This window comes from Pan troglodytes, chromosome 1, assembly GCF_028858775.2.
Source record: "Pan troglodytes isolate AG18354 chromosome 1, NHGRI_mPanTro3-v2.0_pri, whole genome shotgun sequence".
Classification (NCBI taxonomy): domain Eukaryota; kingdom Metazoa; phylum Chordata; class Mammalia; order Primates; family Hominidae; genus Pan; species Pan troglodytes.
In genome coordinates, this window is record NC_072398.2 from 191,016,961 (window position 1) to 191,135,974 (window position 119,014).

Below are 119,014 nucleotides of genomic sequence, written 5' to 3' on the forward strand. Positions count from 1 at the left end.
CCTTCACTTGCCTTGTTAATAATGACAATAGCATTTCTCCAATAACAGTAGCACTGGGTGCCTCCTTAGAAGCTTTCCCAGCTCTGTCTCCTTAATTGCTTCCCTCCAATGCCCTTGAAAACATTCCCATCAATTCAAATGAATCCACAAACATTTCCTTCCCTCCCTCTCTCAGCCCTGAGCCCCTGACCACCTGATATCAGAATGAGCATTCACGGGGTGAACACAGTGTGCTTCAGTGTTCCCATCTGTATAATGGGAGTTATGAGCTCTACCTTACAGGTTCAAGCTCTATCTTGGATGTGGAAAAAGGAGCCTATAGATGCTTTTTAAAAAGGGACTTGTCACTACCCACTCAAGTTATCCCCCTCCCCACCCCAAAACCCCCCAGGCCCTAAATACAGACTGTCCAGACTCCTCCTCATCTATCAAAGCCCTGCTATTGCTATTTCTCTGGGGAGTGGGTATTCTTCCCCATACCATAGTCTCCCTAGTCTAACCCCCCAACCCCAGCTCTAACACCCACTACAACAGGTTTACACTTTGACTGCAGGTTCCTCATATTTACACCCCACCCAAGGCCCAGCCCATGGGAGTTACTCAAAAAGCTGCTGAAGTTTTTTGTTCCTTCTGGAGTTCAGTGTTCCCCCTCTGTAAATGGATACAACTAAGATGCGATGCTTGCCAAGTTAGATGCTACACAGAGAAGACAGCTGGTGCAGGAGCCCTGGTAGTCATGGCTATTCTGCCTCCCACTCTCCCATCCAGACAGGGTGAATTCTCAGGATGCCAGGCTTCTGGCCAAGGCTTCTCAATGCACAGAATAGTCCTGTTTCACCCTAAGTACCCCTCCCAGTCAAAGACCCTGTGTACTGGGGCATTCTAACTTAGCCTGGCACCTAAGTGCCCTTCTGCTCCTCAGGTAAAGGTGGGATGCATCTCATCCACAAGCCTGGCAACAGCCACCAACCTCTGAGTCAAGCCAGCTGACTATCTCCCAGCCAGGAACACAGTGTGCCAGTCTCTTCTAAGAACAGCATCCCCAGCAGGCCCCATTCTCCCTCATTCTACCGCCTACCCCTTCAGGCTCTGTTGCTCATGCCAGGCAAGGAGGAGTTGCCAGACCTTTCCAGCAAAGACTCCTGGAGTGGAGATACTCCCTTCCTGGATACTTTCCAGGGTCTTCTCATTTCTTGCTCACTGACTCAGAGGCAGCAAAGTAGTGATTTGGGGTCCCATTTCACAGATGGGGAAAACTGAGCGAACTGACCCAGGGGTGCATAGTCTTTCCCACCTCAGGATGCTGAAGGAGCCCTCGAAGGCTTAGACCACTCACCTGAGCCACATCCAGTAGGTAGATCTGAAGGAAGAAACCCAGGGCACAGCCCGTCACCTGGTAGGGGGCTCCCCCAAGTGCATAGCAAAGCTTGTTGCAAACAGACAACTGTTGTTTCTTCTTTTTCGGTTCTTTCTGGGAAGAGGAGGAAAAGATGAAAGGCCCAAGGTTCTGGCCTCCATCCAAGAAGGTTCCACAGGAAGGACCATCCCTCTGGCCAGCTCTACCAGAACAAACAACTCTGCTTTGACCTGTTCCTATCCAGGAGATCCCACCTAATTTTTTTTTTTCTTTTTTTTTTTGAGACAGAGTCTTGCTCTGTTGCCCAGGCTGGAGTGCAGTGGTGCGATCTCGGCTCACTGCAAGCTCCGCCTCCTGGGTTCACGCCATTCTCCTGCCTCAGCCTCCCAAGTAGCTGGGACTACAGGCACCCGCTACCACACCCAGCTAATTTTTTGTATTTTAAGTAGAGACGTGGTTTCACCATGTTAGCCAGCATGGTCTCGATCTCCGAGATCCCACTTTATACAAAAGAAAGGTGTTCTCCATTCTTAGGAACATGGAAAAGGGGAATCCATACTTGTGTGAAAGTTGCCCCTAAGCCACCTCCCTCCTGGAGATTCTAAGGAAACTTATCAGCCCACCATCCCTAAAGAACTCCTCCCAAGGCCTCAGGCACTGCTCCTTTCCAGGTTTCAGGGGGAGCATGCTCCAGCAGCCGACCTGTCCCCACCTGGCACCAGCTGCCGCAACCTGAAAATCCGCTTGCTGCCAAGAGCTGCCCGAGCCCAGCCCAGGCTCCCACCCTGCCTCAGAGACAGGATCCACCTGACTACTCCTGGTGAGAGCTCTAGAGAGCTATGGGGGCCCGGCCCAGCTGGCTGCAGGCGCAGCTGTTCCACCTATCCCAGAGCATCCCTGACCACTATAGGCAGCCAGAGCTTCAGGCGGACTCAGGAACTGTCCTACTCTCCAGCTTCCCGACCCATCGCCTTCCACCCCCGAGCTCCTAGAGGACCTTGGAGACGGGAGGAAAGGCCTCCAGGTTCAGGCCTGATCCCTCTCCGGGCGGGGCACTAGGGAGGTTGGGTTGCCCAGGGAAAGTAGATATTACTCATACATAGTAACAGCATAATTGCTCACCCAGCTCCTTCCAAAGATCAGTTAATAAAATTAAAAGGAAAAGGCAGTCACCTCCCACGAAGGTATCTATTGCCTGAGATCCTTTCCTAGGGGGCCGCCTCATTTTATTTGGTCCTTCAATAAGTCCCCAGGGCTGGGGATGTGGTCGATGGTCTCGATGCGCAAAGCACCGTTCCCGCGCGAACATGCACATTCAGACAAATGCCTGAGGGACGCGGCTCCTTTAAGAGCAGAGCTCTTGTTCTTATGAATGAACTTGAGCGGCCCTAACAGCAGAGTTGAGGCGCAAGAGTAGGTGGGTGGAGTGGGAGGTAGGGGATGAGAGATGGGGAACCAAGGGGAGTTTCCCAGATTTCTGGGGTCATCTCTGGCGTTTGGGGCGGCAAGCCCCAGCCGCTCAACACGGAAGAATGGAAACCGGCTAGGCAGAGCGGGGAATCACATGGGGCTGCCGGCAGAGCCTCTCCGCAGAGCGTGGAGTGCGGGTGAGCAAAGGGGGGCGAGGGCGCCCACAGCTTTTCTCCGTCACCCCCTGTCCCAGGGTACCCCCAGGTCCTCTCTGGCTCGTAGGCTTCCTGTCCCTGGCTATCCCAATGGTCCCCTGACCAGGCCGACCCCGGGACGCCCCTGATCCCCCATTTCCGCCTCCTCCCTCCCCTCGCCCTCCACGCGGGGTGCCAGGCCCTCACCTTCACCTGGGCCGGGCGTTCAGTGCTTTGGAGGATGCTGGTGGGCAGCAGCCCCGCCGCGGAGCCGCTCTCGGCGCCTTCTCCTTTGGCCATGACCCGCGGGCCACGCCGCCTGGGACCTGGTAGACGGGATGCTCCTCTGCCCCGCAGGCCGCTGCTCCTCCCAAGCTCGCGTCGTAGCAGGCTTAGCCACGGCCGCCGCGCGCTAGCCAAGCCGGCTGGCAGACGAGGTACGCACTCTGCTGCACGCCCCCTCCGCGCCTCTTATAGTTCTGCCCAGCCCTCTCGGTTGCGGCCAATCCCCGAGCCCCGCTGCCCCGCCTCCAGCCAATCCCGTCGCCCGCCTCCCTGCCCCCGCCTCGCCCGGCGGCTCTGTGCCACCGAGCCACGTTCTCCAAGCCCCGGAACCGGCATCTGCCTGCGCTGGCTCCTAGCAATCCGAGAAGCAGGCCGCGAGACCTCCCAGACACCGCGCGAGGAAACCGAGGCCCCAGGCTGAAAGTGATCTGCCCGGGGTCCCCGATCTGCCCGAGGTCCCCGAGGTCCCCAAGGTCCGACTCTCCCCGAGTCGGGCCTACCACACATGACTTCTGACCCCCAGGCCTAGGAAAGGTAGGGGCTCTGAAGCCCACTTTAAAATCTGGAGTCAGGGCCTCTACTTCTTCAAGCCTAGAGGACGTACGCTGACACTTTCCCTCCTGATGCCTCTCTCTCATCCCCGAAGACACACCATTCCCCCGTCCTGCCCTTGGCATCCGGGCAATGGGGAGAAAGATGAGGCAATCCAGTGGCTGCCCCTGCCAGAAGGGAGCTCCCAAGTCGTGGAGAGAAGCCGGGGCTACGCCCGCTAGTACACTATGACAACAGTGGCCTTTTATGGATAGCTTCCTCCATGCTTAATATGATCTCTTTCGGCCCTCAAAAACCACCAAGTGAGGGTGGTACTATTATTATCCCCATTTTACAGCACAGGAAGGGGAAACTTGGAGAAGTGAAGCAACTGTTATGTAGCAGAGCCAGGCTTGAAAGGTTTTGTCCGATACCAAAGCAGTTGCTCTCAACAGCCCTGCTCTATCCCTCTTAGCATAAATTACAGACGGCTGAATGGGGTGTATGTGTCTCCCCAACAAGAAGCCCTGGGAGATACAAGGCTCCAGAGGCACTGAGGGTTGAAACAGGGATAGTTTTGAAAAAGAGAATGCCCAGAAATGTGGTCCTCAAAAGAAGATGGGAGGGCATTAGTTTGGAACAGAAGGCAGGCACGGATGCCAGAAAAGAACAGTCTTTAGTTCCACCTCTGAGTCCCTTATGTGAATGTCACCCTGGTCTTTCCAGTTCTCTGATTAGTGAAGGGGCTGCTGGAACTCTCAAAGGCCACCCACCCGGTTCCTGTGCTCCTTAATGTCAGCCTCCTTCTTCCTTTCTTTAAATCTCTGATTGCAGGGAGGAGAGATAAGGTCTATCTGCCCCAGGATGGTCACACCATGCTCCCTCATACACCAGCAGATCCCATCTGGGCACACAGCTCTTGGCCATTGCTGAGCAGAAGAGAGCCAAAGTGAGGCACTGAATACTGTGGAAAGGGAATGGCTGGCCCCATGACTCCAAGCTGTGTGACACTGTTCTGTCTCTTTTCCCCTCTCCAGGCTTGGTTAGCTAAGCTCCCTTGCAGCCCCCAAATCTTCTCTCCCACAGTCACACCATACCACAAGTGATCTGTATCCCCCGGTTGACAATGAGCTCCTCAGGTAGGAACCACATCTTTTTCACTTCTGTGTCCCCACCAACTAGCTTAGGGCCTGAATTATTGTGTTCAGTGAATGAATGTTCAGTCTTCCCCTGCTAAGGTACAAGCACACAGAAGCCCATTAGGAAAAGCCCTAAGCGTCTCCATTTACTAGCTGTGCGGCTGACTCTGAACAACTCAGTTAACCTCCCTGTGTAAAATGGTGATATTAATAGTAGCTACTGGCCAGGCACCCTGGCTCACGCCTGTAATCCCAGCACTTTGGGAGGCTGAGGTGGGTGGATCACGAAGTCAGGAGTTCCGGACCAGCCTGGCCAATATGGTGAAACCTTGTCTCAACTAAAAATACAAAAATAAGCCGGGCGTGGTGGGGCACACCTGTAGTCCCAGGTACTCAGGAGGCTGAGGCAGAAGAATCGCTTGAACCCAGGAGGCGGAGGCTGCAGTGAGCCGAGATCGTGCCACTGCACTCCAGCCTGGGTGACAGACAAAGACTCTGTCTCAAAAAAAAAAAAAAAAAAAAAAATTAATAGTAGCTACCTAATAGATTTGTTTTGGGGATGAAACAAGAAAATGCACAGGAAGCATTTAGCACAAGTGCCTGGGAGCTGAAGCTAGGCTGGTCCCCCTCCTGGCCTGATTCCAGTCTGTCAGTGTAGCAACGCAAGATTCCAGATATGGCCTGACCAAGCCAGCACAATAGGCCTATTATTTTTTCCAGTCTGGACGCGACACATTGTTAATGCAGCCTAAGACTGCTGGGCTTCAGAGCCTTTCTCTCCCATGATTAGTTCCCATCAGGTTGTGGTCAACTAAATCATTCAGATCCTTTTCACTGGAGCCGGGGTCAAGTCAGGTCTCTCCCCGATCCTCTGCTTTCTGTAATGTCTTGAAGCTCACAACAGAACAATGTCATCTTGCTTATTCCAGCCTGTCGAAATTGTTGTGGATGCTGGTTCTATGGCTCACTGTTTTCTCTCACTCTAAATTTAGATCTGGCTGTCCCTTGCAACTTCAACTCCACCAGCCATGTTGTTGGTCAGGACAGAGCCCCATAACACAGCACTAGAGACACTCACTGTCACCACTAACTGAATCACGGCACCGCCAATACAACAGCTCCCAAATACCAAGCAGCCACTGGTATGCTGGGCAGCGTGCCCCATAAGTGCTTTAAATATACTATCTCATTTACTTCTGTTTTTTTTTTTTTTCTTTGTATCTCATTTAGTCCCAACAACACCACTGGAGAGAGTTGTTTTTATTACCCTCATTTTATTTATTTTTATTTTATTTTCTTAGAGATAGGGTCTTGCTCTCTCCTCCAGGCTGGAGTGCAGTGGCACACACGATCATAGCTCACTGCAGCCTTGAATTCCTCAGCTCAAGTGATATGATTAGGCTTTGTGTCCCCACCCAGATCTCATCTTGAATTATATCCTAATAATCCCCATAACCCCACAATCCCCACATGTCAAGGGAGAGACCAGGTGGAGGTGACTGAATCGTGGGAGTGGTTTCCTCCATGCTGTTCTCATGACAGTGAGTGAGTTGTTACAAGATCTGATGGTTATAAAAGGGGCTCTTCCCCCTTTGCTCAGCATTTCTCCTTCCTGCTGCTTTGTGAAAAAGATGCCAGCTGTGTGCAGTGGCTTACGCCTATAATCCCAACACTTTAGGAGGCCAAGACAGGTGGATCACTTGAGGTCAGGAGTTTGAGACCAGGGTAGTCAACATGGTGAAACCTGTCTCTACTAAAAATACAAAAATTAGCTGGGTGTGGTGGTGCACGCTTGCAGTCCCAGCTACTTGGGACGGTGAGGCAGGCGTATCACTTGAACCCAGGAGGCGGAGGTTGCAGTGAGCCGAGATCACACCACTGCACTCCGGCCTGGGCAACAGAGCGAGACTGTCTCAAATAAAAAAAAAAAAAGAAGAAGATGCCTTGCATTCCCTTTGTCTTCTGCCATGATTGGAGTTTGTTGAGGCCTCCCCAGCCATGCTGAATTGTGAGCCAATTAAACCTCTTTCCTTTATAAATTACCCAGTCTCAGGCAGTTATTTATAGCAGTATGAAAACAGACTAGTATATTAAGCAGTCCTCCTGCCTTAGCTTCCTGAGTAGCTGGGACTACAGGCATGTGCCACCATGCCTGGCTAATTTTTAAGTTTTAAAAAAATTGGCTGGGCGCGGTGGCTCACGCCTATAATCCCGGCACTTTGGGAGGCCGAGGCAGGCAGATCACAAGGTCAGGAGATCGAGACCAGCCATGACCAACATGGTGAAACCCCATCTCTACTAAAAATACAAAAATTAGCTGGGCGTGGTGGTGTGTGCCTATAGTTCCAGCTAGTCAGGAGCCCGAGGCAGGAGAACCCAGGAGGCAGAGGTTGCAGTGAGCTGAGATCGGCCAAAAAAAACTTCTGAGAAGACTGGATTCAGAGAGCTTCTGGCTAGCATGAATACACAGAGCTTCCTGAGGGTAATGTCCCAGCCAAGGCATGGAAGCTCCACAAGCCTTCCTCCGTATCTCACCTTATGCATCTCTTCATCTTTATCCTTTGTAGTATCCCAAACCAGTCAACATGAGTGTTTCCTTGATTTCTGTAAATAACTCCAGCAAATTAATCCAACCCAAAGAGGGGATCATGGGAACCTCAATTTGAAGCCAGCTTGTCAGAAGTTCCAGAGGCCTGGCGTTGTGCTGGTGTCTAGGGTTCGGGAGACAGTCTTGGGAACTGAGCCCTCCACCTATGAGATCTGATCTCCAGGTAGGTAGTGTTGGAATTGAATGAGAGGACACCCAGCTGGTGTCCACTGTTTAGTGTGTGGGGGGAGAAAAGAAAACCCATACCCGTGGTCAGATCATTCTTCTATGTTGGTGATTGCGGTGATGGTGGTGTGACAGTAGAGGAAAAACACAGTTTGAGAGGTTTTTCCTAAACAACTGGTGTCAGGAGTGGGATATTCTGGGCTGATCCAGGCTCAAGGAAACATGTGGTTTGGGAAAAGAAAGTACAAAAAGATGAAAGATGAGGAACCTTTGATTCCTGGGTGGCCATGTGCTCACCCATAGTATGAAGCCACAGGGACACACGTAGTATGTACCTAGATTAGGTACTAAAAGTCAAAGATACCAGGGAAATTTAGAGATGGCTCCAACTCCCAGGGAGTTGATTGACTACATGCATAAGGAAATGCAAATTAATAAGAAAAAAAAGCTAAATATTCAGTTCCTTGGTTATTATCTGTAATGGCTAACGTGAAATTAAAAGAGAATGCTGGGTGAGACCTTGGTGCTAGACCAGCTTAGACCTCAATCAGTCTGAATTTAGGCCACCAGCCTCAAAGCTGCCCCCACAGGGCAGAATTATGCAGAGACAACAGAAAGTACTTCTAAGACTTGTGTTTACCAAGAAAGTAATCACTGTGGAAGGAGGGCAAAACCAAGTAACTATTGAAACCAGAGGGCATAGTGTGAAGGAATTATTCCATTTTGTAGATCCTTATCATCAGCTTCCTGAGGAACTTTTACGAAAATGAATTCTGAGAGTAAGTAGTTTAGGAGCAGGATCTTTGGTTTGAATTGCTGCAGAGTGGAAGAGCCTGTTTGGGTTGATGCAGGACCCACAGCTCACTAATGAACAATGGCAGATGGGTATATGTGATTCAGACACACAAAAGATGTATTTCTGAGGGAATGACCAGCCTTGGACTGGTTTTATCCAGTGGACTGGATAAAAGCCACTATAATATCTATTTACCCTGAGAAGCGGGGACTGTCCAACTCCACCTAGAAATGCCAAGGGGACCACCCCAGATGAAGCAGCCCATATGCTTCATATGCAAGCCATATGGGACTGGCTTTATGATGGCAGGGACATTCACCCACTGAAGATGCCCATTACCCAAGTCATGCTAAGTGCTGTGGTTAAAGGAGCCTCTTCTACACTGGCACCCCATGTAAGCTTACTCCTGCAGAATCAAACAGCAGTTCAAATTTGCTGTCTCAGCTTCCCTTCATGGATCTTAGAGATGCTAATAAAAGCATAAGGTTAGTTAACAAGAGAATGAGAAAAGGCAAAAGGTAGAGTCAAAAGACTCATCCTAAGAAGACTGAAATTTTTAAACGGTTATTAAGAAATAAGATGAATAAAGAAAACATTTAGCCAGACGTTGTGGTTCAGGCCTGTCATCCCAGCACTTCGGGAGGCCAAGGCAAGCAGATCGCTTGAGCCCAGGAGTTTGAGGCCAGCCTGGGCAACATGGCGAAACCTGTCTCTCCAAAAAAATATTAAAAATTAGCCGTGCATGGTGGCACATGCCTGTAGTCCCAGCTACTCAGGAGGCTGAGGTGGGAGAATCACCTGAACCTGGGAAGTCAAGGTTACAGTGAGCTGTGATCACACAACTGCACTGTAGCCCAGGTGACAGAGTGAGACCCTATCTCAAAAAAAAAAGAAAGAAAACATTGATAGGGTTGATGGGATGAAACTAAGAGGAAAAAGAAAGGGAGAGTTGGCCGCGCGCGTTGGCTCACGCCTGTAATCCCATCACTTTGGGAGGCCGAGGTGGGCGGATCACGAGGTCAGGAGATCGAGACCATCCTGGCTAACACAGTGAAACCCCGTCTCTACTAAAAATACAAAAAAAATTAGCTGGGTGTGCTGGCGGGCGCCTGTAGTCCCAACTACTCAGGCGGCTGAGGCAGGAGAATGGCGTGAACCCCGGAGGCGGAGCTTGCAGTGAGCCAAGATTGCGCCACTGCACTCCAGCCTGGGCGACAGAGCGAGACTCCGTCTCAAAAAGAAAAAAAAAAAAGAAAAAAAAGAAAGGGAGAAGTTATGGGACTCATCCCCATGGGGTGAAAATCTTTAAATGGTTATTTTCAAAACTGAATGAATAAAATGAAAATTGATGGCTTTAAAACAAAGATCTTAATACAACACTTTTGAAGCCTGGGTGGACCAAAGGGAACCCTTACTGGTCCCCAATGTTAAAGGGCCCCAAACCAGTTTTCTATATTTCCCCCAGCTGGGAGAAATTGAAAAATCTGGAAGGCAGAGATTACAATCAGAAATCTGATCTGAAATTGCCTAGGGAAACAGTCAAACAGATTAATCAAGATGTAGATCAAGGCAGGGTGTGGTGGTTCACACCTGTAATCCCAGCACTGTGGGAGGCCGAGGTGGGCAGATTACTTGAAGTCAGGAGTTCAAGACCAGCCCGGCCAGCATGGTGAAACACCGCCTCTATTAAAAAATACAAAAATGTATCCCAGCTACTAGGGAGGCTGAGGCAGGAGAATGGCTTGAACCCGGGAGGCAGAGGTTGCAGTGAGCCGAGATTGCACCACTGCACTCCAGCCTGGACAACAGAGCAAGACTCCATCTCAAAAAAAAAAAAAAAGATGTAAATTGAGGCCCTGTGTAGTGGCCTATGTCTGTAATCTCAGCCCTTTGGGAGACTGAGGCAGGAGGATCACTTGAGGCCAGGAGTTCAAGATCAGCCTGGGCAACGTAAGGAGACCCCATATTAAAAAAAAAAATTCAAAAAATTAGCCGGACATGGTGTCACGTGCCCGTAGTCCCAGCTACTCAGGAGGCTGAGATAGGAGGTACACTTGAGCCCAGGAGTTTGAGGCTGCAGTGGGCCATGGTTGTACCACTGCACTCCAGCCTGGGCGACAGGACGAGACCCGGTCTAAAAAAAAAAAGATAAAGATAGCCAAAAGCAAAAGGGCCAGGGTCCTTTGGCTCAACCCCTGGCTGGGAACCCAAAGCTTTTTGCACAAGAGTGGGTAAAATGGTCTAGTGGTGGAGAAGTTCCTGAAACTAGGACATAAAAATGTAAGAGTTGATAGGATTTTGAAAGTTGGTATATTTGAATACACCTCATGTGAAGTGGTTGCATCTCTTTTACCTGATTGTAGCATGGGAATGAACACTGTATCTTATTGGAGAATGTTTCCCCTACCTGGTTTTGTAAAACAGAAGGCATGTAAATCTGCCCTTCAAGCATTATTAATTGAACATGCTAAACGGTAACCTATAAGTCTGCCAAGCCCACATGGTGCAGAGTAGAAGATAGAATACCAGTAGGTTCAAATTCTTCATTCGATAGCCCTATGTTGAACATTTCCTGGCCTTTTGGCAAAAGGCTGTGAGCGCTTCCCAGCAACGACTCCTGGGACTTTGGACTAGAGAATTTCCACTTGAGGGGTATTTACTACCTTGTTATGGAACATAAACTAAAGCTGTCCCTATGACCGAAGGGCATAAAATAATCTTGAAACCTGAAATACCCATGATGTTTTCAGTGATATCAGAGAAATACTCTAATGGGGATGGCAGTGCCCAGAAGTGTTTCATAATAAAATCAAAATGGTTTATACAGGATCGTGCTACCTGAAGAGTGCAAGGAGGAGACACTCAAGCAGAGAGCCTCTTTACCCCAGGACAGACACTGAAACTGTGTGAGGAGCTGCTGGATTCCATTGACACTTGGACAGTCCAGTATGAACAGCTCTCAATTGACCAACAAGGAGCTGCTTGGTTTTGTTGTGAGGTGCTTTTTTTTGGGGGGGTGGGGGGGGCGGGTTTTTTTATTTTTATGTTTTATTTTATTTTATTTTTTTTGGAGACAGAGTCTCACTGTGTCGCCCAGGCTGGAGTGTAGTGGCGTGATATTGGCTCACTGCAACCTCCATCTCCCGGCAAGCAATTCTCCTGCCTCAGTCTCCCAAGTAGCTGGGACTACAAGCACATGCTGCCACGCCTGGCTAATTTTTTGTGTTTTAGTAGAGACGGGTTGTCACTGTGTTGCCCAGGCTGGTCTCGAACTCCTGAGCTCAGGCAATCCGCCTGCCTCAACCTCTCAGAGTGCTAGGATTATAGGTGTGAGGCACTGTGCCTGGGCTGGGTAGGGAGTGGTTTGAGATGGGGTCTTGTTTTGTCACTCAGGCTGTACTGCAGTGGCTCAATCATGGCTCACTGCAGCCTTGACCTCCTGGGTTCAAGCGATCCATCCACTTCAGCCTCCCGAGTAACTGGGACTACAGGTACAAGCCACCATGCCTGGCTTATTTTTGTTTCTGTTTTTTAAGACAAGGTCTCGCTATGTTGCCCAGGCTGGCCTTGAACTCCTGGGCTCAGGTGATCCGCTTGCCTTAGCCTCCCAAAACACTGAGATTACAGGTGTGAGCCACAGTGGCCAGCCCAAGGTGCTTGGTTTACAGACTGCAGTTCCGAAGTGAATGAACAACATCCTGTTTGGATGGTAAAAATAGATCAACTTGGTGGGCTGAGCTGCATGCTGTTTTTCTAACAGTAATGGAAGAATTGAACAGTGATGGAAGCCCTTGTGTTTGGATTTCTACTGACTTATGGGCAGTCACCAATGGCTTGGCCATACACTCAGGTAAAAGGGCAATGGAAACCTGGCTTATTAAAGGATGCCCATATGGAGCATGGCTCTATGGAAATTTGAGGGGTGTATTACAGTAGAACAAGTTAACACCTGTCAGAACTCCCTTTCGCATTCAGAAGGTGACTAGAATTGACAAGAAGATATCTCTGTGTACTCCCTAGAGGTGGCCACCTGTGTCCATGAAATGAGTGGATATGGGGGTATTGCAGCAGTATAGAGATGGGCTGAATCTAGACATGTTCCTTTTGCTTCCTCTCAGGCACATAATGCCAGTAAAAACTGCTCTGTTGGTCGGTAAGAGAGACAGAGACTGCCAATGGCTATGGAACAGATTTCCTGATGGGAAGGCCCTAAACACAACTGGCAAGTGAGACTGATGTTGGAAACCCGGGAAGGGCTAAAAATGGGTATTTAAAAATTTTTGTTTAAACAGATACAGGGTCTTGCTATGTTGCCCAGGCTGGTCTTAAACTCCTGACCTCAAGGTATCCTCCCGCCTCTGAAAGTGTGGGGATTGAAAATGGGTCATGCCAGGCGCGGTGGCTCACGCCTGTAATCCCAGCACTTTGGGAGACCGAGGCAGGCAGATCACGAGGTCAGGAGTTCGAGACCAGCCTGACCAACATGGTGAAACCCCGTCTCTACTGAAAATAGAAAAATTAGCCAGGCATGGCGGCATGCACCTGTAATCCCAGCTACTCAGGAGGTTGAGGCAGGAGAATCGCTTGAACCCTGGAGGCAGGGGTTGCAGTGAGCCGAGATTGCACCATTGCACTCCAGCCTGGGTGACAGATCGAGACTCCGTCTCAAAAAAAAAAGGGGGGGTCTTGACATGCCGGGCAGAGTGGCTCACACCCGTAATCCCAGCACTTTGGGAGGCCAAGGTGGGTGGATCACTTGAGGTCAAGAGTTTGAGACCAGCCTGGCAAACATGGCGAAACCCTGTCTCAACAAAAATACAAAAATTAGCTGGGCATGGTGGCATGTGTCTGTAGTTCCAGCTACTCAGGAGCCTGAGGCAGGAGAACTGCTTAAACCCACCAGGCAGAGGTTGCAGTGAGCCGAGATCGTACCACTGCACTCCAGCCTGGGCGACTAAGTAAGACTCCGTCTCAAAAAAAAAAAAGAGTCTTGACAGAAATAAACACTGACTCTGAGGTGGGCTTTGCTTACACAGTGAAAGATAAAAATGCTCAGAGTGCCATTAAAAAAAAAACACACAGGCTGGTCTGAAGGTACTGAGTTATCTCAATTGTGCACAGTCAGTTACAGATGGAACTCCTTGTTCTACCCTTTCCCTGCTTCTTACTACTGCACTTGACTAGTCTTAAAAAACTAAATAAATAAAATTTAAAAATGAAACCAGAACAGAAGATATTGCACGGATTTGGATGCCCAACTGTCATTTTATCAGACCAAGGAACACACTGTACCGCCCATAATGTCCAACAATGGACAGAGGGAGATATCCTCCTTAGAGTAATAGTTTGACGGAGAAATAGAACAGGCAATTGAAACATATGGTTATGTAAAACAGGGGGAGATAAAAGCGAGGAGGGTCCTCATTACATTTTTGTTTTTCTGGTTGATGTGGGGAGGAGGAGGTGGGAGGATGCTGGTATGACTATGCAATTTTTGCCGAGAGAAGAGTACACTTTTTTCTTCCCCGAATCACCTAAAAAAAATTTTTTTTTCTCTTCTACCTCAGCAGTGGTCCTAGGACCACGGCTACAACTGAAGTGCTGGAAGCAGGGATGATTTCTAAGCAAGAAACTAACTGTGTTTTTAAATCTTATGTCAGAATTCCTAACGGCCTGATGGGAGTAGCCTTCACCCCTCTAGCAAAGTTGGGGTTAAGAATGAGTATGCCTGGCTGGGCATGATGGCTCATGCCTGTAATCCCAGCACTTTGGGAGGCCAAGGCGGGCGGATCACCTGAGGTCAGGAGTTTGAGGCCAGCCTGCCCAACATGGCGAAATCCCGTCTCTACTAAAAATGCAAAAAATCAGCTGGGCATGGTGGTGGGTGCCTGTAATCCCAGCTACTCAGGAGGCTGAGGCAGGAGAATCGCTTGAAGCCGAGAGGTGGAGGTTGCAGTAAGCCGAGATCGCACAACGGCACTCCAGCCTGGGGCGACAAGAGTGAAACTCTGTCAAAAAACAAAACAAAACAAAACAAAAAACCAGAATGAATACGCCTATATTGCCTGGTGGTAAAATGGCTCACTCCTTCAGAGCCGATGTAACCCTACGCTCTATGAATGGGAATGGACCGAGGGAGAGACACTTGCTAGACTAGCATTGCTACCAGTGATCTGGACCAGCACACTGAATGAACCTCATGTCCCTTCTGGAGGTGGAAAAGTTTGGGTAAGAATAAATGACAAATTGAGAAAAGGAGAAATAACAGCTGAGAGTAAAGAAATGAATAGATGGGTTACATTAACACCTTAAAATAGGCTCAGAGCCGGAGATGACATTGTCTCTTAGCTCAATTACACAATGCCTGAAAGAGTGAAGCTCTATGTTTGCCAAGACCACTCCTGCTTTTGGAACTTAACAAGATTAAAAGGAAACCTGGGCCAGGTGCAGTGACTCACACCTGTAATCCCAGCATTTGGGAAGCTGAGGCAAGAAGATCGCTTGAGGCCAGGAGTTTGAGTCCACGTGGCCAATAAGCAAGACTACATTTCTATTTAAAAAAAAAAAAGTTAAAATAATAAAACAGAAAAAGAAACCTGCAAACCTGAGTGGCCTCAGTGTGGGAGATGTTCATACAATATGATGGACTGGACTAATTATTAGTGACTGAATGGGATTCTAATGATGTGGCAGTATCTTTTGAAATGTATATTCTTTTTTCTAATCTCTCAGCTCTGACTAAATGTATATTCTTTTGATGTAAGGGATCTGTGTTTGAAAACCAGGGGGTGGCCTGTGGTGTTAAATGTATGTATTGGTTTTCGTCTACAGTTCCAGGCTCATAACTCCCATAGCCTTTGTTAGTCTTTTGTTATAATGTTGATATTAGGGCTCAGAGACAGGGCTCAGGAAACAGAATCTCTCTGACTTTCTCCTGCCCTCTCTTTACCTGCCGAGGTCCGAGGACTGGGTTTGGAGAGCTTCTGGCTAGCTGAACACATGGAGGTTCCTGTAGGGTGGGGTCCCAGGGAGGGCATGGAAGCTCCATGCTCCTTCCCCCATACCTTGCCCTATACATATCTTCATCTGTTTCCTTTGTAATATGCTTTATAATAAACTTGTAAATGTGTTCACCCAAGTTCTGTGAGCTGTTCCAGTAAATTAATAGAACTCAAACAGAGGGTCATGGGAACCCCACTTGAAGCCAGTAGGTCAGAAGTTCCAGAGGCCTGGGCTTGTGACTGGTGTCTAGGGTTAGGGTTGGGGAGCAATCTTATGGGCTGAGCCCTCAACCTGTGAAATCTGACATTATCTCCACATATCTGACACTATCACCAACACTATGCATTTGGTATGGGGAAAAATTCCCACACCTTTGGTCACAGATGTCTTCTGTGTTGATGATTATTGTGGTGGTAGTATGAGAGTAGAGGAAAAACACAGTTTGAGGCTTTTTCCTAAACACTTGAGCTCTCCAGCACTCATGCACCATTAACTGAATCAGGACACTGCCAATACAACATCTCCCAATTATTGAGCATGCACTGTATGCTGGGCAAGTACTGTGCTAAGTGTTTTGTTTTTATTTTTATAATAGAAATGGGGTCTCCTTATGTTGCCCAGGCTGGTCTGGAACTCCAGCCTCAAGCGAACCTCCCAAAGTGCTGGCATTATGGGCATAAGCCCATGGGGCTTTGCTAAGGCTCCAGTCCATAGTGGGCAGAGGGCAATCTCACCAGGAGACTGGAGCAGAGACCTGGGCCCCTTCTTCATAGCAATATTCTTTCCATCTAGAACAGCAGGAGCAAGAATGAGAACTTTTTCCTGAGGGACAGACAGCTTCACACTCTGTGGCAGCGTTACAGTAGGTAGTCACACATGAGCAGGGTAGGAGAGGCACTCCCGACATTCCCAAGAATGTCAGGCAACCATCAGGTGATAGTCAGGTGGTTGTCAAACTGTTTCTCTAAAGTATTAATTGGTCGCAGCCAGCAACAGGGAAAGACAATCTCCCAATAGATGGAAAAATCTGAAACTGGTCATCAGCAGCTTCCCGATAACATCTCAGGAGTTGGGTAAATAGGGTCAAGCATGTGCACTAAGAGGGAAAATGGTGGTTAACTGGTACATGAACTTCCTTTAGGAATGCTTGACTGGTAAAGGGAAAAATGCCTCAAGTGAGCGTGCGCACAACTTCAGTAGACACACTGCGCATGCGGCCCCTCTCAAGTTCTGGCCAGTCCCTCTCAAGTACTGGCAGGCCAAGGTCAGAATCAGGGGAGAAGTAATTCAACCTCAGAAACATGCCAACATATAAAACCCCAAGTCATAGGTCAAAATGTGCACTTGAATCTCTCATCACCCGCTTGGCACTCTCACATGTGCTCTGGTGGCTCGAGGTGGTATTTCCAACATAGTGGGATGCTGTCAGGGCAGGATTACCAGGTGGGGCTATTGGGGTGTTGGTGCTAGGAGACTGTTGCTGAGTGAAAGTGCTGCTGGATTCTGGCGTTGCCAGGTGAGGTAGCTTGCAGTCTATTATCCAGTGCTAAAATCTCTTCAGTCCCTAACTGGCAGATCTACCACCTGACTTCTGGAGAAAAGGAGCCATGCCCATGCCTTGAAACACACTTGGTTCTACGGTCACTAGGAAATTGATATCTTGGGAGGTGCTCTACGGGAATGGTCAGGTTGGAGAGGTAAAGGTTGGGCATGCTCTGCAGCAAGGGCTTCCTGGAACATCTGCTGGGATGGGGATGCCTCAGCCTGTTTCCTATCTTGCCCCTTTGTTTGCCCTGTGGGGAAGCAGGTAGGACAGAAAATAGGAAGGAGAGACTCTTGAGGGTCCCAAGAGAGGCTCTTTGGGCAGGAAGTATTTCAGGGCCCTTGAAGTCACTTGAGGCTGCCAGTTCCTGCCTGGATGTTGGTTGGGCAATAGTGGCATAGGTACAGCCTCATGGCTGATCCATCTGATCTCATGAGGCTATGGACCATGCCACAGGGAGGCCCTCTGTGGGCCTTGAGACTGGGCTGGCTGCTGAGCCTCAGTTCTTGGGGGGCTGAGGGGCATGGAGAGCACCCAGAGATTCTTTAGGACAGCTGGTGCCCCTCCCACCACCAACCTGTGTCCCAGCATCTTCTCATCCTAGACTTTCCCAAGGTCAGGATCCTCCCCAGAAGACAAAGACAGCTGTACTTTTTCAGGGAGACTGACTGCCAAGAAGACGTTAAGAATGACCGAGTGTGAGAAGCTGCGTAACGTCAGCCTTGGCACAGACAGCTACGCCATCCGAGGCCAAAGTGTACCTCTAAGGGAGCCCCAGTGGTTGGACCAAGCTACCAGGTGGCCTCAGAGGACAGCGAGGGGGCTGAAGCCTGAGGAATACCTCTTTCTTCCTGGCTGCCCAGAGCCCTGCCCTCATGCTCACACCACATTCCTGCAAGGAGACATTGCCTTGGTCTGCTAACCTGGACCCTCTCAGAGTTGGAAGGGCCTTTTAGAGTAAGTGACTTGCTGGACTCAGACCAGGGTGGCAGAAGTAGAATCTGCCTTGGGCACCCCTGGAGTCGTTCCCCCTCTTTGGGCCTCCTTTTGCCCATCTGCACAAAAAGCATGTTGGGCAACCCAGAGCTTTGTGACGGCTACTTCCTCCACTGTGGCAAGCCAAGACCTCCAGCTCTGGGTGGCTGGCTTCAGAATCAGCATAGCGACGCTGTGATCTCATGCTGATTAAGAGCAAGAGATAACAGCATAGGTGGGGCTATGTGGGCCTGGAGTCAGCCGCATCAGGGTTTGAATCCATTTCTGTCACTAGCTAGCCATGTGACTTTAGGCAGGTCACAACTTCTCTGAGTCTCATTTATATGATCTGTAATAATACCTCATAGTGTTATCCTCAGGATCCAGTGAGACAATATGTGTGCAAAACAAGCGTTACAGTTTGCTCTCAACAAATGTTCATTTTGTTCCTTTATCCTTTCCCTCTGATTGGCAGGATATATGTCTTCGATTAATAGAAAATGGCAAAACAAGTTCCTTACCATGTTCCAAGATTAAAAATGTAGAACATGGGAACCTTAAGGAAAAAAATTATGTAAAAGGATACTTGGAGATATAAAGGTGGCCTTGTCAATATATTCATTAAATTTACTCTTGGCCCACCCAGCAATATATATGAATGAGGTATGGAAGATCTTGTCCTTTGAAGGAGTCACATCTAGTTGTGGAGATAAACACAGCAGACTGTTACAAAATTATTTTGGCCCAGGCACGGTGGCTCACACCTATAATCCCAACACTTTGGGAGGCCAAGGCAGGAGCATCTCTTGAACTCAGGAGTTCGAGACCAGGGCAACATAGGGAGATTCTAGGGAGGATCTCAAAAATAAAAGAACAAAAATCTCCTTATGTTGTCCTGGGCTTGAACTCCTGGGCAATATAGGGAGATTTTTATTATTTATTTAATTGTTTTTTTCACAGAGTCTCACTCTGTCACCCAGGCTGGAGTACAGTGGCATGATCATGGCTCAATGCAACCTCCACCTCCTGGGCTCAAGCAATTCTGCCACCTCAGCCTCCTGAGTAGCTAGGATGACAGGGGCCTGGGCAACATAGGGAGATCCTGTCTCTATGAAAAATAAAAAATAAAAAATGAGCTGGGTGTGGTGGTGCACCCCTGTAGTCCTAGCCACTCAGGAGGCTGAGGTGGGAGGATTGCTCAGGAGGTGGAGGTTACGGTGAGACATGATTGCGCCACTGCACTCCAGCCTGGGCGACAGAGAGCGAGACTGTGAAAAAACAAACTAACTAACAAAATGATTTGGCAAAGGCCTAATCGAGGTCTGCCTGCATGTACAAAACTGAGAACACCAGATTCCATTTGGGCGTGGTGGTCTGGCAAGGCTTAACAGAGGAGGCGATAATGGAGCTGAGCGCAGAAGGTTGAGAAGGAGTTCCCGTGATGGGTAAGGGCATGCCCGGCAAAGGGAACACCACAGACATGGAGGCATGATGGAGGGTGTGGGGAGCAGAATCAGTGAGCAGCTTGGGCTGCTGTATGGGAAATTGGTGGCCCCTGAGGCCAAGAAGATAGAAGGAGGCCTTGCATTCTCATCCTGAAGACTGTGGGGAGCCACCGAAAGGATTCTTAACAGAAGAGTCAAATGACCACATCTGTGCTTTATAAAGATGACACTGCCACTTGCTATCTTCAGACCTTCATCCCATCTCTTCTGGACTGTTGCAGCAATGCCTAAGTGTTCCCCTCTGATCCAATCTCCAAAAACAGACCAATTTTTAAAATAAAATCAGATCATTTTATGCCCCTGTTTAAAATCTACTTACTGTCGCTGGGCGTGGTGGCTCACACCTGTAATCCCAGCACTTTGGGAGGCCAAGGCGGGCGGATCACCTGAGGTCAGGAGTTTGAGACCAGCCTGACCAACATGGAGAAACCCCATCTCTACTAAAAATACAAAAAAATTAGCCGGGTGTGGTGGCACATGCCTGTAATCCCAGCTATTCGGGAGACTGAGGCATGAGAATCGCTTGAACCTGGAAGGCAGAGGTTGCAGTGAGCCGAGATTGCGCCATTGCACTCCAGCCTGGGCAACAAGAGTGAAACTCAGTCTCAACAAAAAAAAAAAGAAAAGAAAAATAAAATCTACTTATTGGGCCGGCACCTGTAATCCCAGCACTTTGGGAGGCTGAGGTGGGAGGATCGCACGAGCCCAGGGGTTCAAGACCAACCCAGACAACACACTGAGATCCTGTATCTACAAAAATAAAATAATTACCTGGGCATGGTGACGTGCACCTGTAGTCTAGCTACTCAGGAAGCTGAGGCGGGAGGATCACTTCGGCCCAGGAGTTCGAGGCTGCAGTGAGCTATGATGGCACCACTGCACTCCATCCTAGGCAACACAGCAAGACTCTGTCTCTAAAACAAATTTTAAAAATTAAATAATATAAATCTACTTATTATATGTGCTCAATAACTGTTTGATGAATAAAAGAATAAATGAATTAGCTGGGCATGGTAGTGCATGTCTATAGTCTCAGCTACCCGGGAGGCTGAGGCAGGAGGATTTCTTGAGCCCAGGAGTTCAAGACCAGCCTAAACAACATAGCAAGACCTGTCACTAAAAAGAAAAGACACAATTAAAAGGGTTATCTGTAATAGTCCCTTCCTCCATGTTTCTGGGTCTGTGGGTCTAAATAAAGCATCTTCTGATTTCCTCCTGATTTCCTTTCTGGGAAAAGTAAACCCAGAGAAGGTAAGGGCCTTGTCCAAGGTCACACTGCAATTTAGCAGTGCCAGCCCTCTGCATTCTATCCCCTTGGGGTTCTGAGGGGGAGCCCTTGCAGAGAAAACCCCAGGCCATGTTTTGCCTGGTCTCTGAATCCCCAGGATATACCCTCCAGACCACTACCAGGAGGACCACAGAACATTCCCCTTCTAACATACACAAACACCATTCCCTTGTCTTCTCCTGCCAGTAGTAGGGTTGGGGTCTGGAATCTCCCCTCCTGAATGTGCAGGCTTGGCTTCTTTCTTTGGGGCTGCCTCTAGGAGGAGCATCAAGGAACTGCTAGGCTGGGGTTAGGATTCTAGGCCACAATGACTATTAGGCTGGACTCAGTTCTGGAGCTAAGATGGAGTCTATCCTAGGTTCTTTGGAGTGAGTTCTGAGCTGGACTCTGGGCTCCTCTGGTCCCCAGACTGGGCTTAGCTTTAGTCTGAATTCTGGGCTCTGGGTCTGTGGGCTAGGCTGTAGATCCTGGGCTTGGCTCCAAGTTCTGAGCTCTGGTCTTTGGACCTGGCTGGACTTTGTGCCTGGACTGTGTTGTGCTTGTAGTTCTGTGGTCTGGGTTCTGGGCTCTGGGCTTTAGTTCTGGATTCTGAGCTGGACCTTAGACTAGGACCAGCCTGGCTTGGGCTTTGGGTTCTAGGCTCTAGGTTTTGGTATGAGCATGAGGATGGGTTTTGAGCTCAGGGCTCTGGATCTAGGCTCTGGGCTGGGCTGGGCTGGGTTCTAGACCTTAAGCAGTAAGCTATGGTCTCTGTCCTCTAAACTCCAGGCTCTAAGCTTATGATGGGAAGTGGGGGTTGGGGGAGAGGGTCACAGAAGGGAGAGTGGTAACTTCCTGACCCTGTGCCTTCTCTCCACTCCTCTTCCTCAAGACTTTCAGCCTTGCCCCCTCCCTCTAGGAGAGATGGTCAAAGTGAAAGTGGTAGTAGACTTCCTCAAGCTGCGTAAGGACTCCCCTGGCCACCAGGAAAAAGCGGTAGGTAAAGCATAGGGCAGGTGGCACAAGAGTGTATCCTGAGGTGGCCAGAAGCCATCCTGCTTATCAAGGATGTTTCTGCAGAGCAGAGAGCAGTAAGGAAGCCTAGGCGCAGGCCCACAGCCTGGCTCCACGAGGGAAGGCAGGGTGGGTAGGCAGCAACCAGGGCCTGGGACTGAGTCTGAGGAGCTCCCCCCATCACTGTCCTACCTCATTCTCAGAGACTTTACCCCATCCTCCATTCCAGCCAGGAATTAGACTTGAAGCTTTCAGTCCCCAGAACAGTCTCTCCAGGGCTCTCCTAAGCCTCTTCTGGAGCCCTGCCTCTTATCCTGATCGCCTTGTCCTTTACAGAAAACTGCACCCCTTTTGTTCCCCATCAGGGTCCCCTTCCTCCCACCTCTGCCTGAGCCTCCCACCCAGCAGGATTCATCCGCAGCTGTACTGCTGGTCACGCTCGCCTGTCAAGGAAGTTTCCTTAACATAGACTTCCACAGGAGACGGCCAGGAGTAGGCTACACCCCCTTTATTTGCCCACCCCCTGACTTGCCCCTCTAGCGCCACAAACTCAAGGCCCATGTGCATGCAAGACTTCCCGAAGAGGCAGGAATTCTTGTAGGAAAATACAACTAGAAGAAATAATTTAAAATTGCACATATCACATAACTGCCCAAGGAAAAAACAAGCAAAACCTGTTATATTTTTTCACAGCGTCCCTCATGGGTACACTTGGTTCCTAACTTTATTCTCTCATCTCAGATCCTCCCTCTCCACACCCACAAAAAGACTACCTTTTCAATTCTCCACTGGGCAAAATATCCACCAGACTCTGTACAGGAAACCTCACCTAGTAAGCCACATGCAATAGGATCAAAAGGATAAGAAACACTTAGTAGGAGTATTTCTTCTTCCCACGAGTCTAGAATAGTATCAAAGGAGGATGGAAGGGTGCAGAAAATAGGTTTCAGCCAAACAGTCTAGGGTAGGCTTGGCAATTTTGATCCTCGTGGTCCTGTTCCTTTAATGTCTTTCTACCAATGAGAAGTGATGAGCTATGCCTCCTCCTCATTGTTCAGACTTGGCCTTTTAGAGCAAGTGAGGATGACCGTAGGGTGCTTAAATGCAGATCAAATATACAGATACACACACCCTTACAAAAGACAAGTGTTTATTCTCAGCAAAGATGCAGTCTAAATCCATCTTGAGGAAGAGAAACATTTTCCTAAGAGCCCTATAGTCTGATCCCTGCCTGCAGTGGGGCTAACACTCAAATTATTTTTCAGGGTGATGTCAGATGCTCTGGGTGCATTGTCCTGCTTCCAGGCTGTGCCTCCACCTATCCTGTGCAAAAAATGGGCCTAGTAAGAGCATCAACCCACAATGGCCCTCCTTGGATACATAATGTCCTTGTAAGAGCTTTGAAATGATTACTTTCTTTACATTAGACCAGATGAAAATCATGGGGGAAGGGGCTGAAATTCTTCCACCCCTAAGCAGAACAATCCAGAAGTGTTAGCTATTGGTTTTTCTCTTTTTTTTTTTTTTTGAGACAGAGTTTCATTCTTTTTGCCCAAGCTGGAATGCAATGGTGCAATCTCGGCTCACTGCAACCTCCACCTCCTGGGTTCAAGTGATTCTCCTGCCTCAGCCTCCCGAGTAGCTGGGATTACAAGTGCGCACCATCATGCTCATCTAATTTTTTGTATTTTTAGTAGAGATGAGGTTTCACCATGTTAGCCAGGCTGGTCTCGAACTCCTGACCTCAGGTGATCTGCCCGCCTCGGCCTCCCAAAGTGCTGGGATTACAGGCGTGAGCCATCACGCCCGACCGCTATTGGATTTTCTAAGTATCTCCTCATTCTTTCCATCTCCACTCCAGTCTCCCACTCTGACCACCACATCCTCCCTTACAGCTCTGTTGGTCTCTCCTAGGAAAGCCTCAGGGGTGTGAACCTCTAGTCTTGCTCAGTTCTTGACATGTCTCACGTTGATTCATTCTGTCTCCCTGACCAGGCTGCAGCTTCTGGGTGCAGGAACTGGGCCAGGATCCCTTCATTCAGGCGGGCACTTACTGAGCCCTGACTCTGTGTCAGAGTCCTCGAGGAGTTCAGAGTCTGAGGGAGAAACCAACAGGTAAATAAATCATTGCAGTAAGAGTGTGATAAAAATTATGATAGAAGAAAACAGAGGAAAGATATGGGCAAAGTTGCCACATTGCACAACTCTGGGGGTCCGTATGACTCGTCTCCTCTGGGGTTGTGCAATGAGCCCTGGTCATGCGCAAGACCAGAGGAGGAGTCTCATCCAATGTGGGAGGTCCCGGCAAGCGCCTCAAGGAGACCAGGCGTTAGCTGAGGCTCAAAGGGCAAGTTTGCCAGGCAGATGGGGAGTGAAGGGCAATCCAGGCAGAACAAACCACATGTGCAAAGCCACAGCGGGATGAGGAAACATGTTAAATGTTGGGAAATATCAGGAAATACATTTTGGCTGACGTACTGGGTACATGTGGGAGAATGCCTAGAGCTTGCTTGTTAAATGAATTAATGACTATAATAATAAAAATCATAATCACCAACATTTGTTAACCACTCTGTCTATGCCAGGCACTGTGCTAAGTGGTTTACATGCATTTGTTCATTCTAACTTCACAACAACCCCGTGAGGTAGGTTCTTTATTACCCTCCTCTCTGCAGATAAGGAAGCAGAGGCTCAGAGAAATTAATCAACTTGCTTAAGGTCACAGAACTAGTGAACTGCAGAGCCAGGTTGGAAACCTGGATCTCCTGATTCTAGAACACTGAGCCCTTGACCACTACTTCCCTCAACACTAGTGTCCTTGACTTTGGGCAGTCGTGGCTTCAGTGCAGACCGAGGAAGAGACCAGAAGTCACATCAGGCCCCCTTTAAGCTTCTCCAGCAGCAGGGCTGTCTGTGGGTATTGGCATTGACAAGGGTCAACTCCACTGAGACCTGGAGCAGGAAAAGGGGAAAATGGGGAGGGGGCCTCATGAGCTAATTCTCTCTGCATATATGAAAAGCCTCTGGGATTCCCAGAGCTCTCCAGAAGGAATTTGAGGGAGGCAGGGTCCTGCAGAGCCAGAAAAACACTATTTGGTGAAATTGGGTGTTTTTTGTTTTTTGTTTTTGAGACGGAGTCTCGCTCCGTCCCCCAGGCTGGAGTGCAGTGGCATGATCTCAGCTCACTGCAACCTCCGCCTCCCGGGTTCAAACGATTCTCCTGCCTCAGCATCCCAAGTAGCTGGGACTACAGGCACGTGCCACCACGCCCAGCTAATTTTTGTATTTTTAGTAGAGATGGGGTTTCACCATGTTGGTCAGGCTGATCTTGAACTCCTGACTTCAAGTGATCCGCCCGCCTCGGCCTTCCAAAGTGCTGGGATTACAGGCATGATTCACTATGCCTGGCCTGAAATTTTTTTTTATCCTGGGCATGATGTAGCCTGGTCACACCCTGAAAAATGTCAAATTCTCTTCTGTTCACTCACACCTGCATTCCTTCTCATGTCACCTGTTTTTTTTTTGTTGTTGTTGTAGTTGTTTTTGTTTTTTATTGAGACAGTGTCTTGCTCTGTTGCCCAGGCTGGAGTGCTGTGGTGCAATCACAGCTTAATGCAACCTTCGCCTCCTGGGCTCAAGCGATTCTCCCATCTCAGCCTCCTGAGTAGCTAGGACTACAGGTACCCACCACCATGCCCAGCTAATTTTTGGATACTATTTTTGGTAAAGATGAGCTCCTGCCATATTGCCCAGGCTGGTCTCAAACTCCTGGGCTCAAGCTATCTAACCACCTTCACCTCCCAAAGTGTTGGGATTACAGGCATGAGGTACCACGCCTGGCCTGTCACCTGCTTTTTGGTTTTTGTTCTTTTTTTTTTTGAGATGGAGTCTCGCTTTGTCGCCCAGGCTGGAGTGCAGTGGCATGATCTCAGCTCACTGCAACCTCTGCCTCCCAGGTTCAAAGGATTCTCCTGCCTCAACCTCCCAAGTAACTGGGATTACTGGCACACACCACCACACCCAGCTAATTTTTGTATTTTTAGTAGAGATGAGGTTTCACTATGTTGGCCAGGCTGGTCTCAAACTCCTGACCTCAGCTTATCTGCCTGCCTCGGCTTCCCAAAGTGCCGAAATTACAGGCGTGAGCCACTGCACCCGGCCACCTGTTTTTGTTTTGTTTTGTTTTTTTGTTTTGTTTTGTTTTTGAGATGGAGTTCCACACGTTGCCCAGGCTGGAGTGCAATGGCACTATCCCAGCTCACTGCAACCTTCACCTCCCAGGTTCAAGCGATTCTCCTGCCTCAGCCTCCCAAGTAGCTGGGATTACAAGCATGCACCACCACGCCTGGCTAATTTCTGTATTTTTAGTAGAGATGGGGTTTCACCATATTGATCAGTCCGGATGGTCTTGAACTCCTGACCATGGGTGATCCACCTGCCTCGGCCTCCCAAAGTGCTGGGATTACAGGCATGAGCCACCACGCCCAACCCAGCCACCTGTTTTTTAACACCATCAGGACCATCCATCCTGCCACCCTTCCATCTTCTCCCCAACTAGAAGCCCGTCCTAGTTGTACTTTGTTTTTCCTCCCACAGGGCTGGCATTTCTCTTGCTATACCTTCCCTTGCCCTCATCCTGGGTTAGGCCCAAGTGATTCCTCTCCCAGTCTACTGTGAGCTGCTGAAGGAAGGCATGTGATCTCTGAGCTCGCCTGCTCTGCAGCCCTTTGCCTGGTCCTTGTCAGCTCTCTATCTCTTTCTCGGCCATATCCTAGGGCTTTATCTCCTCAACGTGACCTTAAATCATAAAGCTCTGAGGACCTCTTCCTTTAGTTCTCTTTTCTCTTTACCGCATCCTCTCCCACCACCTCAGTGACCATATTTATATCAATAACTCCCAAATCTATAACTCTGCCCAAATCTGGATACCTGAATGTGTATTTCACACATTTGTTCATACAACTGACATTTTTTTGGTTTGTTAGACACTGACATGGACACTGCCCTCGTGAGCTCCCAATCCAGTGAGCAGATATAACCAAGAAATTAGAATGAGGCTGGGCACAGTGGCTCACATTGTAATCACAGCACTTTGGGAGGCCGAGGCAGGCAGATCACTCGAGCCCACAAGTTCGAGACCAGCCTGGGCAACATGGTGAAACTCTGTCTTTAAAAAAAATAGAAAAATTAGTTAGGTGCAGTAGTTGCACCCTGTAGTCCCAGCTACTTGGAAGGCTGAGATAGGAGGATCACTTGAACCTGGGAGGCAGAGGTTGCAGAGAGCCAAGATCATACGATTGCACTCCAACCTGGGCAACAGAGTGAGACCCTGTCTCAAAAAAAAAAAAAAAAAAACACAAAATACATAGACCGGGCGCAGTGGCCCATACCTGTAATCCCAGCACTTTGGGAGGCCAAGACAAGTGGATCACCTGAGGTCAAGAGTTTGAGACCAGCCTGGCCAACATGGTGAAACCTTGTCTCTACTAAAAATACAAAAATTAGCCAGGCATGGTGGCGGGCACCTGTAGTCCCACCTACTCAGGAGGCTGAGGCAGAAGAATCACTTGAACCCAGGAGGCAGAGTTTGCAGTGAGCTGAGATTGCACCACTGCACTGCAGCCTGGGCAACAGAGCAAGACTCCATGTCAAGAAAAAAAAAACAGAAAAAAATAAAGAAATTGGCCGGGCGCGGTGGCTCACGCCTGTAATCCCAGCACTTTGGGAGGCTGGGGTGGGAGGATTGCCTGAGCCCAGGAGTTCAAGACCAGCCTAGGCAACATGGCAAGACCCCCATCTCGAAAAAAAAAAGAAGAAGAAAGAAAGAATAAGAAAAGAAAAGATAAATTAATTAATTAAAAACAGTTCCTGGAAGTTGCACAAAACACTTTGCATACAATCTGTTGGCTAGCACTTAGTTACACCTAGCTCCAGGAATTCCAGAAAACACGGTTTTTACTGCAGGCCAACCATGTGTGTAGCTAAAAATCAGCCTTTTATGATTAAGGACAAGCAAGATGATATGGATATTAGGGGAAAACTAGTAGTTTTAGCTTCAGAAAGCATTCGGACGAGCTGACGCTGAACCTGAATTTTGAGAGATGAATCAAAGTTAGCCAGGCAGAGTAGAATGTTTTTGGCAGTAGGCTACAGAGTGCGTTTTTGGAAATGCAAGTGATTCCGGGTGTCTCCAGCATGAAGTACATATTGGAGTGTAGTACGACACACCAACAAGATCACCTCATTTAAGCAGTCATTCTGAGAGGGGAAGCATGGCCCATTCTGAGGAAAGAGGCACACCTAGAGGTGGAGCACTGGGGGGCCAGCCTGGGCTAAAATTAGATTCTTCAGTAGAGGAGGCAGCTTGGGTATGGCTTGGCCCTAGAAGTCCCTAAACTCTCCTCCCTCACAGGCCTAAAGGTCCAAGAAACGCTGATTTGCAATTAGGACAACCCCCCTTAGCAAGGAGGTCCTGGAAGCTCTGGAGCTTAGCTAAAGTGCTGAGATAAGAGTCTAGGACTGGCTAGTGGCATTAAGGCCATTGGCCCCACCAGCCTCAGCCACTGGTCAATGGCAGGGCAGTGGGGAAGGGAATAGAGCCCGTATGGACTGCCAGCTGGAGCCTCCTCCCCAGACACATCACCAGGACTTCCAAAGGTTGTGTTTATTTCCCTGATGTGTTTGCAGACATCAGGGCAAGGCAGCTGGCTGGGCACAGGGTGCCTGGCATTCTGGAGGAATGAACTCAACCCCCGTGGCTCTGCTTCCACTGCCCTTCTCTGCTCCTGCAGCAAGTGGACAATGACCCTGGCCCACGTCACCTCAGAGAGTTCAGCAGGGAATCTCAAATGTTCTAGCACCTGTCCACCAACTGGCAAAGCCCTCCAGCTCCCAGTGGCTCCTGTCCCCTCTCCCAAAGATGCACATCACATGCAGACACACCAAACATATTGTTGACACAAGTGGTCCCCAACCTTATTGGCACCAGGGACTGGTGTCATGGAAAACAATTTTTCCACAGACTGGGGTGCGGGAGGATGGTTTCAGCATGAAACTGTTCCACCTCAGATCATCAAGCATTAGTTCGATTCTCATAAGGACCGTGCAACCTAGATCCCTTGCAAGTGCAGTTCACAATAGGGGTCATGATCCTATGAGAATCTAACGCAGCCACTGCTCTGACAGGAGGCAGAGCTTGGGTGGTAATGCTCGCTCACCCACCACTCACCTTCTGCTGTGCAGCCTGGTTCCTAACAGACCACAGACCGGTACCAGTCTGCAGGCCAGGGGTTGAGGACCCCCGGCTTATACCACATACCCACGTCTTCATCTATCTCCAGATATACAGTTATAGTTATTCACACACAAAAGTCACACACACTACACATATGCTACATGTAGATACATGTACCCACATCACTACCCACATCACACATAGAGACACCCACCCTGACACCCACATTACATACAGACATCTACACACTACACACATGATAGTCTAACATGCTTCCACTCATGACACACCATACCATATGTACACATCCCACACATACATCCATACCCAAACACTCACCTAACATTACACCCAGACCCCCATCGATATTTGTTCCTATGTTTGGGGGGCAAGGATCTCCAAGTTCTCATATTCATAGGAACCCTTGTCTTCAGAGCTTTGATGGGGCAGAGACTCAGCTGTGCAGTTAGAGGGGAGAAGGAAGCACCCCTACCTCCCCAACTCAAATACATATCCTCAGCCCACAGCAAAGAAGGGAGACCAACATTTCCCCCACTACCCCATGGACCTATGTTTGCCCCTGACATTGAGGACATGGAGTTCTGGGCAGGAGATCCAGTGTGATGCCTCGGCCCTGCCCAAGATGCCCTAGGGACAACAGTCACAGCCAGCAGCCTGGAATCAAGGCTGGGCCAGGCCGACCAATGTCACAGTGGCAGGAAAAGCCCTTATGCAACAGGCACTGGGGAATGTACAGGGAACCCACAGGAGCTGACCCAACAGGCCGGGAAAACAGTAAAGAGGAAAGGCCCTCACGGTTATTGACATCTGCTCTCTGCCAAGCACTGTACCCAGAGCTCCACAGCATTGTCTCCTGTCGTTCTCATACCAAATATTATCCCATTTTATAAACAAGAAAACTGGAGTCCAAGGAAGTGCTCAAAGCCTCACAGACCGTAAATGGTAGGGTCTTACTTTGGACCAGGGACTACCTGTTCCTACAGCACTGGCCAGCACCCTAGAGTTGGGCTGGGATGCTGCAGCCAGGTGACCCCAGGGCAGGGGTAAGGATCCCTGGCTGGATGGGGCTCTGTCCTGGGCCTCTGCCTCCTTGCCTCCCCCTAAGTGGGGAGCACTGAGGCAGGAAACTTGAGCCCAGGCACTGGGCTCAGGAGAGAGGCAAACAGATGGGTTATAAGTTTGGTCCGAATGCCATAGGCTAAGCCCACATTAGTCCTGGATATTGAGCCAAAGCTGGTGCCAGGCTAGGGGCTGGAACTACAGCTTGAGGCAGGTCAGAGCTAGAATCGAAGTTGATGCTGAGCCAGGAGCCAAACCTGGAACTGCTGCTGCTGCTGGAACAGATCCAGATCAGGGCAAGGAGCCAGAGATGAAGGGGACGGGAGACAGAGGCTCAGGTGCCCCCTCCACACACTCTCAGAACTCCTCAGCATATCAGGTACCACGCCGGGCACAGAAGAAGGGATACACAGGAGCTCAAACTGCTCAGTAGGGGAGAGAGAGAGGAACGCAAAGAACTTTAATCCAAGGCACACCGAGCTCTGGCCAAAAGGCACTCCATGAAGCTGGGCTTTGAAGGGTGGCCAGAACTTCAGTCATCAGAGATGGGTGAGAGAGATTGTGGTGGGCAGGGTCGGTGATGGGAATGAAGGCCCAGAGGCAAGAAGGCCCAGCCCAGGGCCTGTTCCCAGGAGGGAGAGTCAGCATTCTATTTGGTGAGAGTGCACAGCAGGCCAGCAGAGCAGTCAGCATGAGGCTGCTGAGGTCAGTGACAAGAGCCCACAGAACCTGGTGACCTGTGCGGGAAGTTGAACTTTAGCCAGAGAACAATGGGATATCATTAGCAGGCACTAAGAGGGTCAGACTTGTGTTTTAGAAGGGCCCTCTGGCTGCTGATGTGGAGGAGAGATGGGACAGGGTGGAGGTGGGAGAACTGGCAGGCAGGGAGACCAAGGAGGAAGCTGACGTCATAGCCAGGGCAGGAGACCATGAAGCACAAGCTGGGCGAGTGAGCCAGGGGTAGAGGGAAGGGGACAGATGCAAGATCTGTAGAAGGGGAGGGCTGACAGGACTTGGTGATGATTTGGAGGATGAGTGTGAGAGAGGGTGAAGGCTAGAAAGACATCCAGGTGTCAGGGAGGCAAGAGGCCGTTGCAGAAGTGGGGCCACCCCAGGGAAAACCAGAGACACAGAGCCTGAACTCCAGGCTTGTCCTCCCAACTCTGCCTGTCACCAGCTGTGAATCCTTGGCTTGGGACTTGTGCTCTCTGAACCTCAGTTTTCTCTTCTGTAGAATGGGGGAAATTGTATTAGCTTCCTAGGGTTTTCATGAGGATTAGACAAAACATGTATGAGAGTGTCTGGCATATAGTGAAAGTCAATGCATGCTGCATGTGCAGCCCTACTCAGCCCAGATCTCCAGCTCCCAAGCAAGATGCTGGCTTCTGTCAATGATGATCTCCATGCGTCATGGCCACAAGGAGTGGAGCTCACTACCCTGGCCTGCAGCCAGCCTGATGTCTCACTGGGGGCAGTCTGAGGAGCTAGTATGGCAGCCCTGGGCACCTCTGGCCTCCCAACTTCCCCACAGCTGAGAAGAATGTCCTGGGTGTCCTGTTTGCTCACTCTCTAACCAGTGGGGCCCAGTTGGGGCCTTCTTCTCAGCTTCCCTTCTCAGCAGTGTCCCAGAGGCCCACTAAGTGGCCCTGGAGAGCAGGAGGGAGCTGCTGAAGGGCACTTAGGTATCCTGAACTTGCCTAGAATCTTGTCCCACCTCACACTTTATCTGATGACAGCAGGCTCTGGTCAGAATCCCTCCTTCCCAACTGTTCCTCAGTCTGCCTCTGTAGTAAGGTTTTGGGAATAGGTCCAGCCCAGCAGGATGGAGGCTAAGGCCACCTGTGAGGCAGCTGGACCTGCAGTCTTTTGGGCTCCTCTCCTCCTCCTTTAACTTTCTTCCAATTCCTTAAAAACTTTTTTTTTTTTTTTTGGAGACAGGGCCTCACTGTGACCTAAGCTGGAGTGCAGTGGTACCATCACAGCTCACTGCAGCCTCAGCTCAGGTGATCCGCCTGGGCTCAGGTGATCTTCCCACCTCAGCCTCCTGAGTAGCTGGGACTACAGGCGTGTGCCAGCACTCCCAGCTAATTTATTTTGTATTTTTTGTAGAGACAGAATTTCACCATGTTGCCCAGGCTGGTCTTGAACTCCTGGACTCAAGCCATCCACCCACCTTGGCTCCCAAAGTGTTGCAATTACAGGCATGAGCCACTGTGCCCAGACCCCATAACCTCTTTTTTTTTTTTGAGACAGAGTTTCGCTCTCATTGCCTAGGCTGGAGTTTCACCATGTTGGCCAGGCTGGTGCTGAACTCCTGACTGCAGGTGATCCACCCACCTCAGCCTCCCAAAGTGCTGAGATTACAGCCGTGAGGCACTGCACCTGGCCACACATCTTTAATCCCTTAAATACAAATGGATCCTCACTGTGCATCCTAGGCCTCTGGCTCTTTGCAGACAGCTCAGTGAGGGTGATTTTACCACTCCCCAGAGCCTCTGTCTTACCAATGGTGAATCTTAAGCCCAGCTTCCTCTCCTGAGCACCAGAGCCCCAATATTCCACTGATCTCCTCATTGCTGACCCAGACTTGCAGACCCCACACAGCTAAAAGCAAGCCCATTCTCCTCCTCTGGATCCTCAGTTCAGTGAATGGCTCCTCCTTCCACCCATTCTCCCAGGCCAGAAACCCAAGAGTCAACCTTGTCTCCTCTCTCTCCTCCAGACCCCACATCCTATCAGTTCTTCCTTCTAAATACCTGTCCCCTGTCTGCCCCTTCTCTCCATCTCCACTCTACTTTCAGGTAAGATAAACACTTCTTCCACCCAGTTACTAACTTCTGCCCTCTAACCTCCAGTTATGCAAACCTAAAGGCCTACAAATCTTTTCCTTGGTTCAGGGGACTCAAATGGCATAACCAGCTCATTCTGACATGTTTGAGAAATCTTTCATTAGATGTCTCAGAGCCAGGTGTGGTGGCTCACGCCTGTAATCCCAGCAATTTGAGAGGCTGAGGTGGGAAGATTGCTTGAGCCCAGAAGTTCAAGACCAGCCTGGGTAACGTAGTAGACCCCTGTAGTTCCAGCTGTTCAGGAGGTTGAGGTGGGATGATCAGTTAGCCGGGGAGTTTGAGGCTGTAGTGAGCTATGATGGCACAGCTGCACTCCAGCCTGGGCAACAGAGCAAGACCTTGTTAAGAAGGAGAAGGAGGAGATTATTTCCAGAAAGCAACATTTTAATAATCAGGCAATCAAGAATCATAACTAAATAAGGCTGGGCTGGGTGGCTCACACATGTAATCCCAACACTTTGAGAGGCCGAGGAGGGCAGATCACTTGAGTTCAGGAGTTTGAGACCCACCTGGGCAACATGGTGAAACCCTGTCTCTACCAAAATACAAAAAATTAGCCAGGCCTAGTGGTGTGTGCTTGTGGTCCCAACTACTCAGGAGGCTGAGATGGGAGGATTGCCTGAGCCTGGGAAGCGGAGGTTTCAGTGAGCCGAGATCACACCACTGCACTCCAGCCTGGGTGACCCTGTCTCAAAAATAAAATTAATGAATGAGACCCTGTCTCAAAAATAAAATTAAATTTAAAAAAATCACAACTAAATAAAATATCTGCCTTTCAAAATAAACTTGCTTTTCAGACCCTTGTAACAGGGAAATTGTCTAAGAGTTTTTTATTGTACAACTAACACCACTTTGCAAGAGGCTACAAATAATATTTAAAATAATGTATTACATTATTTTAAAAAGCCCCTTGCCCCCAGCATAACACTCTTTTTTTTTTTTTTTTTTTTTTTGAGACGGAGTCTCACTTTGTTGTCCAGGCTGGAGTGCAGTGGGGTGATCTCAGCTCACTGCAACATCTGCCTCCCGACTTCAAGCAATTCCCCTGCCTCAGCCTCCCGAGTAGCTGGGATTACAGGTGTGCACCACCACTCCCAGCTAATTTTTGTATTTTTAGTAGAGACGGGGTTTCACCATATTGGTCAGGCTGGTCTCGAACTCCTGACCTCAGGTGATCTGCCCACCTTGGCCTCTCAAAGTGCTGGGATTACAGGCGTGAACCACCGCACCCGGCCCTCTCTAGCATGACACTCATCAGCAACTTATATAACACAAGCATCTCAGATCTTCAATCCCTTCAAAAGAAGCCAAAATCTGAGTTTTAAATGAAATTTCATAACTTTTAAATGTTGACAATCAGTCCAGGCGCAGTGGCTCATGCCTGTAACCAACTCCAGCACTTTGGGAGGCTGAGGCGGGCGGATCATCTGAGGTCAGGAGTTCGAGACCAGCCTGGCCAACATGGCGAAACCCCATCTCTACTAAAAATACAAAAATTAGCTAGGCTACTCCGAAGGCCGAGGCACAAGAATCGCTTGAACCTGGGCGGTAGAGGTTGCAGTGAAACGAAATCACGGCACTGCACTCCAGCCTGGGCGACAGAGTAAGACTCAGTCTCAAAAAAAAAAAAAAAAAAAAAAAAAAAAATCAGACCTCCGCGAATAAGTTTACTGAGAGTCTGAAGGAACTCCCCAAACCTCCATGATTTAGCAGGAGTACGGTCCCTGCGATCATGAACTATGTTTTTGTGCACTAACTCCTGCCGCAGCTCGATAACTGATGGATGCACGAATGAGTGGATGCGTGAATGAATGAAAGCCAGCGCAGATCTAGTATCCTCTGCCCGGTTAATACCTGTCTGAAAGCCGCGGGCCCTGCCCCAGCAGCGGATGCCAAGAGCGCGAGCCAGAGGTCACAGAGGCTCAGCGGGGAGCGGGGCTCGCACAATGCAGGTGCCGGCTGCTCCCTCCCTTCCGCCGCTTTGAGGCTCTAGGACAACCTTGGAGCCGCTTCCTGCGCGCAGCCTGGGGCCTGCGACGTCCGGCTGCCGACCCCCACCTCTGCCTCCTCCAAGCCACAGGCCTAGGTTGTCGGGGAGGATGGGTGGGGGTAGAAGCGCCCCTTGCTAGGCTTGGAACATCTGGCCGAGTCCTGGGCGGAGGGCTGCTGTCCAGTCCCTGGTCCACTTCCCGGCTGTGTGACTGGACACATCTGCCAACTGTGCTGTAATGGATTTGTTGCCTCCTAGTCCCGCCCCTCCTTCTTCCTTGACACACAGGGTGTCAGAGTAGACCCTCACTCAGAACCGATTTGAATTCGGCACCCCCCATCCCAAGTATGAAAACAATAATAGCTTTGACATCATGGAACACCTTCTAGGTGATGGAAACGCCCAGCTGAGAGTTTTGCATGGATGATCCTATTTAATCTTCACCACGGTCAGGCATGATAAGCAGGAATCTCCCTATTTGACAGGTTAGGAGACAAGACCAGTTTGGTTTAGATGCCTTTCTCAGGTCACACAGTTAGGGGTGGCGCAGCCTAGATGTGCCTAACTCCAGTGTCTTGCTTGTTCCTGGGTTTTCTGTGTGGCGGCTCCAATACTTAGGCCCAGGGACTTGAGCCAGGCCTGAGGATATGAACCGAGGTGGGGGCTTCCCTGCCCTTCATAAAGCTTCCTTTCTGATGGGGGATGATCGTTCTAGCACTGGATGATCACCAACCTTACTTCGTTGCTAGGCAGACAGAAAGGGATGCCTGAGCACTTAAGTATAGACCAATTTCCGGTGGATGGAACAGTTGCGCAAAGCTGGAGTCAGGGTGGGAACTTCCAGGTCACCTTCCTGCAACAACACAACAATGCTCCCATGATGCCCCCAACAACTTCTACCGGCTGAAATGGGGTGCTCCCTCCACAGGGATATCTCTGAGTGTGTCTGTGTCAGCAAGACCTCTGGAAAATTCCATGTCCTCCCCATAACACCTGATGTGGGGATGCCTAAGCAGCGATAGCCTGGCAAATGTTTAACAAACTGGAAGGTGGGCGGCAGGAGGTGGGGAACCCTGATTTGTAGCATTTGTGGGTTTCCATGAAGTAAATAATCTGTCATGACCAACTGCAAGCTACCAAAGTTGAAGTTGGGCCGGGCACAGTGGCTCACGCCCGTAATCCAAGCACTTTGGGAGGCCGAGGCGGGTGGATCACTTGAGCTCAGGAGTCTGAGACCAGCCTGGCCAACACGGTGAAACCTCGTCTCTACTAAAAAAATACAAAATTAGCCAGGTGTGGCAGCAGGCACCTGTAATCCCAGCTACTTGGGAGACTGAGGCAGGAGAATCACTTGAACCCAGGAAGCACAGGTTGCAGTGAGCCAAGATCGCGCCATTGCACTCCAGCCTGGGCAACAAGAATGAAACTCCATCTCAAAACAAAACAAAACAAAACAAAACATCAAAGTTGAAGTTGGACAGTAGCAAACCACTACATAGTACTTTCACCATAACTGATACGATAGGCAGATAATAGTAAAACATAATAAAATAATTAGGGATTGATTTTTATTTTATTTATTTATTTTTGAGACAAGGGCTCATTCCATCATTAGGCTGGAGCGCAGTGGCGCAATCACAGCTCACCGCAGCCTCGATCTCTCAAGCTAAAGTGATCCTTCCACCTCAGCCTCCCAAGTAGCTGGGACTACAGGCGCTCACCACTATGCCCAGCTGATTTTTGTATTTTTTGTAGAGATGGGGTTTCACCCTGTTGCCCAGGTGGGTCTCAAACTCCTGGGCTCAAGTCATCTGCCCACCTTGACCTCCCAAAGTGCTGAGATTATATGTGTGAGTCACCATGCCCAGCCAATATAGTTTATTTAAATGTAAATTTATATAGTTTAATTTTTACTTTATTAATTTTGTGCCCTAATCCCATGACACATTATAATTTTTATTTTTTTAATTTTTATTTTATTTTTTATTTATTTATTTTTTTGAGACGGAGTCTTGCTCTGTTGCCCAGGCTGGAGTGCAGTGGCATGATCTCAGCTCACTGCAACCTCCACCTCCCAGGTTCACACCATTCTCCTGCCTCAGCCTCCCGAGTAGCTGGGACTACAGGCGCCTGCCACCACACTCGGCTAACTTTTTATATTTTTAGTAGAGATGGGGTTTCACCGCGTAAGCCAGGATGGTCTCAATCTCCCGACCTCGTGATCCGCCCGCCTTGGCCTCCCAAAGTGCTGGGATTACAGGCGTGAGCCACCATGCCCGGCCTTTTTTTTTTTCTCTCTTTTTTAAATTTGAGACATGGTCTTGCTCTGTCTCCCAGTTTAGAGTGCAGTGGTGCAATCATAGCTCACTGCAGCGTGGACCTTTCAGACTCAAGTGATGCTCCCATCTCAGCCTTCTGAGTAGCCGGGACTAGAGGTGCACACCACCATGCCTGGCTAATTTTTTGATTTTTTTGTAGAGACAAGGGTCTCCCTATGTTGCTTAGGATGGTCTCGCACTGGGCTTAAGCGATTCTCCCACCTGGGCATCCCAAATTGCTGGGATTACAGGTGTGAGCCACCGTGCCCAGCTATAATTTAATATTTAATGACCAAGTTTACCAACCAGCTCTCAAGATTCCTGAAAATGCAACAGTCAATTCTCACTAAGCTGATACAAGCCAGTTCCAGCACAGCACTGAACCTAGATCACTGAGTCCACTGGCTCCTGGGGCCGTCAGCTCCTTCTGTTTCCTCCAGCCTCAGGGCTCCCACGCATCTAGCCTGGGTTTCCCTCCCCATCTCTCTAGCCTGGGTTTCCCTCCCCATCTCTCTAGCCTGGGTTTCCCTCCCCATCTCTCTAGCCTGGGTTTCCCTCCCCATCTCTCTAGCCTGGGTTTCCCTCTAGTGGACAGAATTGTTATTTCCAGGTGATTATCTACCTTAAGAAGGGTGCGGAGGAAGTTTGTCATCAATCCTCCTTAAGACCTTAAGGGACTGCTCTGCCTATGGAATAGCCATTCTTTTATTTCTTTGCCTTCTTGATAAACTTGCTTTCACTTCAAAAAAAAAAAAAGTACCTTAAAAAAGGTACATAACAGTCTCACAATTGCCCTCAAGCACAAGTCACTTAGTATTATGTCCCCGTGAGGGGGAGTGCCAGGAGGGCCTCCTTGGGCTTTAGTCATTATCACAATCTCCAGAGCTGCTCAGAAATCCCATCTCATCCTCTGTGTGGCAGCTCAGGCTGGCTATATTAGCCCTTCAGGTTTGGGAAATACCCCGCCTGACCCTGACCCCTGCAATTAATTAGCTCTATCTCTGAGAAGGTAAACTGGAAGATTCAGTTTGTGTTAGGAATCAAGCTCTCACACAATTCATAGCCCACTGGGGAAACACTGATGGAGGCCATTCATGTGTTGGGCAAAGATGAAACCATGGAGTCTGTTAGATGCAGATCTGGGGCTCAGGATGCTGCATCCTGCATTACGCCAGGACTCTTTTCTCCCAGAAATGATCTTTCCAAAGCACAGATATATCTGTCACTCTTCCGTTCACAAGCCTCCTATGATTCTCCAATGCTTTCAGCTTTAGTACAATTTCCTTAGCCAGGCTTTGAGGGCCTTGACTGGGACCTTACCCAGATTGTTTACCTTAAATGTCCAGGCCGGGTGCGGCAGCTCACAACTGTAATTCCAGCACTTTGGGAGGCCGAGGCGGGCAGATCACGAGGTCAGGCGATCGAGACCATCCTGGCCAACATGGTGAAACCCCATCTCTACTAAAAATACAAAAAGTAGCTGGGCATGGTTGCATGTGCCTGTAGTCCCAGGTACTTGGGAGGCTGAGGCAGGAGAATCCCTTGAACCTGGGAGGCGGAGGTTGCAGTGAGCCAAGATCTCACCACTGCATTCCAGCCTGGCAACAGAGCGAGACTCTGTCTCAAAATTAAAAAAACAAAAAGAAGAAGAGAAGAAAATTGACATTTTTGGAATTCTCCTCTGTGCCAGGCACTGTGCTAAAACTTTGCAGTTTAATTTAATTCTCCAATAATGCTGCTAGATAGGAAAAAACCTCTCTACAGATGAGAAAACTAAGGGTCAGTACAAGCCTGCTCAGCGTGACACTGCTTCAGAGTAGTTTTTCCTTCATCCTACTTCTGTTTATTTTTTATTTTTATTTTTTTGAGATGGAGTTTTGTTCTTCTCACCCAGGCTGGAGTGCAATGGCGTGATCTCGGCTCACTGCAACCTTCGCCTCCCAGATTCAAGCAATTCTCCTGCCTCAGCCTCCTGAGTAGCTGGGAATACAGGTGCCTGCCACCACACCCGGCTAATTTTTGTATTTTTAGTAGAGACGGGTTTCATCATGTTGGCCAGGCTGGTCTTGGAACTCCTGACCTCAGGTAATCTGCCCGTCTCAGCCTCCCAAAGTGCTGGGATTACAGGCGTGAGCCACCACTCCTGGCCTGTTCTTGAAAGCTGCTGTTTTCTCTCTAAGCCTGGTCCCTTCCCCAGGTTGGCTGCAGAGGGAGACACAAGGTCTCCTGAACCCCTTTTTCACTGAACTTAAAGCAAGGCCACATTCCTTAGGGTTCTAAGGAAAGCACAGCTTTGCAGTGAAACCCAAGCCAAGGTAACAGAGCCACAGATATAGGATAAGAAACCAGATTTTAAACCTGGTTAATTCTTCTGGGGCCAGCTCCAGAGCCCTTCCTCTTCCTAACTCTCCCCTCCCTAAATCTTTTTTCTCCTCCTCTCCCCTCTTCACCTCCTTACTTCCACTAAAATCCTGGACATCTTATGGATCAGATCAAATTTCCCTCCTCCAGAAAGCCCTCTCAGACAACCTGGATCAGGAATCTGCCTAATGAAAATAAGAATTGTTGGCCGGGCACAGTGGTTCACGCCTGTAATCCCAGCACTTTGGGAGGCCAAGGTGGGCGGATCACGAGGTCAGGAGATCGAGACCATTCCGGTCAACAAGGTGAAACCCCATCATTACTAAAAATACAAAAATTAGCTGGGCATGGCGGCTCATGCCTGTGATCCCAGCTACTTGGGAGGCTGAAGCAGGAGAATCGCTTGAACCTCGGAGGTGCAGATTGCAGTGAGCCAAGATCATGCCACTGAACCGTAGCCTGGCGAGACTCCATCAAAGGAAAGAAAAGAAAGAAAGAAAGAGAGAGAGAGAGAGAAAGAGAGAGAGAGAAAGAAAGAAAGAAAGAAAGAAAGAAAGAAAGAAAGAAAGAAAAGAAAGAAAATTGTTGCAGCTTTAAAGGACTCCATCAAAGGAAAGAAAAGAAAGAAAGAGAGAGAGAGAGAGAGAAAGAGAGCGAGAGAGAGAAAGAAAGAAAGAAAGAAAGAAAAGAAAAGAAAAGAGAAAAGAAAAGAAAAGAAATTGTTGCAGCTTAAAAGGAAGAACAGCCCAGATGCAGTGGCTCATGCCTGTAATCCCAGCATTTTGGGAGCCTGGGCAAGTGGATCGCTTGAGTCCAGGAATTCAAGATCAGCCTGGCCAACATGGTGAAACCCTGTCTTTACTAAAAATGCAAAATTAATCGGGTGTGGTTCCGTGTGCCTGTAGTTTCACCTACTCCGGAGGTTGAGGTGGGAGAACCGTTGAGCCCAGGAGGTGGAGGTTGCAGTGAGCCGAGATTGTGCCACTGCACTCCAGGCTGGGTGACAGAGCAAGACCCTATCTCAATCAATCAATCAATAAATGGGAGAACAAATTTCTGGCTAAATATGAAGATTGTTCACATGTGCTTATCTCCACTCCTGAAATTCCACTAAAATGACAGCAAGTGGATTAGAAGAAATTGTTTTAATTTACAAGCACACACACAAAAAAAGGAACACCAGGGGCGGTGGCTCACGCCTGTAGTCCTAGCACTTTGGGAGGCTGAGGCGGGTGGATCACCTGAGGTCAGGAGTTCAAGACCAGCCTGACCAACATGGTGAAACCCCATCTCTACTAAAAATACAAAAAAAAATTAGCCAGGCATGGTGGTGGGCGCCTATAATCCCAGCTGCTCCGGAGGCTGAGGCAGGAGAATCGCTTGTACCCGGGAGGTGGAGATCACGCCATTGCACTCCAGTCTGGGTGACAGAGCAAGACACCACCTCAAAAGAAAAAAAAAAGTCTAGTATCCAGTTTTATCCCCACTGACACTGAGCTCTGAGTGGCTCTTAAAAATATATAAAATTTTATAAAAAGAGTCTAGTATCCAGACTATATAATAAATTCTTACAACATGACAACAAAAAGACAACTCAGTTAAAAATGGGCCAGGTGGCTGGGTGTGGTAGCTCACACCTATAATACCAGCACTTTGGGAGGCCCAGGCAGGAGGACCCTTTGAGGCCAAGAGTTCAAGACCACCCTGGGCAACATAGAGAGACCTCCTTTCTACAAAAGATCAAAAGATTAGCTGGGGCCAGGCATGGTGACTCACACTTGTAATCCCAGCACTTTGGGAGGCTGAGGCAGGTAGATCATTTGAGGTCAGGAGTTGGGGACCAGTTTGGCCAACATGGTAAGATCTGGGTATCTACTAAAAATACAAAAATTAGCCGGGCATGGTGGCATGCACCTATAATTCCAGCTGCTCGAGAAGCTGAGGTAGGAGAATCACTTGAACCCAGGAGGCAGAGGTTGCAGTGAGCCAAGATAGAGCCAATGCACTCCAGCCTGGGCGACCGGGTGAGACTGTGTGTTGAAAAAAAAAAAAAGATTAGCTGGGTGTGGTGGCTGGCCTCTGTAGTCCCAGCTACTCAGGAAGCTGAGGTAGAAGGATCACTTAAGCCCAGGAGGTAGAGGCTGCAGTGAGCCATGATCATGCCACTGCAGTCCAGCATGGGCCATAGAACGAGACAATATCTCAAATAAATAAATAAGCAAGCCAGGTATGGTGGCACATGCCTGTGGTCTCAGCTACACTACTCAGGAAACTGAACGGGGAGGATTGTTTGAGACCAGGAGGTCAAGGCTGCAGTAAGCTGTGATGGTGCTACTGCACTCCAGCCTAGGTGACAGAATATGACCCTGTCTCAAAAAAAAAAAAAAAAAAGTGGGGAGTGACAAAGGATTTGAATAGACATTTATCCAAACAAGATATATTAACAGCCAATAAGCACATGAAAAGATACTCAACATTATTAGTTGTTAGAGAAATGCAACTCAAAACCACAAGAAGGCCTGGCACGGTAGCTCATTCCTGTAATCCTAGCACTTTGGGAGGCCAAGGTGGACGGATCATTTGAGGTCAGGAATTCCAGACCAGCCTGGCTAACATGGTGAAACCCTGTCTCTACTAAAATACACAAATTAGGGCCAGGCACAGTGGTTCATGCCTGTAATCAGAGCAGTTTGTGAGGCTGAGGCAGGCGGATCACCTGAGTTCATGAGTTCTAGACCAGCCTGGCCAACATGGTGAAACCCAGTCTCTACTAAAAAATACAAAAATTAGCTGGATGTGGTGGCATGTGTCCGTAATCCCAGCTACTCAGGAGGCTGAGGCAGGAGAGTTGCTTGAACCTGGGAGGCAGAGGTTGCAGTGAGCTGAGACATGCCACTGCACTCCAACCTGGGCAACAAGCGAGATTCCGTATCAAAAAATAATAATAGGCCGGGTGTGGTGGCTCATGCCTATAATCCCAGCATTTTGGGAGACCAAGGCGGGCAGATCACATGAGTTCAGGAGTTCGAGACAAGCCTAGCTAACATGGTGAAACCCTGCCTCTACTAAAAATACAAAAATTAGCCGGGCATAGTGGCACACGCCTGTAGTCCCAGCTACTCTGGAGGCTGAGGTAGGAGAATCGCTTGAACCCAGGAGACAGAGGTTGCAGTGAGCCAAGATCACGCCATTGCGCTCCAGCTTGGGCAACAAGAGTGAAACTCCATCTCAAATAATAATAATAATAATAACATAAAATAAATCGGTAAAATACAGAATTACCCAGCCTTGGTGGTGCATGCCTATAATCCTAACTACTCAGGAGGCAGAGGTGGGAGGATTGCTTGAGCCCACTAGAAGGCAGAGGTTGCAGTGAGCAGAGATCATGTCATTGCACTCCAGCCTCGACAACAGTGTGGGACCCTGTCTAAAACAAAAACAAAAACAAAAACAAAATAAAAACAAAAAAAAACAAAAACAAAAAACCACAATGAGATACCACTTCCACACCCATTAAAGATGGCTGTAGTAATAAATAATAATAAGCTCGAGAATAACGGGCGGGGCTGTGGCTCACACCTGTAATCCCAGCACTTTGGGAAGCCAAGGTAGGCAGACCACTTGAGCCCAGGAGTTCAAGACCAGCCTGGCCAACGTGGTGAAACCCCATCTCTACTAAAAATACAAAAAAAATTAGCTGGGGGTGGTGGCGCGCACCTATAATCCCAGCTACTCTGGAGGCCGAGGCAGAAGAATCGCTTGAACCCAGGAGGCGGAGGTTGCAATGAGCCGAGATCGTGCCACTGAACTCCAGCCTGGGCAACAGAGCAAGACTGCATCTCAAAAAAAGGAAAAAAAAGAAAATAACAAATGTTGGCACAAATAGGCAAATTAAAAAAAACCACTGAATCACACACTTTATTTTTTATTTTTTATTTATTTATTTATTTTGCAACAAGTTCTTACTATGTTGCTCAGGCTGGAGTGCAGCGGTGCAATCATGGCTTACTGCATCCTCAACCTCCCGGGCTCGAACAGTCCTCCCGCTTCAGCTCCCTGAGTGAGCAGCTGGGACTGCAACGCACAACACCACATCCAGCTAATACATTTTTTTTTTTTTTGAGTCAGAGTCTCGATCTGTCGCCCAGGCTGGAGGGCAGTGGCGTGATCTTGGCTCACTGCAAGCTCTGCCTTCTGGGTTGAAGCGATTCTCGTGCCTCAGCCTCCTGAGTAGCTGGGATTACAGGCCTGTGCCACCATGCCCGGCTAATTTTTTGTATTTTTAGTAGAGATGGGTTTTTGTCATGTTGACCAGGCTGGTCTCAAACTCCTGACCTCAGGTGATCCGCCCACCTTGGTCTCCCAGAGTGCTGGGATTACAGGTGTGAGCAACCATGCTGGCCAGCTAATATTTTTGTCTTTTTTTTGTAGAAATGTTACCCATGCTAGTCTCGAACTCCTGGGTTCAAGCAATTTGCCCACCTTGACCTCCCAAAGTGTTGGGATTACAGGCATGAGCCGCTGCACCTGGCCTGAATTGCACACTTTAAATGGTTAAAATGTTGAATTTTATGGCATGTGAATTTTTCCTCAATTTTTAAAAAAAGAAAATGAGGGGGAGAAGACAACAGCAATTGACAGATATATACAAACCTTGTGAAGCTTGAAAGCAGACAGATAAGGGCTGGCTGATTTAGCAAAAGGCCAGAAAAATCAGAAACTAACTGCTTATGGTGGGAGTGGGAGAAGGAGAAGTATCAACAAGGAGCAAGCCCATGAGTGCATCAGAACCCAAGAACAGCTCATCAACTGGAGGCACTGGATATTTCTAAAGGCAGGATGGTAGGATGGGGCTGAAAAGAAGAAGATTGGATGAAAGTAAAAGGAATTAGACTCCTAAATTTTCTCCCTCAACTTCTGTAATCAGGTGACTGCCCTCTTCCTACCTGGCGGGAGACAGGTTGAATTGAGAGGTTGTGGATTTGGGATCACCAGGCACAGCTGAGAACAAGAGTGATGGACTGTACTGAAGTCAGGGAGGGATTAGCTGAACCATAAGATAGATCCCTTCATCTCCTTTCCCCTCTTGGTACCCAGAAGGCTGGCAGCCAGGTTTCTAACCTCGCCCTGGTAGATTAGAGGCCTTCTATATGTGAAAATAGAAAGGTAGGTGGCTCATGCCTGTAATCCCAGCACTTTGGGAGGCCGAGGTGGGTGGATTACCTGAGGTCAGGAGTTCGAGAACAGCCTGGCCAACACGGTGAAACCCCGTTTCTACTAAAAATAAAAAAAATTAGCTGCGGCTGGGCGCAGTGGATCACACCTGTAATCCCAGCACTTTGGAAAGCTGAGGCAGGTGGATCACGACGTCAGGAGATTGAGACCATCCTGGCTAACACAGTGAAACCCCGTCTTTACTAAAAATACAAAAAAAAAAAAGAAAATTAGCCGGGCATGGTGGCAGGTGCCTGTAGTCCCAGCTACTTGGGAGGCTGAGGCAGGAGAATGGCGTGACCCTGGGAGGCGGAGCTTGCAGTGAGCCAAGATCGTGCCACTGCACTCCAGCCTGGGCGACTGAGCAAGACTCCGTCTCAAAAAAAAAAAAAAATTAGCTGGGCATGGTGGCAGGCGCCTGTAATCCCCAGGTACTTGGGAGGCTAAGGCAGGAGAATAGCTTGAACCCAGAAAGCGGAGGTTGCAGTGAGCCGAGATTGCACCATTGCACTCCAGCCTGGGCGACAAGAGTGAAACTCTGTCCCAGAAAAGAAAAGAAGAGAAAAGAAAAGAAGAAAAAAGAAAAGAAAGGAAAAGAAAAGAAGAAAAGAAAAAAGAAAAGAAAAGAAAAAGAAAGATGTACTCATACTGACAGTTGAGGAGTCCCCTGCTAGGTACCTGCCTAAAACCCTTTAGTGAAGCTCAGTAATCAATACCTCCCCACACACACATGTAGAGCTTTCAATCAGCTTTTAATGCCTCACTGTTTTGTTTTGTTTTCTTTAACATGTGGTCTCACTATATTGCCCAGGCTGATCTTGAACTCCTGGGCCCAAGCAATCCTCCTGCCTCAGTCTCCCAAGGGATTACATATGCACACCACCATGCCTGGCTCTACTCTGTAATATACATAAACATCTATACCAAGGATTATCGGATGTTTGAGAAAGCCTCTAATGAAACACACAGAGCAAAGTAAGCAAGGGAGAAGTCAGAGAAAACAGAGAAAACAGGGAGCAGGAAAGACTTTCAAAATTTATAATAAGTATGAAAACTATTATTAATAGCCTCAGAGGAAAATGGGAAAAAGATTGTGTCCATGGAAAAAGAACAGGAAGCTCCAAAAAGGGAACATTTAGGGAACAACAAGAAAAAGAGGTCTTAAAAATTAAAAAATATCAGTCAAAAAATGTTTAAGTTGAGAAAAGGATTGGAAGTTGAGAACATGAATAAAAGGATTGGACGTTTGGCTGGGTGTGGTGGCTCACACTAATAATCCACCTGTAATCCCAGCACTTTGGGAGGCTGAGGCAGGTGGATTGCTTAGCTCAGGAGTTTGAGACCAGCCTAGCAAATATAGGGAAACCCTATCTCTATTTTTATTTTAGAAAAAAAAAGGATTAGAAGTTTGACTCCTAGGAAGTTGAACAGAACACATAAAGGTAGAGATGAGAGAAAAGAAAAGACAAGACAGGAGTTTCAGAGAGGGAGAAGGGAAAAAAATGGAGGGGAGGAATTTCCCAAAGGAATAATTACAGAGTGAATTGGTTTCCAGATTAAAAGATTTAGGGCAGCTGGGTGTGGTGGCACCTGCCTGTAATCCCAGCACTTTGGGAGGTCAAGGCAGGCAGATCACTTGAAGTCAGGAGTTCAAGACCAGCCTGCCCAATATGGGGAAACTCCATCGCTACTAAAAATAACAAAATTAGCCAGGCGTGATGATGGGCACCTGTAATCCCAGGTACTTGGGAGGCTGAGGTGGGAGAATTGCTTGAACCCAGGAGGTAGAGGTTGCAGTGAGCTGAGATTGTGCCACGGCACTCCAGCCTGGGTGACAGAGCAAGACTCCGTCTCAATTTAAAAAATATAAATAGCAGGGCATAGTGGATCACGCCTGTAATCCCAACACTTTGGGAGGCTGAGGCAGGCAGATCACGAGGTCAGAAGATCAAGACCATCCTGGCTAACATGGTGAAACCCCGTCTCTACTAAAAATACAAAAAGTTAGCCGGGCGTGGTGACGGGCACCTGTAGTCCCAGCTACTCGGAAGGCTGAGGCAGGAGAATGGCGTGAACCCAGGTGGCAGAGCTTGCAGTGAGCCAAGATTGCGCCACTGCACTCCAGCCTGGGAGACGAGCGAGACTCCATCTCAAAAAAATAAAAATAAAATAAATAAATAAATAAATAAAAAGGCTTAGCGCAAAGAATTCAAAAAGATGCTGCAATGCAATTCTGACACTATCTAGAGTTAGGCCAAACTTCACAAGTTAATGGCACAGTCTCCACAAGACTGCCTTCACTTCAGAAACCAGCTATTAATAGAAGCTCAGGGTTTCCCAGGCCACCCACACTTCTGACCAAATGACTACAAATCTGGGGGTTCCCGCTACCTACTTAGGTTCAATAATTCCACAGAACACCAAACTCAGGAAAGCACTAAACTTATAGTTACAGTTTTATTATAGCAAAGGCAATACAAATCAGGACCAGGCAAAAGAAGAGACACAAAAGGCAAGGTCTTGGAGGATCCCAAACTTAAAGCTTCCAGTGTCCTTTTCCCATGAAGTCAGGATGCATCATCCTCTGGCACATTGATGTGTAACAATACACACAGACTATTATTAACCAGAAAAGCTCACCAGAGCTTCAGTGTCCAGAGTTTTTATTGAGGGTTCATTATGTAGGCACGATTAACCGAATCATTGTCCAGATTATTTAACTAAATCTCCAGCCCTCTTCCCCTGCCCAGAGGTCAGATTGATTATCAAGTGGCTCAAAACCCCAGCACTCTAATCACATGGTTTGTCTTTCTGGCATGGACAGCCCCTATCATGAGTCATCTTAAACTATCTAGGGGTCCCCCATGGGCCACCTTATTAGCATAAGCTATCAGTGCCTGCCATAAATAACAGACACACCTATTACCTGGGAAATTCCAAGGATTTAGAGGTTATCTCCAAGGAACTGGGGAGAAAGGCCAATAAATTCTTTATTCCAACAGACCCACACCAAGGCACATCATTGAAAACATTTAAAATGCCAGGGACAAAGAATATATCCTAAAAGCTACCAGAGAAACAGGTCACATACAAAGGTTTGTAGATAAAATGACATCAGTCTTCTCAATAGCAATACTGGTTGCTAAGAAACAGAAAAAAAGTACTTTTAGAATTCTCAGGGGAAATTATTTTCTAATCTAATATTCTCTAGCCAGCCAAACCATCAACCAAAGGGTATACCAAAGAAAATTTCAGAAACACAAAGTCTCAAAACTTTTACTTCCCAAGTACCTTTTCTCAAAGCAGCTGCTGGAGGATATGCTCCACCAAAGTGAGGAAGTAAAACGAGAAAGAGGAAGAAACGAGCTCCAGAAAACAGGGGATGCGACACAGGAGAGAAGCAGAGGGAATTTCCAAGATGATGGTAAAGGGAAGTCACAGGATGACAATTGTGAAGCAGGCCAAGAGATCAATAAGTTCAGACTAGAACAGGAAGACAAAGGACTCCAACCAAGATGATTCCTAGAAAAAAAAATGTAACTGATAGACTGATTACCTAGTGTGTTTGACAATATGGAGTAATCTTTGTAGCTCTAGTGGGAATGTGTAGGGTTAAATTCATAATAGGTATGTAGAAATCTAAGCAAAAGAAAAACTGAGGCAATTTAACACTGAAAAAAAATATTGTATAAGAAAGGAATTATAAACTGGGTACAGTGGCTTAGGCCGGCATTTGGGGAGGCCCAGGCAGGAGGATCACTGAGCCCAGGAGTTCAAGACCAGCCTGGGCAACATAGTCAGACCCTGTATCTACAAAAAAAAAAAGAAAGAAAGAAAAGAAAAAAAAATTTTTAATTAGCCAGGTGTGGTGGTGTGCACCTGCAGTCCTAGCTACTAGGGAGGCTGAGGTAAGAGGATCGCTTGAGCCCAGGAGGCTGAGACTACAGTGAGCCAAAATGGTGCCACTGCACTCAAGCCTGGGCAACAGAGTGAGACCTTGTCTTGAAAAAAGAAAAAGAAAGAAAGTAAAGGAAATTTAGGCTGGCTCTGGAAGCTCTACCTATGAGTATGAGTTAGGCTTGCTCTGCAAGGGCAATTTAAAAAAAGAAAAAGAAAAGAAAAAGAAAAAGGGCCGGGCATGGTGGCTCACGCCTGTAATCCCAGAACTTTGGGAGGCTGAGGTGGGTGGATCACCTGAAGTCAGGAGTTTGAGACCAGCCTGGCCAACATAGTGAAACCCCATCTCTACTAAAAATACAAAAATTAGCTGGGCATGGTGGTGCACACCTGTAGTCTCAGCTACTCAGGAGGCTGAGGCAGAAGAATTGCTTGAACTCAGGAGGTAGAGGTTGCAGTAAGCAGAGATCATGCCATTGCACTCTAGCCTGGGCAACAGAGCAAGACTCCATCTCAAAAAAATAAAGAAAAAGAAAGAAATTTAAAAATCAGGAAAAAGTAGATCTCTGTATTGGTCAAAATATGGAAAGAAATATGAGGGACAGGCCTGGCATGGTGGCTGAGGCGGCCAGATCGCAAGGTCAGGAGTTTGAGACCTGCGTGACCAACATGGTGAAACCCTGTCTCTACTAAAAATATAAAAATTAGCCGGGCATGGTGGCACACACCTGTAATCTCAGCTACTCAGGAGGCTGAGGCAGGAGAATTGCTTGAACCCAGTAGTCGGAGGTTGCAGTGAGCTGAGATCACATCACTGCATTCCATCCGGGGCGACAGAGTGAGACTTTGTTTCAAAAAACAAAAACAAAAACAAAAAACAAAAAGCTAAAACAATAGCTGCCTTTGGGGAGTGGGAATCAGTTGATGGCAAGACAGAAGATGGCCTTTTTTTTTTACTTTGCCATATGCCTAATTGATTTTTTAAAAAATTATTACATGTATTTTGATTAAAAACATATTTTAGAAAAAATAAAGGAAATAAAATATTGCAGAAAAATGGAAGGTCCCTGGGGTAGCATTTGTTACCTTGGTAAATTCATCAGCATCCTGGGTCCAGCTTAGAAACCAGAGTTGTTAGCCCTAAAAGCAGCAGCATCTCTACAGAACAGACACACATTAACCAGGCTCATGAGACTGATATTTCAAATCAGATGCCAATTCATTAATTTATAAGAGGAAGCAGGGCTTTGAAGCAGACTGGATCTTCCTGTTCAATGATGAGTGCATTCTCTCCCTGTAGACTGATCTACATAGGAAACAGAATGGTTTTTAGAGGGTTGCTTGGTGATCCAGAGCATGAGTGAGGTAGGGGGTGAATTGAGTGGCTCCAAAGAATGGTACTTCCATCTCCCTTTTTCCTGGACCAGCATCTTTGTCCCCAGAGAATGGACACTGCTGGTGATTGTCTTGGCAACTCTCCCTGATCTCTGGCTTCCTTGGCTGCCCAGACCCTCCTAACTGGCACCCTCTTTCTTTTGCTGCATTGATACTTTTAACCAGGTTGTAGTCTAGACTGGGCCTGAGAGTTCTTCTGTCTCTATAAGGTATAGTTTGGCTCTGCGTCTGCAACCAAATCTCATCTCGAATTGTAATCCCCATGTGTCCAGAGAGAAACCTGGTAGGAGGTGACGGATCATGGGGGCAGTTTCCCCCATGCTGTTCTTGTGATAGTGAGTGAATTCTCACGAGACTCGATGGTTTTATAAATGGCAGTTTTTCCTGCACTCACACACTTTCCTGCTGCTTTGTGAAGAAGATGCTTGCTTCTCCTTCCCCTTCTGCCATAATTGTAAGTTTCCTGAGGCCTCCCCAGCCATGCGGAACTATGAGTCAATTAAACCTCTTTTGTTTATAAATTACTCAATCTCAGGTGTTTCTTTACAGCAGTGTGAAAACAAACTAATACAATTGGCATATCTCTACTTTAAAGCATTAGAGGTGGGATGTGGTGGCTCACATCTGTAATCCCCGCACTTTGAGAGGCCAAGGTGAGAGGATCACTTGGGCCCAGGAGTTTGAGACCAGCCTGGGCAGCATAGGGAGACCCCATCTCTACAAAAAATTAGCCAGGTGTGGTGGTGCATGCCTCCTATGGTCCCAGCTACTCAGGAGGCTGACGTAGCAGGATCCCTGGAGTCCAGGAAGTCAAGGCTGCAGTGAGCCATGATTGCACCACCGCACTCCAGTCTGGGCAACAGAATGAGACCCTGTCTCAAAAAAACATAACAAAAAAATTCGGAGGCCAAGGCAGGTGGATCACTTGAGGTCAGGAGTTCAAGACCAGCCTGGCCAACATGGTGAAACCCCATCTCTAGTAAAAATACAAAAAATTGGGGGGGGGGGGAGGGATAGCATCATGAGAAATACCTAAAGTAAACGACGAGTTAATGGGTACACCAACATGGCACATGTATACATATGTAACAAACCTGCACATTGTGCACATGTACCCTAGAAGTTAAAGTATTAAAAAAAAAAAAAAAAAGGGACAGAAGCAGTAAGATCTTTAAAAAAAAAAATTAGCTAGGCGTGGTGACAGGTGCCTGTAATCCCAGCTACTCGGGAGGCTGAGGCAGGAGAATCACTTGAACCGGGGAGGCGGAGGTTACAGTGAGCCGAGATTGCGCCACTGCACTCTAGCCTGGGCAACAGAGTGAGACTTGTCTTAAAGGAAAAAAAAAAAACGCAAAAACTAAAACATTAGAGTTTTGTGTTCAGTCATATACTCAGCACCCATGATGTACCAGGCTTTGTTCTAAAGCCCTGGGGTACAGCCATGAATAAGGCTGACATCTGTCTGCCCTCATTCAGTTTACAGTCTGACGAGGAAGACATTAAACAAACAAAAGTATGCAAAGTGAAGAAGCAGTGTAACTCTCAGAAGACAACTTAATTTCCTTTTTCCTACTTCTTGAGGAGGGGCAGCACCTCCTGGTTGCCCCCATATATCATCTACAATGAAACCATGGGAAGAGCTGCAGGGTGGGGGCTGTAGTCTAGGTAAAGAAGGCCCATTCTCCAAACATAAATTTCCAGCCTCCCTTGAGGTCTATACCACCAATTATTCCAATAAAGTCATTTTCTGCTTACATTTGTCTAAGGTTGGTTTTTTGTTTGTTTGGTTTGTTTTGTTTTGTTTTTTTGTTTTGAGACAGAGTCTCGCTCTGTCGCCCAGGCTGGAGTGCAATGGCGCAATCTCAGCTCACTGTGAGCTCCGCCTCCCGGGTTCACGCCATTCTCCTGCCTCAGCCTCCTGAGTAGCTGGGACTACAGGTGCCCACCACGACACCCGGCTAATTTTCTTGTATTTTTAGTAGAGATGGGGTTTCACCGTGTTAGCCAGGATGGTCTCGATCTCCTGACCTTGTGATCTGCCCGCCTCAGCCTCCCAAAGTGCTGGGATTACAGGCGTGAGCCACTGTGCCCTGCCTAAGGTTGGTTTTTGTTATTTGTAACCAATAACCCAGACTAGTACAGCAACCATCTCAGACATCTGTGGACCAGAGAAAAGTCACTAAAGGACAATCCAATGCCTGTGCCTTGGGGCTGCAACCAAACCTGGAACCCTTCTGATTTGTGTCTTCCGTTTAGCACAAAGCAGGGCACACAAGCTGTCTCAATGAAATCTGGTTGGCTGAGTCCTTCAGTAAGTCAGTTAGTTCACAAATGTCTGCCAGAAGCTGTTCTAGGTGCAGAAATCACAAAGCAAGTAGGAGCAGGTTTCTGCCTTCAAGATGTCCCACATGTAGCACAGACCCAACGTATCTAAAACGGAAGGCTGTCATTTTCCCTGCCTTCCCAACCCATATAACAACACACATCCGTGTCCCATGCTCCAACCACACTGAATTGCTTGCCCTTCTCACTTCCGTCTGCCAACAGTGAGTAGTTTGGTGTTCTTAGACCACAGGGGTGGGAGGGAAAGAGAGAGACAGAAGACAATCAGGCTGGGGTAGACAGACACCAGACCTTGATGCCAGGTGGAGGAATCTAGATGTATTGGCTGCTGTCCCAAGTTACTCTCCTCTGGCCTAAATCTCAGACTGGCCGTAAAGTTTAATTTTTTCTCTTCCACCAAAGGTCATCTGTGTAGAAGATGACACAAAGGGGGACCCAGCACGGTGACCCGTGCCTGTAATCCCTGCACTTTCGGAGGCTAAGGAGGGAGGATCATTTGAGCCCAGGAGTTCGAGGCTGCAGCGAGTCATGATCGAGCCACTGCACTCCAGCCTTGACGCTGAGTGAGACCCTGTCTCTTAACAAAATATATTTAAAATTTAAAAAGAAGATTATACAAAGGGGTTATCTATCATCTTGGCCAGCAATGCAGGGCAAAACTTGAAACAACTTGGTCCTGCAGTATTTTCCAGATGCCAAATCCTCATTCTCTACTGTACAGCTCCTACAGTGTTTTGTGTGAGATGAGAGGGAGCATGGCGGGTCTCAGCCCTGGCTTTGCCCTGGGAAAAAATTCCTCATTTCTGCACCGCCTCCCCAAAGCGGGGGCTAAGCCAGCGCCGTCTGCCTCTCCACCTAGCCCAGGCCCCTTCCCTAGATGCTCTTATTTCCCTGAAGCCTCACAACAACCCTGTGAGGCAAGCATTACCATCCCTTCATTTTACAGATGAAACTGAAGCTCAGGAAGGTTACGTTTCGGGCTCTAAATCCCGGAATCTTCGCTTCGATGCCATCCAGGCTTGGGCCACTGAGCTCAAGAAACGGGCCGACGGGTGAGACCAGACGGACGCCGGGACCAGCCCAAGTTCAGGGCTGAGGGCCGCCAGGTGGCGCGTTTCCCTCCCCCTACCCCGCGCGGCGGCTCGGGCGCACCTGAACCCAGCGGGATGCGCCGGGGAAAGTAGGCGCGCAGGGTGGGGCGGGGAGTAGCCCCAATTCCCCAGCTCGGAGTGGGCAAGGAGCACGGTTTAGCTCAGCCGGCTGGCACCGCCAAGCGGCCGCCGGGCCGCATCAGCCCTCCTCCTGTTTGCGCTCCCCAGCGTGCAATTTATTTGGGGGGCTACCGGGGATTGAACGGAGCGGGCGAGCGCTGCCAGGAGGTGGGGCCGGCCCCACCTGTCGACTGCCCGTAGTGGGCAGGGAGAGGGCGGGGTTTGTCCCATAGGGCCCGCCCCCCAGTCCCTGGGTCCCGGGCGCGCGACGAGATATAAGGCAGGCAGGAAACAATGCGCCTGCAGCTCGCGCTCCCGCGCCGATCCCGAGAGCGTCCGGGCCGCCGTGCGCGAGCGAGGGAGGGCGCGCGCGCGGGGGGGCGCGCTCGTGAGTGCTGGCCGCGCTCTCGGCGGCGCGCATGTGCGTGTGTGCTGGCTGCCGGGCTGCCCCGAGCCGGCGGGGAGCCGGTCCGCTCCAGGTGGCGGGCGGCTGGAGCGAGGTGAGGCTGCGGGTGGCCAGGGCACGGGCGCGGGTCCCGCGGTGCGGGCTGGCTGCAGGCTGCCTTCTGGGCACGGCGCGCCCCCGCCCGGCCCCGCCGGGCCCTGGGAGCTGCGCTCCGGGCGGCGCTGGCAAAGTTTGCTTTGAACTCGCTGCCCACAGTCGGGTCCGCGCGCTGCGATTGGCTTCCCCTACCACTCTGACCCGGGGCCCGGCTTCCCGGGACGCGAGGACTGGGCGCAGGCTGCAAGCTGGTGGGGTTGGGGAGGAACGAGAGCCCGGCAGCCGACTGTGCCGAGGGACCCGGGGACACCTCCTTCGCCCGGCCGGCACCCGGTCAGCACGTCCCCCCTTCCCTCCCGCAGGGAGCGGACATGGACTACGACTCGTACCAGCACTATTTCTACGACTATGACTGCGGGGAGGATTTCTACCGCTCCACGGCGCCCAGCGAGGACATCTGGAAGAAATTCGAGCTGGTGCCATCGCCCCCCACGTCGCCGCCCTGGGGCTTGGGTCCCGGCGCAGGGGACCCGGCCCCCGGGATTGGTCCCCCGGAGCCGTGGCCCGGAGGGTGCACCGGAGACGAAGCGGAATCCCGGGGCCACTCGAAAGGCTGGGGCAGGAACTACGCCTCCATCATACGCCGTGACTGCATGTGGAGCGGCTTCTCGGCCCGGGAACGGCTGGAGAGAGCTGTGAGCGACCGGCTCGCTGCTGGCGCGCCCCGGGGGAACCCGCCCAAGGCGTCCGCCGCCCCGGACTGCACTCCCAGCCTCGAAGCCGGCAACCCGGCGCCCGCCGCCCCCTGTCCGCTGGGCGAACCCAAGACCCAGGCCTGCTCCGGGTCCGAGAGCCCAAGCGACTCGGGTAAGGACCTCCCCGAGCCATCCAAGAGGGGGCCACCCCATGGGTGGCCAAAGCTCTGCCCCTGCCTGAGGTCAGGCATTGGCTCTTCTCAAGCTCTTGGGCCATCTCCGCCTCTCTTTGGCTGAAGCTGCCCGTGTAGTCCCCAACCGTGTCTGTCTGGCACGTGGGTGTGTTGGTAAACAGTTTGGAGAAGTGGCGTGGGAGCCAGCCTCCCTTTGATGATTATTGGAGCCCCAGGGGACAAGGGATTTGAGGTGAGGGTTGGCGCTTAGAGAGGACAATACTGGGGTTGGACTGTAAGGGATTGAAGGGGGTACCTTAAGAGACACTCCAAACCTGAAGTTTTTTTGCTGCTGCCTCTTTCCCTAGGAAACTCACACTCCCCTAGGGGGAGAAGAAGCCGAGAGCCTTTTGTGCAAAGCCAAAGCCTTCATCCTTTTAAAAACCTAGGTCTCCAGTTGGCTTTACTTTAAAATGCCAACAATAAATGCCCTCTTCTCGTGCCTCCCCACCACCACTTACCACTCGTGCATCTCTGAGACAGGGAGGGAAGAATGAACACTCCCCATTAACAGATGGAAAAACTGAGGCTTAGAGATAGACAATCACTACAAGTCAGCTCCAGCTTTCTGCCATCTAGCCAGCCCCTCTTCCCCAATGCTCCATCCCAACCAGGCACCTCTTGATGTTTGGGTCTTTGTGGTAGCTTATCTTAGAAGCACTACACCTTGCTTTGCTGTTTGTTCTGAGATGGAAAAGTGTCCTTCTTGCTCCCCCTCAATAGATCTCCAGCGTCAGCTGCTCCCTGGCATTCAACAAATATTCACTGGCCCCTACTTTGTGGCAATCTGTGGGCTACGTGCTGGGGTCAAGGCAGTAGAACTCCAGGCCCTCCTCTCCCATCCTTGATGCAAGTGCAACCTCGCTGAGGGCAGACTGGGGCATCCTGTGCCACTAAACTACATTGTTCTTATTCTGGCATCTTAGACCTCCACACCCGTGAGAATCCTGGAGAGGGTATTTTTGTAGAGTGTAGACTGTGGCTAGTGACAAATAAATTAGGACCAAGAAAGCTCACTGTAGCTTTTAGGAATAACTTTTACACGACCATTTGATAGGGAACTGGGGAATGGGGTATGGAAGTTTTCATACACTTGAGAGAAAAAATAGGATAACAAAAATTAAAAGTCTTTTTTTTCCTGGTCCACTGTGTTAAGGTCATTTTTAACCAGCTTGCTTTCTACACCAAGAGTTTATGTTTGTTTAATGGCTGGAAAGAGAATCTTGAGATCAAAAAACCAATAAAGATGTATCTCTACAACGGCTGGTGGAGTGGTAGAGTGGAAAGAGCATTGCTTTGGAAGTTGGACATTTTAGTTTGAGATCCAGAACGTTACAAAGGTGATATGTGGACTTCGCTGATCTGGGCCTCAGTTTCCCCATTTGCACACGATGGGGTTGGACTTGATTGTCCTGCTGATGGCATTTCCTTGTCTGGGTAGAGTAAGACACTACTCTCTGAAAGGGAGAATGGTGTCTTAAATTATTTCTTTCTTAGATAGAATCTTCCTGAGCCACGAGGCTTAACACTGAAAATTAAAGGTTTGGGATGTAGGGAAGCCTGCTGAATCATTTTCTAACCTACCCTTTAACCTGAACCTGTTTGTGAGCTTCTAGTTCACTCACAGGCCACATGGCCTGGAACAAAATGCAACAGATTGCAAACAATGAGGCGGGGGGTGGGGAAAGTGATTGGCAGCAGAGCTCACCCAATAGGGGCTAGGGGCTGGGTAAGACAGAATTCCAAACACAGCGTAATCAGCCAATCATGGGCTTTGGGGCCAGGAGGGCTGAATGGTCAGGTTTATTAATGGAGAAATAATGCGATTGTCCACACAATGGAAGCCTTCCTGACAAAGGGGCTCAAGCTTCCTGATATGCAAAGAAGCTGAGAACGGAGCTCTTCCGTTGCGAGGCCGAGATCCATTAAGGTGGACTTCTGTGTGGAGGCCGCAAAATGTGTGGAGCAGGAGGAGACTTTTCTCCCAATTGCCCCTCTCCTGGTTAGGTTAACCTAAGAGACCTTCAAGCCAGTGAATGAGAAGGGCATGTCCAGGTGTCTCCAGGTCTCTGGTGTTTTGAGCCCCATATCTGGGACATTCTGCTGCCCAGTCTCTGCCTCTGGTGCAGGTAGTTTGGAAATGGTCGCTTGTACCTTTGTGAAGTTCCTGCAGCTTCGCCGACCTATGATTACAAATCTAACCTTCTAGTCCAGGGAAGGAGGTGGGGCAGGCGACCTATAAATGATGGATGACTTTAGAAACCCATTGAACCCAGGAGCAAAATGCTCCTAAGGGAAACCCTTTCCCTCCCCTCTGTGGGTGAAGAGGGATGGGTTGTAGCCCTCCCTTCTCTGAATCTTCAGCTGAAAGGGATGGCAGAATAGAGAGGTGGGGGAATAATAGGATTTATAACTTGTGAAAAGTAACAATTCCCCAAGTGCAGGCTGTGCTGGGCAGGAACAAAGGGCAGCTCTGCCCACAGACCCCTCATTTACAATTCTGATGGGGCATGAAAGAGCCCGACTGGGGAAGATCTTTATAGCTAAACTTTGTCCCAGGCCGGTAGCTCTTTCTCTCCAACCCCTCCGTGGGGGAGGGGAGAGCCTTTGCAGACTGGGGGCTGTTGGCTTGGGTCTGCCTTTTATTCTTACCTAAGCCTTGCTGTGCAAAAGGAAATTGGAGAATATTTTCCTTCTTGCTAATGTCCCCTCCTTTCCTTCACTGTGCCCTTACCCCATTACAAATGAATCAGCTTTCTGCTCACCTCGATTTGTATATATCTAAATTGGAAAAATGTCACCTACCTTCCCAAGCACCAGCATAGACACTAAAGCTGTAGGGTCTATGTTTGTGTTTCTCATGGGATGTGTTTCTTCTCTTGATCTCTTTTCTCGGACAGAGAATGAAGAAATTGATGTTGTGACAGTAGAGAAGAGGCAGTCTCTGGGTATTCGGAAGCCGGTCACCATCACGGTGCGAGCAGACCCCCTGGATCCCTGCATGAAGCATTTCCACATCTCCATCCATCAGCAACAGCACAACTATGCTGCCCGTTTTCCTCCAGAAAGCTGCTCCCAAGAAGAGGCTTCAGAGAGGGGTCCCCAAGAAGAGGTTCTGGAGAGAGATGCTGCAGGGGAAAAGGAAGATGAGGAGGATGAAGAGATTGTGAGTCCCCCACCTGTAGAAAGTGAGGCTGCCCAGTCCTGCCACCCCAAACCTGTCAGTTCTGATACTGAGGATGTGACCAAGAGGAAGAATCACAACTTCCTGGAGCGCAAGAGGCGGAATGACCTGCGTTCGCGATTCTTGGCGCTGAGGGACCAGGTGCCCACCCTGGCCAGCTGCTCCAAGGCCCCCAAAGTAGTGATCCTAAGCAAGGCCTTGGAATACTTGCAAGCCCTGGTGGGGGCTGAGAAGAGGATGGCTACAGAGAAAAGACAGCTCCGATGCCGGCAGCAGCAGTTGCAGAAAAGAATTGCATACCTCAGTGGCTACTAACTGACCAAAAAGCCTGACAGTTCTGTCTTACAAAGACACAAGTTTATTTTTTAACCTCCCTCTCCCCTTTAGTAATTTGCACATTTTGGTTATGGTGGGACAGTCTGGACAGTAGATCCCAGAATGCATTGCAGCCGGTGCACACACAATAAAGGCTTGCATTCTTGGAAACCTTGAAACCCAGCTCTCCCTCTTCCCTGACTCATGGGAGTGCTGTATGTTCTCTGGCGCCTTTGGCTTCCCAGCAGGCAGCTGACTGAGGAGCCTTGGGGTCTGCCTAGCTCACTAGCTCCGAAGAAAAGGCTGACAGATGCTATGCAACAGGTGGTGGATGTTGTCAGGGGCTCCAGCCTGCTTGAAATCTCACACTCTGCATGAGCTTTAGGCTAGGAAAGGATGCTCCCAACTGGTGTCTCTGGGGTGATGCAAGGACAGCTGGGCCTGGATGCTCTCCCTGAGGCTCCTTTTTCCAGAAGACACACGAGCTGTCTTGGGTGAAGACAAGCTTGCAGACTTGATCAACATTGACCATTACCTCACTGTCAGACACTTTACAGTAGCCAAGGAGTTGGAAACCTTTATATATTATGATGTTAGCTGACCCCTTCCTCCCACTCCCAATGCTGCGACCCTGGGAACACTTAAAAAGCTTGGCCTCTAGATTCTTTGTCTCAGAGCCCTCTGGGCTCTCTCCTCTGAGGGAGGGACCTTTCTTTCCTCACAAGGGACTTTTTTGTTCCATTATGCCTTGTTATGCAATGGGCTCTACAGCACCCTTTCTCACAGGTCAAAAATATTTCCCCAAGACACAGGGAAATCGGTCCTAGCCTGGGGCCTGGGGATAGCTTGGAGTCCTGGCCCATGAACTTGATCCCTGCCCAGGTGTTTTCCGAGGGGCACTTGAGGCCCAGTCTTTTCTCAAGGCAGGTGTAAGACACCTCAGAGGGAGAACTGTACTGCTGCCTCTTTCCCACCTGCCTCATCTCAATCCTTGAGCGGCAAGTTTGAAGTTCTTCTGGAACCATGCAAATCTGTCCTCCTCATGCAATTCCAAGGAGCTTGCTGGCTCTGCAGCCACCCTTGGGCCCCTTCCAGCCTGCCATGAATCAGATATCTTTCCCAGAATCTGGGCGTTTCTGAAGTTTTGGGGAGAGCTGTTGGGACTCATCCAGTGCTCCAGAAGGTGGACTTGCTTCTGGTGGGTTTTAAAGGAGCCTCCAGGAGATATGCTTAGCCAACCATGATGGATTTTACCCCAGCTGGACTCGGCAGCTCCAAGTGGAATCCACGTGCAGCCTCTAGTCTGGGAAAGTCACCCAACCTAGCAGTTGTCATGTGGGTAACCTCAGGCACCTCTAAGCCTGTCCTGGAAGAAGGACCAGCAGCCCCTCCAGAACTCTGCCCAGGACAGCAGGTGCCTGCTGGCTCTGGGTTTGGAAGTTGGGGTGGGTAGGGGGTGGTAAGTACTATATATGGCTCTGGAAAACCAGCTGCTACTTCCAAATCTATTGTCCATAATGGTTTCTTTCTGAGGTTGCTTCTTGGCCTCAGAGGACCCCAGGGGATGTTTGGAAATAGCCTCTCTACCCTTCTGGAGCATGGTTTACAAAAGCCAGCTGACTTCTGGAATTGTCTATGGAGGACAGTTTGGGTGTAGGTTACTGATGTCTCAACTGAATAGCTTGTGTTTTATAAGCTGCTGTTGGCTATTATGCTGGGGGGAGTCTTTTTTTTTTATATTGTATTTTTGTATGCCTTTTGCAAAGTGGTGTTAACTGTTTTTGTACAAGGAAAAAAACTCTTGGGCAATTCTCCTGTTGCAAGGGTCTGATTTATTTTGAAAGGCAAGTTCACCTGAAATTTTGTATTTAGTTGTGATTACTGATTGCCTGATTTTAAAATGTTGCCTTCTGGGACATCTTCTAATAAAAGATTTCTCAAACATGTCAGAGTGGGGGCAGCTTATGCCACCTGAGTCCTCCTCAACCACGGAAAACTATTTCAGGGTAGCCACAAGTGATCCAGAGGGCTGCACTTCTCTAACCATGTTGCTAACCTGGTCATTCCACTCTGGGTTCCTGAAATGCCATTTCAGACATGTTGAAACAATGTAGGCTCAGTACTCAGTGAACACGGAATTCTCTTGTGAATTGCAAAGAGTGCTGAATTTGTACTTTAGAAGGCTTGAAATCCTGGCTCCACCACTTCTGCAGCCTTTAGTTTTATCTTTCTGAGTCCTAGTTTCCTTATCGGTAAAATGGGGATAAATGCTACTTCACTGGGTTTTTGCAGGTATTAAATGAAGTGGTAGACTTCAAACTGCTTTCTAAACTATAAAGCCTTATACTCTTTAGGATGGTGTTATTCTTATCTTAGTGGTATGATGACCTTCTGCAAGATGTCTTTTAAAATTTTTTCTGAGAATTTATGTTGCAATGTACTTTTTTCTTACAGAAAGATAGTTTTAAAATTCTTTCTCCTGGCTGGGTGCAGTGGCTTATGCCTGTAATCCCAGCACTTTGCGAGGCTGAGGCAGGCAGACTGCTTGAGCTCAGGAGTTCAAGACCAGCCTGGGCAACATGGCAAAAACCCATGTCTACAAAAAATACAAAAATTAGCCAGGCATGGTGGTACACGCCTGTAGTCCCAACCACTCGGGAGGCTGAGGTGGGAGGATGGCTTGAGCCTGGGAGGCAGAGGTTGCAGTGAGCCAAGATCGCGCCACTGCCCTCCAGCCTGGGCAACAGAGCCAGACCCTGTCTCAAAAAAAACATTCTTCCTCCTTAATTAATGAAAGAAAGTTTAAGCTTCATTTTCCTCCCATAGTTCTCATAAACTTGCTGTAAATGCAAGACAGGGGAATTCAGTAATAGCTGTTCCTCATAGGGCACTGCTTATGTCTGAACACTCTGCCATATCAACCATGTGTCAGGGCTACAGATGAAGAAACTGAGGTTCTAAGAGTAAACAAAGCTATGCAAATTCACAAGCTTGTAATTCAGTTGTGATTTGAAACCAGCTCTGCCTATCTCCAGAGCAAGAGGTCTTAGTCACTACATTATGATGATCAGCTTGTTTGTTAGCACGGGGCATGTGGAGAAGGTAAACGTGGAATTCCGTCATTTAACTGCTTGTTGTAACTCTCTCTCTTTGGGGCTATTGTGCCTGCCACTTATTGGGATGAAATGGAGCAAATGTCCCATGACCAGCAACTCTGAGGCATATGTGTGCTGGGTGGCATAGTCTTGCTGCAAAGGGGCCCCATCTGGGACTGAAAAGCAATCAGTTGCTGTTCAGGATGGCCATGAGCATCATGGTGAAAGAAGCCTCCACTAACTCCTCCTTACAGATGGGACTTGGGTTGGTATTGCCCACCCGAATTCCTATGGAGCCTCAGTACGGTCAAAAAACTCCTCTTAATTCCTCACATTTACAAAATGACCCTCTTGTGACCCTCCAACCTGGTAAGTAAGCAATATCTGCCTGATGGTACTGGAGCCCAGAGAGTTTTCTTGCTCAAAGTCACATAGCAAAATCAGGATTCCAAGCCCAGTCTCCTATCAGGTAAGCTTTTTCCCCCACTGCACATAGGTAACACACTTAGAACCTAAGAAACTGTTTGGTAAAACTGACATGGATTATTGGAACTCTTTTCTTAAAACTCCCAGTGTATTTTTCTTCCTTTTTTGAGGCCATTAGTCAAGGGTCTGGTTTGTAGGACCTATCTCCCTTTACTGGACCTTGAAAGAATTCAATAAAAATTTTTGAAAGCACTTAGTACAATAGTATGGACCCATGGGTACAGGCATGAATGTTAGTAGTTTTGCATATCTTAATTCTTACAATAACTTGGAGAGCAGGATGCTGTCAGCCCCATTTCACAGAAAAGCCAACTGAAGCTCAGAGACATTTAAGTTGTTTGCCTAAGCCCACACACCTAGTACCAGCTGCCTGACTCCAAGCTTCAGCTCTTTTGAGTCAACTCTGCTGAGAAAGGAGTGGGAATAAAGCCATCTCCTGGGGGAAGGGAGGGTGTTTCTGGAATGCGAAGTATTTTAAGCTCCTTCCTAGCTCATTTCTACAGACTCCTACCTCTATCTTTGTCTGAAAATAGTCAGAAGTTTATTCCTGGATTTCAGAGGACAATTTCTACAAATTAGGTTTGCCTCTGAATAATGCACCTAAGGATCACGCTCCCAACTCAGGACATAGACAATACGGGGTGACCCAGAAGCCACACTTGGTGTAGCAAAGAGAGAAGGACATCATCTCTGTTAGACAATAAAAGGCTAAAGTGTATGTTTAACTTCTGCCTCTGTTGGCAGTTATTTTGGGGAACTGAGACAGGTTGAACTATCTTAGACGTGCTGAATTTGTCTACAGTGCTCCCGAGGTCAGGATATTCCAGAATATTAACTTTAAAAGGGGAAAAAGAGGATGGGGATGGCTTTGCTGATCTGTGATAAGTGATAGGAGGGAGTGTGAGAGAGGTTTCTTTTTAAGGATAAGATAACCAGCTGGGAGATGATTGATGACCGGGTGACTGGGAAGGGGGAAAGAGGAGGTGTCTAAATGTGTCAGCTAGAGTTCTGTTGGTTGGTGTGTGGGCATTTCTACTGTAAGCCCAGTGGGCGGCTCTTGTTAATGTCTGTTTATTTACACTCCTGGCCAAAGGGAGCAACTGTATTAATGTTACCATTCTCTTGGCAAGCAAATGTAAATATTTAAAAAAGAAAGTCTCTAATCAGGTGTGTTATTAAATGATTAGGCTCAGTGCCAAGGGTCCAGTAGGTGCCCAGTAAATAATGGATTTCTTTTAAACTTGTGGGAAGCAGTATGATTAAGTGGTCACCCACACCCAACAGGTCTCAGTTCCAAATCTTGGCCCTGCATTTTCTAGCATTTTCTTGACCTTGGGCAAATTATTAACCTTTCCTAACCCTAGTTTTCTTATCTATAAAATAGGTAGAAATAATAGCATGCACTTCATTGGGTCGTCAGGGCAATAGTAAGTGCTCAGTAAATGATTAGTATTATTTAAACCATGTTAACAAGCCACAACCAGAATATAGATTAGTCATATTTGAAAGATGATAGAAGGAATTGGTAAAATAATAAATCTTCCCAGAGTGCACATATTGATGCTTCAAGAGGTGGTAAATTATTAGGAAAGAAATAGCCAGGTTTGGGGAGCTTGAAATAGGCAGCGGAGGAGGGAGGGCAAAGACTGGAGCCTCAGACTGGTTCACAGCATTCACAGCCCATGGCCAGCATAGGTTGTGCATCAGCAAAGCCATTGCACATACAAACCCTCTACTTTTCCTTACTGGGCACTGTGGTGCCTTTAAACTGAGCTAGAGTCAACTGACTCCATTTAGTCATTAATGCCTATATTATTAAGACAGTGACTCTCTAACCTGAGTGTGTCTTAAGAATCTACCCACCCGGCCAGGCGCGGTGGCTCATGCCTACAATCCCAGCACTTTGGGAGGCTGAGGCGGGCGGATCACGAGGTCAGGAGTTCGAGAGCAGCCTGAGCAACATGGTGAAGCCCCGTCTCTACTAAAAACAAAAATTAGCCAGGCATGATGGCGTGTGCCTGTAATCCTAGCTCTTCGGGAGGCTGAGGCAGGAGAATGGCGTGAACCCGGGAGGCGGAGCTTGCAGTGAGCCGAGATCGCGCCACTGCACTCCAGACTGGGAGAGAGAGCGAGACTCCGTCACAAAAAAAAAAAAGAATTTGCCTACCGTAGGTCAGGGCCAGGAATCTGCATTGCTAACAAGCAAGGAGGGAGGTGAATTCCTGAGGGCACACTTAAAAAAATATTGATATAAGGGGTTGGAGCCCAGGTTTTGCAAAGACAAAAAGTATTCACAGAAGGTGGTGTAGATGCCATGGTTAAGAACTTGGGGCCAGGCACAGTGGCTTATGACTGTAATCCCAGCACTTTGGGAGGCAAAGGTGGGAGGATCACATGAGTTCAGGAGCTTGAGACCAGCCTGGGCAACATAGCAAAATCCCATTTCTACTAAGAAATTAAAAAAAAAAAAAAATCGCTGGCAAGCGGGTCTGCGCCTGTAGTCAGTTCCAGCTACTCCGGAAGCTGATGCTGAGGTGGCAGGATCACTTGAGCCCAGGAGTTTGAGGAGTCTGCAGTGAGCTATAATTGTGCCATTTCACTCCAGCCTGAGTGACAGAGTGAGACCCTATCTCTAAAACAACAACAACAACAACAACAAAAAACAAGGAGTTGGGGTTACTACCTGTGTGATGTTGGGCAAATCACTCAACCTCTCTGAGTCCTACAAGTATCCTTCTTCTGTAAAATGGAGATAATAATGATATCTATGTCACAGGACTGTTGTGAAGATTAAAGGAGTTGTTACATGTAAAGTTCTTAGAACAGTGCCAGCTACATAGTGACAGCAATATGTTTGCAATGATACATGAAGGTATGGTTCCTTCCTTCTGGAAGTTTATGAGCACAGAAACACAATCAGAAAATATTCTGGTCTGAAGTAATATAATAATAACAAAAAGATAACACACATGATCACAAACTAAGGCAATATGTGTCTCAAAGAAGTGCTATGAACCTCAGAAGGGGAAGAGAACATTTTGTTTGGAGTCATCATGAAAGTTTTTGTTGGAAATTGTAACATTAACCAGAACTAGAAGTACAGGTAGTATTTGGCTAAATGAAAAGAAGGATGTTCTAGGCTAAGAGAATAGCTTTGGGGAAGAGCAGTTAAGAAGGTTGTGTCAAATCTGGGGACAGGGGAGAAATCTGGTCTGATTTGCTGGCTGGGTAGTCTCATTTTTACAAAATAAGGAGGATTGCGCTAGATTTCTAAGGGGATCCTTTCAAGAGCAAACATCCTCTTTGAAATAGGGAAGTCAGGGGAAGAAACTGATTGTGGTTTGGGACATGATGAAATTAAAGTGATGGGGTCATCCAAAATGAAGTACCCAGCAAGTTGAAAATGTGATACTGAGGCTTTAGAAAGGGATTTGAATGGAAGATACAGGCTTGAGACTCATCAGGATATAAAGATGGCAGGGTAAAGTGGTTCATGCCTATAATCCCAGCACTTTGGGAGGCTGAGGTAGAAGGATCACTTGAGGCCAGGAGTTCAAGATCAGGTTGGGCAACATAGTAAGACCCTGTCTCTGCAAAAGAAAAATAAATAAATTAAAAAGCTGTTATTATTTATTTATTTATTTATTTATTTATTTATTTTGAGATGGAGTCTTGCTCTGTCACCCAGGCTGGAGTGCAGTGGCACAATCTCGGCTCACTGCAACCTCCGCCTCCCAGGTTCAAGTGATTCTCCTACCTCAGCCTCCCAAGTAGCTGGGATTACAGACGCCAACCACCATGGCCAGCTAATTTTTGTGTTTTTAGTAGAGATGGGGTTTTACCATGTTGGCCAGGCTGGTCTCGAACTCCTGACCTCAGGTGATCCACCCACCTCGGCCTCCCAAAGTGCTGGAATTACAGGCATTAGCTACCATGCTCAGCCCTAAAAAGCTGTTATCTTGACACTGGGAGGCTGAGGCTGGAGGATCACTTGGGGCCAGGCATTTGAGACCAGCCTGGGCAACATAGTGAGACTCTGTCTCTTAAAAAAAAAAATGAAACCGGGCGCGGTGGCTCATGCCTATAATCCCAGCACTTTGGGAGGCGCAGGCGGGTGGATCACGAGGTCAGGAGTTCGAGACCAGCCTGGCCACCATGGTGAAAACCCATCTCTACTAAAAATACAAAAATTAGCCAGGTGTGGTGGCGCAAGCCTGTAATCCTAAGGAACAACGAAAGATTGCTGGCAACCACCAGAAGCTAGAGGAGGAAGGAAGGGATTCTTCCCTAAAGGGAAGCATGGGGGCATGGCCCTGTGGACACTTTGATTTCAGACTTCTAGCCTCCAGAACCACAAGAAAATAAATTTCCCTTTATTTTGTTTGTTTGTTTGTTTTTGAGATTTTTTTTTTTTTTTTTTAAACAGCCTGTTGCCCAGGCTGGAGTACAGTAGTGCAATCTCTGCTCACTGCAACCTCTGCCTTCCCGGTTCAAGTGATTCTCGTGCCTAATCCCTGCCCCTGCCCAAGTAGATGGGGCTATAGGAGTGCTCCACCACGCCCGGCTAATTTTTGTATTTTTAGTAGAGATGGAGTTTCGCCATGTTGGCCAGGCTGGTATTGAATTCCTGGCCTCCTGCCTCGGCCTCCCAAAGTGCTGGAATTACAGGGGTGAGCCACCATGCCCTGCCAATTTCCCTTGTTTTAAGCCACCCAGTTTGTAGTAATTTATGACAAGCCTAGGAATCTAATATAGGAATAACGTTCATCATAAAATATCTCCCACAGAAAATATTTTTTACTTGGGGTAGCTAATTAGTGTGAAGATTGGGCTGCAAAGGCATCTTAGGTTGTACCAAAAAGCTAGTGTTGTCCGGGTGCCGTGGCTCACACCTGTAATCCTAGCTCTTTGTGAGTCTGAGGTGGGCAGATTAGTTGAGGCCAGGAGTTCAAGACCAGCCTGGCCAACATGGCAAAACTTCATCTCTATTATAAACTTGTATAAATCAATGTTTTAAAAAGCTAGTGTTGGTCTTTGACCCAACTTTCTTCCTTACCTTGGAGTTAGATGCTTCAGGCCTCCCATAGCATGTTCCTTTTTCTGTCCTAAATGTCACCACATACTCTAAAATTCCATCTGGAACCTTTTGGATGATCTGCTTTAAATGGCCCTTTTACTGTAATGGCTTCATCCTTTGCCTTCTCCCTGTAAATTTCTTTCTTTTATTTTCTGAGATGGAGTTTCGCTCTTGTTGCCCAGGCTGGAGTGCAATGGTGCAATCTCAGCTCACCGCAACCTCCGCCTCCCAGGTTCAAGCAATTCTCCTGCCTCGGCCTCCCGAGTAGCTGGGATTACAGGCATGCACCACCACGCCCGGCTAATTTTGTATTTTTAGTAGAGACGGGGTTTCTCCATGTTGAGGCTGGTCTCGGACTCCTGACCTCAGGTGATCCGCCGGCCTCGGCCTCCCAAAATGCTGGGATTACAGGCGTAAGCCACCGCACCCGGCCAAATTTCTTTCTTTTTAAAAGAGATTTTGAATGAGTTATTTAAAGTATACAGAGGATAGGAAATACTACTGAATAAACACTCATGGGTCATCACTGAGATTTTCCTCCCTATCTTTTTGCACCTCCCACGTTCTCCTTTTCTGCCATCTTTCTGTGCCCATCCCACCCTATGTATTGCTTTCAATTTCCTAAAGAAGGTGAGGTAGGTGCAGAAATCCTAACTATATATCTGCCCTTGGGGTATGACTTACATACAGTGGGGATGAGAATTAAATGACTGACTATGGGCTTTCAGTAGGGCAGGCAAGGAATTATTATTCTCCAAGTAATTTGAGTATCCCTGGTACCTCATTTCTACATTTTAGATATGCTCTTCCAGACTGAACTTATCCTGATACGTTTGCCTTTAAAACCAGGATTTCTTTGCCCATAATAATCTGTAATGCGTGGAGCACGTTGGAGATGGGATTCTGCATCTATCACCTCTAGACATATACATACATTTTAAGTGAGAGACTCTCTTTCTTTCTGAGCCTCCCTTCCAGAACACAGTGAGCTCCTTCCCCTCTGGCCTCACAGAAAGGGGAGGGGAGTCAGAGCCAATATCTAGGCATGAGTACAACTAGCTTCCCTGACTCCCTATTGCCTTCTTTTATCTCTTTTTTACCCTGAAAAGCTTCCCATTAGAGGGTTTTATGTAGTTTTTTAAAGAAATACTTATTATCTCTTGGTCATAGACTTCAATTCCCCAATTTTCCCTTGAACTTAATGTCTCCAATTAGGATTTCAAGTTACAGAATATCTTTCAGGACCTATTTTTAGTATAATTTAGAGTTCAGAAGATCGCTAGGGAGACAAACAAAGCTACAAATAAAATAGCCTAAGGTATTTTAAAAAATATGTTCCCATTCTCTTTTGGTAGGACTAATAGAATTACGATGAATGGAAATGGTCCTTTTTTTTTTTTTCACTTCTCCTCATTTGTTTTGGACCACAGGCTCCATTCTGATTTAGGGGTCTTTCCTGCTCAGCATTTTGGTGATAATTCTCCCCATGGTCTGTAGGATCCCTGTTCTCTTTGTTTCTATAGCAACAGTCCTGTGTTGCTTGGCTAGAAGCAATTTTCTGCTGCTATGGTGAAGCTCCATTTTTCCATTCCTTTCTCCCTAGTTGCCTTGGTAACGAGTCTCTTCATCTTCTGGTCTCTTGGTGTTAAATTCCACCCCCATCTTTTTTTCTCTTTCTGGTAATAGTCACCTGGTTCATGACTTAGACAGTGCTATCCCATCTGTGAGTGAGCATACTCTGTCATGGTCAGATTGTCATCATGAAATCAGCCTCCCTTTTCCTTTAATTGCATCATTTCTCTGGCCTGCCATCTTTCTGGTGGTTGTCATGGTAACTGTACCCTCTGAAAGTCTCCAGGCAAAGGTTCTACAGTTAACAACCATCATGTGAGAGTGTCTGCCGATATGTGGCCCTGCATCTCCATTTTAAACCCAGCCCCAGGCGGGTACTACAAATTGGAGAGAACAGGGCTTTTGATGAAAGCAGGCTGGATTGAGAAAAGGAGGGACAGGGGACCCAGAACTGGGAACCGGTATTCTCCAAACAATGTACGTGGCAACAAGGTTTAGGCTGGATCTGCAAGAGTGGTCATTATGCCAATGGGGATTCAAGTGATTGATAAATGTATTAGCAGTCATTCCAGCAGGCCTGTCAAATGCTTGAAACTTGCAGGGGTCACTCCTTTGGCCCAGGGGATCCTGGTGATATGACCTGAGAGTTAGAGCCAATCTCAGTGAAAAAGCAATTATAACTCTTTTTTTTTTTTTTTTTTGAGACAGAGTCTCGCTCTGTCGCCCAGGCTGGAGTGCAGTTGCGCGATCTCAGCTCACTGCAAGCTGCGCCTCCCGGGTTCACGCCATCCTCCTGCCTCAGCCTCACGAGTAGTTGGGACTATAGGTGCACGCCGCCAAGCCTGGCTAGTTTTTTGTATTTTTTTAGTAGAGACGGGGTTTCACCTTGTTAGCCAGGATGGTCTCGATCTCCTGACCTTGTGATCCACCCGCCTCGGCCTCCCAAAGTGCTGGGATTACAGGCGTGAGCCACTGCGCCTGGCCTAGAACTCTTAAATTGGCTAACAAGGGGTTAGTAGAATAGGTATTTAGGCACCTTTACACATTACTGAAAATTTCTCTGCCCTTAGGCTGCTGCTTTTACCTCTTTAGAGAGGCAGATGGGGTGTTACCATTATAATAACACAAAGTGTTCAACAAATAGTGGGTGTTATGTGCCAGGGCATTGTAGCAGGCACTCTTCAGATATTACTTCATTTTCTCCTCATGGCAATCTTTAGAGGAATTTAAAGATAAGAACACCGAGGTTAAGAGGTAAAGTTAGGCCAGAAGTGCTGGCTCACTTCTGTAATCCCAGCAGTTTAGGAGGCCCAGGCAGGAGGATCACTTGAGCCCAGGAGTCGGTCACCAGCCTGGGCAACATAGCAAGACCTCATCTCTCAAAAAGAAAAAAAAAATAGTAGGCGTGGTGGTATGGGTCTGCAGTCCCAGCTGGGGTGGGGTGATCGGGTGCTGAGTGGGAGGATTGTTTGAGCTCAGGAGGCCAAGGCTGCAGTGAGCTGTGATTGATTGCACCACTGCGCTGCAGCCTGGGCAACAGAGCAAGATCCTGTCTCAAAAAAAAAAAAAAAAAAAAGAGGTGAAGTTAATGAAGTTCACAGAGCTGATAAATGGCAGAGCTGGGATTTGAACCCAGCTCTATATGACTCCAAAGGCCTTTCTTAAAATGGTGTGGTCTCTGGAATTTTGGTCCTCTCTGGTCCTAATTTTTTCCACCTCCATTTTAACCTCAGGGTTGCTACAACTTTAATCCTTTCTTTCTTTTTTCTTTTTCTTTTTTTTTTTTTTTTTGAGACTGAGTCTTGCTCTGTCGCCCAGGCTGGAGTGCAGTGGCTGATCTCGACTTACTGCAACCTCCGGCTTCCGGCTTCAAGTGATTCTCCTGCCTCCCGCGTAGCTGGGATTACAGGCATACGCCATCAGCACGCGTGGCTAATTTTTGTATTTTTAGTAGAGACGGGGTTTCACCATGTTGGCCAGGCTGGTCTTGAACTCCTGACCTTGTGATCCACATGCCTTGGCCTTCCAAAGTGCTGGGATTACAGGTGTGAGCCACCGCGCCTGGCTATTTATTTATTTAAGAAGGAATTTAGCTCTTGTTGCCCAGGCTGGAGTGCAATGGCATGATCTTGGCTCACTGCAACTTACACCTCCCGGTTCAAGTGATTCTCCTGTCTTAGCCTCCCAAGTAGCTGGGATTACAGGTGTGCACCACCATGCCCAGTTAATTTTGTATTTTTAGTAAAGACGGGGTTTCACCATGTTGGTCGGGCTGGTCTCGAACTCCTGACCTCAGGTGATCCACCCGCCTCGGCCTCTCAAAGTGCTGGGTTTACAGGCGTGAGCCACGGCTTCCGGCCAACTTTAATCCTTTCTACCTGCGTTCCTTTTCCCTTTCCTATTTTGCGGATTGTAGTTTACTTGCTTGTTTTTCTCTGTTCTCACTCCACATGTTGCATTCTTTGGCCAAGGAGATGAAAAGGTTTGCCTTCTGTTTTTTTGTTTTGTTTTGTTTTGTTTTGTTTGGGACGGAGTTCCGCTCTTGTTGCCCAGGTTTGGAGTGCAATGGCGCGATCTCGGCTCACTGCAACCTCCGTTTCCCCGGTTCCCATGCCTCGGCCTCCCAAGTAGCTGGGATTAAAGGCATGCGCCACCACGCCCGGCTAATTTTTGTATTTTTAGTAGAGACGGGGTTTTACAATGTTAGTCAGGCTGGTCTTGAACACCTAACCTCAGGTGATCCACCAGCCTTGGCCTCCCAATATGCTGGGATTACAAGCGTGAGCCACTGTGCCGGGCCAAAGGTTTGCTTTGTGATTGAGTATGAGGTCGTACTATGGGATGAAAATATTAGAGCAGCTGCCCTGGCCTGAGAACTGGGCAGACCTCATTCTGGAGAATGCCACACCTCTGAGCTTACTGCCCCGGGCACTAGACCGGCAGGTCATTCTCCTCTTCATTGAACAAGTATTGGGTGTCTCTTGGGTACCAGGTACTGTGCTAGACACTGGAGATACAGCAATGATCTAGGCAGAATTTGTCCCAATAAGTCAGACAAAAAAACAAGAGACCTATTTATAATTTTATATTGTAACAAGTACTGTAAAGAAAAATAACTTGAGTGCTGTGAAAGAATAATAGGGACGGATCTATTTAGATAGGGTTGCCATCTACCATTTAAGACGGCAGGTGGTCTGGCGCAGTGGCGCACGCCTGTAATCCCAGCACTTTGGGAGGCCGAGGCGGGTGGACTGCCTGAGCTCAGGAGTTCGAGACCACCCTGGGCAACATGGTGAAACCTCGTGTCTACTAAAATACAAAAAATCAGCCGGGCATGGTGGTGGGCGCCTGTAGTCCCAGCTACTCGGGAGGCTGAGGCAGGAGAATCTCTTGAACCCAGAAGGCGGAGGTTGCAGTGAGCCGAGATCGCGCCACTGCACTCCACCCGGGCGACAGAGGGAGACCCCGTCTCCAAATAAGAAGAAAAAAAAAAAAGACGGCGGGTAGTTGAGGTTCTGACACCAGTTAGTTGACTGCAGTCACGTCGCCTGGGTCCTGCCGCTCCCTCCTCCCTAAGCAACCTCGCTACAAAGCCTGAGATCCGCGCAGGCGCATAGACGGTTGCCATGGGGACAGCTGCTCCGGCGCAAGCGCAGACTGCCATAAGATGGCGTCCGTGGCGGCTGCACGAGCAGTTCCTGTGGGCAGTGGGCTCAGGGGCCTGCAACGGACCCTACCTCTTGTAGTGATTCTCGGGGCCACGGGCACCGGCAAATCCACGCTGGCGTTGCAGCTAGGCCAGCGGCTCGGCGGTGAGATCGTCAGCGCTGACTCCATGCAGGTATGGCAGTGCGGCTGGCCCGGGCGCCTGGGGACCCCGGAGGCCGCGTGGACACCCTGTGGCAAAGGTCTTAAAGGGTGAACCCCGAGGCTTGTAGGGGCGGAGGGGGTAGGTAAAGGGAGCCCATACTTACTAAGCACCCGCCGCATGCCAGACACAGTGCCAGATGTTTCCCTTATCATCGTCTCATCAACTTCTCACGACGTTACTATTTGGTAGATACTATTATCTCCTTTTATGGAGAAAGGAATTGGGGCTTAGGGAGGTGAAACGATTTTTTCCATGTCACATAGCGAATAAGTGGAAGACATGGTATTTGAACCTACAAGGTCGACAGATAGGTATCCAGTAAATATCTTTTGAATAAAAATTATTCCAGAGCTTTTGTTGTAACTCTAACCCTAACCCAGCGAGATCAGGATAAATTGGATACCACCTATGGTGTCTGCTGGGGGAGTGGAATAGGGTTGACAGTCAGGAGACCTGGATTCTAGTCCTGAATCTGCCATTGGCCATGTGACTTCGGATCAACAATGTCGTTTATTTGGATGTTATTTTATATATCCGTGAAGTGAGGAAAATGTCACCTACCGCACGAGGTTATAGTGCTTAATAAATGGGATCATGAGCGTTAGAACGAAGAACAGAGTGCCCTGTCCGGAATAAGGCCAGACTTGTGGTAAATGCTTTTTTAAGTAGAGGTTTTAAATCATAATGGCTGATTTAAAGTTGAAGGGGCTTTGTCCTCTTCTTCGAACTGGGAGGCCCAGAAGGGGTGTACATCACATCTGGGAGCATTTTGCTCCATTAAGAGTGGGTAGTGGGTGACATTTTGGGTAAATCTCTGATGGAGGAACTACAGCAGCTATTTGTTGAAGAGAATTTACAGTTATGAGTCTTCACAGAGTAAATGAGATGTTGAACATGAAATGCCTGGCACTGAACATAGCACCTGATGAGTACTCAGCAAAGAAGGGCAGTTCCTTTCCCCAACTCACCCAGAAGCCAGTGGGCATAGTTTCTGCTTTCATTAGTTTATGTGGCATGACAAGACCATCAGCACACATGAAACGATCGGATAATTCAAAAAATAATTTGTTTGCAGTCTACTTTGTGCCAGCTTCAGAAGACAATTTACCTCAAATCCCAGCTGTCTTTTCCAAGATATGCAGCTATAGCCTAACCTCTTCATGCCTTTGTTTCTTCTTCTGTAAAGTAGGAAGAATAATATCAATAACACAACATTATTGTGATGATTAAATGAGATAAAGTATGTGCAGTACTTAATACAATATATGGCACATAATAAGAGCTAAAAATACAGTAGCTGCTATCTTCTGCAAGGCCCTACTGGAGAGACAAAATCATAATTTCTGCCCTTGAGTTTTAGTCCAGCTGAACATAAAACAAGGCAGAGCTAATAAATGTTTGGACAGAGATATTAATGGATTTGCAAGATGATGGGAGGAGAGAGACTACAGATGCTAGATTTTATGACAAGTATTATAGAATTTCTGAGACAGGAGAAATTATCGAAGGCTGGCTTAGTATGGAAAGCTCTCTGAAAAAGGGCTTGAAAAATAGGTCAAGTTTGGATAGGTAAGAAAGAAGAAAAAGCTTATTAAAGGAAAGAACATGAAGCTGGTCCAAAGGTATTGAGTTGTCTCAGTTGATTGTTCACAGTCAGTTACAGATGGAACTCCCTTTTCTACTCTTTGGCCCTTTCTCACTACTGTACATGACTAGTCTTAAAAAAAAAAGGAACATGAATGAAGATGAAGATTTAGAAGGTGAAATGGCCATAGTGTGTAGGTAGGATAGTAAAAGGAGACTGTTCAATTGCAGATATGGAATGTGAGATGAGCAACATGATGAAGGCAGTGTGTAAGGAACATTCATTTGTGAGCAGTACGTATGGTACTTGGATAAAAAATATCCAAGAATGGTATAATAGTAGATCTTTGGTCTGATACCTCAGAGACTTAAGTAATAAGAGTTTCAGTAAGATGGAGTTACACTGATGACACCTAAGGTCCATGCCAATATTTATGTTCTATCATTTCTTTCTTCTTTTTTTTTTTTTTTTGGAGACAGGGTTTCGCTCTTGTTGCCCAGGCTGGAGTGCAGTGGCGCGATCTTGGCTCACTGCAACCTCTGCCTCCTGGGTTCAAGGATTCTCCTGCCTCAGCCTCCCAAGTAGCTGGGATTAGGGTGAGGGACAGGCACCTGTCCCACACCCAGCTAAGTTTTGTATTTTTAGTAGAGACGGAGTTTCACCATGTTGGCCAGACTGGTCTCGAACTCCTGACCTCAGGTGATCCACCCGCTCCAGCCTCCCAAAGTGCTAGGATTACAGGTGTGAGGCACTGCACCCAGCCTTACATCTGTTTTTAAGCAGGTTACTGGGTTCTGGCAGTGAGGGTTGGATATAGCTCTATAGTAGCTATTATGTCTCGTTACTCATAGCTGTGTACCATAGAAATGTTTCTTTCTATCTTTTTTCTTTTCTTTTTTTTTTTTGAAACGGAGTCTTGCTCTGTTGCCCAGGCTGGAGTGCAGTGGCGCAATCTCTGCTCACTGCCCCCTCTGCCTCCCAGGTTCAAGCAATTCTCCTGCCTCAGCCTCCCGAGTAGCTGGAATTACAGACGCCCGCCACCATGCTCGGCTAATTTTTGTATTCTTAGTAGAGACAGGGTTTCATCATGTTGGCCAGGCTAGTCTCAAACTCTTGACCTCATGATCCGCCCTCCTTGGCCTCCCAAAGTGCTGGAATTCCAGGCATGAGCCACTGCGCCTGGCCCAACTTGTGTTTTCAACCAGTGAAAGGAGATGCTGCTTTTCAGTGACTTGAGGTTGACTCAGTAGTATTTGGTAAACATGTAAACAAAATGATATTGTTGATGTTGAATCACCAGCTACTTGAAATAACATTTTCAATTTCAAGTAACTCCACAGGCAAAGCAATAATAAATATCAACAACTCAAATTTGCAAAGCACTGTTTACCAAATGTTTACAGTTTCTTCTTCTTTTTTTTTTTTTTTTTTATTTGAGGTCTTGCTCTGTTGCCCCGGCTGGAATGCAGTGGTGTGATCATAGCTCACTGCTATAACTTTGTTTTTGTTGTTGTTGTTGTTGTTGTTGTTGTTTTGAGATGGAGTATTGCTCTGTCACTAGGCTGGAGTACAGTGGCACTGTCTCAGCTCACTGCAACCTCCGCCTCCAGGATTCCAGTGATTGTCCTCCCTCAGCCTCCCGAGCAGCTGGGACTACAGGCACATGCCACCAGGCCCAGCTAATTTTTGTATTTTTAGTAGAGATGGGGTTTCGCCATGTTGGCCACGATGGTCTTGATCTCTTGACCTCGTGATCCGCCCACCTCGACCTCCCAAAATGCTGGGATTACAGGCGTGAGCCACCATGCCTGACCTTTTTTTTTTTTTTTTTTTTTTTTTTTGAGATGGAGTTTCGCTATTGTGGCCCAGGCTGGAGTGCAATGACACCATCTTGGCTCACTGCAACCTCCACTTCCCAGGTTAAGTGATTCTCCTGCCTCACCCTCCCTAGTAGCTGGGACTACAGGCATGTACCACTGCACCTGGCTAATTTTGTATTATTAGTAGAGTTGGGGTTTCACCATGTTGGCCAGGCTGGTCTGGAACTCCTGACCTCAGGTGATCCGCCTGCCTTGGCCTCCCAAAGGGCTGGGATTACAGGTGTGAGACACTGCGCCTGGCACTGCTATAACTTTGAACTCCTGAGTTCAAGCAGTCCTCCTGTCTCAAGTAGCTGGGACTATAGGCATGGAACACTGTGCTGGTGATAAATATATATATATATATATATATATATATTTAAAATCCTCACAATAGTCTCATAAAATGGATATTATCACTTCACAGTTAAGAAAATAGGCCTAAGGTCTTAGAATAAGTAGCAGACCTGGAGTCTGAACATGAAAGTGTCTGCTTTCCATGCCCAGTGGCATATCTGCTACACAAAGCCATTTCCTTTAAGATGACCAGGGGCTGTGGGGTTCAATCAGTAGGGAGTTTTTTATTTGTTTGTTTGTTTGTTTGTTCGTTTTAAGATGGAGTCTCGCTCTGTCACCCAGGCTCATGATCTTGGCTCACTGCAACCTCTGCCTCCCATGTTCAAGCGATTCTCCTGCCTCAGCCTCCCGAGTAGCTGGGACTATGAGCGTGTGCCACCACGCCTGGCTAATTTTTTGTATTTTTAACAGAGACGGGGTTTCACTGTGTTAGCTAGGATGGTCTCGATCTCTTGACCTCGGGATCCGCCAGCCTCGGCCTCCCAAAATGCTGAGATTACAGGCATGAGCCACTGCGCCAGGCCGGGAGTTTTTAACTTGTATGCCAGTTATCCTTCTTAGGAGTGTGCAACATTTTGATCAGGAAAAAGATGTATTTTAGGATTCATATTGTAAATCACAGTGTTAATTCATAGTGATATCTGTCAAGTGGAGTGTTGAGCTGACTGGAAGCCACCTGATGTACTTTGGGGATAAAATTTGCTGCAGCTAAGAGATATTAATAGAATCTAATGTCAAGTTCGTATCAAAGACAGATAGTGTTTATTGGAACAAAGGGTAAACTTGGACTTGTGGAGAGCCTAGACAGAACAGTAAACTTCTTTGTTGTAACACACCAAAGGGTGACCAAATAGAAAGTGTGATCACTAGAAAGTTTTTTCAAGTTTCTAAATTGGGTTTTTTAAAACCAATATTTGCATTTTAATAATTCCTTTTGGTGTGCTGCTGAAAATTTTCTATTCAGAAGTGTACCAGTAACTCAGAAACTATTGTACAACACTATCTTAAATGTTAAATTGTCTCGTACTTTATACTGCTTTTGTCATCCCTTTGTCCTGCTTTAAAATGTAGGGTCATCCAAGGCAACACCTACCCAAGGTCAACCCTACAGCACCTACAGGGCAGTTCCTATCCAGAGAAAGTATTTGTTTTTGTAAACATTGAATAAGTACTTTAAGCTTTGAGGTAAAACTACAATGGGGTTGTTAAAGGTATTGTGTCTATGGTGATCATTTCTTCATGTAGCCTGATATGCAGTGACTTGCTTCTGTAGCCATCTAGCATCTGAAGGTACTGCCTGTCCTCTTTCTTCCCAGTGTTCTTTTTTCTTTTTCTTTTTTTTCCTATGACACAGCTCCAGGAGGTCCTGAAAACACATGCCCTTCCATGATTCTTATGCAAGGTAGTTGTGGATTGGGAAGTCAGAACTACTTTCTGAGGGGATTACCTTCTTTGGGATTTCTCTTGGGTTTTGCTGAGGATTTCTACATGGCCATTCTGACAGAAGTGAGAAACAACATTTGTGCTTTATTTTCTGAGTCTTCTGAATGCTGGTTGTTTCACAAATTATAGAAATAAAAATATTCTCATTCAGTAGTAAGAGTCTGAATTCAAGGAGGGACAGGTAATACAATCCCTGTTTTCCAGGATGGAAAAACTGGAGCTACAGAAGATTAAAGAGCTGTCTAGAGATCACACTGCAAGACACTGGGAATTGGATCTGGGTCTTCTAACTCATTTGTAGAGTCTGATATATTTCAGGAAGATGATACCGAAGGTCTTCTTTTCAGTCTGAGTCTTTTTCTTGGCTTGTAAATTCCAGGTACAATGCCGGGCCTTCAGTGACTGGATGAAACATTGTACTGAGAAAATTGAAGGCCCTTGCCAAACATGTACAATGATGGCCTGGAAATACAAACTACCAACTATATGCTAAGAGAAAAGAAACAAAGTGTTTTGTTCGGGTTTATAGAGAGGAAGTGTCTCTAATGCCTCAGTTTTTCAAGTCCTGTGGAGAAGCAGTAGCCGTACATAGGAGCACAGTTCCTTTTGTGTTTGTTTAAACCTACAAGAGGAGAAACAAATGATTTTTGGCAGTCTGACTAGTAAGCAAGCAGAATATGTGTCATCTCGTCATCCAATAGATGTGGAGCTCTTTGTTCTTTTTTTTTTTTTTTTTTTTTTTAATAGAAGCACCATGTTGCCCAGGCTGATCTTGAACACTCTTGGCCCCAAGTGATCCTCCTGCATTGGCCTCCCAAAGTGCTAGGATTACAGGCATGAGCTACCCCACCTGGCCTCTGTATTCTTTTTGTTTGCTTTGGGACATACTGTAGGAGCAGTGTTTGTACCAAAAGACTGTCTGATTAAGGGAGATATGGGATGCTTGGGGGAGGGATATGAAAGGAGAGATGGGATGGTGGATCACAGTGGCTTAATAAAATGTGAAATAAAAGGCTTGAAGACCTGTTTTTTTTTTTTTTTGAAGACCCATTAACCAGGAGAAAAGGGGTCTATCTGGAAGGTATTTGCCACAACTGACAAAGGCAGTCCTTTTTTTTTTGTTTTTTTTTTTTGAGATGGAGTCTTGCTGTGTCACCCAGGCTGGAGTGCAGTGACTCCATCTCGGCCCACTGCAACCTAAGCCTCCCAAGTTCTAGCCATTCTCCTGCCTCAGCCTCCTGAGTAGCTGGGACTACAGGCACCCGCCACCACGCCTGGCTAATTTTTTGTATTTTTAGTAGAGACAGGGTTTCACCGTGTTAGCCAGGATGGTCTCGATCTCCTGACCTCAGGTGATCCGCCAGCCTCGGCCTCTCAAAGTGCTGTGATTACAAGCGTGAGCCACTACACCCAGCCAAAGGCAGTCTTTTAGAAGGACTGAGACTTACAAGAGGCTAAAAAGGAAATCTCAAAATTTTCGACTCATCATTCATATAGATAGATAGATAGATAGATAGATAGATAGATAGATAGATAGATAGATAGATAGATAGATACACATATAAATAATGAGTTTCTAGGTCCCTTGGTTCACCTCCATTGTAAGTGAATTTAGTTTTCCTTTGGCTGCAGTATTAAGCTGTGTATATTGTACATATGTGGTCATGTTTTTGCACCTACAGGGAGAACTTTGGAGTCAAATCTGTGTTATATAAGGAAGGAGAAGTGACTACTGGCCAAACAGGAAACCATAGGAGAGCACAGATGAGGCTTGCAGATTCAGATTCATGAGGATGAGTGCTACCCTGATGTTTCAGTGCCTGAGGCAGGGTGTTGAAGCAGCTCCACTTCAAAAAGAAATATATATTTGAGAAGTAAAAGTTACTTGGGGTATATAGGAATTCACATATGTGCTCCATTATGATTTAATGGAATTGGTTTTGTTTTTCTGTGTAGTTTTGGATTCCTCAGAAACTTGAATCAGACCAGGATCCTGTTGGCCTCTTGATCCCTTTGGGGCTCTGCTTGTGAGTAGCAGCCTCCCTGTACCTCCCTCATTGTGGCAGTCAGAGTTCAAGCCCTCATTACAGGAATGATCATAATAATTATACTACTGAAGATAATAGCAAGAATAATATATATGTCAGGCAGTTCTAAAAGTTTGACAAATATTATCTAATATCCTTACCGTAGCCTTTTGACGTGGGTGCTGTTATTGTCTCATCCCTACCAAAAATTACTTTATTAAATCCTCATCTCCATGCTGTTTTATACTTTTTCCTCTAACTCTTATTTATTTATTCATTCATCCTCCATCCCATTCTTTTCCTCTGTACCACTGTGTACATTTTATCAAGCAGAGAAGTGGGAAGAATAATATTACTGACAAAAGAACAGTATGGGCAAAGTTAAGAAAATGCATGGTATGTTTTCAAGGAATGACCAGCAACTATCTGGCATAGAGGGTACTTGAGGGACAGTGGTAGGAGGTAAAACTAAAAATATAGACCCTGGGAACAAATTTTTGAGGCCCTCAAAAGTCATGCCATGAGGTTTGAGGTTTTAAAGAGGGAAGTGGTAGTAAGTCTATTTTTTTTTTTCGAGACAGAGTCTCGCTCTGTCACCCAGGCTGGAGTGCAGTGGCGCAATCTCAGCTCACTGCAACCTCCACCTCCCGGGTTCAAGCAAGTCTCCTGCCTTAGCCTCCTGAGTAGCTGGGATTACAGACGCATGCCACCACGCCTGGCTAATTTTTGTATTTTTGGTAGAGACAGGGTTTCACCATGTTGGTCAGGCTGGTCTCGAACTCCTGACCTCGTGATCTGCCCACCTCGGGCTCCCAAAGGGTTGGAATTACAGGCGCGAGCCACTGCACCTGGCCTGTAAATCTATTTTATGAAGTAACTGGGTGGAGAGTGGGTTAGAGAAGGAAAAACAGTTTAGGATTCTGTTACATTAGTCTGGGTGAGAGAGGCTGGAGTTGGGCTTTGGCTGGAGAGAATAGGTAACCATTTTGATATTTTGGAAACAGAACCAACAGGATTTTGGTTATTGAATTGGAAGCACTATGAAAAAAATGAGAACAAAGCATTTTTGTGTTCAGAAAAATGAGACATGCGGGGGCCGGGCACAGTGGCTCACGCCTATAATTCCAGCACTTTGGGAGGCTGAGGCGGGCAGATCACCTGAGGTCAGGAGCTCGAGACCAGCCTGACCAACATGGAGAAACCCTATCTCCACTAAAAATACAAAAAAATTAGTCAAGCATGGTGGTGCATGCCTGTAATCTCAGCTACTCAGGAGACTAAGGCAGGAGAATCACTTGAACCCAGGAGGCGGAGGTTGCAGTGAGCCGAGATCACGCCATTGCACTCCAGCCTGGGCAACAAGAGCGAAACTCCATCTCAAAAAAAAAAAAGAAAAATGAGACATGCTTATTAAAAAAATCCAATAATACTGAAAAGTACAGAGACAATTTAACCATAGTCTTAGCATCCTGGAGTAATGATTTTGGTTCACATCCTTCCAGACATTTGTATATATATTTAAGCACATGTGTCATGTGTGTATATGTTATTACATAAATTGACTCAGAGGTTAGATGCTATTCTATTTTCTTTTAACACTATGTTATGGATATCTTTATATGTTAATGTATATAGCTATATCAGTAGTCTCAACTTGGGGTGATTTGGCCTCCTAGGGGACGTTTGGCAATCCCTGGAGACATTTTTGGTTCTAATAACTGGGGAGGTGGGTTCCTGGCATCTAATGGGTAGAGGCCAGAGACATTGCTAACATTCTAGTAGGCACAGGACAACTTCCCATAACAGAATTATTTGGCCCCAAATATTAATTGTACTAAAGTTAAGAAACTGTCCTATATTATTGTTTTTATAATTTTTTATTGATTGATTGATTGAGACACGGTCTTACTGTGTTACCCAGGCTGGTTTCAAACTCCTGGGCTCAAGCAGTCGTCCCACTTCACCTTCCAAGTAGCTGAGATTACAGGTTTAATTTTGATTTTGAAATAGTTGTAGACTTTTATTTTTATTTTTATTTTTTTGAGACAGAGTTTCGCTCTTGTTGCCCAGGCTGGAGTGCAATGGTGTGATCTCGGCTCACTGCAGCCTCCATCCCCCGGGTTCAAGCAATTCTCCTGCCCCAGCCTCCTGGGACTACAGGCATACGCCACCACAACCAGCTAATTTTGTATTTTTAGTAGAGATGGGGTTTCTCCATGTGGGTCAGGCTGGTCTTGAACTCCCGACCTCAGGTGATCCATCTGTCTCTGCCTCCCAAAGTGCTGGGATTACAGGTGTGAGACACTGTGCCTGGCCCGAAATAGTTGTAGATTTACACAAGAGTTTCAAAGATAGTACCAAGAGTTCCTGTATACCCTTCATCTACCTTGTCCTAATATTAATATCTTACATCATCATGGTACATTTATTAAAACTAAGAAATTGATATAGGTACAATACTATTAACTAAATTGTAGTCTTGGATTTCACCAGTTTTTTCACTTATGTCCCTTTTCCATTTCAGGATTCAATTTAGGATACTATACTGCAGTTAGTCATCATGTATCTTTAGTGTCCTCCAATCTTTGACAGTTTTCAGTCTTTCCTTGTCTTTTACGACCTTGATACTTTTGAAGGGTACTGGTCAGCTCTTTTGTAGATGTCTCTCCATTTGGGTTTTGGTTTCTCATGATTAGACTTGGCATTATGGATTTTGGGAAAGTATACCACAGAAGTGAAGTACCCTTCTCATTGGATCATATCAAAGTATGATATCAACATAGTATTAGCATGGCTTATTACTGGTGATGGTAACTTTGATCATTTGGTTGAGATTGTATACACGTTTCTCCACTGAAAAAGTCACGATTTTTCTCTTTTTGTGTTATTTATCTTTTCCATTTCCATAAAATGACAGTACCTAGTCATATTTGTTGGAAATCATTTGCCAAGTCTAGCCCACACTGAATAGAAGGAGAATTAAGCTTCATTTCCAGGATGAAAGCTTATCAAATAATTTGCGGACATATGTTAAAAGCACCACAGTAATTAATAAATGTTTTAGGGGAGATACTCTCAGGCTATGCAGGTGTCCTATTTCTCCTTAAAGTTTCACCCTCTGATTTTAGCATTCATCAGAGTCTTTCTTTTCTTTCTTTCTTTTTGTTTTCTTCCTTTCTTCCTTTTCCTTCCTTTTCCTTCCCCTCCCTCACTTCTTCCCTTCTTCCCTCCCTCCCTCCCTTCCTTCCTTCCTTCCTTTCTCTCTCTCTCTTTCTCTCTCTGTGTGTGTGTGTGTGTGTGTGTGTTTAGTACTTCCCGTCTGGTACTACAAGATGCTTCTAGTCCCTTTCAGTGGAAAGAGCTAGGAAATGTATGTATGTATATTAATCTATATATACACACATTTATATTTATTTCTCTATCTGTATGTATATTAAAATAAGCATGGGTTTATACTGGTATCTCTGACTAATCCAGCACCACAAGATTCATTCTAGTCTTCCCCCCTTGCTTATTTGTGACTTCTTTCTCAGAGTAAGAAATTTAGTTCTCATTCCCTATAGTATATTTACTTATTTGTGTAACCTGTAGTTTCAGTGATTACTCCTGTGAGAAACAAATTTACCAACTAGAGTACAATGTTTGCCTACAGTTTGTTTGTTTGTTTTTATCCTTACAGTATCGAGTAGTAACATTGTTTTATGAAGTTACTTAGATCAGCTCCTTTTGTTTTCCTCCCTGAGGTTATATCAGACGTTTGTAATGCAGTTAGATTTCATTTGTTACAGTCTGTAGTCTATCCTGGGTTCCCAGATATTCTGGTTATTTTTAAAAATTTGCATACAGTGGCCAGCTGCAGTGGTTCACACCTCTAATCCAAGCACTTTGGGATGCCAAGGAGGGAAGATTGCTTGAGCCTAGAAGTTTGGGATCAGCTTGGGTAACATAGTGAGAGCCCATCTCTACAAAAAAAAAAAAAAAAAAATTAGTCAGGCCTGGTAGCACATACCTGTAGTCCCAATTTCTCCTGGCTCAAGCAGGAGGATGGCTTGAGCCAGGGAGGTCAAGGCTGCAGTGAGTCATGATGGTGCCACTGCACTCTAGCCTGGACAACAAAGCAAGACTCTGTCCCAAAAAAACATTTTTTAAAATTTTTTGCACACATATAGTAAAGTGTACTCTTTATGATGTTTAGTTCTATGGGTTTTGACAGATGCATAGAGTCAGATATATACCCCACAGTACCATACTGAACAGTTCTATCACCCTAAAAAATCCCTTATAGTGGCCCCTTTGTAGTCAACCCCTCTATCTCCCCCAATCTCTGGCAACAACTTGCCTGTTTTCCATCCCTATTGTTTTGCCTTTTCCAGAATGTCTTAAAATGTAATCATACAATATGTAGCCTTTGAGGTTTGGCTTTTTTCACTTAGCAAAATACATTTTTTTAAAAGGTAGATTGATTGATTGATTGGAGACAGGGTCTCATTCTGTTGCCCAGGGTGGGGTGCAGTGGCGCCATCTCGGCTCACTGCAGCCTCAACTTCCTGGGCTCAAGCAATCCTCCTACCTCAGCACCCCAAGTAGCTGGGACTATAGGCGTGTGCCACCACACCTGGCTCATTTTTGTATTTTTTGTAGAGACGGTTTCACCACGTTGCCCAGGCTGGTCTGGAACTCCTGAGCTCAAGCAATCCACCTGCCTCAGGCTCCGATTATAGGCGTGAGCCACTGCACCTGGCCAGCAAAATACGTTTAAAATTCTTCCATGTTGTTGCATGCGTCCAATGCTCTTTATTGCTGAGTAGTATTCCACTGTTTGGATGTACCATAGTTTGTCTAGTCACCTTTCTTTTTTATGAGACGGAGTTTCTCCCTTGTTGCCCAGGCTGGGGTGCAGTGGTGCAATCTTGGCTTACTGCAACCTCCGCCTCCCGGGTTCAAATGATTCTCCTGCCTCAGCCTCCTGAATAGCTGAGATTACAGGCATGTGCGACCACGCCCAGCTAATTTTGTATTTTTAGTAGAGACATAGTTTCACCATATTGGTCAGGCTGGTCTTGAACTCCTGATCTCAGGTGATCCGCCCACCTCAGCCTCCTAAAGTGCTGGGATTACAGGCGTGAGCTACCGCGCCTGGTGTCTATTCACCTATTAAAGGACATCTGGGTTTCTGGTTTTTGGTGATTATAAAGAAAGCTATTGTAAACATTCATGTACAGGTTTTAGTGTGAAATTTCATTTGAGTAAATACCTAAGAGTGGGATTGCTAGGCTGTTTGGTAACTTTATGGTTTAACTTTACAGGAGACTACCAAACTGTTTTCTAAAATGACTGTACCATTTTGTATTTCTCCCAGTAGTGAATGAGAATTCGTGTTCTTCTGTATCTCTATATTATGTCCAGCATTTGGTATTGTCAGGCTTTTTTTTTTTTTTCTTTTTATTTCCGCAGTTCTATGTACTGGTATCTCATTGTCGTTAATTTACATTTCCCTAAAGACCAATGATGTTGAGCTTCTTTTATTTTATTTTTATTTTTTTAGTATTTATTGATCATTCTTGGGTGTTTCTCGCAGAGGGGGATTTGGCAGGGTCATAGGACAATAGTGGAGGGAAGGTCAGCAGATAAACATGTGAACAAGGGTCTCTGGTTTTCCTAGACAGAGGACCCTGCGGCCTTCCACAGTGTTTGTGTCCCTGGGTACTTGAGATTAGGGAGTGGTGATGACTCTTAACGAGCATGCTGCCTTCAAGCATCTGTTTAACAAAGCACATCTTGCACCACCCTTAATCCATTTAACCCTGAGTGGACACAGCACATGTTTCAGAGAGCACGGGGTTGGGGGTAAGGCCATAGATTAACAGCATCCCAAGGCAGAAGAATTTTTCTTAGTACAGAACAAAATGGAGTCTCCCATGTCTACTTCTTTCTACACAGACACAGCAACAATCTGATTTCTCTTTCCTTTCCCCACACTTCCCCCCCTTCCACTTGACAAAACCGCCATCGTCATCATGGCCCGTTCTCAATGAGCTGCTGGGTACACCTCCAAGATGGGGTGGCGGCCGGAGAGAGGGGCCCCCCACCTCCCAGACGGGGCGGCCAGGCAGAGGCGCCCCCCGCCTCCCGGACGGGGCGGCTGGCCGGGCGGGGGCTGTCCCCCACCTCCTGGAGGGGGCAGCTGCCGGGCAGAGACGCTCCTCACTTCCCAGACAGGGCGGCTGCCGGGCGGAGGGGCTCCTCACTTCTCAGACGGGGCGGCCGGGCAGAGACGCTCCTCACCTCCCAGACGGGGTGGCGGTCGGGCAGAGACACTCCTCAGTTCCCAGATGGGGTCGCGGCCGGGCAGAGGCGCTCCTCACATCTCAGACGATGGGCGGCGGGGCAGAGACGCTCCTCACTTCCTAGACGGGATGGCGGCCGGGCAGAGGGGCTCCTCACATCCCAGACGATGGGCGGCCAGGCAGAGACGCTCCTGGCTTCCCAGACGGGGTGGCGGCCGGGCAGAGGCTGCAATCTCGGCACTTTGGGAGGCCAAGGCAGGTGGCTGGGAGGTGGAGGTTGTAGCGAGCCAAGATCACAACACTGCACTCCAGCCTGGGCAACATTGAGCACTGAGTGAGCGAGACTCCGTCTGCAATCCCGGCACCTCGGGAGGCCGAGGCTAGCAGATCACTCGCGGTTAGGAGCTGGAGACCAGCCCAGCCAACACGGCGAAACCCCGTCTCCACCAAAAAAATACGAAAACCAGTCAGGCGTGGCAGCGTGCGCCTGCAATCCCAGGCACTCGGCAGGCTGAAGCAGGAGAATCAGGCAGGGAGGTTGCAGTGAGCCGAGATGGCGGCACTACAGTCCAGCCTCCAGTCGGCATCAGAGGGAGACCCTGGAGAGAGAGGGAGAGGGAGACCATGGGGAGAGGGAGGGGGAGAGGGAGAGGGAGAGCTTTTTTTGAGACAGAGTTTTGCTCTTGTTGCCCAGGCTGAAGTGCAGTGGCACGATCTCGGCTCACTGCAACCTCTGCCTCATGGGTTCAAGCGATTCTCCTGCCTCAGCCTCCTGACTAGCTGGGATTACACAGGCCTGCCACCACGCCCAGCTAATTTTTATATTTTTAGTGGAGACGGGGTTTCACCACGTTGGCCAGGATGGTCTAGAACTCCTGACCTCAGGTGATCCACCCGCCTCGGCCTCCCAAAGTGCTGGGATTACAGGCGTGAGCCACCACGCCCAGCCAGTGTTGAGCTTCTTTTCATATCCTTATTTGCCATCTGTATATCCTTGGTGAAGTGTCTCTCGGATCTTTTGCCCACGGGAGTGGGGTTGTTTTCTTATTGTTGAATTTTAAGAGTTTTTTTTTTTTTTTTTTTTTTGAGAGGAAGTTTTGCTTTTGTCGCCCAGGCTGGAGTGCAATGGCACGATCTTGGCTCACTGCAACCTCCACCTCCCGGGTTCAAGTGATTCTCCTGCCTCAGCCTCCTGAGTAGCTGGGATTATAGGTGCTTGCCACCACGCCTGGCTAATTTTTTGTATTTTTAGTAGAGATGAGGTTTCACCATGTTAGGCAGGCTGGTCTCGAAGTCCTGCCCTCAGATGATTCACCTGCCTCAGCCTCCCAAAGTACAGGGATTACAGGCGTGAGCCACTGTGCCTGGCCAAGAGTTCTTTATATATATCCTGGGTACAAATCCTTTATCAGATATGTTTTTCACAAATATTTTCTCCCAATCTGTGGCTTATTTTTTCATTCTCTTCACAGTATCTTTCACAGAGCAAAAGTTCTACATTTTTATAATGCCTAATTTAATTTATCTTTTTTTTTCTTTTATGGATCATGAGGTCAGGAGATTGAGACCATCCTGGCTAACACGGTGAAACCCCGTCTCTACTAAAAATACAAAAAAAAATAGCCAGGCATGGTGGTGGGCTTCTGTAGTCCCAGCTACTTGGGAGGCTGAGGCAGGAGAATGGCATGAACCCGGGAGGTGGAGCTTGCAGTGAGCCGAGATGGAGTCACTGCACTCCAGCCTGGGCGACAGAGCGAGACTCCATCTCGAAAAAAAAAAAAAAGAATCTTGAAGGGGTTCAGTGTGTGGTAGCTGTCTTTTCCTCAGTTTCTGGAATTTAATTTCACCTCAGTAGGAATTCATTACTTGAAGCAAACAAACATACCAGAGTCAAATGGGGATAAAAATTCTAGTGAGTGGCAGCAGAAATAGCTTGGGTTATAGGCAGAGCAGCCTGGCATTAGTCCTGTCTCTGCTTCCAGCCAGTTATATGGCCAGGGGAGCCTGAGTATTCTCGAATATAAAATGTTGGGTGTTTGGACTGGATGCAGAGCTTCTCCAGTGTTTGTTTGCAGGTGGACTCCAAGCAGCCACTGCAGAAGCTCTATGTCGCAGTTTCTCATGTTTTAACTTAAAAATATGTGCCAATTTTGCATTCTCTGCCCTAATGTTTGTTTAGATGTAAAAATGTTTCAATTTTTTTTTTCTGCTACCTAGTAAGATTGATACTTCAGAAGAATGTATCACATGTATGTTATACACATCTCAGTTTGAAAACTATGGCCTTGGCCAGGCGCAGTGGCTCACCCCTGTAATCCCAGCACTTTGGGAAGCCAAGGCGGGCGGATCACCTGAGGTCGGGAGTTCGAGACTAGCCTGACCAACATGGAGAAACCCTGTCTCTACTAAAAATACAAAATTAGCCGGGCGTGGTGGTGGATGCCTATAATCCCAGCCACTCGGGAGGCTGAGGCAGGAGAATCACTTGAACCCAGGAGGTGGAGGTTGCGGTGAGCCGAGATTGTGCCACTGCACTCCAGCAAGGGCAACAAGAGCGAAACTCCATCTCAAAAAAACAAAAGAAGAAAACTATGGCCTTATATGATTCTGGTCCCTTTTCCCTTAAAGAGAAGAGCCGTAGGAAAGAATAAAAGCCATAATCTGCACTATAAATTCCAAACCATGAGTCTCATCACACTGACTCAACAGATCAGGCACAGATTCTCCTGCTTTTTTATTTTATTTTTTGAGACAGTGTCTCCCTTTGTCGCCCAGGCTGGAGTGCAGTGGTGCAATCATGGCTCACAGCAGCCCTGACCTCCTGGCTCAAGCAGTCCTCCCACCTCAGTCTCCTGAGCAGCTAGAACTATAGGCACGTGCCACCATGCCTGGCTGATTAAAACTGTTTTTTTTGTTTTTGTTTTGTTTTTTTTTGTAGACATGGGGTCTTTGTGTTGCCTAGGCTGGTTTCAAACTCCTGAGCTCAAGCGATCCTCCTATCTTGGCCTCCCAAGGTGTTGGGATTACAGGTGTGAGCCACTGTGCCTGGCCTTCTCCTGCTTTCTGAGCATCTTAATGTGTCCAGTTTATTCAGCATATCTACAGTTGAATTTCTGCCAGAGTTGAAAAGAGTAATTGCCTTGATGTTCCTGCAGCAAACTTATTAGTCCTAACCTACTGAAGTTATGTTTAAAAAAAGTTTTCTTTTAATTAAAAAAGTAAAGTGAGTCAAGAAATCAGCCTTTCCCATACTCTTCAACATCTCTTCAGTTGAATTTGTCTAAAGGAAAATCAACTTCCCAGTGAGTGTCAACATCTTTAAGAAAATAATTTTTCTTTTCATCTACCTATGCTAAAACTATCTTTTCTCCCGAAGCTTGGACTATTAAAACTAGAAGAAATTAGCTGGGCGTGGTGACAGGTGCCTATAATCCCAGCTACTTGGGAGGCTCAGATAGGAGAATCGCTTGAACCTGGGAGGGGGAGGTTGCAGTGAGCCAAAATCATGCCACTGCACTCTAGCCTGGGAGACAGAGACTCTGTCTAAAAAAAAGAACTAGAAGAGATGTTAGATGTGAGAAACTTGAGGTTCCAGAAGAAAAACTTGACCTTCCTCCTTCCTGCCTTCCTTCCTTCTTTCCTTCCCTCCCTCCCTCTCTCCCTCTTCCCTTTCTTTTCTTTTTCTTTTCTTTTCTTTGTTTCTTTTCTTTTCCTTCCCTTTCTTTCCTCCCTTTCTTTTCCTTTTCCTTCTTTCTTTCCTTTTCTTCTTTTCTTTCTTTTTCCTTTCATTCCTTCCCTCCCTTCCTTCCTTTCTTTTTCTTTTCTTTCCTTTATCACTCTCTTCTTTCCTTTCTTTCCTTCCTTTCTTTCTTTCCTTTCTTTCCTTCCTTTCTTTCTTGTCTCGTTGTGCTGCCCAGGCTGGAGTGTAGTGGTGCAATTATGGCCCACTGCAGCTCGCCCTCTTGGGCTCAAATGACCCTCCCATCTTAGCCTCCTGAGTAGTTGGGACTACAGGTGCACACCACCATGCCTGACTAATTTTCTTTTTTTTTTTTTTTTTTTGTAGAGACAGAGTCTCACAATGTTGCCCAGCTGGTCTCAAACTTTGGGCTCAGTGATCTGCCTGCCTCAGCCACCCACGGTGCTGGGATTACAGGCGTGAGCCACCATGCCTGACGAGAATCCTTACTGTTAACCACTTTTCTATATGCTATGTGCCTCTCAATGATGGAATGTCCACTAGACAGTTGAATATACAGGTCTGGCACCACAAAAAGAGAACTAGATTGTGGATATGGATTTTGGGAGTTATCAGCACAACAGTGGTTGTAGAAGCCATGGGTGTCACCCAGAGAAAGTTCATAATACAAAAAGGCAGATGGATGCCATAAAGACTGCCATTTCTCAATATTGTTTCCTGACAGATACTGCTAATAGATCAGTGGCTGGCCTCAGTAAAGTAGATGGAGGAAGGTCTAGTGGGATAGGAAGAAAAACCTGGAAAGAATGGTGCCCTTGAAGCCCCAAAGGGGAGTGATTTATGAAGGGGAGAGAGCTCAATAGTATCAGATTGTTGCTTTTTCCATTACTTGCTTTGAGAGCTAAGTAGAAAAGTGTTATATTTGGCAGTCAGTGTTCATTAATGATCTCAGTAAGATATCCATAGGGCAGTGGAGGGCAGCAAGCAGTGATTATATTGAGCCATAATCCAAGGTTGTGGTTTTCAAGGCAGGTGTAATCCATTGAGGCAAGAAAGTGATTGAAGGACTTTAGGATCTAATTTGAAATGGGAAGGACATAAGTGAAAAGGTGGAAGATAACTTGCAGGGAAGGAACCAAACCAGGGGGCAGCTTTTCCTTTTGCTTGTAGACAGCTATGTTGGGACATCACAGCCAGCACTCAGAGCTCTGGGATCTGCCCACTGCCACGGACACTGCTGCTGATTAGCACACTCAGGGCCACCCTACAGCAAGGCTGCCCAAAAGGATGGAGCCTTAAAAGGATGGGATCTTTGGCTGTACACTTAAAAAACCTGGGGGAAGTATCTGCAAGGTGAAATTTCTTTAGATCAGGGTTTCTCAATTTCAGGACTGTTGACATTTTGGGGCCGGATAATTTTTTTTTTTTTTTTTTTTTTTGAGACGGAGTCTCGCTCTGTCAGTGCAGTGGCGCAATCTTGGCTCACTGCAAGCTCCGCCTCCCGGGTTCACACCATTCTCCTGCCTCAGCCTCCCGAGTAACTAGGACTACAGGCGCCTGCCACCACGCCCGGCTAATGTTTTGTATTTTTAGTAGAGATGGGGTTTCACTGTGTTAGCCAGGATGGTCTCGATCTCCTGACCTCGTGATCCACCTGCCTCAGCCTCCCAAAGTGCTGGGATTACAGGTATGAGCCACCACGCCTGGCCTGGGGATGGATAATTCTTTGTGTTTGGGGCTGAAGGCTAGACCAGAGTGCATCATTGGATGTGTAGCAGCATCCTTGGCCTCTACCCTCTAAATGCTAGTAGCACCCCCAGCCCTACAGTTGTGACAATCAAAAACGTTTCTGGCTGGGTGCAGTGGCTTATACCTGTAATCCCAGCACTCTGGGAGACCGAGGCTGGCGGATCACCTGAGGTCAGGAGTTCGAGACCAGCCTGGCCAACATAGCAAAACCCTGTCTCTACTAAAAGCACTAGCCAGGCGTGGTGGCAGGTACCTATAATCCCAGCTACTTGGGAGGCTGAGGCAGGAGAATTGCTTGAACCTGGGAGGTGGAGGTTGCCGTGAGCTGAGATCACACCACTGCACCCCAGCCTGGACATTGCCAGATGTCTCCCAGTGAACAAAATCACTTGAATTGAGAACCATGGCTCTGGATTCTGCTGGTTTTCTTCTTCTAGTTCTCTGTTATGGATTTCTTTTTTTGTTTTTTGTTTTTTCCATATCTTTTGTTGTTGTTGTTGTTTATAGTTTTTTTCATATCTCTTTTTTTTTTTCCTCTGTTGTAGATTTCTTTTACCTTCATTAGTTCCTCCAGGCATTTCAGCTCTGTTGATTTGGAGAGTTCAGGTTATTTCAGCGTTGTACCATTTTTACAATTTTTTTTTTTTCAGTGTGGAAATAAACCATCAATAGAGGTGCAACAAAGTGGTATATTTTTCTATAATGCCCAATTTAATGCCTAGAACATTAAATGTTTAGTGGTTATACACTCTTGTATCATGTATCTTCTTTAATTACAGCTATTTGTGTCTAACTTGGACTCTGAGGACTAGGACTCTTTTTTTTTTTAAGAGACAGGGTCTTGCTCTGTTGCCCAGGCTGGAGTGCAGGGGCACCTTTTTAGCTCACTATAGCCTTGGGCTCCTGGGCCTAAGCAGTCCTCCTGCCTCAGCCTCCAAAGTAGCCGGGAGGCACGTGCCACCACACCCAACTAATTTTTAAATTTTTGGTAGAGATGGAGTCTCACTATGTTGGCCGGGCTGGTCTTGAACTCCTGGTCTCAAGTGATCCTCCTACTCAGCCTTCTAAAGTGCTGGGATTATAGGTGTGAGCCACCATGCCCGTCCATGGGACTTTCTTAATCTTCTTTTCATAACTAACATGTTGCAGTATACCTAACACATAGTAGACGCTTAGTAAATGTTTGTAGAGATAAGTCAATTATGTTAGATAATTGATGAAGTGGATTAAACCTGGAATTTTTCAGAATATTTCGGTCATCAGGCCTTACAAAGAAGCCAGTTGTCCCTTAGTATCGTCAAAATATGGTTTGTGCAGAGAAAAGCATTTCATTCCAAATCATTTCCATGCACACAGATCACAAGTATCCTTTGGGAGAAGGGGAAATGGAGCAGAGTGGCATGCTGTCTTTGAAAGATAACACAGATCCTTTTGGCTCTTCCCAGCATTCAGGCTGATTGTAGGTAGAGTGATGCTGAAACTGTAATTGAAGCTGAAAAATAGGGGAAGTGTAAGAGATTCAGCTACAAATCTCACATGTGAATGTTTTCTAGGCTGGTAATAAAATAATAAGCCTGATTGTGGCATTTAGAGCATGGATGTGACCTAAACCTCTGGACCAAATGTGATACTTACAAAATTGATTAATTTCTAAGTTTGTTTAGATATTTATGCCTGGTACAAATGTGAAAAATGTTGTGTTTTTGCTTCTTAACTGTGCAGTATGATTTTATTTGATAAATAAAGGATACCCATAAAAACACATAATTAATAACTGTACAGCTCAATACAATAACAAAAAGTTAAAATATCTGTGTAACCACAACTCAACTGAATTTCAATTCAAGAAACGGAATATCACAAGAAATAGAACATTACCAGCTCTTAATAATTTTGAAAATTTTATTTCATTGCTGCTATTCACTAGTTTCTTATTGTGCCTAAAAGCTATCATCCAAGTCTTTTTTTTTTTTTTTTTAATTGTGATATAACATTGACCATTAACCATTTCGGTGGCCATTTTAGCCATTTCAGTATTTCAGTGGCATTAAGTACAATAGCATTGTTCTGCAACCATTACTACCTTCCATCTCAATAGGTTTTTATCTTCTTAAAATGAAACTCTGTACCAGTTAAACAATAAATCCCTATTTTCCCCTCTCCCCAGCTCCTCGTAACTAATATTCTACTTTGTGTCTCTATGAATTTGACTACTCTAGGTACTTCATATACATGAGATCATACAGTGTTTGTCCTTTTGTGATTGGCTTATTTAACTTAGCATAGTATGTTCAAGGTTATCCATGTTGTAGGATGTATGATAATTTCATGCCTTTCTTTTTTTCTTTTTTTTTTTTTTTTTGAGACAGAGCCTTGCTCTCTTGCCCAGGCTGGAGTGCAGTGGTGCGATCTCGGCTCACTGCAACCTCTGCCTCCTAGGTTCAAGCAATTCTTCTGTCTCAGCCTCCTGAGTAGCTGGGATTACAGGTGCCTGCTACCACGCCTGGCTAATTTTTATATTTTTAGTAGAGATAGGGTTTCACCATATTGGTCAGGCTGGTCTCGAACTCCTGACCTCAGGTGATCCATCCATCTCAGTCTCCCAAAGTGCTGGGATTATAGGCACGACCCACTGCCCGGCCAACTTCCTGCCTTTCTTAAGGCTGAATAATACTCATTTGTATGCATAGACCACATTTTGTTTGTCTATTTATCTGTGGCTATTGTGAATAATGCTGCTGTGAACATGGATGTGTAAATATCTGTTTAACACCCTGCTTTCAATTCTTTTGGGTATGTACCTGAAGTGGAATTGCTAAGTTGTATGTTAATTCTGTTTTATTTTTTGAGGAACTGCCATATTGTTTTTCTTCCAGTTTTTGTTGTTGTTGTTGTTTTTAAGTTCTAGAGATCGGGTCTCGTTATGTTGCCTAGGTTGATTTTGAACTCCTGGGTCTGCCTCAGTCTTCCAAAATGTTGGGATTACAGGCCTGAGCCACCTTGCCCTTCCCGAAACTGCCATATTGTTTTCCGTAATAGCTGCACCATCTTACATGCCCCTCAGCAATGCACAAGGGTTCCAGTTTCTCTACATCCTTGCCAACATTTGCTATTATCTGTTTCTTTTTTCTTTTTCTAATAGCCATTATAATGAGTGTGAAGTACATCCATGTCTTTTTTGAGACAGAGTCTTGCTCCGTCGCCCAGGCTAGAGTGCAGTGGCACCATCTCAGCTCACTGCAACTTCTGCCGTCCGGGTTCAAGCGATTCTCCTGCCTCAGCCCCTGAGTAGCTGAGATTACAGGCGCGCGCCACCACGCCTGGCTGATTTTTGTATTTTTAGTAGAGACGGGGTTTCACCATGTTGGTCAGGCTGGTCTTGAACTCCTGATCTCATGATCTGCCTGCCTCGGCCTCCCAGAGTGCTGGAATTACAGATGTGAGCCACTGCGCGCGGCTTTTTTAAAATAAACTTTTTGTCATGGAAATTTCCCAACATATAAAGAAAGAAGGGCAAATAATGAAATGAACTACCCGTATATCCATCACCTAGAGTCGATAATTATGAACACTTGGCCAATCTTGTTTCACTTAGAGTTTGTCTCTCCTTTCCCTATTGTTGCAATGCAGGTCACAGTCATATACTTTCATTTATTGTACTTTAATATACTGTGGTACAGGTTGAGTATCCATTATGCAAAATGCTTGGGACCAGAAGTGTTTTGGTTTCCTAGTTTTTTCTGATTTTGGAATATTTGCATTATATTTACCAATTGACCATCCCAAATCTGAAAATCTAAAATCCAAAATACTCCAGTGAGCATTTCCTCCGAGTTGTGTGTTTGGTGCTCAGAAGTTTTCAGTTTTAGATTTAGTTAACTACTATAAAACATACCCATAAAACCATATTATATGTAAATCAGATGTCTAGTCTGTATCACCCACATCTTTATGACCCATTTCTTTTAATCTGAATGTGTAAGAGGCAAAGAGTTAACAGACTACCCAAAGATGACAATTTATATTAGTAACCAAGATTTAGTACTTTTATGAGTTACAGTTTTTGTTAACTATGAGTAAGAGCTCTGCTTTCTTTAAACCATTAATACTCTTTTCTTCTTCCTGATATTTGGTGGCATTTGTATTATCTATCATAAGCAGTACAATAGGCCACTTCCTTTAGTAAATAAGGTGAGCTAGCTCTGGGTTACCTTCTGTTTGAATTATATTTATGTGTCCGTTTGTTTAAGCTCACCATTTTAAGGGCCTCTAGAAGATACACCTAAAGGCAGATTACAAGAAGAAAGTTTATCTAGCCTTCTAGGGTTTCTGATAGAAGGTGCTGGTAGAGATATTTACATTTTGTCCTTGTTGGAGGTGTGGGTAATTGTACATTTGCAGCTATGCATTTGACACTGATTAACATTAATCTCAGTGTAAAAATTTAGAATCCTTTTTACTGTAACATACTTAACAGGATTTAGAAATCCTCTACTAGCCAAATCAAGTTGTTGCTATGTGAGCTCTTTAAAATGGGATCATTTGGAATTCTAAGCTACAGCAGAGCCAACCAAGGGCTGTGAGAAAAAGAGAGAGAGAGAGGAATAAACAGTTATTATTAACTCTTTTCCTCCCTTTAGTTTTCTTTTCTTTCTTTCTTTTTTTTTTTTGAGACAAAGTCTGGCTCTATTGCCCAGGCTGGAGTGCAGTGGTATGATCTCGGCTCGCTGCAACCTCCGCCTTCCAGGCACAAGGATCCTCCCACCTCAGCCTCCCCAGTGGCGGAACTACAGGTGTGTGTCACCACACCTGGCTAATTTTTGCATTTTTTATAGAGCCGCAGTTTAGCCATGTCGCCCAGGCTGGTCTTGAACTCATGAGCTCAAGTGATCCACCCACCTCAGCCTCCCAAAGTGCTAGGATTACAGGTGTGAGTCTCCGCACCTGGCCTCTTTCGTTTTTTTTTTTTTTTTTTTTTTTTTGAGACGGAGTCGAGTCTCGCTCTGTTGCCCAGGCTGGAACGCAATGGCGTGATCTTGGCTCACTGCAACCTCTGCCTCCTGGGTTCAAGCGATTCTCCTGCCTCAGCCTCCTGAGTATAGCTAGGATTATAGGCACACGCCACGACACCCAGCTAATTTTTTGTGTATTTTTAGTAGAGATGGGGTTTCATCATGTTGGTCAGGCTGGTCTCGAACTCCTGACATCGTGATCCGCCTGCCTTGGCCTTTCAAAGTGCTGGGATTACCGGCATGAACCACCGCGTCCGGCCTCCCCTTTAGTTTTCTTAATGTGCATAGAAGACACCAGTGTATAATAACCATATGACCTTGTATAACATTAGAAGGAAGTCTTGTTCAAGATACACAGAAAAGAATACTCTATGATTTATGATTCCATTAATTTTCAGGTATGAGAATGTGAGTCTGCTGTCAGGCACAAATTAAATGAGTTAAAAAGGCAGAGTTGATGCTTTCCTTATGGCTCTTATTTACATTATTTTTTATTTATATGCTGTTTTACTATTTACCGATTTTATTTCATTGAAGATAGCTTATATCCTTGCTTGGCAAATGACCTCAGTCACTAAGAGCATAGAGCCTTCTGAATATTAAACAGTAACACTAAAATTATTTCCCTTTCTCCTTTAGTTATTGTGATAGTAGTAGTGATAATGATAGCAATTAGGTAATAGTGACCCTCAATGTGGCCCTTAAAATGTGCCAGGCAAAAACTAAGTGCTTTTTAGTAGTAACTCATTTAATCCCCACAACAACCCTATGAGGTAGATATTATTATTTTCATTTTACTGATGAGGGATTGAGGCCCAGAGAGGTTAGTAACTGACTTCTCCAACTACGAATAACTAGTAAGTGGTAGAGCTAGGAAATGAGCTGAGGCAGCCTGGCGCCAGGGTCTTTCCTCCTAACCATTACACTGTACTGTACTTATTTGACACCCATGTAAGTAAAGGGAAACGTGAGATAAAAATGCTTTTAACATCTTTGTGGGCTCTACGGAACTTATTATTTGTTCATTCAGTGCTCCCTGTAGAATCAGTGATTACAGAGAACATTTAATCTCAAAGTATTCATCCCTATTTTCAAACTGGTATTTTCAGATCTGTTCTTGGAGACCTTGCATTTAGAAAAAGTACACTTGAACTTTTTAGTCGAATTGGCAGATCAAGAGCTCACAGACAGGATATTGCCTTTGAGTATTTAGATTGTCCTTGCTGACCCCTGAAGCAGTAATTTTGATAGATCACAATGTTTCCACTAGAGTACTGCAGTATTAGGGGTTCTGACTTCAAAGTGTGTATGTGTATGTTTTATATGTATTTTTGTAGACTCCTTCTCCACAAATGGAACCAATCTTACACAAATTCTGAAAACCTTTTAGAGCTATTTAAATCCAAGAAATACCTAAGCATTTTGAAGTAGAACTATGAGCAGTGAATGCAAATGTTACCTTTCTGGAGTCTTGTGATAAGTAAAATAAATAAAACAACCCGCCCAATTTTCAGTGCTTTAAAGTTCTGGCCATGCAGAATTCGTTTTTACTAATTCTGGGCATGTATTTACATATCCTTCTTACCTTTAAGTCTGAGCTAATAGCTACTATTTGATAAGAAAACCAATGCTGTATTTTCTTCTTTCTTTGTTTTGGGTTTCGTGGATCTGGCTGTGCTGTTTGTTAGAATACATCTACCCTGGTGCTTTGGGTCAGTGAAGTGTTTGGCAGGAGGGAGAAATAGATCAAAATTTCTATTCATTAAGTATGCATTTTTTATGGAGGTGGTTGACTTTCTCATGTTAATTTTCTTTCCCCTAGGTCTATGAAGGCCTAGACATCATCACCAACAAGGTTTCTGCCCAAGAGCAGAGAATCTGCCGGCACCACATGATCAGCTTTGTGGATCCTCTTGTGACCAATTACACAGTGGTGGACTTCAGAAATAGAGCAACTGCTCTGATATCCTTAGGAAAGGCAGCAGCTGGGTTTGGTGGGTGAAAGCAGCCCAAGCCAAGAGAGAAGTTTTCTTTCTAGTGGCAATTTCTTCTCAGAAGGGGCACCCAAGGCCTAAATACTGATAGATGCCATCCCCATCAGACTATGGACTGAAAGATACAGTGTCTTTGTCACTCAAATTCTTGTCCTTAGACTGTGGCATCATCATTCTCTGGGAACTTGTTAGAAATGCTGATTCTTGGGCCCCACTCCAGACCTACTGAATTAGAATCTGCATTATAACGGGAGTCCCCAGTGATTCATATACACATTAAAATTTGAGAAGCACTGTTTTAGTGATAAGAACACCAATTTAAGAATTAGAAAATTTGTGTTACAGTCCTAGAACTGCCTTTTTTACCATGTGAATTTTACTGGGTAAAGCATTTCCTTAACCCCACTGAGCTTCGGTTTTCTATCCTTTAAATGGAGATACGAAGTTAATCTATAAATATAATGGAATTATAGTTAGAATTTCAAAGGGATTGTTAGATGGGAGAGGACTGGAAAATATAGTTCTGGGTAAAACCAAGAAATTTTTGCAAAAAGAATAATATAAGGGGGATTGCCCTTATGTCTTAACATGCAGACTGCCTTTAGTATCTGGATTGCTATATATTAAAAGATTGAAAGTCATAATAATTATAATAGCATGGAACTTATTTAGTACTAGATATATTTGTGGCACAGAATAGAAAACCCAGATATAGATTCAAATGGAGGTACGTGAATTTTTTTTTTTTTTTTTTTCTCCTAGAGACAGTCTCACTCTGTTGCCTAGGTTGGAGTGCAGTGGCACCGTCATGGCTCATTGCCACCTTGACCTCCTGGGCTCAGGTGATCCTCCCACCTCAGCCTCCTAAATATCTGGGACTACAGGTGCTTACCACCACACCCAGCTGATTATTTCCATTTTATTATTATTATTATTTTTTGAGACGGAGTCTTGCTCTGTCACCCAGGCTAGAGTGCAATAGCGCGATCTTGGCTCACTGCAATCTCCGCCTCCCAGGTTTAAGTGATTCCCCTGCCTCATCCTCCTGAGTAGCTGGGACTACAGGCACATGCCACCACACCTGGCTAATTTTTTGTATCTTTGGTAGAGACGGGGTTTCACCGTGTTGGCCAGGCTGGTCTCGAACTCCTGACCTCGTGATCCACCTGCCTCGGCCTTCCAAAGTGCTGGGATAACAGGCGTGAGCCACCATGCCCGGCTATTTTATTTTTTGTAGAGATGGATTTTGCTATGTTGACAAGCTGGTCTTGAACCCCTGGGCTCAAGTGGTCCTACTGCCTCGGCCTCCCAAAGTGCTGGAATTACAAGTGTGAGCCACCACGCCTGGCCCCAATCAGCCTTCTTGATTCGACAGGTGAAGGTACTAGATACTGAGGCCCAAAGAGTAGAAGGGTGTTTGCTCAATATCACAGTCATTTCATGGCTTGCACAAATAAGTTAAACCTTTTCCCGTGAAGTATGTCCTATCCCATCTTCTTTCCTCTTTCCACTGTCTCCTCTTCTGGAATCTTAACATTTTTCCCTTCCCCTTTTCATTTCTTTGCTCACTTTCCCTTTGTTAATCATACTACAGGTTGAACATCTGAAAATCTAAAATCCAAAATACTCCAAAATCTGAAACTTTTGGAGTGCTGAGATGATGCTCAAAGGAAATGTTCATTGGAGCATTTCAGTTTTCAGATTTTCAGGTTTGGGATGCTCAACCAGTAAGTATAATGCAACTAATTCAAAATCTGAAACATTTCCTTGGTCCCAAGTATTTTGGATAAGGGATATTTAACTTGTGTATAATTGACATTTTATCTTACTGTGGAAATTGTATGCTCCCTATACTTAATTTAAAGGGGGAAATAGAGAATTTGTTTTCTCTTTTTAAAGCAAACAGTGTTTTTTCTTTATGATTCTTGATTGGTAACATCTTTCTTCCCACCCTGCCTTAGCCGCTTAAGGGTTAGTGGGATTCTAGTAGAAAAGAGGTGGTCTGTCTCTATGCCTGCAGATTGGCTGGCAAGGAGAAATGTGTAAATGATTATTTACCTGGATATTGAAAGTCTTTTAAAAAAAGTTATTTTCGGCCAGGCACGATGGCTTTCGCCTGTAACCTCAGCACTTTGGGATGCTGCAGTGGATGGATTGCTTGAGCTCAGGAGTTCAAGATCAGCCTGGGCAAGTAACATCGTGAAACCTTACCTCTACAAAAAATACAAAAATTAGCCAGATGTGGTGGCATGTGCTTGTAGTCCCAGCTACTTGGTGGCGGGAGCTGAGGTGGGAGGATGACTGGAGCCCTGGGAGGTCAGGGCTGCAGTGAACTGTTTTCGCGCCACTACACTCCAGTCTTGGTGACAGAGTGAGACCCTGTCTCAAAAAAAAAATTATTCTCAGGAGCAAAGGCCTTCTTAAAGCAGATAATTATCTCTTCAACGGAGATTCTAAAGAGAAAAATTTAAAGTAGCAGAGATGAAAAAACAATAGTGGCTATAGTAAATTGAGTGCTTACTATTTTTTAGGCATTGTGATAGGGGATTTCTATGAATTGTCACATTTAAGGCTCATGGGGTTTTTACAGGTGAGAAAACTGAAACTCAGACAGGCTGAGTAATTGTCCAAGAGCTGAACCTGGAAATTGAAGTCTATTTATCTTCAGAACCTGTGCATCTCACTTAATTTGGTGAAGCCTCAAGTGGCAAAATGTGATAGTCTCTCCATGATGGTAGAGACTGACTAAGTCTAAGAACCTTAGAGAAACCAGCTTGTGTTTTGCCTTAGAAGGCAAAGTCATGCAATGGATGTCACCTTGATGGCCTCCTGAGCAGCTGACACTTGGTTCTGTGAGAGTCCTTGGGCTTGGGCTTATTGAACTGATTTGGAATACTAATAAAACTTTGACTTTTAGCAGCAAGACCTAGAAAGTTCTAGAACTGGAAGGAATTACCACTATGCATTTGTCTCTGGTTTCTGCAAGTCCCTCCAGAACTGATTGGACATGATTCTGGAAATTTGTTGGAAACACTGAGGGCTGGTATCAACGCATTTTGGTTCCCACCCTTTCTCCTCTGCTCTGCAGATAAATGAATGTGGTTTCTTGCTAATGGTGTCCTTCCAAAGTGAGTCAGGATTCTCTTGATATCATGATATCTTTCTTAATGTTCACATTGAAGATATATTTGCCCGAGACAAAATTCCTATTGTTGTGGGAGGAACCAATTATTACATTGAATCTCTGCTCTGGAAAGTTCTTGTCAATACCAAGGTAAGTTTAGTTCACTCGTAACTCACTGAGGAAATGGATTGCTCTTTCTTGCTGGCTAATTTCAGTGGGAGAAAGGTTGACTCTTGCCTATTTCTTATACCCAGCAACTATAATTTTCCTACTTAATATTCTCAAGCAAATCCCACCTCCATGTGTGAAGTGTGTTTCTCCAGGCTGGTCTATGGGAAGGGGCTCTGTGGGAAAAATGTTGCTGTGTGGATTAATTAGCATCTCCATATAAATTAACAGTTCATTAGGCCGGGCGTGGTGGCTCACACCTGTAATCCCAGCACTTTGGGAGGCCAAGGTGGGTGGCTCACCTGAGATCAGGAGTTCGAGACCAGCCTGGCCAACATGGTGAAACCCCATCTCTACTAAACCCCGTCTCTACTAAAAATACAAAAATTAGCCAGGCGTGGTGGCGCGCACCTGTAATCCCAGCTACTAGGGAGGCTGAGGTGGGAGGATCACTTGAGGCTTGAGGCGGAGGTTGCAGTGAGCTGAGATCGCGCCACTGTACTCCAGCCCGGGCAACAGAGCGAGACCCTGTCTCAAAAAAAAAAAAACAGAGAGATGCGATTCAAGAAAAAAATATGTATAATTCTTTAGAAAAATTACATTTAAAAAAAACCAGTACGTTAGCCATTAGCCTGATTCAGTATTTCCTGGCTGGCAGCACAGTATGTATATTAGGGAGATGTCCAACACTGACCTTATTTACGTAGGTGCTACTATGTAGGGTAAGACTGTGTAAACTCTAATTCACTGGCAATCCTGGTCTCCTTGTTCACCCTTGCTGAGAAGACTAGACTCCTGGATATGCTAAAATAGACATATTAGCCCTGGTACCTGTTTGAACTTCTGACAGGGAAGCAAATAGCCAGGTGTTTCCCTGTGCTGTAAGTCTTCTGTCTTTTTTGTTTGCTGTGGCCTCATAGCACTTACCACAGCATATTGGAATTTTCTGTTTATGATCTCTCACTATATGGCAAGATCTTCTGATTATTCTGTATTCCTGACAGTTAGCAAAGTGCCTGGCACATACACTGTCTCAGTGTTGGTTGAATTAAATTTACTTCTAAACCATCATTTAATAGCCCCAGGAGATGGGCACTGAGAAAGTGATTGACCGAAAAGTGGAGCTTGAAAAGGAGGATGGTCTTGTACTTCACAAACGCCTAAGCCAGGTGGACCCAGAAATGGCCGCCAAGCTGCATCCACATGACAAACGCAAAGTGGCCAGGTAAGAAAGCCTGGCCCGCTGACCCCAAATTCCTTTACAACTAGCGAGCAGTCAGTTCTTCAGTTTGCCCAGATGATGAGAGAGATTTGGTAATAGCAGTTAGTGGAGATTGATGTGTTGTTCTAGCTCAGCAGGTTGGGAGGCCCTGAGTTATTGCTTCAGTTCAACTCCCTCAATAAATAATTGCAGCCTACTTTGTTACATTTTAAATGCATAGTACAATATCGTTTTCCCCTAGGGCCTATATAATGTTGCTTCATTTTCTATTTGATCTTTGCTTGTATAACAGTTTTCATATACATTTTTTCTGGCATGCAGTTTGTTTACATTGTGATTTGGGTTTCATAACTGATTATGCAATGCCGTGTTCTGCCCCAGCAGCTTTCCCAGTGGGAGGTGGATTTTATTAACTGTCTCACAGATCAGCTCACCTTTGCACATGGAAACTATCTGGTAGGGAAGAGAGGTAGTGAATGAACTCACAAGGTCATGTTTTTTTAGGTTGTTTTGGAATTGCAGCCTCATGTTAGGTTTATTTTTCTGCAGTATTAGGAGTGATACCACTTCCGGCATAGTAGAACATCTAATGAAGGACCTGTTCTATTGATGGTTATACAGATTAAATATTAAAGTAACATCTCATATTCGTAGGGGTTGTGAAGTATTCCACTCAAATGAATTTGATATTTTTCCTCCTAATTTTACCCCCCTCAGTGAAACTTAATGTTAGAATATAGGATTTAAAACATTCATTATTATTATTACTTTTTTTTTTTTTTTTTAAGAGATAGAGTCTTACTTTGTTGCCCAGGCTGGAGTACAGTGGCACAATCATGGCTCACTGCAGCCTTGACCTCCTGGGCTCAGATGTCCTCCTGCCTCGGCCTCCTGAGTAGCTGGGACTACGGGTGTGCACTACTATACCTGGCTAGTTTTTTAAATTTTTAATTTTTTGTAGAGATGTTTTGCTGTGTTGCCCAGGCTGGTTCCAAACTCCTAGGCTCAAGCGATCCTCCTGCCTCAGCCTACCGAAGTGCTGGGATTATAGTCATGAGCCACAGTACTCAGCCAAGAAAAGGATTTCTTCAGGTAGGGTTGTCCTTTGCACGGCAGGGGGGTGGGGCACAAATTGTAATATCTAAGTTTTTTCACCCCCTTAAAGGCAATGTATAATCTCATTAAGAATGCATGTTTTAGATTAATGAAGTTTATAGTTTCCAGCATCCAAACATTTTAAACACTTTAATAGAAAACATTCAATTTTTTTTAAACCTAGGAACATTATGATAAACATTCATTTTTATATTGTTTTATTACATGATTCTAGAGCTTGGTGTTTATTATTCTCTCCTTTTACTAATCAGTTCTTTCTTATCACTTCTCATTTTGCTGCGTCTAAACGAGTAATGAGTTTGAGAATTTTTTCTTAGTAAGAGTCAATAGGTTCTAAGCAAGAGCTCTAGAGTCTCATTTAGAGAATGAGGACTTTCTTTTTTTTTAATCTTTCTTTTGGCTTGAGGCTGTGTTTTAACTCCAGATAAGTGAGATATCTATTACTACATTTTTTCTCATAGATCTTCTTTGAGAAACCAGTGATACTGAAAGACAAGGGGGTCTACACTCTTGCGTTAGGGTTTCAGGAAGTAGAATTGGGTCAGGAAGAGAAAGATCACTTTCAGGCTGATAAGTTGCAATCACCCAGAGTGGTAGAGTGTAGATTTGGGAGTTAAATTACCTAGTGCTGCATAACATAATAGATACGGACAGAAGAGGATGGTGGCTTAAGAATAAGTATGTGAGTTCTTTTCTCAGTGATCTTTGTGCCAGTAGAGCACTGGATTAGCCAGGAGCATTCTTCATTAATTTGACATATTTAAAAAGAAAGCTGATGAGCTGGATGTACAACATGCTTTTGTACTGTGGGAAAGGCACGCCAGCCAGACCAGACTTGTTGGCTTGTTACAAAGTGTCCCAAACAAGCTCTTTTACTGTTTATCTGAAAGTGAGTGAGTACCATTCTGTTTGTGTAGAAGAAACCTGTTGTTTCTGAACCTATTTAACTGATTTCAGAATAATTTATATATCTTTAGAAAAATAATATTATTTCTTACTTTACCTAAAGTTTTCTCTAGTACCCTTTTCTGAGTAGCTGTAGGACTGGAGTAACCCTAGACCTTCATGTCTTTTGGAACTTAATGCAGTGAAAATGAGAATAAGCCTTTCTGCATGCCCCCTTTTTGAAGAGACAGGGTCTATTGCTGCTTAGGTTGGTCTTGAACTCCTGAGCTCAAGCAGTCCTCCCAGTTTGGCCTCCTGAGTAGCTGGGACTACACATGTGCACACTGTCGTGACTGGCTTTCAAGAAAGAGGCTTTCTGTAATAAACAGCCTTTCTCCTTGTTTTACTTGAGAATGCATATTTTCTATTGGTTTTTATGGGTGTGCCCCCTCCCTCCCCTTTTAAATTACTTAGGAGCTTGCAAGTTTTTGAAGAAACAGGAATCTCTCATAGTGAATTTCTCCATCGTCAACATACGGAAGAAGGTGGTGGTCCCCTTGGAGGTCCTCTGAAGTTCTCTAACCCTTGCATCCTTTGGCTTCATGCTGACCAGGCAGGTAACAGCCCTTTGATGCCCTAGAGTCCATCTGTGATGGAACTTGGAGTAATAAGTTACTGTATAGAAAATGCTGAGAACCATGGGTGGCTCATAATAAACACTAAACAAGTATTAGCTATTAATTTTATTATCATTATCATTATTTGTTGACTTAGGCACAGTGCCATTCCCCTAGATATCTGTTTGGAAAGGGAGAAAGGATAGCCCTGGCATTAGGAGAAGACATCACAGGTAGAGTGGGATGGGATGGATGGAATGGGAAAGAGACTGCCATCCAGCGAAGGTCCAAAGGAGAAAAAGAAGGCAGTCTCTTGTGGAAGGTTGGCTGGAGGCTAGAATGTTCTAGAAGCAGTATGCCTTGTAATTAGCTTGCTAGCCTGATGGTATTTTGTTGCTAAAGTATAATTATGTCCGTGATAGTAGCAACTTATTCATCCAGCAAACATTCAGTAAGCATTCAATGAAGTGCTGGGTATTCTGTGTGGTACTTCGGTTTCAGAGTTGAAGAGACAGTGCCTTTTCTTAAGGAATTCCCAGTCTAGTGGGACAACAGACAAGGAGATAGATACTATCTGTCTGTCTATTATTTATGTGATAAATGCTGGGCTAGATATATTTTCAGAGTGCTGTAGGGCCACAGAGAAGGGATGACGAATATTATCTTGGGGGGAATCAGAGACCAGTTTGCAAAGGTAGCCTATGATAGGCCTGGAAAGATGACATCATTATGTGGACAAACAGTAGAGTGTAGCACTGAAGAGCACAGGCTCTTGAGGCAGACTGTCTAATAGCAAATTCCTGCTCCACTAGCTTCTAGTTATGTGAATTGTTAAGACAAATTAGTTTACCTTTCTGTGTCCCAATTCTCCTGTAAAATAGAGATAATAGTAATAACACATATTTCCTAGCTTCATCAAGGATTAGATGAATTAATACATATATAGTGCTCAGAATGTGCCTGACACATGACGGGTCCTCAATAAATGCAAACTTTCTAGGAAGGTTACTGTTGCTGTAGGCCAATAAATCACAATGGTAGAGATGTAGAAGAACATAATTAAAATGGTGACAATCTGTTGTTAAATTAATCTGCCATAAATTGATAAAAAAGGTAATTTTTCAATAATGAAATTTTATAAACAAAAACTTTTACTCTACAGTCAGCATAAAATAATGGTATCTGATTCATAGTAAAGCTGTTTGTCACATCTGAACAATTACGACCTCTCACTCTTTGCTCCTTTGCTTGGCTCAGTAGTTTAGAATGTATCTAGGATGTCTTTTTTTTTTTTTGAGACAGAGTCTCGCCCTGTTGCCCAAGCTGGAATGCAGTGGTGCGATCTCGGCTCACTGCAACCTCCGCCTCCCGGGTTCAAGCGATTCTCCTGCCCCAGCCTCCCAAGTAGCTGGGATTACAGGCGCGCGCCACTACGCCCAGCTAATTTTTGTACTTTTAGTAGAAACAGATTTCACTGTGTTGGTCAGGCTGGTCTCGAACTCTTGACCTCGTGATCCACCCGCCTCGGCCTCCCAAAGTGCTGGGATTACAGGCGTGAGCCACCTTGCCCAGCCGTATCTAGGATGTCTTTGGATTAAAGTTCCATGTTCTTATCCAAGGTGTCATCTAGGGGTTCTTAAACATAAAGTAACACTAAGTTACAGTATAATGACATATTAAATTAAAAATAAGAAAGGTAAACCAGGGGATCCTCAGCCACCTCTAAAACACATTCCATATGAGAATAAAATATTTGTCCTTCACAGTTGCTGTAATTGTATGCTTTCTCTATATAATGAGGAGGCATGTGCTTCATTCTGACTATGCTTCCTTTTTATTTGGAGTTGCAAAGTCTTAAATGTGAGTAAAGTATGAATTATTATAATAATCTTTGGAATCTGAATTCTTTCTTCCGTTTGGACAAATTCTCTTGTGACCACCTGTTCACTCGTCGTGTAAGTATATAGTAGGTACCTACAACTTGCTTGCTGGTTGATGGGCTAATTTGATTCAAGTTCTAGATGAGCGCTTGGATAAGAGGGTGGATGACATGCTTGCTGCTGGGCTCTTGGAGGAACTAAGAGATTTTCACAGACGCTATAATCAGAAGAATGTTTCGGAAAATAGGTGAGGATTTGGCTGTTATTCTGACCTACTGTCCATATTTTGCAGACAATCAAAAGACCATAACGCTAATACTGGCTTTGGGTCTACTTGTTTATCAGCCTTCTTTGCAGATGCAGTTTTTTAATCTTTCAGACAGTCCCAGGAGTTAACTTTTCAAGAAAGTAACCTGGTGGGTAGGGGAGGGGAAAATTTCAGAGAATCAGTAACTGCTCAGGATCTCAATTTCCTTATCTGACAGATGAAATGGCTCAACTAGGTCCATCTCCAAAGCCCCTGCTAGCTTTTAGGAGCAATGGCTTATCTGCTGATACCCTCCTGTTCCCAGCCAGGACTATCAACATGGTATCTTCCAATCAATTGGCTTCAAGGAATTTCACGAGTACCTGATCACTGAGGGAAAATGCACACTGGAGACTAGTAACCAGCTTCTAAAGAAAGGTGTGAATTCTTCCATCTAATCTAGTCTTGGACATCTTTGGGTGGCAGGGTACTCTGCTGGTATGGTCTGAGAAAGAGCCAAGGCTTAAAAGCGTCCCAAATAGCCTTCAGCTCAGAACTGAGATTTTTGTCCACCAAGTCTGACATTGCACTGCCGTGGCTGACTTTTTCCTGCTGGGCTGGGAGGGCCTGCCTCTCTGCAGGGTAAGGAGTGCTTACCTAGATGTTCTTAAATCTACTGTATCTTTCAGGTATTGAGGCTCTGAAGCAAGTAACTAAGAGATATGCCCGGAAACAAAACCGATGGGTTAAAAACCGTTTTTTGAGCAGTAAGTCTCATGTTTTTCTTTATCCTATGGGTCTGTTTTCAATAGAATATAGATGTCCTCAGCTCACCCAGAAAATGAATTTTAGATTCTGGGCCTGTTCTAAGATTTTGGATCTGACCTAAGGGAAGTTCTATAACATAAATGATTATCCAGGGATATTTTCTTGGGATGTCTCAGAAAAAAAAAAAAATTGTTTGCATTGAGGAGTCTGCCTTCTGCCTTGAACAGATGGATACTGGCTGCAAACAGCTAAGAACAACAGCAGCATCTTTTTTGGAGAGTTGGTGTTCAGGGCTGATTTTTAGCTTCAGTTTTGTACCTGAAGAGCAGTCAGATTTCTGTAGGGAAGATTTCCTAATTACAGTGTTTTTGGGGGGCCAGATGAGTTGTATAAAAAGACACCTTCACCATTTCTCCCAGCGTCTCCACATGGTGCTTCAGATTGCTTCAAATGAAACTTTAGTTGAACAGCATTTTTGAGGGAAAAGAAAGGAAATTCTCATTGATTTGGCCCTGTACTGTGTCTTTGGCACTAAATTTGGTGTTATACATATATTATTGAGTCTTCAAGGTAGGTGTTATTCTTTTATTTTTACAGATAAGAAAATGAAGGCCTAGTGAAGTTAAATAACTTGCCAAAAATCACCCAGCTAGTCGGCAGTAGATAACTGAATGCAGGCCTGACACAGAGTCCACACTCCTTTATACTACTCTTACTTCCTTTAGCTGTAACTTTAGCAAGACAGCATTAGTATTGGACCATGGGTAAAAACTATGTGGTTATGAGCTAAAGGAGATTAATTTAAGCATAAGTGAAACTTCAGTTTTATCTTGTGGACATGTTTTAAATATGCTTCTGAATCATCTTGTGTTTACCTTTTGCTGGTAGACTTCTGCTCTCGATTACAGACAGGGCCAGCTGAAGCCTCTGCCCCACTCGGTGCCTCTGAAAATACATACCTTGATCCCTGCTGTTGACCACTAAACTGCTAACATTCTTTCTCCCAGCTCCCACTCTCTGCCTGAGCTCTCCAGTGGAGTTCTGGTGTGAAGAGGCTCGTTGTGCTTTCCTCTACTTATCCTGTTTTCTCTGCATGTCCTGGTAGATAGAAGTCTTAGTGTCATCTGAAGTTGAAGCTCAGTGCTGTACTACAAATTTCTAATGCAGCTTCTCTTATCCCCATGTCTGACAATAAGCCTTTAACAGAAGACTTTTTGGTAATAATTTAGAACTTCTTCCTGTAGTAAAACCACAATAATTCCTCCATCTCTGTGGTAGGAGGAGTTGATGGCACAGTGTGTCATATGCCTGTTCCTCATTCGTGTGTATGCCGGCATCGTCCTGGTGCTGGAGTGAAAGGCACAGCTGCCCTGTAAATCAGGAGCTGTGCGTGATTGGCCAGGGCTGGTCTGCTGGGATATGGTTCTGGCAGGAAGCCAGGGGGACTTCCCCACCCCAGCATGGCCTTGGACCCAAGCCAGAAATAGCAGCTGGGAGCCGAGAACTTGTTGAAAGGTGCTTAGACAGGGCACAGAAGCCCAACAAAGGGCTTAGAGGAGAAAGGAAAATGTAGAGTGGCCTGGAAACAGGTGCAGAGCTTAGCCAAGGCCAGGTGTGCTGTGGATGCTACCTGCACCCTCCTAGTCTCACCTTTCCTGTGGTAGCAGGTGCAGCCCAGTCCAGTTTATGAAGAATCTTATTTGGGGTTGGCACAATCAAAAGGCCAGCACCTGCCAGTCGTTGGCATCCCAAGGCCTTTGATGTTTTTGCCCATGGGCGATGCTCCTTTGCCTTTAGGCAACTGACTTAACCTAGTTGTGGAAGGCAGTTTAGTGTGTATATAGGCAGGGAAGCTAACCACAGAGACTAAACTCTTGCAACATGGTTGGCTCAGGTGGGTGAAATACCTGTAGCTGCACTCTTTGCTACCTTCAGTCTCATCTTCATTCAAAAGTGTCTACCAGGGAGTGTTTCTTGAATACTCTCCAGATCAGGTTTTTAAAAGAAGTTGCTCAACTACATCAATTCTAAGACTTCTTTCTGGTTCGCAGATTCTGCGGCTTATTGGCTGATATGATTCTGTTCCCAGCCCATGCTTTCAGAGCATTTCATGAGTCCCAGGCCGCTGAGGGAATATATGCAAACCCGAGACTAGTATCTGCTCCTAAAGAAAGCTGTGAATTCTCTTGCCACAGATCGCCATCATTGTAAGATGATATGGAACTTAGAATAGGCACTTACTTAAAGCTGTTAGTTTATTTCTTCTTACGATGTGCTGTCTTCGTGTTGTAGCTCACACAATGGTCACTTGAGCTGTTAACTCTATTCTGGTTTTCTGGCTGATCTGGAAGATCCTGCACCCATGTATCCAGATTATGTAGCTAGTCTTATTAGCTACAGAGCAGTTAAACCTCTAGGTCTTTCTTGGATTGTGGTTCATGTTTAGTTAGAATTAACAGCATGGTCAGAATGTTTACTCCTTTGGCTCTGTGTATTTCCCTGGAGGATTTCAGAGTCCTGGCTGCAGAATAGATTGGGTTTGAGGCTGACCTCTCACAACCTTTCTTTGTCATCATTAGGACCTGGTCCCATTGTCCCCCCTGTCTATGGCTTAGAGGTATCTGATGTCTCAAAGTGGGAAGAGTCTGTTCTTGAACCTGCTCTTGAAATCGTGCAAAGTTTCATCCAGGTAATTATGAATCATGATACATTCTATTTTCTGGTTTTCAGAGCACTTTCATTAGCTGACACCTTTGTTGCTATATTGAAGAACCAGGCCTTCTTTTCCATAGAATAAAGCAGAAGGGCTGGCTGCTTTTTAATACCTGGAGACTGCTTTTCTACTTTTACATTCAGAAAGGTTGTTGCTAAAATCTGTATACAGCCCATCTGCTCTCTGGGTTGAGAAAAAGGAATTTTAGGAAAATCCCATTTCCCTTAATAGAGAATTATATCCAGATCTCTTTGAATTGAATACTCCCTTCCACCCTTGTTCTTTTAGGGCCGCAAGCCTACAGCCACTCCAATAAAGATGCCATACAATGAAGCTGAGAACAAGAGAAGTTATCACCTGTGTGACCTCTGTGATCGAATCATCATTGGGGATCGCGAATGGGCAGGTAGAGTATGGGGAGGGGCATGAAGAAATCTATAAGGGTGGGTTCACATTGACTTCATGAAATTTAGAGTCTTTGGCAGATTGAACCTGGAGTCTATTTATTTGTAAAGGGACAGCTAGATTCCTCTAAGAGCCTGTGCTCAAATTCCTTGGAGGCTTCTGGGAATTTGTCTCTGTATTCTGAGATTCAGAGGAAGATCAGATGCTCTCCATCTTCAGCTGGAATTAATATTTTATACTAAGAGATCTGCAGTTAACTTTCTAGAGCTCCTTTGACTTTGTGGTCCTGGCTTGGAGGAGTTTCTTGGCCTTTCATGTTTATAATTCAGTGGGGGTGGGATCAGGAAGTAAGGGTGTAAGGGAAGCCAGGCAGCTCATCCAGGAGACTGGAAGAAGCAGAAGCATAGCTGGGAGGGGGCAGGAAGTAGAGTTACTACTCCTGAGTGCGGTTTTTAAAAGTGGTATCTCTTCAGTAACTTTTGAGGTAATTGTTGGCATAGTGGTAGTTGCTAAAACTGTGATAAAAAGAAGTTAAGAGAAACTGTGTGAAAGTAAGCCTGTCACACATGTATAAAGAAGGTTAGTTCCCCACCACCTCAGGGCCAGCCCCACCCTAAGGCTCTATCCCTGCATTAGAGCCTGGATCTGCCTCTGCCACAGAGTCACACTGCACACACATCATTGGATTTTCAGATTTCTGTAGTCATCCAGTCAAAGCCCAGGACTTCTTCCCCAAGCCTTGAGTTTACATGGTATTTAGAAATAGGTGTAAGGTTTGCTGCTTTCAGGCACAGTGGGGCTTGTCGTTTACTCAGCAGCTGGGATCCTTCTGTTCAGAGTACTGTTTTGCATGGGATTCTCAGAGAAGTAGATTTTTCTCCCCAAAGCAACCAATAGGATGATTAGGTCTATTAACTGGTAACTGGCAAAATGAACTCCATTGTCAGAGACTGGGGACGGCTGTGATTGCCCAACCAGCAGAAGAAGCCTCGATTGTCGTTGGTTTATAATGATGAAAGGGGAAGAGAAAGAGAGTGTCTGATTGTTTTTTTCTAAAGGAAACTTAGTGGTTCGATTTGTTGAATGTCCTTCAGGGATAGCCTTAGAGAAGCAACATGTGTGAGCCTTTGTGAGCTTAGCTTGTGTAAGCCCTTCTGTAGTGCCATCTGTCAAGTCCTTACTCCCATCTCCTGCTGCCATGGAGAGCCAGCCCAGAAGCCCATTTTTTGCCTTAGGCTCTAGCTGGAAAACAAAGCTGACTTCTTCCCCAAGTAAACTTTTCTCTTAATTCTAACCTCTACCTTACTTATTCTTGCTTCTAAACTCTTAAAAATGATGTTTTTAATATGTATAAAAGAGAATTTAAACTAGTTGTCTATCTCTTTCAGTGTTCCCAGATGAGATTTCCTTGAAAAAAGAACAGGATAGTGAAAATAAACCTGTATGAGTTAGTCAGAAGGTGGGAACTGTCTTAGGGGTGACAGGTCAGCAGTTGATAGCAGGCAACAGTGGCCCTTTAGCTTGACTTCCTTCTTGGACCCTCAGAAGAGATCGTCGGTGATAAATGCACCTTCCTGTCTCCCTGGAGCAGTGTGTGCCTAGAGAATAGGAATCTTGCCAGAGAGTCGTTCACATGACCTTTTTGACCCAGGCACAGGGATGCCAGACCAGGAAGGACAACAGGCAATGCCCTGCAATACAGATGAGGATTTGAATTTCTAACTTTTCAACCTTACAAGTTAAAAATGCGTCTATAACAGGAAGCCCCATACTACAGAGACCTGATTCTGGAAAGTGGGATCTCTTTTTGGAGCTATAGGTCTAAGTAGAAGAGTTTACCTGCTGTGTGACCTTGGACATTTTGTAAGACCTCTCTGAACTTCAGTTTCCCTTGTATAAAATGAGCAGAATAGTACCATCTTACAAGACTGCCATGAGGATTGGTGATGTAAAGTACCTAGCAGGGAGCACTTGATATGTGGTAGCTCACTCTATTTTGCTAGCTGGCTGGCCATATAATTTATTCTTCCCTTAAAAATGCTAAGCAGCTATACCAGTACATGTGTTGATCTTGCTGTTTATTGTTGAAGAAAAGCATTGTATAGTTAATTTTACTTGCTTCTAGGATTAATTCTAGAAAATTCCTAATGAGTTTTTTTGTTTGTTTGGTTTGATTTTGTCTTATCAGCGCACATAAAATCCAAATCCCACTTGAACCAACTGAAGAAAAGAAGAAGATTGGACTCAGATGCTGTCAACACCATAGAAAGTCAGAGTGTTTCCCCAGACCATAACAAAGAACCTAAAGAGAAGGGATCCCCAGGGCAGAATGATCAAGAGCTGAAATGCAGCGTTTAAGAGACATGTCCAGTGGCCTTTGGAAAGGTGGTGGGGATCCAGTTCAGGAGGGAGGGGTATGTTTGTCTCCCAGTCTGGGCAAAGGAGTGCTATGCGGAATTTTCTGCATAGCAGAAAAGCTCCCACCATTTTCTTTTGATGTGGTTTTAAAGTCTCACGTTCTCTATAATAGAAACAGCAGGTCTTGTCAGCTCCTTGTGTGGCTGATGTGTCTGGAAATGATGTAGTTCAGGAAAGCATTTTTTTTTCTTTGAACCTTAAAGGTTCTATTATTAAAAGCAGCACAGATTCCACATTTGTATACATGAGGATCTTCTTTGTGGTGAATACCAGGATTGACTGCATCCCTTTAAAGAAGTTTTATGTCCCTGACTCTGGCTAAAATTATCTAATTTCCAGATGCTTTTGTAGATGACTGAAGTATTTGTGAGCCACATATTGGGAGTTCTAGATTTGAGTGAATGGCAGGAAAGGGCCATCTCCATTGAGATGATTAAGTGAACCAAACTAGTTCTCGGAATTCTACAGAGAAGGAGGGAATCAGACTGAGGAAGCTGTGACATAGGACTTGAAGACCAAAGACTTTGAAATTTGCGAGCTGCTCATGTGTGAGTTATTATCACTGCTGTCTTTCTATTGAGTTACAAATCTATATTTTTATTGAAGTTTAAATAAAGAAAAAATTTACAAGAGCCTCTTTGATCCTTAAAAAGATATACAAGTCCATGCCTAGTTTATACACAGTATGCTCTGTTATCAATGTGATAGCTTTTTCTCAAATTTGACATTTTTTGTAGATCATGCTGTCTGTTCATTTATGTAGCAGGTGTTTATTTAACACGTTATAGTCCTTGAAGACATCTAGAGAGGGTCTTTTATTGGAGATCTATTACTTCCAATTGAAGCCCTCTTTCTGGAGTGACCTGAGCTGCCAGCAATGTTAAACAGATACTTATTTATATATAACATCAAATATAGCATTTTTAGGGTATAATTCAGCAGCATTAACTACATTCACAGTGTTATGTAATCGTTGCCACTATTTCCAAAATGTTTTTGTCACTCCAAACAAACTTTGTGCCCTTTAAGCGTTAACTCCCCATTCAAATACATTTTGTTTGTGCAGAATCTACTCTATGAGAGGCCCTGAATTAGGCTAAAGGGAATGCAGAGATGAGATGTGGTTCTTGCCTTCAGGGAGCTTATAAATAATTGCATGTGTACACAAACACCGATCCAGGCAAGACAGTATCAAAGGCCGTAAGAGCTGTGTAGAATTTCAGTTTAGAAGGAAGGGAAGGGATCATGGAAGGAGGAGCATTTCTGCTGCACCTTGAAAAGCAATTCTTGGTAAATGTTTTGTTTCCTATGCATATAAGACTTCATAGAGGAGAAGGTAGAGTAAAAAAACTATCTAACTTGATTGACCTTTTTAAACAGTGCTGAATTCCAGAGCCTCACCCACTTTTAACTGATTTGAATCTCAAAAATAAATTTATTCTCTGGGCAAAGAAGTTTATTAACTACTTTAGGACCTAACAAGGTGGGAAGCCACATCTTCCCGGTGGAAGTGGAGATGAGTACTTACTGTGAGCCAAGCAGTGCCAAGTCGTTTTTATATGTTATCTTCTCACACAGCCCTGGCAGGGAGATGCTGTTTCCTTTGCTGTTAACCAGGGAGGAAACTAAGGCTCAGCAATGGAGTACAGCTAGCAAGCGGTAGAGCTGGAATTGAGGTGAGGCTGGTAGACTCAAGCTATTAAGCACTGTGTTAAGCTGGCAGTTTGTAGGGAAGAACCTTTAGTTTCTCTGAAATATTCTTCGTTCAAGTTGCTAAGTATGTTTTAAAGCCTAAAAAAGTTTCAGTAGACAAGCAGGAAAAACTAGTTTTAATAATTGTACGTCAAAAAGCTTTTAATCCTTCCATCTGAAATACCTGGAGCAGTAACTTCTCATTGAACTCATTGTTACCTCTATGGCAATTGGAAATCAGGCCTTTTTTACCAAAAAAAAAGTGTCTAATATTTATGAAGCACTTACTAAGTATAAGGCACTGTGGTTGAGCCCACTGTTCATATTCTTAGAAATTGTAAATTCAGCCAAATGAAATTCCTTTATCAGCAGCAAAGAGCCTGGGAAAGGCAGAACACTCACTAGAAATCTGCCTGGTGCTCTGGTCTGAAGCATTGCCCTGAGTAGATTTCCCCTTTTGTGCCTGCTCCCCTATGAATGACTTCGCTGTTGAGTGTAGGGAAGGAAAGTAATTTGTCTTGTGGTGGTCGTAGATGTAGAGATGAAAGAATTCTTTATCTCTTGTATGGATGGGGAAACTGAGGCCTAAAACATGGATGTTCCAGTCACAGAGCAAGGCAAAGCCGGGACAAACCTTAGATCACCTTTCTTACTCTATTACTAAATCTCATACCAAATCTCATTTGAGAGCTGAAAAGTACCATAGAGCTTTGGGCTATTTGCTCAGCCTGGAGTGAGAATGAGGAATGCCATTTTGTACCATCTGGCCATAGCAATCCCAAGGCAAGCAGAGCCCTCCAGTCCAGGTATCCAGAGCCTCCAGTCCATCACACCAGCAGTGCTATCTAAATGGCTTTGGCAATTAATTCCAATACTCAGTGAGCTATTAGGTTCATCTGCTTCTCTCAGTAAAAATCTTGATTAGGCTTTAGATACTTCTTACAGTTCAGGCAGTGCTGTTGTAAGTGGGTAGAAAGTACTTTGATTCTGAAGAGAGATCTAGACTTGAAAATACTTTGCTTGATTCTTAGGGCTAAGCAAGAGAACAGCTCATCTGTATTCCAGGAATATGGCTTGATCCTTCCTAACTCTCAGTAATTTTTTGTCCTCTCTTAGCTCTCTTTAGTTCCAAAGAGGATTTTTTTTGCTTAAAACAAAACAAAACACCCAGTATAACATTAAAAAATAACAGTCCGGGAGTGGTGGCTCACGCCTGTAATCCCAACGCTTTGGGTAACTGAGGCAGAAGGATCACTCAAGCCTAGGAGTTTGAGACCAGCCTAGGCAACATGGTGAGACCCAGTCTGCACAAATATATACATACATACATACATACTTACATATATATATATGTATGCATGCCGGGTATGGTGGGTCATGCCTATAGTCCCAGCTACGTGGAAGGCTCAGGTAGGAGGATGGCTTGGGCCTGGGAGATTGAGGCTTCAGTGAAACATGATCATGCCACTGCATTCCAGCCTGGGTGGCAGAGCAAGACCATGTTGCTCAAAAAGAAAATAAAACTAACAACCCCGTCCCCCAAACACAAATGCATGAAATCAACCTTTTATGAATGCAGTGACTTGTCAATATCCCTAGCACCTAGACACAGTCAAATATTTGTTGAATCAATTGCATGAAAGCATAAAAACTAAGTAGGTCTCTACATAAGTGATCTGCTTCAATTGTTAAATACTTTTTAACCAGGATGAAGAAATTTTGGGATAGCCACCAGCAGGAATTTCTGTATTTGATTATCACCTACTTGGGCAGTTAAGGCTGTTTTCTAAAATGATGGCTAACTGGTTATTTGTAAAGCTACTCTGAATGCTTACAAAGGAAGCTGCATGTTTGTATTAGTTCAGGTAAAAGGCTAAGTTGCTATAACAAAGAGACTCAACAATACAGTGGCTTAAAGAACAAAGGAGTTTATTCTTTCTCACGTAACAGCTCTGAAGGGAATTAACCTGTCTGAAGTGAGTGATCCAGGTCATTGGGGCAGCTGTGCACCAAATGGTCATTCAGGGACACAGATTCCTCCTATCACGTTGCTTCTCCATCCTCTGGAGCATTGTCCTCATCTGCTGCATGCTTGAAGCTGGGTCATCACTGGTCCTAGCTGATGGGAAGGGGAAAAGGAACAGGGAGGAGGTAGACCCGCTGCCTGAAGGCCTGGACCCTGCAGTGGCACGGATACTTCTGCCTACCTTCTCACTTTCCATTGGCAATGACTTAGCCTGATGGCCACACCTACCTGCCAGGAAGGCTGAGAAACGTAGTCAAGCCATGTGCCAAGAAGGAATGGGAGGACAGGTTTTGGTGGGCAACTTACAGTCACCACTAGATTGGTATCATGGAAGGAGCACTCAATTCCAGGCTCATTTAACTAATTAATTAACTCTGTTAGTTTGCTAGGGGCAAATCTATTTCTCCATCTGTGAAATTAGTGAGTTGTATTGAGCTGACCTCTGAAATATTTCAAAAAGTAAAGCTTGAGAAAATCCTGGCTGGTAGGACTTTAAGATGAGAATAAGAAAGCATTATAGGGAATGGGAGACTGTATAAACCTCAGGGCCAGTGGCTCATACTGTAAAGATGGTGGGGAGGAAAGATGGAAGGTGTTTTGGTGGCATTGTTGAATAACTGAACTAATGACTTAACTGCCTACTTTCAGACTTTGTTTTATGTGGCAGGGAGGGGACAGGGGGAGAAAGAAACCACTATTTGTATTTGCAGCTGAACACTTTACTTTCTAATATACTATCTGTGTGATCTTGGGAATATTGCTTAAAAGCCTGTTACCTCATGTATAAAATGAAGTTATCTGTATTCCACGGGACATGGTAAGGATTAAGTGAGGTCCTGTTGTAAATAGCATAGTGTTTTGGCACTGTAGTGCCCAGTAAATGGTAAGTACAAATTGGATTTATTTGCTTCATTGGGGAAAAATTGTTAATGCTATTAAAATGTTGGTTTATGATATGGTATCATTTCTTGGAAGTTATCAGGGCAAGCTCTGACTTAAGACTGACT

At 46.0% G+C, this 119,014-nt stretch overlaps 3 protein-coding genes and 2 long non-coding RNA genes across 5 annotated transcripts in view; 4 read left to right on the forward strand and 1 right to left on the reverse strand.

The window, feature by feature from the left end:
• The window catches only part of LOC134809211 (uncharacterized), a 4,570-nt gene extending 2,034 nt beyond the window's left edge, over positions 1-2,536 (forward strand). Inside the window, exon 4 of the long non-coding RNA XR_010154371.1 lies at positions 1,480-2,536. This is a non-coding gene — a long non-coding RNA (uncharacterized LOC134809211). The remainder of the gene's footprint in view (positions 1-1,479) is intronic.
• The window catches only part of MFSD2A (MFSD2 lysolipid transporter A, lysophospholipid), a 14,706-nt gene extending 11,302 nt beyond the window's left edge, over positions 1-3,404 (reverse strand). Inside the window, 2 exon segments of the mRNA NM_001280162.1 lie at positions 1,337-1,471; positions 3,169-3,404. Of these exon segments, the coding sequence (NP_001267091.1) occupies positions 1,337-1,471; positions 3,169-3,261 (228 nt within the window). The 5' untranslated portion in view covers positions 3,262-3,404.
• A 13,588-nt stretch (positions 3,405-16,992) lies between these two features.
• On the forward strand, positions 16,993-19,805 carry LOC107973906 (uncharacterized). The gene is made up of 2 exons (XR_001716418.4): positions 16,993-17,184; positions 17,690-19,805. It is a non-coding gene; the product is annotated as an uncharacterized LOC107973906 (long non-coding RNA).
• Positions 19,806-53,935: 34,130 nt separating this feature from the next.
• MYCL (MYCL proto-oncogene, bHLH transcription factor) lies at positions 53,936-60,558 on the forward strand. Its single transcript, XM_016959814.4, has 3 exons — positions 53,936-54,183; positions 54,548-55,052; positions 58,014-60,558. Exons 1-3 carry the CDS (start codon positions 54,103-54,105, stop codon positions 58,610-58,612), a joined length of 1,185 nt encoding a protein of 394 aa, XP_016815303.3. The 5' UTR covers positions 53,936-54,102; the 3' UTR covers positions 58,613-60,558.
• Positions 60,559-72,463: 11,905 nt separating this feature from the next.
• On the forward strand, positions 72,464-114,921 carry TRIT1 (tRNA isopentenyltransferase 1). The gene is made up of 11 exons (XM_063782216.1): positions 72,464-72,683; positions 98,555-98,695; positions 101,902-102,000; positions 103,098-103,243; positions 105,716-105,858; positions 107,874-107,985; positions 108,311-108,423; positions 108,675-108,752; positions 111,333-111,442; positions 111,755-111,872; positions 114,060-114,921. The coding sequence occupies exons 1-11, from the start codon at positions 72,510-72,512 to the stop codon at positions 114,227-114,229; spliced, it is 1,404 nt and encodes a 467-aa protein (XP_063638286.1). The 5' UTR covers positions 72,464-72,509; the 3' UTR covers positions 114,230-114,921.
• Positions 114,922-119,014: the final 4,093 nt, after the last annotated feature.

What these genes read in the sequence shown, in the direction of transcription:
- MYCL (XM_016959814.4), top strand. Translation starts at nt 54,103, where the DNA reads ATGTGCGTGTGTGCTGGCTGCCGGGCTGCCCCGAGCCGGCGGGGAGCC. An exon ending in TGGCGGGCGGCTGGAGCGAG is followed by an intron (nt 54,184 to 54,547) that starts GTGAGGCTGCGG and finishes TCCCTCCCGCAG; the next exon opens with GGAGCGGACATGGACTACGA. An exon ending in CGAGAGCCCAAGCGACTCGG is followed by an intron (nt 55,053 to 58,013) that starts GTAAGGACCTCC and finishes TTTCTCGGACAG; the next exon opens with AGAATGAAGAAATTGATGTT.
- TRIT1 (XM_063782216.1), top strand. Translation starts at nt 72,510, where the DNA reads ATGGCGTCCGTGGCGGCTGCACGAGCAGTTCCTGTGGGCAGTGGGCTC. An exon ending in GACAAACGCAAAGTGGCCAG is followed by an intron (nt 103,244 to 105,715) that starts GTAAGAAAGCCT and finishes TAAATTACTTAG; the next exon opens with GAGCTTGCAAGTTTTTGAAG. An exon ending in GCTTCATGCTGACCAGGCAG is followed by an intron (nt 105,859 to 107,873) that starts GTAACAGCCCTT and finishes ATTTGATTCAAG; the next exon opens with TTCTAGATGAGCGCTTGGAT.